Source organism: Cryptomeria japonica, chromosome 5, assembly GCF_030272615.1.
Source record: "Cryptomeria japonica chromosome 5, Sugi_1.0, whole genome shotgun sequence".
Taxonomy (NCBI): Eukaryota; Viridiplantae; Streptophyta; class Pinopsida; order Cupressales; family Cupressaceae; genus Cryptomeria; species Cryptomeria japonica.
The window spans coordinates 224979650-225123828 of NC_081409.1; the positions used below are offsets into that span (position 1 = coordinate 224979650).

The 144179-nt window shown below is 34.9% G+C and overlaps 2 protein-coding genes across 5 annotated transcripts; one reads left to right on the forward strand and one right to left on the reverse strand.

The window, feature by feature from the left end:
- The first annotated feature begins 12658 nt into the window (after positions 1–12658).
- LOC131031069 (uncharacterized) lies at positions 12659–71761 on the forward strand. 2 transcript variants are annotated; one of them, XM_057962091.2, is made up of 17 exons: positions 12659–13062; positions 13195–17963; positions 21429–21610; positions 21712–21791; positions 34761–34892; positions 34980–35096; positions 35298–35390; positions 43706–43783; positions 45680–45736; positions 49964–50399; positions 50510–50565; positions 53711–53790; positions 53929–54011; positions 54099–54178; positions 60571–60650; positions 63439–63484; positions 69908–71761. In XM_057962091.2, exons 2-17 carry the CDS (start codon positions 13276–13278, stop codon positions 71522–71524), a joined length of 7905 nt encoding a protein of 2634 aa, XP_057818074.2. In that variant the 5' UTR covers positions 12659–13062; positions 13195–13275; the 3' UTR covers positions 71525–71761. The 2 variants fall into 2 exon arrangements, with proteins under 2 accessions (XP_057818074.2, XP_057818075.2); XM_057962092.2 differs by having other exon boundaries at positions 12659–17963; positions 21429–21598.
- A 37632-nt stretch (positions 71762–109393) lies between these two features.
- Positions 109394–112894, reverse strand: LOC131031049 (F-box protein At5g39450). Of its 3 annotated transcripts, none has more exons than XM_057962061.2 (2): positions 112476–112894; positions 109394–112145 (listed from the first exon to the last, which is right to left on the reverse strand). In XM_057962061.2, the coding sequence occupies exon 2, from the start codon at positions 111946–111948 to the stop codon at positions 109894–109896; it is 2055 nt and encodes a 684-aa protein (XP_057818044.2). In that variant the 5' UTR covers positions 111949–112145; positions 112476–112894; the 3' UTR covers positions 109394–109893. The 3 variants fall into 3 exon arrangements, with proteins under 3 accessions (XP_057818044.2, XP_057818046.2, XP_057818045.2); XM_057962063.2 differs by having other exon boundaries at positions 109394–112224; XM_057962062.2 differs by having other exon boundaries at positions 109394–112244.
- Between the last annotated feature and the right edge of the window lie 31285 nt (positions 112895–144179).

The window sequence follows — 144179 nt, forward strand, 5'->3', positions numbered from 1 at the left end:
CCTTATGTTCTTCTTCATTCTTAAAATAGATCAAAATGTCATCAATGAAGATTAGATCAAAATCATCAAGGTATTCTCTAAAAATATTGTTCATGAGGTTCATGAATGTTGTTGGGGCATTGGTTAAACCAAAATGTACAACTGTGAATTCATAGTGTCCATACCGTGTTCGGAATGCAGTCTTAGGAATATCCTCATCCTTAATCCTTAACTGATGGTATCCTGATCGAAGATCGATCTTGTAAAATACCATTGCACCTTTTATTTGGTCAAATAATTCATCTATTCTTGATAGTCACCTTGTTCAACATCCCGTAATCTATACATAACCTTAAAGTGTCATCCTTCTTCTTTACGAAGATCACTGGTGCACCCCATGGGGATACACTAGGTCTAATAAAACCTTGTCTAAGAAATTCTTGTAATTGAGCCTTAAGCTCATACAATTCTGTTATTGTCATTCTATATGGAGCCTTGGATTGTGGCTCCGTTCCCGGTAAGAGTTCTATAGAAAAATAAAACTCTCTCTTTGGTGGAAACTTAGTAAGGTCTTCTGGAAAAACATCCAGGAACTCTCTAAGAACAGGATAATCATTAGGGATTTTCTCAACATTATCCAAATCACTTACCATGACAACAATTATGGAACATCCTTTCCTATGGGATTTCTTGAGTTGCATTGTTGAAATGTGTCTCAATTCAAGAGGCTTTTGAGACCCAAGAATTTCAACCGAATTCCCAAAATCATCTATACAACTAATGACCTTATCCTCATAGTTTACTATAGCTTTGTGCTCAATTAGCCAGTTGATACCTAAGATCACATCATATGATCCTAATGGTGCCACATAAAGGTTAACTTGAGTTTGGAAACTAGAAAGCTCTAGTTCACTGCAAAATAGACAAGAATCTACCCTCTATTATGCTTGATTCCCATATTGGACCATCCATGCATTTGAAATATAACAAGGTCTAACAGATAATATAGAAACTACTTTAGGACCAATAAATCATTCAGTAGCTCCTGTATCTATCAAAATAGAAACTGATTGCCCAAAAAGCTTACCCGTCATCTGAATAGGTGAAGCTTGAAAATAAGCTTGACGGTTATCAACCACTGCGTGAATCTAGTGTTGTGAAGCTCCTTGCTTATTTGTTCCTTTTTGTGTGGGGGTACGATGTGGATAATTTGAGGCATAATGATTCCCTCCACAGTTGTAACACCCATCCTTAGGTCATGAATGAGCACCTGACCTACTTCTGTCCAAGTTCTGTTGGGCATTGTGGTTGGTATAATTGGTGTTACTATTTAATTTCTTATTACCATCCCGATTCACTCGTCCTTTTTCTTGAGTGTTGGGTCCTCTCCTTAGATTCCTTATTTATCGGTTGTTGTTGTTTCTCTTCTGGAAATTCCTATTTCAAAAACTTGGTCTGGTATTCACATTTTTTACGAAGATTCGCCAATTGATGCAACTTCTGCTCTTGCTTGGTTGCTTTCTCAAATACTTCCTCCATAGTCAGTGGATTATGCATATCTACTTTTGCTCCAATGTAAGTTCTTAAACCCAAGATGAACTTTTGAATGCGAAATCGTTCATCCATCTGATATTGTGGAACATACTTAAGAATGTTGGTAAACTTATCCCAGTATTGGGTCACCATCATGCCACCTTATGTTAGGTTCTGAAATTCAGTCATCTTCTTATCGAAGAATAAATGAGGAAGCCACCTCTTCCTAAAGGATTGCAAAAATAACTCCCAAGTAACATTTCCAGGTTGCAACTTCCTTTCAGACTTTTCATTATCCCACCAAGTAGCAGCTTCTCCAGTAAGCTGGTAAGCAACCCATATTGCTTTGGTTTCGTTGGACATGTTGCGGAGACCAAAGTACTTCTCCATCTCTATCGCCCACACCTCCACACCATCACGAAAAGTCTTTCCATCGAACTTTGGTGGGGCTATTCTTTTCAGGTCCTTAGATAATTCTCCTTCAATCCTTGCTCGGTTATCTGGTTGTTCCTCGACCCTAGGAGCTTTGTTTAAGACTTCACCGACCCTTCGAACCTCTTGTTCGATTCCATTCATTCTTGCAGTCTGTTGGTTCAATGGATCAAGGATTTGATCGAGTCTTTCATTCCCATTACTTGACCCAACCCTTGTGGTCCTCGAACCCATTGTAATTCAAAAATTCCTGCATCAGGGAATGTTAATATTTCTTAGCGAGAAGGAACGAAATATTTGCAAGGGTTATGATATCCATAGCTTCTACTTAATCAAAACTTCCTATAAATCTACCGTTACAATATAGCCATAGAGAATAATATCCATATTTATTACAAGGAAAAATCCAATATAATACTAATATAGGACATGGTTAGATAATTTGCACATCTATAGCATCCAAGTTTTATGATATCTGACATGGTTAAATGAACTAAGGTCCATAGTACATATTTTACTATCATAGGAATCATACAAAAAGGCATTCAACTCAAATTTATTCTAAAATAGTATCTTTATTTATTGATAGATATTAGTGACATTACATAAATGTATCGCTCTTCAGGTGGAGTCAAGGGAGTATATCCTTCAGACTCACTGAAACTTAGTGGGGTATAACCTTCTGACTCATCAACACTGAGTGGGGTATATCACTCTGACTCGTTAGAGCTAATCACAACTGGCCTAATGGGAGAATATTCTAACTTAGGTTCCTCATCCTCTATAGGGATAGTTTTATCCTCAAAGGACTTAGTAGGGACTATTTCTATCTCAACATTTTCTTTTTCTTTTGATTCAACATAAACTTGTTTCTCTACAGAAGGAACATCTTCTTCCTCACTTATCCATCCTCCACTTGGATGATTATCAACAATAGGCCTGATAGGAGATATAGGATACTTCTTGATCCTTAGGTATTGAGCATACCCAACTACTGATTTGCGAGCTGTTTGTTTCGTTCGCACCATCTCTGCAAGTTTCAACAAAAAAGTTATTATTCTCAATGTTCAACTTGCGAAGTGACTCATAGGTCCTAGTGTTACACAACCTGGGCTCTAATACCAACATGTAAAAATGTAAATTATTCTATATCTAAATAAGACATAATATACTCTTTATTCATAAATAAACTCATAAATCAGATAATAAGTCTATTTCATTCAAAAATTTAACCCAAGCTTGTTAAATCAAAATAACAATAATAAATTTCAACAGAAGATAAGGAAATTTTCATAAACAATGAAATGTATAAATATCTTATTACATATCTTTATACCATGTTTAGGCTTTTTATTGCCATAAGTATAATCAAAACATAAAAGAAAGAGAGAGAGAGTCTGTTGATCGCCAATCTGAGTTGCTTCAATTCAGTCCTTCGAATGAAGACGAGAGCAAGAATCAGGCGCTTTTTCCGCCCAACCTTGAAGCTTATGCTTCCCTGGAATTCTTGGTCAATCAAAAATACCCGACCCTGCACGAATTTCTTAGTAAAAGAATTTGAAAGACAAGATGGAATCTAGTGCGTACCTAGATGATACATGCATTTTCATTTTTCTAATTCTAATAAGAAACAAGCAAGATCAATCAAGGATATGGTAGAGAGCATAAATAAAAGAACTCCATCTATTTCAATGGTTTATTCAATTGGATTACTCGACCAAGTATAATTCCATGCATAGCAAAAATAGATAGTTTGGAAAAGCAAACTAATCTCTCTAGGATTCCATATTCGGCACCCGTCCCGGAAGGTAACTTTCCCCATACACAAGTCTATCCAGCTGGGTTCATATAAATCAAGAATACAATTTCATAAAGAAAACAATCTATTTGTCTAATAGAATTAACAACATTCCTATCACTTTCGTTCATAAATAAAACATTCTTTCATGGAAGTATATTCACACATATTCGAAAACAATCTTTCATTGATTAACTATCACACAAATTTGATAAGCAGACATAATTTCATTTCTAAATCAAAAGTAAATCAACTAAATTTAAAATGAAAGAAGGTGTGGCACAAGTATGAATCTTTTCATATAAATGAGTTATATTGAGTACAAATTCTTTAAAAGATTAAATATTGTAACCCATAAGCACTAAATACCATTCTTTAACAGTTAACATGCATGTTCATAGTCTTTTTCATCCCATGTACCTCATAATGTATTCCTCTATATGACTATTCAAAAGAATATTAAAGCAAATTTAATCTAATCATGGAATGTCTTAATCAAATCCCTTTCTACTAACCATTGCACTATTTTGCGACTTTTTCACTATCCTTTCTAAATGCATATTGACCAAAATAGAAGTAGATCCTACCTCCTTATGCTTTGTTCTAGCTTGAGGTGAAGGTCTCGATTTTCTCCTCAAATCTGCCTACTCCTCTCTTAGATGATGGTTCACAATACTCAGTCGATTCTTCTACTATTCCTCTCTTTCTATCTCTTTTCTAAAATTTCCTCTCCAATCTCTTTTGTCGATCTTTTGTCATTCTTCCTTTCTGATCTTCTTCCTATCTTCCTCTGTGTATTCTCTCAAACCTTTGCTGCTACTTATACTATTTTCCCTCTACATTAGCTGCTACATCCTTGGCTTAGACCTAGCCATGACTTTGACACCTTAGTTAAACACTAAAGGTTCCCTTAGGTTAGAACTCTACTTGTTGCATATTTGTTAATTAAATCGACTTCTACGGTTGACAGGTCTCTAACACCTATCCTCCACATCTACTCCTTTCCTAGACTTAGCAAGAGTTCGGTTTAACCAACTAAGCATGATAATCGGTCATCGATCTTCCTACCTCTCATCTATCTACCTTGTCGACACGTCTATGGGTTTCTGGACTTTGACTATTGTTCTCTGCAGTCATGGAGAGCTGAGTCGACCACCTCTCACCATGGATCATGGAGAAGTTTGAGTTAATTGCCGATTTCACAACTAACATCGTGGGAAGAGGGAGTTAACTGCCAAGTCTCCTACCGTGGGTTGTGGAAGTTAACTGTAGACTTTGATATGCCATGGACACTACGTGCCAGGCCGACCTTGACTATCGACTTCTAATAGTCCATAACCAAACCAACCCACCACCTTTGCTATATGATGCATAAAACATGTTTATTAAAAACAATAAAAATACAACTTTGATATATATAAGACATATATGATATATTAAAAAGATAATATCACATTTTATATATATCACATTTTACTTTATTGTATTTAATGTAAAAAGGATTAAAAGAAATATGATAATATATATACATGCGTATTTATAAACCTATCATTTCAAATTGACAAAATTATATTAATCACTTTAAAATACGATATAAATTATAAAACAATTATCAAAATTTCATGCATACGAATTCCATATAGTTGCAAGCACGTCAATCATTAATAAAAAATATATTTGCATTACCTTATGATAGAAACACTAAATCATCTTTAATAAGAAAGACAAGTTGATAGATTTCATAATTCTAAATATCCAACTAATTTTCACTTTTATAGACGAAATCAATGTAACGATTACCAATTACTCATATCTTTTTATTCAAAATCATGCATCGACGAAGTCACAAATGCACAAACAAACTTTTCTATTGTGGTGTGTGAGATTGCTCTAGTCTACCGAAGTCATAAGCTAAAACAACTCTACCTGAGTCCTGTTCTCTCCTTCATTTTTTTGTTCACATGTTCCTGCATTACTTGCACTCAATAATTCATTAGTAATGACGATCCCCAATAAAGATAATACTAGCCATCTAATTGCATATTGCATGAGTAAAGTACAAAAATCATTTCTTATCATTTGCATACAAACTGCATTATCATCGAAATAAACGTTCATATTCATTCCAATTTCTATTCATAATAACAAGCCTACATTATTTTCCTAATAACATATTATTGAAAATATGGTTCATGACACGAGGTCTCTTTGACTAGTTGACTTGAGGTTTTGTTTTTGGTTTTTAGCTTTTGTGTGTGTGTCTTTTGCATTTTATCTTTGTTTGTCTTTGTTTGCCCTTTTTTTTTTTTTATGTTCCCTTGCATATGATCGAGTGAGTTAAGATCCTAAGATTGGGGGCTTGGTTCCTTGAAATTAGTGATGTCTTATACTCCCTATGATTGTGCTCCTAATTGCTCATCTCTTTCATCTCTTTCATCCACTTTACCATGAGTATTTGCATAGGCTCACACTCCTATTAAAGTGGGGGCTAAATTTAGTGTCGTAAATTGTCACCAAGATAATTTACACCTCATTTTTGTGCCCCTACTTTAGCATGTCCTATCTGAATCACCTTATCTAGGTTTGTTTTGTACCCAATCTCTAGTTCTGCTGCCATGTACACTCATTGATGGATTCCCTGGTGGGGTACCCTTCTCCCTAGGGCTTTAGTGTGGTCCCTTTTTGAGAAGGACCATGGCGCCCAACCCCATGGTCCCTCTTACTTGGGTTCAATTTTGAAATAGGGGAGGGGTCATATCTCTCTAATGAGAATTCATCTCCGTGGCTCCGCATGACTATTGGAGGTCCACCTAATCAATAAATGACCTAGATACCCATATATAAACACATTTGATCAACCTAATTTCATATCTCCAATCATCATAAGTTGACATATCCTAGCATTCTTGCGACTGTGAAGTGTTCATTGTCAAACATTTTTTCAGAGATCTTTGAGGTTGCATATTCTTCTTTCAACTATTGAAGAGAAAAATTACATCATTCATATGTAAGAATGTGTGTGATTGGGGTTTTGTCATGTTCATGTCATTGCACACAACATGTGGAATACATTCAAAGAAGCAAAGCATCATTGTCAACAATTACAGATCTGAGATATACCTTTCCGTTATTTATTTCCGTATTTGCATTTATTCATTCAAGGTTATTTCCTATACCAGGGTTTGACTTAGGCAAACCCCTATTCCCAACAATATATGCTTTCTTTCTATGTGCAAGAAACAGGTATGGAGCTATAATTTTTAGGATTGACATAATTCACAGAGACGAACAAGTTTCCTTTTGGACGACAGAAAATTTGGAGGACCATGGCAACCACCATCATGGTCCCAACAATCTAGGCCAAATTTTGGGGAGCAGATCCAAATCATATTCCATTAGTCCAATCCAGGTTTGTGGATTTGTGCAACGATTTTAGCTCATTGTTTATGCCCAATCTCTTCAATATCAACACATTTACCCTAATTTTAACATCTTCAACAAATTCAAATCAATTCAACTCAAGGGCATTGAAGAGCCCCATCAAAAGGGTCCAGAATTAGATTAGAATCTAGGTCTATTAGGCTTAGATCTATCAAATTCCTATTTTTCCCTAATGTAATGGTTCCTAAGCAAAATTAGTGGTTTTACTACATTTAATGGTGAAAACCCTAGTTTTCACTTTTACAAAAATTAATTCTTTCTAAATGTTGCAAATGAGTACGATATGTTTTCAAAAATTCCTTTGTTAGAAGGAAGCTTATTATATATGATAAACCTCTCTATGCTGAGTGAACAATTGAAGGCCCTTGGTAGCCCGAGGGATTAAATAGAGACATACCTGGAAACCAAACATATGTTACCTAAACCTATTCATATAGAAGAAATATAAATAACTTAACAAGATTTATGAAGTGAATTCTAAAATACAAAGAGAGATTAAATACAAAGTATCATGTATGATGTAAACAAGTATTCAACTCTCTCACGTATTGTAAGTCATGGTACAATAGCATAGAGGCAAGGTAATGGCTGTGAAGTCAATGTTTTGAGACTCGTACTCGTAATCATGAGGAGGCATGTATGCAACTCATGATCACGAGTATGGAGCCAATAATACATAGACAACACATATTCAAGTTAATTAATATGAACTTAATATGCAAGGTAGAAGACTGTGAATTTTGTCACTACAAGTCTACACCTAGAAAGGTATAGAGTGGTATTCAAACTTAGAGTTAGTGAGTCTCTAGATCATGTCAGTATGCAATTAGCATACGAGACAACCTTATTGGTTAGTAAGACTAAACCCATATGTTGGTTCTAACCAATTAGGGTGGTGAACATAGACTACATGATTAATCGTGTAGTCTGTTAGTTCACATGGTCCAGATACACCACCTAGTTAGAGATCACGCTAGTTAGGAGGTTCCTATGGTGTGTGACCAACTTGTGTTGTGTAGGGTCAAAACACCAATCTCATATGACATTAGACCAATTTACTTACTTATACCCTTGCGAAGGGCATGATCTCTTTTAGTAGAAAGTTGTGCAGAAGATTAGTAGGTCTATGGTTGGGTGGAAAATCGCCTCGATGATACTTTCCCTCTTGTCAGACAGTTCATAGGATTAAGGAAAATCGAATGGATCATCAAATGTTGTAAATTCTAAACTCCTTTTGTACTTTTATGTTATGTACTCAAGAATATATTAGTTCTTTATTTGGATATATGCTCTCTACTCATCCTTGATTAATATTGTTGTTAATGCTATCTTGTAGAAATGTTAAATATCTTTATTGTATCTTTTAAAAAAAAATGTTACATATTTAGGTTATTCTTTGCTCTATCATTCCCTTATGCTATTATTGTTTAATTGTTTAGCTCAGTAGTAGTAACATATTGTACATATAACACCACCTAAAATAAGAATGCTCCTGTGTGGTCCCTAATTAAGCTTAAGTGGCGTGTGATTAGAACCTAGGATAAGGTACAACACCTTAATTGCACCAACAAGAACCAATCTAAGGGTGAAGGTACATTTAAGGTTAGGAAATAATACATTTAAAATATTTCAACCAATCTAGAGTGGGGGTATCTTGAGTAAGGAAATATTGGTTAGATTCTTCATATCATTGATCACAGATTTTGAATATCATCAATTTATAGCATAGCTTAGTCCAATTTCTTGAATGTATTTGTAATATGTGACTATCATTTTCCTTTTCTCACAAATAATTATATTTGCCTCACGAGATTGTTGATATGTTTGTATTTTTAGTATAATTGTGCTCGAATTAGTATCCTAATATTTGAAAAGTTATTAGATAGATACACAAGATTGTTGTTTCTATTTTCATACATACGCATTTGAAAGCTTTATATGCCTAAACTTTAGTTGATATCAAATTGGGTGTTGTATATGGAGCAATAGTGAAGGGTAGGTTTCTACTTTAAATCTACCCGTTGATAGTTAGACCAAAAAGATACTTTGGCCAAAGCTTATTGATCATTAGTAAGTGCTTGCTATTTGATTGTTTATTCTCTTTCTATCTGTCATATCATGATATTGTTAAATTAACATTTAGAATGTAGATATATCATGTTGTGCTAGATTTCATTAATGTTGACAATTTTGGATTTCTAGGCATCCTCATGTAGGGTTGGGTATTCTTCATTGGAAAGATTCCAAGGAAGTGTAGTGCTTCAAGGTTGGGCAGTAAAGTGCTTTAACAATGTTCTCACTCATTATATTCTCATGCAAAGATCCTAAGTCAAGAGTACCTGTTAGAATTGATTCAATTGTGTACTTTATGCACTTGACCTTACAATTTTCATGAAAAGGGATTACTTTCCTTATTTGTGCCTAGTCTTTGGGCTTATGTAGTTAAATATTTTGTTCAAAATTAATGACATGTTTCTATTCTTATATTTTGTTTAAGTCAGTTCAATTTTTAATTATTTGTGTATTTTGTGTAAATTTGTTATTTATTTTTTATTGTAGAGGTCTTTACAATCCATCTACTAATGCCTTGCTTTTAAATGAAAGGTGGTGTCTATGTCATGAATTAATTGTGGTTCCATGTGTGGGGTGATGGGCTCAATTGTAGGGTGATTGCATTATTGTTAGTGAACAGATTTGTCCTTCAAAGATAACTATACAAATAAACTCAAAATGCCCATAATGAAGAACAAAAAGTACTAACAGTTGGATAGATTATCATTGAAGTGATAATCTTCCTCTGAATTGAGAGTTACAACTCCCTCTTAGAAGATTTACAAGGAATTAAATTGTTGATATGCTTTTAACCAGAAAACAATAAAGGAAAATAACATTCATCCATAGCCATGAAAATGAATGCCAGAGACTTACAAAACATATATAAATGAAGACCATTAAATCAAAGTTTAATTTTCTGCACTTATGGATAACATTTGGACTAAAAACTAACAGAGAAAGTCATTGCTCCAATATGACTTACTTTCAAGCACACAAACTTGTAATAAATCCACATACACAATTGATTATAATAGAAAAGACATTAATAAACAACTGCAAAGGCTCAAAATGCAGCTACAACCATGAGAAGAATATCAGCAACACAAAGATTGAAGATATCATCTGCATTCTATTCATGTCTAGAAATCACCTCAAAGATTGATATTTTCAGTACAAAGCATTGCTTAGAAAAGATTTAACTCCTCCCTTACAAATAAAAATCTACTCTCCCTCACCCACAAGCTGCTGGAAGAAAAAAAAAAGAAGAAGAACCCTGCCTCTTTCAATCCTTTCACAATAAATAGTTATATGAAATCTTTATTCGGTTTTTATAACCGAATCTTGAAAAACTTTTTAACTTCTACTTTTCACTCTCCCCATTACTCTTATTTATAACATAAAATATTTATAAACATTAGAAATATGATTCTCTAAAGTTTACAAAATATTTGGACAGGTGGCACTTGAATATTTTAAACCAAAATGAAAATATTCATTATGCTGGGCAGACTAAAAATATTTGTGACAATCAAAGTCTGTCTCGGTATGGGGGCCATAACTTTTGTTTCCACTGTTGGATATTTCTTAATTTTTGATATGTTGGCCGAAACCTAGTTTTCTGCATTCTAACCGAAGCGATTTCAAAAATAATGTCTGAGTAAAAAGATATGAGCTACTATGTGCGGGTCTATATGACTGTCATAAAATCAGACCTGCAGAGCTTGAACCTTGAACTTCATCGAGCAGTTTGAACACCACTGAACTATTTGAACTAGGTTCAAACGGTTCACAGTTTGGAGAAAGAATATATGAAATATCACTTGCGATCATAAAATAGAGTTGCTGCAAAACACTTAAGTGAACGTTAGCCCGAAAATGTCTTAGATAGTACTTAGAACCTGCGGTACCTAAATGAACACTATGAACTTTGTTCAAGATGGTTCAAAGGGTTCAAGGGGTTCACAAGGTTCAAACAACTATTGAAACGTAATGCTAAGGATTTAGAAATCATTTACAGGAGGATTAGGGATTGAACCAACGAATTTTTAACAAGACAAAGACTCAACTAAAAATGTTGCAAGGCGACTCACTCTTGTTATGAGGGACGAATGACAAGATAACAATTATGTGGCATAAATGTCACTCGTGTCTTCACTTAATTTGGCTTCCTCCATTGATCAGATCAGAATGAATGACCTTTAGAATCATTATTGTTCTCACATTTTGAAGTCACAAATATCGTATCCCAAGTCTGACAAATCTAATAGGAAATCATTGGAATTCATGTCTATCACCCAATCTGCCATTTGGTCCACCAACGCATCCTCTTCCCTATAAACATGTGTTATATTAAATCCTTTGAATAGAATTAGGGTCTCCCACATTGGAGGTATAAATTTATTTAATTTTCATTTGATTATGCATCTGCTTCATATCACATTAATTGTGATGATTGAGTCTCCCTCCAAATGTATTTTTCGGAGATTGAGTTTTTTACACAACTTGAGACTGAATAAAGCCACTTGAAACTCAACTTCATTATTTGTTTTGTCTGAGAGCTTCTAAGCATCCACCATTCTAATATCACCATCATAGTTTTTATGATGCATTAGACACCTAATCGACCAAGGTTTCCTCTCGATGCCTCATCGAAGTTGATCTTCAGTTGTTCTTCTTTGGGAGGAATCCATCTTGTATCAACTCTTATAGCTACCTTCAAATCAGCGAGAGGGGCCCCATGAATGAGAGGTAAATCACATTTTATTTAAATACTAAAATAAAATGTTAAGTAATTTTCATAATATTATGAAATTAATATATAAATATTTTAATAAAGATCACACATAATTAAAAATAATATAAAATTTGAAAAAATATAAAAACCAAATTTTTTTCTTAAAAATATAAATTAAAATGTGTATGATATGAATTTTTTTAATTGTAAAAAACATTCCAAAATAAATAATTTAAAAGAACGTTTATTTATTTAAAAATGAATTAAAAACATCTATTTATTAATATATATAACATTGAAATAATAAATATATTTGAAAGAATTAATTTGGACTCTCAAGTCTACTTATAAGTAAAATAATTAATGTTGTGTAATTTTAAAATTTGACCCATTTTTATATTAAAAATTAAAATAATTTTAAAATATTATTAATGATTTAAATAAAATTAATATTCATAAAAAAAATAATTTTTTTAAATAACCTCTAAATCAAAAAGTCTACATCATTAAAAGCCTAAATAAAAGTGCTTTCCACTAAACACATATATTAAACAAATTAATCTTATCCGAAACTCTTATTATTGATGTTGTATATTCCACTGTAAATCTTAATCAAGAACTTGCTGTTTTATTTCCTTTTCTAATCTATAATCTAGGTATATAATAGGGTTCCATCCTCATAGTTATCATGCAATGCCCCGTACCATTCAAACAAATAGTAATTACAATTGTATGGACTCATCGTCACGTCAACAAATATGGCTATAAAAATTGAAACGATGGTAAATTTCTTGTAGAAGGCGGGGCCATCCTTCCTTGAGGTGGATGGCATTGGCAGTATTCATGGTTCTGGTTTTCATTGAATCCAAAGCGAGAAAATTTACGAGCTTTGAATCTTCCCCAATGTCCACCTTGGCAGACGAAAAGTACTTCATACGTGTCAGCTAAATTTTAGGTATAAAAAGAAAGGAGTAGACAAAGTACCGGGCAAGGTAATGGAGGAGATGCGTTAACCCTAGGCCGTGCCGATTGACTGGTGAAATGATAAGCACAGCAGAGGATCAACACAGGAGCGCAAATTCCATATCATGTATGTAAATTTGTTGCCTGATATTATTGAATTGATTTTTTTGGTTTTTGGGTGGTGGTTTTGCTTTTCCCCAATTTGGGAGGGGAAATCCATGTATAATAACTTTTAGGGTTTCTGATGCAAATGGGAAAGGATTCGTTTTTAAAGATGGTTGCTCGAGGATTTTGAGATCAGTTTTGTGTTTCGGTTGTGGGGGGAGGGCTTGGTGGGAAAATGGGGGATTTGAGAAATTTAGGGCTGCATGAGAGTGCTGGTTCGGATACGGAAGATTTGTTGGTGACGAGTATGAATGCTCGTCAGTTGGAGAATTGTTTGGGTGCGGCTATTGTTTGGAGAGAGGTGGACGTGAGGGGTCAAGAAGCCAGGCAGGCGACCAATGTTGGGTTTCCTTATCAATGCTATTCGTCTCCTGATAATGATGATGAGTATCCCTTGCTAATTCATACAAGACACACTTTGGATGGTTATGGGAGCTATCAGGAGCCCTTTGTGAACGGTTCTTCATTCTACCACCAGCCGGCTGTTGAGGTCAGTGGTGGAGAGGTTTTGAAATTTCAACCGGGTGTTAAAGAGTTTGGTCTGAATGTGGATTCTGATATTTTTGAGTCGTCCCTGAGCAATGATGGTAGAGAGGATGAAGTTTGTGATGGAAGAAGTCCAGAAAAGAATGGGATTCCTGTAGAATGCCCGGGTGAGGAAATTAGTGAGGACAGCAAATGTGGGAAGATAAGTGGCGAGAAATATGGGAGTCTTAAAGAATGCCCAAATGATCAGATGGCAAATGCAGCAAGTTTAGAAGATATTGAAATTCGGGGTGAATGCAAAAATGATATTGCTAGTGAAATTCACAAGGACTACCTAAATGAGAAAGCTGTTGAGGATAATGTATGTTTTGAGACAAGTTCCGGGAAATATGACAGTCCCAAAGAATGCCCAAATTATCTGGTAGTTAATGCAGGGACTGTAGAAGTTAAATTTACAGAGGAATGTGCTAAAAAAACTGATAGAGAATGTGTTCCATGCAATGGAGAAATCTTTTTGCCTGCTCAAACAGAAGTTGGACAGGATTCTGATATGATCTGTACCGATACAGGAGAAATGGATGCCATTGCTTTGGAAACAAACGTTTACAATTCAGAGCAACAGGTTCCATTGGAAATATATGTTAAACCAAAGGGCCGAAAATCATCAAGGCGGAAGAAAGCTACTGGCTCTAGAAAACGTATATCCAGGAAAATTTCTTCTCAGAAGGTAGAAAGTATTGATCCCTCTGCGGATGGAACAGTTGATCTTTTAGATTCGAACAATTCAGAAGGGCAAGATGCATTAACAACTCCACAAATCGCCGCCATTGATACACCATTACAATCCAGCAGTGTAGTGTCTTCTACGGAAGAAACATATGATGGGACAAATGAAGTAGCTAAGAATCTTTTAGCAAATTCAAAAAATATTGACAGAGATACTGGACTTTATGCAAATAACAACTTTGCAGATGGAATCATTGGTAGAATCACTAGAAGCAGAGCTCATGGGAAGGTTTGCACGAGAACACTTATTCATGATTCTTTGTTAGACAAACGCAATCCGATATTTGCTAGTAAAATGACAGGCAAGCGTAGCGTGTTAGGTAAGACTATAAGATCCACTGCATGGGGGGGACTTGAAAACTTAAGGGAAGGAGTAGGACTAAAGAAAACAGAAATAGCATCGAAATCTGAACTATCATGTTTAGATACTGAATTTGGTGTAAGAAAAATTATTGGCGATGTAATCCACATTCAACAGGTGACAAAAAGAGGGTGTGGTGTAAGATGGCAAGGACCTGAGACAAATCTGGAACATCACCAATCAGACCATGTGAAATCTCCTACAGTTGGTAGGTGCAGAAATTTTACAAAAGAGAAGAATGATGAGCCAGAAAGAGAAGGTCTGCAGGGTTCGGGTTTTGTACTAGAATTCAGAGGATCAGATGAGGACATATTAAATGCTCGGCGAGGTGAATTGTCAAACTTCAACGAAGACATTCATTCTGGAGGAGAAACTTCGACAGAGAAGGACATAGGAGAGGAGCAAAAATGTTCAGGAATAGAGATAGATAGATGTTCTACTGATCAACCAAAATGCTATTTGCGACGTGAAGTTCCAAGGTCACTTGGATATGTGGAAAAAAAAAGTACATGTCATGGAGATTTGAGTGAGTTAGGTAGAACGAATATTGAGGTTGATGCTCCCCATGGAGATGGATGGCCTGCTGATGTTATTGACAGAGATCGAAGTTCTACTGATCAATTAAAATGTTATTTGCCACATGAAGCTACAGAATCTCTGAGAAAGGTAGAAGAGCACAATGCATCTCACGAACATTTGAATGAGTCATTTGAAACAAATATTGAGGCTGTTGTTCATCAGAATTATAGAGGGAAACCAAGAGGGGGTGGTGTAAAAAGACAGAAACCAAGAAGGATTATTGGTAGTGGGCAATCGCGGCAGACTAAATGTCTTGTAGATGATGGCAGTAAAAATTGTCAAAAAAAGAGTAATGAGAAGCAGCAAAAAGGTTTTCTTCAGGATCAGTGTTTTGTGATAGAATCCAGTGCATCAGAAGATCACATATTAAATGTTCAGGAAGGTGATTTTTTATGTTCTAGTAGAGATCTTCCTTATGGTGCAGGAATTGGAAGAGAAGAAAACACCAAACAGGAGCAAGAGTCTGTAGCATTTGAGAAAGATCGACTGTCTGATGTTTTAAAACCATCAGGGAGAGTTGAAGAAAAAAACAAAGGTGATGGACATTCGAATGAGTTATGTATAACAAACATTGAAGATGAGAAAGCCCAAAATAAACAATGGGGAAAGAGAGGGATTGGCATAGAAAGGCATCAACCTGGGAAAGTTTGGGACAACACGCAATTAGAGCATGTAAAATATCCTGTATTTGGTAGCGGTCGGCATGGCTCAAAAAGAAGGAATAATAGAGAGGGGAAAGTTGTCATTTACAATAGTGACTCTATAGTAGAGAACAGAGGATCAGATGAGAATGGATCAAGTGTGCAGGAAAGTGACTTTTTATGTTTTAATGGAGATCTTCATTCTGGAGGAGGAATTGGGGGTCAGAAGATTATTGATGAGGAACATGACTGTCTGAAATCTGAAAGAGATCAATGTCCAATAGATAAGTCAAAATGGCATTTGCCTTGTGATTCTCCAAAATCATCAATAAAAGTAGAAGAAAAAAATTTGACCCAAAGACATTCTAGTGAAGAGACAATCTGCACATTTATAAATGAAGCTAAATCCCATGATAGCAGCTCAATTAAAATGGATGCATCTCAGGAAGTTTGCGAAGAGAGTACCCATCATATTTGTGATGTGCGCCAAAAAAAAAAAATTGTTAGTTGTGAACAACTAGCTGCGATCTCTGTGCAGGTTGGCAGTAGTTTAAAACAACCCGAAGAGTGTAGAACAAATACACAGGCCATTGTTGGAACTGTTCTCGAGATGGAGAAGAGTGATGCTAATATGGGATTGGAACCTGCATTTGCTCAGGGTGTTCCTGTTTCTTTGCGGAATTTACAGTACCGCAAATATATTGAGCAAGAAAATGCGTTACTTGATATTAAAGAAGGGTCACTTGAGCCAAGCACTGTGATGTTGCAGGATGAAACAAGAAGCTATCATAATGAAATAGTGACAACAAATATAGATTTGAAGGGGTGTGGATTATCAGGGATGAGAATGGAAGTTGCAGATCCTCTTACAACAGAACACAGGGATAATGATTTGCATGATACAGTTTCAGCAACATCACATGGCAACATAACAAAAACATTTGCAAAGCAGGAACCAGGTAAAAGGAAAGGAAATGTAAAAGAGAAATTTAAAAGTAAGCCAAGATTGTCCACAACAGGTTTGGGAGTTGCAGAAGTAACGCTTGGAGGTTTAAATCTAAGTCAGGATGAACAAACTGTGAGGAAAGTGACAAAAAGCAGATGTAAGAAGACAGTGATAAGGGCTAGGACCCAAGGCAGGAAATCCAATTTGAAAAATCGAAGGAGTCTTTTGTATCGTGATGGTAATGATCAGGTGGTAGTTGATGAGGGTGTGCTCCCCAGAGAAGCAGAGAGAAATTCTAATTGTGAGATACAGGAAACTTTCAACGGTGAGGGGATGCAAACATGCGTTAGAGAAGAGTCCATTGTGAGTGCAAAAATAGAAACATTAGCACCTCGTGGTAAAGGCCAAGAGAGGAAAAATCTAAAAAATTGCAGAAGAGGCAACATAAAAACAGAATCCATGTGTAGTAGTGTAATGTGTGAGAGCAAGAGAAAAGCTACCAGACAAACAAATAACAATAGTGAGAAAAAACTGTTACGTGGTAAGAGCAGACAAGTTTGTAATGGATTGCAGAGTTCGACAAAAAGTAATGGTAAACCTGGTAAAGGTTTGGATAGCTTGTTGAGTAAGAATGGTTTCAGCAATCAGGAAACATCACAGGGCAAGGCAGTCAGTGCGGACTTAAGTGGAATGAAGGGTCAATCAGATTCTTGCACTGATGCTGCCTCATCTCTGAAGCTAGCAGACACCTCAACAAATGAAGAAGACAAACATGGATTTTCAAGTTGCAATCATGATTCTGAAGATAAAAATGCCATAGAAACTTATTTCCCTGAGAGACAAGGGATAGCAGGATGCAACAATGAAGCAGCTGGAGAGGATGTTTCGAGTAATGTTAATAAGGGAGAAGCAAACAGAACTTTAAATATGATAAAATATGATGGGAGTGTAGAGAGAGGCTGTGGATCACCAAGAGTGGGATGGGTGGCATGTGATGATTGTCAGAAGTGGCGCTGCATAGCTGTGGAGCTTATTGATGCTATTCGCGAAACCAATTGTAAATGGTAACTTTCAATTTCTCTCTTGAAGTTGATAATATAATAATCCTTCTGAGATAAATGTTATGTTGGTATGTTGATAAGTGAGAAAAAATGCATGGGCCCACAAGTGTGTGTCTACATGTCTATTTGTATATCTACAGATTCCTGTGGAACTTGTTGCCTGTAGTGGCCATCCACTGCTAACAAACAAATCCAGACTATACTCAAATGAAACAGCAATATTCTTTTTGCTGTTAAGCAATGCATATTTGATTAATTAGGCTATTAGTGAGTTCATAAACAGAAACAGTTTCCTTTGAATATATTCCATCGATTCATTTCCTTGCATTACACCTCATTTACACTCAATTCTTTCCTTCATCCATCTTTAGATTACAAATGAGAGTGTGTGTCTTCGGGATATGTTGGACTTATTGCAAATTCATCAAAAGGGATTGGTGGCGATGTCTTGTGCTGATTGCCAACAATCCTTGGTGCTAACATGTTCTGAACAAAAACATTGTTAAGATCTTCCCTAGTTTCCAACATCACAATTCATTGGCATATCATGCATGGACTATACAAAGGAGAGCATTCTTGAATCCCTTTGCCAATCCCATTTCAAGATACACTGGCACAAGGGCAAGCCAACACAAGAACACCTTGATATCAAGACTGTTTTATCTTTTTTCCAACTTTAATATTGGAAAAGAGTGCCATTAGGACGGCTTTTGTCAGAACTGTATCCAGTCCTCAAGCACAAGTCCATGTCGGAATGGTGTCATCATTGCAACAAGCCAGCCCACTGGTGCAAAAGCCGTTGCAAATAAATTTGTTCACTTGCCAATCAGGCATTGATATAACAAGCATTGTGCCAAGGCTGATCCTTTGATAATTGATATTAATCCTATGATGCATTGCAATGCATAGGCCTGCACTAGTAGTGCGTGCAAGCAGACAATAAAACAACAGCCATTTTAGTTCATCTCCGCTTCATAATGATTTCCTTTCCAATGGACACCAACTCTCACCAAGGCTTAGGAAACAAGTTTGCAAGCCAAATAATGACTTCTGCATCAATACTGAGCATAACACCCAACTTCTCAAACCTAAGATACCGATTCTTAGCAAAAATCTCTGGGTCTGGGTTCTGATTCTGCCCTGGTCCTGGTTGGAGCCTGATTCCGCTTGGGTTCCTCCCGGGTCCTTCCCAGGTGGCTGGGTCCTCTGTGGGTCCTGCCACGAAGGACCCAGCCAGCTGGGAAGGACACAGGAGGAATCCACGGGGGACCCAGACGGACCTGGGACAACCAAGGCTTGTAATTTGAATTTTTATTGTGTCATGACATTTTCACATTTTGAAACTTGAATCAGTTGAAACTTGAGTATTATCTTTTTTGCAAATCATGAATATGATATTAGTTATTACTTATTACATTTATGATATATGTATTATGAATATTTATTGGCATTGGCAATTATGGATTTATGATTTATGATTCATCATTTATGTATGGAAACTCACATTGTATATTTGTATGGATTGTATCATTGTAATAATCAATAATGGTAGTGATAGTTTATATATATATATATATCTGTGTGTGTGTGTGTGTGGACGTACCCGTACCCAAGGATTTATTATTATTTTTTTGCCGAATTTGTATCCGATTCCGTATCCGTATCCGTACCCACATTGGTAACTTAGTCTCAAACAAAAGGGCAGCAGGAAATCTTGTGTGAAAATTGACATCAGATTGATGCTTTCCATGTTGAGGTCATTTAAAGTCATGTATCCAAAGTTCTAACATGACATATCTGCCTCGATGCCAATGCACGAAACCATTGATTACGATTATGAATGATTGAAATCATTCGCTTCCTAAGTGTTATTTTTGTGCAATCACCATTTACATAAAGTTGTGATTTTTCACCATAGCATTGGAAATGAAAAGTACATAAAGAAATTGAACAAAAAACACAAAAAGAAGGTGAACAACTGTAAATTGACCTCCATGATCTCAAGTTTACCTTACCTTTTAAAAACTCATTTGAGTAAACAACAGCAAATTTTTGACTTGTTTCCAAATCACCAATTCACAAGAGGACACGCTCTGGCTCAATTGTAGAGCATTGCTGTACTACTGCAAGATGACAATGTGCTTTTGCAATGACCTTCTCACTTCGTCTGTACTATATACACTTTTAAGGCCACTATCCACTCTACCTAGACTTTGCCAGATCATATGACCATTTTTAGACGAAGAATTAGATGTTTCACTATGCTTATTTATGGTTCAATCTTGTTAGATACAGTTATAAACACCTATTGGAGGAGGTGAAATTTTATAGACAATATGTGAGCTGTTGCCTTTTCCTTTTGGGCAGTGTGTTTCTTGTTTCTTGTTTCCAATTTTGAATATTAATTGGTTTGGCAAATGTCAAACATATTTGTTTGCATTTTTTTATTTTGGTCCATGCCAAGTCTATTACGTTTTCCAAATCTAGGGTGAACAATTTCACAACTGTTACACTGTTCAAGATGACCCTTTGATCCTTTTCAGCATCTAAACTTGCCAAGGTTCCTTGGAGATCTGGACATCGCAGGCCTTTATTTGGTATATTTGCTTCTTTGCATGTCACTCTCTCATCCTAAGTTAGGTGGGTCTTTTTATGGGTGGGTTCATTGATTTTCTTGGGATCCCATCTTTTGTATGCTGGTGTCAATGATTTTCGTGGTCATAGAAATATATGAATAGATTAGATGTCTATGAAGGATATCTTAGATGGATTAGTCCCGATTAAATGCTTTGTTTTCCTGCCAAATATATCGAATCATTTTTTGCTTAGGGTGACTTAGGACATCGTAGGCCTAGACTGGTTTATAGGGATGAATGGGCTGTAGTCCTAGACAGTTATCACATGCATATGTCTGCCTAGTTGTGGGTGGCCTTATGATACAGAGATTTGAATCGAGTCTCTATTCAGGAATGCTACACTTTACCATTACACCACAACCTTTGGTACTAAATTTATCAAGTAGGGCATGCTGGAAACCTTATTAACTAATTAATTATTAATAGTTGTGTCCTTGTATGAATATTCACACCCCTTATCCAACCAATATATATATATATTATGTTCAATTAGCAATTTAATCATAATATGCTTTCTATATATTGACAAATATGTAAAACACATGTATTTTCTTTGACATGCCCACTATTATATTCTAACTGTGAACTCGCTGTATTTTGAAAGTCATTTTATTATTACCTATATGGGAGCTCCATTCTAGTTCATACATATTTGCTAGTAAATCCTTTTGCATTCTTTGGTACACTTGGTGTTAAAACTTAAAAATGTATAATATTATTAATAATTCGACATTACCTTGATCTCTTTTCTATCACAGGCAGTGGATGAAATATCTTGTCTTATACATGTGCTAGTGAAACAGCTCATCTGTTGGGGGTTCTGCTTTTACAGGACTTGTCAGGATAATCCAAATAAAGAATTTGCTGATTGTTCTATACCTCAAGAAAAGTCAAATGCGGAAATCAATGCAGATTTGAATATATCAGATGTCTCTTGTGAAGAGGGAGATTGCACTGGAGCACCAGGGATATCAAAGTATTCGGCATCCATGCAAGCCCGAGGTAGAATGCAAGGTCATTGCCAACTTGTTTGTTGAATTTTTCTTTTTTTGTACGTAGTTTTTTGGACATGACTTACTGATGGTCAAGTCTTGTATCTTGCTATTTTGTAACAGATCCTCATCAAGCGTTTTGGACGCTTATCAAGCACAATAGGATTTTACATCGTAGCCGTAAAACTCAGGCAATTGATGAGGTCAGCTTGCTTGCATTTGAAGAATTTAGAATTTCCAGGCCTTTAAAAGATTAATTTCCTTTATTTCTTCTCATGTTTGGTGCATTGACAAAGGAATTCAAGGGTTCACTGTGCTCACTGATCATCTCCAAGGTACTCTCCCATTGGTTGAGCTATCTATGCATTGATGCATCTATCCATCCGTTATATATAGATAATAGGACTGATGACCAACATCATGTAAATAATGGATGGCTGGACCAGCCCCTTGATATCAAGAGACAATTAAAAGTAGAGTTGCCTTGGTTCACAACTATACTGTAGCTTAGACTTAATTTATTCTATTTTATGGTGGGGTAAACTTTGAACCCCACTTTGAGATAGGCAATAAGCAACCTGGTAACCATATTAGGGTTGGGTGCTGCTGTGATCGGACCACATTGTAGTAATTGGTTGGTCACCATATCGGGGTTGGGTATTGCTGCGTCCCAACAACACTGCAATAATTAGTTGGACCATCAAATACAACAACACACACCAACCGCCATTGGCAACATGGATGCACAACTTACAGACCGTGCCATGTCAGATACGTTCTGACAGCCATGAATGTGGCTTGGGATCGACAACAGTTGGTTATGGACTCCCTAATGCCCATGGAGGGCTCTCCCAACTGTCTTTCTTCTCAGTTCCCAAATCCTAAGCACCCAGATCTTAAGCTCCAATTTTTGATATCCACACTCAGTTAAGGCATTCACCATTGCTTCTCCTAATGCTGTTGGCTGTCTCTGTCTTCCCTTCCCTTTGCTCATTGTCTCCTTCCACTTCCCCCTTTTTAACATTCCTGGATCCTCCACTTACCTCTCTTCTCTTTCCCCATAGAATCCATTATTTTCTGTTTATTTCTCTCAACTATTATACATCTTCGTGCCACTTTCCAGAAACCACTTGTTTGTATTTAATTCTTTGTACAGTGTCCGTTGCCATCTGCAGCCATTATAACTAAAATCATCATTCTACAAACCTGTCACCCACATCCTTTTAATCATGACGTAGCTCTTTTCTCATTTGGTCAAATCACACCACCCTTTATCAGGTAATAGTTCTAGTATTATGATATTATTATTTTTATTAGAATTCTTTATTTGTTAATTCTTAACATTTCTCATTTCCCATTCCATTTCTTTACCATTTTCCTCCCCTTATATTTAAGAAGCTAAGTTGGAAAACCTTTATACTTTTCCTCATCCTGATGATAGATCACTGAGTTTGATTTGAAATTTTGATTCAAAAACATTTACATAGTTATTACCAGAAGCTCTTTCAGTTTTCGCTAATATGAACTGTGGAAATCGAATGTTTTTAATTTCTACGTTATAATAATTTAAAAAAATGGTTGGTGTGACAATTGATCACGTAGGTCCAATAACACATGACCTTACTGTTATTTTAGTACTTTCAAATTGAATAAAACTCAGAAAATCAGAATTAGTTTAAACTAGGTTAATTAATTTATTGTTTTCCAGATTTAAGCATAGTAAAGGAAATGAAATACAAAAGGACAAAGCACAGTTACCCTGGGAAAACCTCCTAGGAGGAAAAACCCAGCCAAAGAGATCCTCGGATCTGATTATAGATTATGGTAATGCAATTGTTACAACACTTATCTCAAGAACTTGTAGAAGTAGATGTTGCTGTCACAGAAAGAATGGCAGATTGCTTCAATGTCATGTGTGTGTTTGTTGCTGATAGCTTGCTCCTTCTTTTAACCCAGATTTACAGATCCTCAAGAACTTTGCACAATCTTAACTAAGCTCGCCTCCTTCTAATGATGTAATTCACGCCTCAACTTGAAGACTTTCTTCCTGAAGTTCGCATTCTCCAGACTTGTGTAGTTCGCATTCTCCAGACTTGTGTATTTCGCATGAAGTTAGTGCTGCTATATGATTGTTTGAGGTGAGAGTTGAATGCTTTATTTATATAAGGAGCGAACCCCTTTTAGCATGTCGGCTTTTGCAAAATAGAACCCTTTTAATTATTTAATTTACTAATTGCTTAATGCGAAGTTAGGATAGGTCCTATCATGAGGCGTGAATGTTTTAGTGTAGCGTGGAGGTGAGATGTGGAGGTTTAGGGCCCAGCCCTTATGCGTTGGAGGTTTAGGGCCCAACCCTAATTACAAACAACACTTACAAAACTATGATTAATTCAAAAGTTAAATTGAGGCAATAGGAAAAGTACATGCATAACATTCCTTTATTAAGGAACTGCTATATTAACAGTTATATACAATGACAGCAGGCCATGTGATGATTGACCCTGCCGTCAGTCTTGATCAAATGTTTTTGTTATCTGCTACTCCTACTAATTGTGAAATGCAGTGAAATATATTATTTAGGGTTTTCATCATACGTTCCATGATAAAAAAGTTAACAAAATGCACTGAAATTTTCATCCGCCAGTGGAATTGTAGCAAAAATGCTTTGTATTGTTGGAATAAAAAAGGTACGCTCATTGATTGCTCTAAACAAATCCACCTCAAAAAGTGTGGACTTTACCCAATTCCACAGGCGTTTCTGTACTCAAATCTGATTTGGAAATGCATCATACGTGGGTATGCAAGGATTTACTGATTATTCAGTAATGTAGGTTAGGGGCATAACATGGGCTCCTTGTTGAGATTGACATCAACTTTATGTACTTAGGTGACAGCTGCGGATGTGGCTGATGTGACCTAGTGATATTATGCACAACATAGAAACAATACCTGGGAAAATCCTATTATTAACTGTGCCTTTGCTGATTTGAACCAAGAGCATGGTTTATTCTTGAAAAATTGCAGGTAATTAAGAAATCCAAGAAGCGCCTGTGGCTTATTCAATAACCCATAAATAAATCACATGTTATTGAATAGCCTATGTTTTTCTCTGGTTTGTAAAAAATTGCCAGCCTTAATATCAAACAATTTTAAAGCACAGATAAACAAGAGAATCTGCTGATGAAGGTTTTTGAACTATTTTCAACATCAGAAAATTAGGGCACATACCAGTCATTGCTGCATTTAACTTTCAATGTTCCTTCTTGTTGGAAGACGTAATTTCTCCCGCCCAATTGTAAACATTAAATGAGAAAGACAAGACTATTTTGGGCATGTTGGCCTAATGAGGCATCATGTAAAGTCTGTGTATCAGCTGTTCAGCTGATCATGTAAGGTAAATGCATTCTGGGCAGATGTAATGATTGTAATCAATGGACTAATGAGGAGTTAAAGTGCTGTAGCACTCAAATCAATTTGGTAAGAGATTCATGTTTGATGTGTTTATATTTTGTATCTTGAATTTGTGTTGATAATATCAGAGAAACGAGAATCGCCTGGACTCGCCCAAACTCGGTGAGTCCAGGTCTGAGTCATGCCTCCTGAGTCTGCAGAGCTCGGACTCGGACTCTGACTCGGCCGAGTCCAGGAGGCAAAATCGCCAGACTCGCCAAGTCGGTGAGTCCCGTGCCTGAAACTCGGCCACAATTTGCGTTTATGCTACAATTTGCATTTATGCTTATGTGATTGATGTATACTTGTGTATGTAATCAAATGAGCCGAGTTTGATGATGTTATTGTGTCTTTAAGGTGTATTCAATAAAGGGTGCATGAAACAAGTTTTAAATCTTTAAAAATCTCTAAATTTCTTGATTTCTTCACTTTCCCGAGTCCAGCCGAGTCTGATACCGAGTCACGAGTCCGAGTCCGAGTCCGAGTTGGCCTTGCCAAGTCCGAGTCCCGTTTCTTTGGTTGATATATGATATCCATCCACCACCATCAAAGTGATATCAGAGCACGGCTTAGAGACGTTGCAGAAGTTTGAGCCGGAGCAGGTTCATGAAGAGATCACAGGTGAGTGAAGTTGTAGAAGGAAACAAGATAGCAGATTTGATGTTCAAATGCATATGCCAGAGCTATTAGAGAGGAGAAAGGAATCGTTGTTAACCATGATACTGGGTTCGCCTGTTGCAAGGCCAGATCTGGGTTCGGATCACACTGGATCCAGGTAGTGGTCCAGTTTGCTTGCAAGTCCCGGTAGGGTTCTGCAGTTCGGCCAAAAAACGATTTTTACATACCGGCAGGGGCCTAATTTAAAATCAGAGTTGAATGTTATTAATAATTGAGGGTTTTTGTTGTACTTTGCTACAATAGCAGTTATAAACTTAGGTCATTTGGATATGTAATGGTTTCATAATTTATTAATTTATTGTTGTTATATATCTGCTAGTTGCATCTGCACTCACATATAATCAAACCCCCCAATTTTTTTTTTCTATTGGTGAACCCACAAATGAATCCAATCCTGAAAACTTTTTTTAGCTGAACCCACAAACCAGATCCACGAACCCGAACCAGGATTAGTAGCAGAACTGGCAACTTAGGTTGTTAAAATAGGAAATCACCCAAGACATCAAAGGAAACTGGTAGGATTGAAGGAGAAGAACAAGGCCATTGTTTTGAAGCTCACAGAAGTTGCTGTAAGGATGATTCGTGCAGTTAAAGGAGTTGCTGCAATTTGTTAATCGACAGATCCAGTAGAAGTCACAGCTAAAAGAAGCTGGATTGCAGGTTTTAAGATGCTGCTGAAGGTGTGTTCAGCAGCTGCCATTGTTTTATGAGATTGCCAGGAGTAAGAAGGTAAATCATAATTCTCTATTTTATCATATATCTAGAAGTTTATATAGGCAGGGATAGTTTCCCAGACATCGATTGGGGAAGGAACTATTAAGAGGACAGCACTGTGAAAAGTAAGAAGTTGATCACAGTTTAATGAATGTAATCAAGGAGGAAGCTTCTGTCAAAAGAAATTACCAAAAAGAAGAAGTGAGATTGCAAAAGACAAAGGCCGCTCTAGCAAAGGCGAATCAACCAGTCATTGTTAAGGAAGTTTGAGACGCCAAGTCAAAAGGTCTAATAGAGGCTGTAAAGGGCGAATTAAAGAAGACAAAAGAGATCTATGAAAAATTTGAAGGAGAGTGAAGGTTTAAAAGAAATCCACAGACGAGAAGTTGCATGCAGATTGCTGGAAATGAACAGTAAATTACTGTTAAAAGAACAAAGTCATTGCCTTTTTTGAAGATGCTGCCACGATGAGAAGAGATAGGCTGCTAGGAAATATGGAGAAACACCACTACTTGAAAGGTAAGCTATAGAATTCCCAAAATAAATTGGGTATTTAGGCCAGTCATGTATGATTTCGGGGATTTAGAGTTTTCATGTAAGAAATTGTGATTGTGAGCTGCTCATGAAATGCATTTTGGGATTGTAAGGTGATTGTGTCATGCATTTCAGACTTATGATGAGCATACAATGCATTGAGGATTGCTTTCAAGGATTTCAGGTGCTTATACACAGAAAATTTCGTGAATTTATATGGCTCATGTATAAGAATTTTTTGTGTATTCCATGAGTGGATGCACAAACAATCTCAGATTTTGATTATACCTTGCATTACCTTGCAGAAAATTGATGAGCTCATTTGATGGATGGCAGGATTTTGGCTTAGCCATGTATTGATTCTAAAGGTCGGACTTAGGCAATGCTTGTGTATAAAACACAAGCGTGGGAATCCTCTATAGTCACACATTGAATTACCCAAGATAAGGTTGGGTTTTGAGGATGCTGGCACATTGAAACTCCCAAAGGTCGGATTTCCTGTATGCTTATGCATTCATCATAGAGCCGGACTTTACACACCTCTTGCACTAGGTCAAAGGGCGGAAACATACCCAATACTTGCGAAGATTGAAAGCTACATTGGGCAAAATAGCAAGAGAACCTTGCAATTCCACCCCAAAATGATCAAAGCACCCCTATTCTTCTTACTCTTAATTTTGCATTTTGACAACTTTGCAAGATTGACAACATTGAGAACTTTTGAGAAGATTTTGCAACTTTCGCAATTTACCCTTCACTCCTAAGTCTTGACACTTAATCATGATTTCGGACTTGAAAGAAGACCTCTTGATTTGATCTCACCTATTTGACTCAAAACTTATCCTATCCCTAACTTACATGACTAACCTTCTCACAAGCAAAAGATTAAAGCTATGAAACTATTGCCAAGCCAAGACAACTACGTAACACACTAAGCTAGGAAAGTGAAAAGAGGGGGTCCTGTTGTGACGTCTTCACACATCACCCCATTGCAAATGGGGACCCCCCCACTTTTCGCTTTTTAGAGTAGAAGTTTTGCCTAGTTTCCTAGTGTTTGCCTTTGTCGATGAGAGGGTTTTTTGAATTTTGAATAGGGATCAAGTTGCAAACGTTGATATTTTAATGATCCTAAATTTTGTCAAGTATTGACCTTTTGAGCGTTAACGTGTTTTTAAACATGCGCATCGGTGATTTTAAAGTGCCAAGGTATTCCTAGACCTTTCGGAGTTGTTTTCTCGCTCCTAGGTATTATTTAAGTCAATTTCGCACTTTATTCCAATATTTTCTTAGCGTTTTGCTCTTTTTTTTGGAAAATTAGCCTAAGTCTAGTTTAAATTTAATGTTTCTAAGTGATTTTGAGTGATTAAATGATAAAATCCTGAGGGAAATTCATATTCCAAGGGTTAAAGGGTCAAATTCCATGCTAGAGGTGCTTTTCCCTTCACATTCTAGACTACCCAACCCATTCCCCCACTCAAAATCCACACTACACATGGGTTTCCCTTGGAATCCATACTGGCTACTATTTTCCCCCACTGTTTATCTAGACTGCCATCGAATTTCCCCTGGGAGTGCTAAAATTTGGCTAAGTGTCAGGATTTATCCAGACTGCCATCGATTTTCCACCAGGAGTGCGGATTGGAATGCAGACAACGTTGAGGATGATTCCATGCCTAGGTTGATTTTCCACCAGGATATTTGTGACAACTAAGTGTGGACTTTTGTCCGGATTTTCATCTAGACAGAGGTTGATTTTCCACTAGGAATATTTTGAAGTGTTTTGAGTCTGGATTTTCATCCAGACTGAGGTCGAAATTCCACCAGGGAGGTTTTTTCCAAGTTAAGTGAGTTTGGAGTGTGGATTTTTGAATCCAGATTGCCATCGAATTTCCCCTGGGGGTGATTTTTTGCAAGTAGAGTGTATTTTTGTCTAGATTTTTGTCCAAGCTCATATCGATTTTCACCTGGAGGCTTTTGTGTGCAATTTTGATGAATTTATGCATGGATTTTTGTCCAAGCTAAGGTTGAATTTCCCTTATGGGGTAAATTTTGACACTTAAATGATTTTTAAAGGGATTTTTCAATCCCAACCCAAGTCGATTTTCCCTTGGAGGCTTAATTTGGATTTAAATTGCAATATTTAATTAATGAGCCCCATTTTTAATTGCTTTTAAATAATGATTAACGATTATTTAAAATTTTAAAAGCAAAAAATTAAATAACTTGCAATAATCATTTAATATTTTGAACCTTCCAGAAGCAAGATAGTTTTTACCAAGCAAGTATATATGCAAGTGTTTTATCCCACATTGCTTGTGTGGTGAAAGTGAAAGGTAAAAGCAAGTATATGAGAGGAGTCTCCAACATTATTTTATTATTAAATCTGCCAGGTGTCTCCATGAAAGGTGATTTTTCTCCCTTATTGGCGAATTTTGGCAAAGTGCTGAAGTGAAGTGTTGGGTTGAGGATTCTTTCCTCCATTTTTTCCAGCTTGGCTGTTCCAACCTCCATTGTTGCAGATCCGAGCTGCCATTGAAGACATTTTCAGAATTTTGGAATGGCGCCATAGCTGGGAAAATTTTTATTTTTATTTGGGAATGCTTTGTGCCGTTGTTTGGGGTGATTTTCTTCATGCTTGGTAGTTGCCATTATTTTCAGACCTTGTTGGGCACCATTGCTAGGAGTGATTTGACCTCCATTGTTGCCTGGGAACACATATTCAGAATTATTCTTCATTGCCTAGCTCATCCACACTAAGGCGATTTTGGTTAAGGGCTGTTTGGAGGAGTTTTCACTGCATTTTCAAGGGCTGCCATTGTTGTTACAGTCTGAAACTCCATAGTTGCAGGTTGTCTTAAGACTGATTTTCATTTCCAGCCACTTGCCAACTTGGAAAATTTTACTTGGGCGTCATTTCTTATGAGTTTTTTGGGCATTTGGTGGAGCTTCCATTGCTGATCTAAATCTGAAACTCCATTTTCAGATTTGTCTTCAGATTTAGATATTTTCTTACCAGCCCTTTGTTTGTGCCCAGATTTGACAAACTTCACTTTTAGAAGGTGAAATCCATCAAATACAGGTGTTTCCTATGACTGCGACAAGTTTAAATGATTGAATTATTGAAGTTGTAGGTTGTCTTCAGACATTGGGCAGCCATTCTTGGACCTTGGAAGGGTGTCTTCAGACTTTAAGAACTAAAAATCAGACTTTTCCACACCCTTTTCCAAGCATTTTCAGAATTGTGGTATACTTCCGGGCACCATTTTTTGACATTTTTCTGAGTATACCAGGTTGTCTTTAGACTGAAACTTCATTTCCAACCACATAGTTGTGCCCAGATGTGACCATTTCTGAGTTTTGAAGGTCAAAATAATTCAAATGCAAGCATGTGACATGGCTGTGACCACTTCCAGCCATTGATATTCACCATTTTCAGAGTGTCTTCAGACTTTTTGGAGCCATTTTCAGACTTTTAGAGGGTGTATTCAGACTTAAGAATCAGAAAATCTGACTTCAATACACCATTTTCTGAGTATTTTCAGACATTGGAGGGCGTATTCAGACTTTGTCCTCAGAAAATCAGACTTTTATTACAACTTTGATATCAAAAAATCAGTCACTTTCTGAGTGTTTTCAGACCTCCAAGTGATATTTCCAGACCTGGACATTCATTTTTGGGCTCCAAATACTTGATTTTCTGAGTTTACATGGGTGTCTTCAGACTTAGCAATTATGATCAGACTTATCCTAAGTCTGAAAATCGGTTTTTCTTAAGGAAAATCTTCCAGACTTTAATCCGGACCTTCATATTTTCCAGAATTGGTGTTACAATTTTCTAAGATACCTATCACATGTTGGGACAAATGTCGGGAACAAAGTCCTGATGGTGTCCGGATTTCCACTCCATGGAATGGTGATCCAGTCAACACAAGATTTTCAAGGAGAATGAGTCCGGGTAAGGGTCGGATTTCCACTGCAGGGCGGAATTACAAAGGAAGGAAGTTGTCCAGATAGGCATCAAATTTCCACCAAGTGAAGAATGGACAAGAATAATGCGGATGGTTTTGAGGAATGATTAGTCCATATGCGGATGAATTTATCACCAAGGTTGAAGTTAAGTTTATCATACTAGTGTTTGATTCAATGCTTATTTGTTTTGCAGGACTGTTACGAGGAAAGGAAGTACGATGATCAAGGCTTGAGGTGAAGGAGGATGCACGCAATGAGGATAAGGAAGATCAATACTTCAAAGATTGGATGGGGATTTTCGGATAGAGATTCCAGAAGGCGAAGGTGAGGACTAGATCAATCATGAAGAAGACTTCACTTTGATGGTGAACAAATGAAGGAAAGCAAGTTCAAGAAATGAACACAAAGGATTTTACATCAAGAAATCCAGAACTACATCAAGGAATTTGAATATCAAAGTGCGTCAAGGAAGGAAATATTTCAAGATTCCAAGATTGGGAAATTTTCCAAACATAAGGAGGGAACAGTTCATGGAATTCCTTAACATAAGGATGGAATGCAAAGTATCATAAAGGATTCCAAACATTGTGAAGATGAAGAATGTACAAGGCAAATTGGTTAAGTGTATAAGGCGAGCTGAGGTGGCATCCTAGTCACCACTTGTTCAATCAAAGGGTACCAAGTCAACATTCATTCAAGGAGGGAATAGGTGACACATGGCGCTACATCAAATATTATTTATCTTACCTACCCTCGTTTCTTATTGGCCAATGTAATGGTGGTTGTACAAACCCTAATTAGGGTTTTATCTTGTAATCTTGGCCGTTGATCTTGAATCAATCTGATCCATTCATTTCTTTTGAGGCTCTATATATGCCTCCTTGTCTCTCATTTGCAAGAGAGTTTTTGTAGAATTGTTGGTATATGCTACAGCTATTTGAATCCTAATCATTGTTCAATTGTTGGTGATTTTGCTCTTCAAGTGTTGTATTTGTATTCATGGTTCTCAATTCCTCCAAGTTAGATTAGAATTTAGATTAGAATTTATTTTCATGTATGTTAGATCGAGTGGAAGATTTGTTGAATTTATTTGCGTGGAATCCTTAGTCCATACCACTAGCCTCTTGCTGCTGGTAAGTGCGCCTTGTGTGGTCAACTGGAATTTGAGTAAGCATAACTTCAACTATTATGCGTCCGTTGATAAGCATCAACTTGGATGGTGTCTACGTTTGATGGTGATAGCCTGAAAATCTTTAAGTATACCTTAGACGATTGCACTAAGCTTGTGTCAATACCTGATTGTGAGACCTTGCCTGGTTTGATTCCACTAGATCCATTCATCATTTCCTACATTCCTAGGTTTAGAATAGATTTCCTAAATCCTATTCCTTTTGCTCATTTTTTAGTAAGAATCAAGTTTGGAGCTTCATTGCCAAATCCTAAGTTATCGGCATACTTATCCTAATCCATGATAAGATTGAGCGTTCATGTACAACGTAAGTCCCCTTGTGATTCCAGCATTATCACATCAAACCACTGAACTTATCCACAAGTCAAGACCTGACATTTCGTAACCTTGGAGTTGTCTCATTTGATCGCGAAGCATAGCATATGAGAGACTTTGTTCAAGAGAGGATAAGATACCTTGGTATTTTATTCTGTGTTAGCATGTGCATAAAAAACACATCAACAGGTCCCCATTTGCAATGGGGCGATGTGTGAAAATGTCACATCATGTCGGTGAAGGATTGCGCAAGGGAAAATAACATGAATTTTTTCAAATTGCCACTAAAGTAGATCATAGCATTTGGTATGAAAGAAGCCACTAGAGCTAATTGCAAAGTTACTCGTGACATTAAAGGGATTTGCAAGATCGCAAGTTTCATATGTGAAGTTGCAGCCAATGAGGAATTTTGGAGATCGCTGGATTTGGTAGAAGATAGAGGGGCATGGAAATAGGGAGAATTGCTGCTATCTTTGTGGAGATTGCCACTAGTAAAACCGTAGGTGAAGAAGCTAAGTTCACAGTCATTGTTTGTAGGAATCCACCACAAAAACATCAAAAATGTGAAAGGGAGAATATTGATCACAGGTGAGGTCGAAGATGACATTGCAACTCTTAAAAGAGTTGATTTTGAGAAATTAGAGCACCAAGAAGTGAAGAGATCAGGTAGATTTGGAAGAGGAGCAGAAAAGATGCAACCACAGCTATTGGAGAATTGGTCACACCAATGACATGAAATCTTGGAAGAATGGAGGCATATGAAGCTGCCGAGAGAAGGTAAATCACTTTAGCAAAATCAAGAAAAAGAAAATGAGTGTTTGAAGTCAAAGCCATTGGTATGTGAGGTGCCGTGTGAGGATATTGTGAAAATAATATTGGTTTCAATTTCATGAAAGGAATGGGATATGAAGGTAAAGGATTAGGAAAATATGGTCAAGGAATCACAGAGCATATTGAGCCAATAATGTGGGCAAAATATGAAGGTCATGGATATGTAACAGGTAAAGAAAATGATGTTACAAGTGTTATAGGTTCAAACAAATCAGCTTAAGGAACAAAGTGTGTGTAGTGTTCTACTTCTCATTGTAACAAGAAAGGACATACAAATGATGTGTTGGGATATTCATCCCTGTACTGTGTGGATTGAGAAATCTGCTGTATAGAGTGGAAAAATGACTTATGACAAGATGCATGAAAATGTATTGTGGATGGAGTTATGGACCAAATTGGTAGAAGATTATATGTATGGTCAAAAAGTTGTTCAAGTATAAAAATTCATGTTAGGAAAGATAGAAAAAAAGAGAGGTTTGGATGTTGTGTTGTAACGCATCATGCAAAATGGAAAGTTAAAATAGTGAGTGTACTTCTAGATTGAATGTTTTGAAGATTTGAAAACCAATTGTTTGAAACACTGCTGTAGGAGGCAGTTGGGGGAAGGCAAAAGAAAGGCATCATTGTTGAGAAAAAGATATGAAGATCTTAGAGATGGTTTGAAGCTATCATATAAGAAAAAGTTTGATCAAGTTTCAACATGTGGTTGAAACCAACAGAAAGAGAAGAAAAGGAGATTGTAGTCAGAAGCAAAGGAAATTTGTGGTAGAAATTAAGGGGGAGTGCTGGAAGATGTAATTTTTCCCACCCAATTGTTATAACTTATTACATCAGAAAACAAAATTAAAATAGAGTATTCTAGAAGCAATCTAGATAAAAGGAGTTTACCAAGGGCTCATGTATATGCTAGACAAGTTTTAACACCTAGGTGTGTAATGAGCTCTGCAGTATCTGCTCGCTAGATTCCCTTTAGGTGATACATGGTTCCAAAACATCATCCTAGATTTTATCTTTTAAATAGTTTTTTAATCTGATTTGCATTGTTTTTCAATTTTCCAACTTTTCATTCTAATGAGAATCACCTGATCCTCTAGAAGAGTTGTGGCAGGCCCGAACATCAACTTCATAACTTTATTTGGTGATTATATTAATCAGAAACTAATTGCTGTCTGCTACTTATCATCAAAGATTAGGACAAAAATTAGGTGGCCATCAAGATTATAACAGCTTTAGTGCTCTCGTTTTATTGTGTAGGAGCTAAATACATGCTGTTATTGAATTATCTATTTTACCATCAAGTTTGTACATTTTTATATAATGTACATTTTATGGTTTGCCATTGCAAACCACTTGAAGAACTCATCAAGATTATAGCCAGCTTTAGTGCCTTTATTTTCTTGTGTAGGACTCAAATGAAGGCTGTTATTGAATTATCTATTACACCATCAAGTTTGTACATTTGTATATCATGTAATTTGGCTTGTTTTAACAGATTATGGTTTGCCATTGCAAACCTCCTGAAGATGGGAGCTATGGTTGTGGAGATGAATGCCTGAATCGAATGCTTAATATTGAATGTGTCAAAGAGGCATGCCCATGTGGGGATCTGTGTTCAAATCAGCAGGTAAGTTTTAGTGTTACATTATTTTTGATAGCTGGTGCGATGGTAGATTGAAAATAATCATCTGCTCTTGCATATGTTTTAATGCAGTTCCAGAAAAGACTATATGCTGAAGTTAAGTTGTTGCGCTGTGGGAGGAAAGGTTTTGGGTTACAAGTACTTCAAGAAGTAACAAAGGGATTATTTATCATTGAATATGTTGGAGAGGTTAGTATCTCCATGGAAAGATACATTTGCATTGCACTACTGTTGACATTGACAGGACAAAAATTCTTAAATCTTTATAGTTAATGTTTTGGACATGTCAAGAAATGGTTATACTTAGTTACCTAAAGAACATAATTCTTTTCAGAAATTTGGCTTTATAGTTAACTGAATGAACACTAATTTTACTATTGCCTAAAGCAGGTGCTAGACATGCAGGCATATAATGCTCGCCAAAAGGAATATGCTTTGAGAGGTCAAAGGCATTTCTATTTCATGACATTAGATAGCAACGAGGTTTGTTTCCTTTTATTGTTGAATGCAATTTCAGTGTCACTGATTCATGGGCTTGTTATCTAGTTTGAAATTGTTTTACTAGGGGAACATATTATCTTGTATAAGAATGTGATTAAATTTGATAGGCATGGTCTTTTTCTGAGCTGATTACTCCCTTGGTTTTTATGTGTATGTCTGGGAGCAATCAGTGTACTACTGGACATCTCCCTGGGTCTGGCTGGACATGTCGGATGTTGGGAATTATATGTCCTAAGTCTGTCTATAAGATTTAGCTATGAGATTATCACCATTTGCATGATTGATGTATATTTGTTAACATTGTTATTACTTGTCAAACCTGTAATCTATATATATTATTTTTGAGACAATTGAAATGTCAATGTGTGTCACCATTTGAAGACCATTTATTTCGTTTAATATTTATTTTGCAGCAAAAAGTGGTACTTGAGGAGTTTGTTAGGACTGTTAAATTGATGTTTCCCTTAATCCAGTTGTAATTGGGATAGTGAAGAATGGGGTTCTTATATGAAAGGAAGAAGTTTCTTTATGCAAAGAGGGAAGCATTTAGGACAACACACAAATAGAACATGAAAGTCATGAGCCCATTTGATAATTATTCAATATTGAAAAGATTGCAGATGCTTAAAGTGCATCTATATGAAAATGTGTCAAAGATAGGGGTTTGAACTGCCTGAGTTGGACCGGAAATGCCCACTTTGTTATTGCTATGTAATGAGAGTTTGTAAGGAAGACTTGTGAGGAGAAATAAGGAAATGTATGAATGCATTTTTTAATTTTTTTTTTTATAAGTCATCAAATGCAACTCCTACCTGAGAATCAGTGCTTTGTTTAAAATTGCTTCCGCTGCCTGCTTGACCATTCAATGTGTTGGCTTGCAAAACTTCAGCTCCTCTCCTTTAGCACTATTAATAAATTGAGAGAGAAGGGAACAAGATGTATGAGGCAAAGAGATGGACAAATCAACAAGGTGATGACAGTTTTGGGTCAATGTGTGGGATTAGGGCAAATTCTATTCTTCATGCTCTATAGAACCTAGGGGTATTCCCTTGAGGCCTCAACAAGATAAGTTAGATGTAAAGCCTTGGTCTTGACCAGCCATACCTTGATGGCAGCCGTGAGTAGACCAAAAGACCTCACATACAACAGATGTAAACAAGCATGCATATGCATCCAAGTATGTAACTGGTCGCATTTCATAATATGAATCCCCTTATCTTTTCTTACACATCGTTTATCTCATCAATATAGCCTTTTAAAGATTTATTTGACACCAACTTGCTATCAGTGTTTATTATTAAAGCAGTGGAATAGGACAAACTAAAAAGATGGCAACCATTATAAACCAGAAGTTAAGCAAGCATGGCAGCCATGAGTAGACCAAAAGACCTCACATACAACAGATGTAAACATGCATGCATATGCATCCAACTATGTAACTGGTTGCATTTCATAAGATGAATCCCCTTATCTTTTCTTACACATCTTGCATCTCATCAATATAGCCTTTCAAAGATTTATTTGACACCAACTTGCTATCAGTGTTTATTATTAAAGCAGTGGAATGCAACAAACTAAAAAGATGGCAAACGTTATAAACCAGAAGTTAAGCACATAGGCATGACGACAAACTAAACTACAACAAAATAGAAAGATGTTATAATGAAAATGATTAGAATCTAAAGCAATTTGACCAGTGCCAAATCCATTGGGAAACAATCACAACATGCAAGAAAGAAAGAGAGTCATATGGGATTGTAATAGAATCATAAAACTAGGAAATGTTTATTGTTAAAGCAATGCACTACAACAAACTAAAATGATGGGAAACATTATAAAACTTTTGTCAGCACATAGGCACGACAACAAACTAAACTACAACAAAATATAAAGGTATTTTAATGAAAATGATTAGAATCTAAATCAATTTGACAGGTGAAAAATCCATTAAGAAACAATCACAACATGCAAGAAAGAAAGACAAACATATGAGACTTCAATAGAATCATAAAAAGTAGGAAATGTTGGACACTCACACATTCTTAGTAATCAATCTTGAATCAGCAGTATCCCACATGCAAATGCTGTGACAATAATCACCTCCTGAATATATCAGACCAACAAATTTGTCAAGAGAGAATCAACAACTAGGTTTAAGATTCCCTGAAATATTACAGCTTGCCATGGAGATATGATCATGCAACTACCCAGCCTTAATACACTTTCCTACAACCCATGCTAACAAAATCTTTCCGTACAACATTGCACATAGAATAGTTGAGTTTGTAGAAAATTGAGTTAGCAACCAACACTTACAACATATTACAATGAAGTATTTATGTCCTTTCTACAACTTGTTGCTGTCTGGGAAAGTAGTAGTGTGTGCAAGTGAAAGTAATGAATATGTCAGAACAAATTCACATGACAATTTTCCTTGGATCAGTTGCAAGATAACCTACGGCAGTTGGGACATTCTTTTGCACCAGAGAAGTAACAAAAGGTACTAATTTTGGATGCCTGCAAGTTTGATCTTCATTTATGGTATATAGGCTATAAGATACCGGGCTTGTGTACTGGAGGCTGAAATTGGGGCTGGGTACGAGCCTGGTCCGGGTCGGAGCCAAGTGTGGCACTGGGTTTGCTGCTGGTTCGCCCCTGGTGGCCCTATAAAAATGGATCTTTTTTAATCGACTTTCTCCCGCACGTCGTAATTTGGTTGCAATAATTTTCTAGTTGCCCTATTTCAGCGCCATTTTCGTTGCTGTGTATGCCATTTTTGTGAACTTGTAATAGGGTGGGTTGAAAGTTTAATTGCTGCGCGTCAATAGACTCAATACTTAATGCCAGATATTGTGAGCAGTTTTTATCTAGTTTTTTAATTTATTTCTTTATTACTTCTAATTTTTTTTTTCATAAATATGATCCCTCGTGTATTCTAAATATTGTAATAATTACTAACCTATGGCTATAGCACGAAATATGTAATAACTTATGGCCATATGTATTAAAATGAAATAATTATAAATATTGTACCCATGTCTTTAATAATGTGAAGTAAAATATGTCATTTATTTTTTATTAATTTTTTTTTTGCACATATATATGTGTGTGTGTGTGTGTATGTATGTGTGTGTGTGGTGCAGGAGCACCTAGGCTACCATCAAGCCTCAGGTAAATTTTGAATCTTTTGTGTTTTGAAGTATGAAGGTTATAATAAGGTCTTGCAAGACCATATATGTTGTAATAAGGTCATTGAGACCAATGGTTTGTATGTTGAGTCCTAATGGGGGCCATGTTGGCACATATTGACAAAATTGGCCTAAAGTGGGAAATATGTCTCAATAGGTCAAATATGATGTTTGATGATGTCTAAGGGTCTCTGTGGATCTATTTGGACCTATTTGTGTCATTGTTGAGTCATAGAAATCATAGGTTGGGTCTAGGATTAAAGTTAGCCAAAGTTGTCAATATTGTCAAAAATTGTTCAATGCAACTTTTTGTGTTTAAAGGTGTGATTAGGTGTTGGTTAGTAATGAAAGATCAAATGTTGGTTCTAACTGTTGGGGAAGGCATGAATACCTTTACATAAGCCTTTCCACGGCCTCAGAAAAGGTTGATGTGTATTGGGAAGAAGACAATCGATAAAAAATTCATTGCTTACTGCACTTTTCCTGAGAACTCCCACGTAACAGTCTGTTCAAAGTTTCAAACTCATTATTCACCATTAAAATGCATTGATCCACCCCTGGAGTTGATTGTACATTGAAGGAGGGTGAATCTAGTTTAATTTGTCTTCTGTGGCATTTGATTTCATTAAGAATTTGAAGGGATATCTTATCTTTTGTAAAAACTGTCCAAAACCCTACCTAGGGTTGACAGTGAACAATAAAAATGGAAAACTCTCATGTTTTTTATTATCAGACCCCCAAAATGGGTGGAATCATGTATTTTAGTGCACTCTTTCATTTTATATTGGTTGCAGGTTTCCATGATGCATTTTGCTCATGCCCATTGATGTCAAAGTGCTGATTTGACAGTGCACAGTCTGAAAACACAGAGTTTTCATGAAGATTTGAATGATATAAAAGCAACAAAGGTGTTGAATGGTGTTGTAAGTGAAGAGAGGGATGAGGAGGGGTCCCTTGGCATGATCCAAGTGTGAAATTAACAAGGAAGGCAATTAATCCATGGGAGTTATGACTGTCTTAAACCTTTGAGTTGGCTGTCACAGTTTGACAGTGTGTTGCAAAATTACTGCATTTACATATTTAGAAGTGGATTTGGTGTTGGTTTGAGTGTCAAGGGTGTAGTAGGGTGGATCCCCATCCTCATAGTTTGTATTTTAAAGGTGGTAAGAAAAGAACAGTCCATTCAAACATGACTGTCCCTGTCTACTACATGACTGTCCCAAAGCACATTTGACTGTCCTAATAAGCAATGTGTTGATTGTGAATGAAGGGTAACCATGTTGGGTAGGTTGGGTGGGTATAGAGTCAAGAGTAAGAGTGTTGTGAAGTCCTTGAGGGAATTTCCAAGAGTATATGTGGCTAGAGTAGTCTTTGTATGTTGGAATGGAGTTTGGAGTCCTAATTGGGTATGGTGTTGAGTGAGTGACTAGTAGGGAGACTTGTGGTGTTTGAATGTTGAACGGTTTAGATTTGGTTTCATACAAGTTGATGAGGGCTATTTGTGCATGTTCCAATGAGTGGTTGAGGACTAAGAAGCATGAGGGTGTTTTAATGTATTATAACCTTGTGAGTACTCACAACCTTGTGAGGGGTCTTGTGAGGTTTTAGAGGGTTATCACATTATTGTATAGGTGAGTTGGGAGAAAGATCTCCCCTATTGGTTGAGTTCCTTGGATGCTCTGCATCAGTATGTATGTATGTATGGACATATGCATGCCTGTACCCAAGGAATTTTTTTTGATGTACCCACGAATCCATACCCAAATCAAGTGCCACACCCAACACATCGTATCTACAATTTTCTCATCATCTTCACAGAGCCTTGCATTTGGATCTCTGTCTTTAAGATATTCAATGGCATTCAAGAGAGGTTTGGTAGGTTGTAGATCTCCATCACATTCAACTTAGGCTAATAGTGGCATGCTAATAGTGAAACTTTGGTAGAACAAATGCTCTTTGATAGGAAAAGGGATTTGAGTGAGAGATCAAAAAATTATTGGATTAACTTGGAGCTATAGTTGGACTCCTAATAGCAAGTAATTGAAATTTTATTGTAGGGGCAAAAACAAGATAAGGGTAATATCTTAAGTTGGAATGTTTTTACATTTTTTTGATTCCTCTTGAAAAGTTCTGCAATTTAATAGAAACATCACCTTATTTTGAGTCCATATGCAGAATTATGACCTCTACAAGTAGCAAGATACTGCATTAGTGGTAGATATGAGTGGGATTGAAATAGTCTTACTAGTTTGATGGAGGTTGAGTACGCCATTAATGGAATATGACACAATTGATGTTTTCAGCTGTGTTCTTCATAGAGGACAAAATGATAGAACTGAAGATTCATCCAATGAGCTTTATCGATTTCCTTCTGGTCTCTTCACATGGGTGATGTACTAGTTGGAAGGTTGTAGTTCATTATGTATAACTATGGGTGATGTACTAGATGGAATTGGGTGATTTCCTTTTGGTCTCTTCACATGGGTGATGTATTAGTTGGTCTCTTCACATCCTAATAGTATAACTATCCTAGATAATATGGTAATGGAAGGTTGTAGTTCATTATCATGAATTCGTAGGAGAACAAGACTATGCTTAGAATTGGAGTTAGACAACGTTCAAATGTCATAGTTACGAGACTCGAACTCGACAAGCGTGACTGGACTCGGACTCGGGACTCGTAAATATTTTTTAAATAAACCTTAAAGAGACAATAATATCATTAAATGGAAGCTAATTTGATCACTGACACAAGTATACATTGATCACATAAGTGTAAACACAAATTGTAGCTGAAGGAAATAGCACACTTGATATATAAATATTGTCAAACGTATGCAAAACTCATGGAATATGAAATCCATGACATCAAATTTGCCAAACAAATATCAAAACAATATCTACAGGTCTATAGCTCTAAGGAGCTTTCTTCCTTCCTATGAAGGTGTCTAAGGTAGGTCCTAGATGATGCAACAACCATAATAATTTTTGATCTATGAATATACAAAGATTTACAACAAGGGGTATGTATCATGTAGATTTTTATGATCACGATTCATCATTGGCCTATTACTTGCTTAGATTTATATTTTAATGAGTGTTTGGGGGCATCACCAAAACGAGGTTGAGGGTAACACTGCTCGTGGGGGTTCGAGGGTGAGAGAGTGAGAGAGAGGTAGAGAGAGGGAATAGAGTAAGAGTGATAGGGAGAGAGATAGGTCTAGACTTTAGGGGAGATAAAGAGAGTGAGATAGAGAGAACAAGAGAATGTTGATAGGAGTTTGCTGATTGTTGAATTTGACCAAGTCTGAAAATTTATAAGATCTAAAACCTAGATTTTGCATTATAACTACTAGAGATCTGAAACCACTCTCAAACATCTTGCCAATATATACATGAAATATAAAATGAATTTCAATATGTGTTTTTCCTTTCTTATACTTAAATGTTATCTTTCATTTATGTTTTGATGAAGAGATTGAGATTGACTTGAAGGCAAAGATGGGGAGTTAAATGTTATATTTCTTCTATATTCTGAGGGCGTGTCATTAACCAAAATTGCATTGAAATTTTGTGAGTTTTGTTTTGTTCTTATTTATTTTAAATTAAAATGGTCAAGTTTTAAAACACTTGGTTTTTGCCAGCCAAGTCTAGGTGATAGGACTCGCCTAGACTCAGCGAGTCTATCCCAAACTTGGTTGAGCTGCAAGCCCTTGGGACTCGTAGGGCTTGCCTTGGTTTGCGACTCGCCGAGTTTGGGCGAGTCTCGTATCGTTGGTCAGGATACTTGAATTGTTTCTTGGAGCTATCCAGAGGGGAGCGAGATTGTACAAATTGATGATTGTGGACTCGTTATTGGAGTTCTAGTTTGAAGCCTTAAAAGTTCAAATAAGTTTAGAACTTGTGAGCAGCAAAATATTGGAAATAAATCCATGTTGATGAACTTTTAATAGAATATCTGTGAAGTTATGGATCAGAGAAAGGAGTTTGTTTGAGATATCCTTTGTGCTTTCAGAGATGCATGATGTTTTTAAATTTAACTTCTTTGACCTTTCATTTTGTTTATAATGCTAGTTTTTTGTAATTTAACTTCTAAACATTATCATGCATTTAGAAGCCATTCCACAGCCACTCTTGTGCACCCAAAATCTAGCTTGATTTTTGCCATCCCTTGGAATGAACTGGAGAAAAGTCAGAGAAATATTGGATTAATGCTGCCTGTGGATATTATTTGTAGAACTAAACATGTTTCAGAATTACGATATTTGTTGTAGCCCTTTTCTGGTTGTCAATGGCCTTGGAAATGAATTGAAGTCAGAATTTGGCGCTTAAAATGTCATGTCTCCAATCCTCATCTTTTTAGTGGCAACACTTTCAGATGTGGCAATGCATACAGACATCTACAAGGCAGGTTCCTTTACTTGGTTTGAGTTAGGATCATAAATCAATCTTCAAAGCAATTTCAGTGAGTTGTTATGGATACGGACTTTCTTTTTGTCGTTTTTATCTTCAAGACTGGATTGCCTGAGAAAAGAGAGTATTGGATTAGTTAATACAATTGTAAATATCTTTAATCTGCTGGACATGTGTGTTTAACATATTGTATTGATATAATTCTTATTTGACTTGCTACAGTCAAGAAATTTCAGTCCTTTATGCATCTCGGTGGTAGAAAAGGCATATCAAATCGTACTTGATTTTCATATGAGAAAAAAAACCATATCTATGGCCATCCTTGTATCATGTAGTAGGTTAAATAATCAGTCTTCTTTCACAGAGTATCCATATTGTTTATACATTTTATGAGAGTACAGAGTTAAAAAACTATCAAGTTTGTTACATTATTCAATTGTAGGCTGTGGGTCTTCTTACATGAACAGTATTTTGCACATTGAACTTTATTTGGTTTGGTTGGATTTTCTTTTGGGTTCAATCTGGTCTATAAATAAAAAATTGCATGGTCTTATCTCTTTTGTAGGGAGTAGGTATATGTTTTGTTACATATTACTCTTTTTTGTCGATGGCCAATTTTCAATTACTTTCTGTCAGTTTGTTCAGAATAAGCTTTTATTTTGCATTTGTACTTATTTAACAATTGAAAAATTTCAGGTAATTGATGCTTGTGTGAAAGGAAACTTGGGGCGATTTATTAATCATAGTTGTGATCCTAACTGTCGGACGGAAAAGGTAAAGATGGATATTTGTTTTGTCCTAGGATGATATTGAAAGAAAGAAATATCAAGTATAGTGGGAACCATTATCTATGATTGTAAAGGTGCTTTGGGTTGTCTTTATGATCAATTCTTTAAGAGAATATTGGCTAAATAGCTGATTGGTTATATGTATTTTTTTAATTGTTCTTGAATCTTATCCAATGCTATGTGTTGACTCATAATTGCATATAATGCATTTAGTATTCACTGTAAATGGATTGAGGCTATCTATTAGAGAGATTAGTGCTATTGATTATTTTTCTTTATTTTTTTGAATACAAGGCATCAGTTTCTTTGTATAGTTTATATTGAAAAACACTATAATTTTCAAAAGTATTAGCATTATTACTGGATTTTTTTCCTTTAAAATGGAACCTAGAGTATAATTAAAAAATTGTAAATTATGAAATACATAATTTACTCAAGTGCTTGTATTCATGGTTCACAAACTTGGACTAAGAGAGTTCATGGCAAGCGCAAAATCTTCAACTCGGCAAAAACTCCACAATTTAAAAAATGCTCAAATTTGTTAAAAAACACAATTACAAAATGTTTCAAATGAGTCTATAAAATCATTTGGAAATGTTTTCTATTAGATTTGATTCTTGAATACATATGAATTTTAAAATCACATCATCATGCAAAGCCAAATAGTGGATACAATAACTAGCTGCTAATTTTGTGATTATATATTAACTTGCAATATCGATAATAATAATAAAAAATACTTATCTTAAAAAATATAGCAATTTGAACATGAATTTAAAAAAAAAACATGTAAAATTGAAATTCATTTAAATAATTTATTTAAAATATGGTTAATGGTATTGAATTAATGGATTTGGTAAAAATATGATAATCTCATTTTTAACCTTAAAATGTAAACTCTAAATTAAAAAAAAAAAACAAATTTTGTTTTTTGGAAAAATTTGATTCAAATCAGTGTAAATCATTATATTTTATTCAATCCACAAATTTAGACAAATTGAATTAATTCAATTCAACGACTGTACATTTGACATTCTAAAATAATAATAAATTTGAAATCAATTATGAAGTTAAATGCCTAAAAAAATAGGAACTAATTCGATGCAAATCCAAAATTCTAGAAATTTCTTCTTCAAATCTCCTAAAAACTCTTCCCAATTAGCTCTAGAATTCTTGCTTGTTGCTGTGTGTGCTGAGGAGGGGTGAATGAAGGGACTTAAAGGCACAAAACCACATTTTTTTCTACATTTTTTTTCCTATTTTTTTGTCTACGAAACACACATTTTTCCCCTGTGCAAACTGTGGCGAGTTTTCAGTTCTGATTCACTGAGTTTTGGTGAGAAATTTCCGATAACTCAAGTTTCCCTCCATGACTCACCATATAGACTCATTGAGTAAACCTTGAAAAAGCTTGTTCCAAAAAAAGAAACAAATGGTGAGAACTCGAAGACTTGCCGAGTATGTAAACTATGATGATAGATATGGGAAGATGCCTTTAATTTTACCAATATGAGTTTATTAGCACATGTTGTTTAAGAATTGCAGATCTGATAGTTAAAACGTGACAACAAAACAGGATATCTGTTTTATGTAAATTTTTAATTGGTGAAGCACTGTAAAATATTACATAGAATATGTGCGAAATTTCGCATTTTTCTAAATGTTATGAGCAACATCCTTTTGCAGGTTTTATTGTTTTTGTAGGAAAGTAGAAATAGATTTAGGGATTAAAGCTGTACAGGTTTGGTAGGACATGTGCTTGGTAACTTAATCTTCCTATTAAGTTCTAATATAATTCTTAAAGAATATGGTAAGATCTTTGTTGATAATCTTAAAATCTAGGATTTTTTTTTTCACATTTTTTGATTTTTGTTTATTGTAGTGGATGGTGAATGGAGAAGTTTGTATTGGGCTTTTTGCAATACGGGACATTAAGAAGGTACAATCCCCACCACCCTATTTTTCTTTCATGTCTTTTCTCATTGTTATTTTCTACGATTGTTTCACACACATATATCTACAGTTACACACACATGTTTGCATATATATAATAAATACATCTATACATAAACACACACATATGTATGTAGATGATATCTATACATGTACCCACATACCATATCTATATCACAAATTTTAGCTTTTCATGTACACTTTCATTGTAGAGGAAACTAAACATTTAAATTTAGACAAAAATGGATAAAATCGGGTATTGGAAATTTTGGAATGATGAAGATACTTGTTTAAATACATGAACAATTGGTAAGTCAGGCATTAATTGTTATAGAATCATTTCCCTAGTCCTGTGAGTGTATAGCAACAATTGAACATATAGAAGGGTAGTATGAAATAAACCTACTCAACGACTACAAAATGATTTGTAAGCATGTATACTAAATCCTAATGGTTGCTGTCACCAATCCTAGTGTAGTAACCCTTGACAAGTTCCCTTTTAATGTTCATCATAGACCCGCCATTGGGATTCCAGATCACAAATTTATGGCTCTAATCAACTCCACCATTTCCATCCTACACAACTCAGTATTATGCGTAAGGCACAAATATCCCATGTAAATATTAATGGATTACATAGCATCAAAATAATATCTTAATCCACAGGTATGCTATGAAATTTCCCTCCGTGGAGTAGATGGTAGTATGCTTAGAGCTGAAGAATGTAAGATCTCCCTATGGGAAAAAAGTAGATGCATAAATTTGATTTTTTGAATCTATGTCACTTTTTATATTTTCTTAGTTTGGTTTTTTAATACCAACTAGGAGATGTCATCACACCAACAATTTTTTGGGGTCTAGGGTCCCCTTAACCCTAGATACGTTCGCAACCAAAAAATAAAAATATAATGATGCTTTCATTTCATTGGGAAATCTCATAATAGGAAGTCTTTTTCATAGGGAAGCATTCAAATGACATTATGGTTAACATTAATTCTCCAATTATTCGTATTTAAGAGCTTGTAAACAGTAAAAGAATGGGGACTGTCGAGAGGCAGATAGTAGTTCAATACCAATTGAAATGAAACACATTGTAGACGGTTGTATTCAACTCCCAACTATATTGGATCATCAGCGGTATATTTCTTCTGAACTCTTGTGCCAAGTGTGTTTTTTAATCACTATGAGTATGCAATTAGTGGCTACTTGCAACTTCTTTGTGAACTGATTTTCCTTGAAGAGAGTGATGAGAACATTCGTATGCACTGTGCACTCACGAAGCAATATTTACTGATATCCTGAGCCGATGAATCTCCTATTCAAGTTTGTGCATACAAAAAAAAAGAACGCATTTTGATGGCAAGCGAGAAGATGATGCCTTTCTTACTCCAATATTGGTGTTTCAGGTATGGTGGCACAGTAGGGGACATCCCTTGGCTGTCATAAAAAAATGTCAAATCTTTGAAATGTTTCCAAAATGTTTTGCAGTAATAGAAAACACCACAGGGATGTTTGGTTGTCCCTGAGAGCTGGGGATGTCTGAGATGTCCTGGAGGCAGACAGACATCCTGAAAGCAAGGCAAGTTTATATAATATTTTAAAAACATTGACATTAAGAATGTTAAATACATCATGAGAGCATTATAACACCAGCAATAAATATATCATGACAGTAGTATAACAGCAATAAATGTAATCATGACAGCAGTGAAACAGCCACTGTAGTATACCAGCATTAAATATATCATGACTCAGATCCACAGCTAATAATATAACAGTTAACACTAACTAGAATAATTTGAATTTCTGATTTAATTAATGAAACTTTAACTCGAGTCTCAAACTTCAAGATTTTTGATATGGTATCATAGTTGGTTATTATTGTCAGTTGCAAAAGAGATTAAAGGTGCATTAGCCATAGTCTAGTACAGTGGTATTGTATGAGAAGTGCAGACAGGCAATTTTTGTTTTGGAATGTGGTTGGTTTGCGGGCTTCTGTAGACATCACCCAACATTGTTGTAACAGTGTCATGTTATATGGCTGCTGTTATATTGCTCTCTATTAACTCGTAGAATTGACTGTGTGTGTGTGTGTGTATTGCTGTCTCCAAAAAATGGTTCTTGGACTGCCGTGCCCAAAACATATACCCTGCTGTCCCCTTTGTCTTCTCCAAAACACCATGGAACATATTTCTGTTATTGTACCTTAAATGAGAAATAAAACAACTATGATTAAGTGTGAAAGCAATTCCACAGAAAAGGCTACTAGTACCTATAACATTTTGTTTTCTATCTTCTAAGGTTACCTCAGACCTCAGTCAAAGTGTTGAATATAATATTATGTGTTACTTATCTGAACTGGCCTTAACCATTTCATCTTGTGGGTCTTACTTTTTAAGCTTTCTGTTTTGGCGTTAAAGTTGCATTTTACTTTTATTATATAGTTCAATAATCTGCATTGAAGATAAATTAAGATTTTCGTACAGCACTTTTATAATACATATGCTTTCTTGTTTGCTTTTGTTGGGTTTGTCTTCATAAGTTATAATTTCTTCTCTTTGGGATACCATTTACTTCACCTGGTCCCAGTTTTCTTGTGAATGCTACAAATTGCTAAATCACTGCTTCAATATATTCGATAGTCAATTTGGTGAGATATTCTTCCATATCCCTGTTTTGGTTATCCTTATTATATTCTTAGTGTCATTTATTTCCTTTTTGCGTCTTTGACTTTCACATAGCTGGAAAGTATACTTTTCAATATGGGCGTTGAAGATTGATGAAATTTGAGAAGTGATGGTTCTATTTTATGGGATATTTCATTTACTTTTCAATTTGGTGAGATATTCTTTGTAATGTCCCCTAATGGGACCCTCTTATATTCTGACCTTGAATCACAATTTTAATGCATAGTGATTACAATAGAGGGACACTTTTGTCAACTAAGCTTGGTCTAGACCCTGCACAACAGAGTAGTCAACATTTCCATTATGCCTTGATAGACTATATTTTCAGCATTCTTATATATTGCAGAGTTATATGAAGGATTCAACAACCCTCTGTAATGCCCCCACTTTGGAATAGAATTTAATAATAAATAATATTAAAATACAAAAGAATCAAGGGTTACCTTGTTTCATACAGTGGACAACTTGTTTAGACTACAAGGACTGCCATAGACAAAGTTGGCATGCTATATTCAATGTTCATTACACTGTTGAATACAAGTTAAGTCATAGTTGGCAAGAAATGCCATTTTCATAATGCAAAAATAGGTATGATTCCTATTCAAGTACCCATGCTCACAAAGGTTCTATAATGGCCATGATGAATGCTTTATCAATGTTATGATATGAATATTCGAATTATATCTGTATTTTAAAAGATTTCCCTTTTCTTAACATCTGTCCCTTGCTGTCCCATCCCCGAAACTCAGTGGAGCTTAGTATATTTCTGAATTCTATTTTTATAAGGAATTTTTTGTTTTGTTTATTTTTTAGTCATTATAAGATTCTACCATAGGCGACATGCTGGGAGAAAATAAAAATGCTTTGGAAAATGTCTCCTAATGCATGGAGAGGATGCTGTCCAAAATTTGTGTACTAAGAATGCAAACCTGTCTCAAAGTTGTTGACCAGGGTCAGGAGATGATGCATCCCCCAGTTTCTATGAAGAGAGAGAGTAGATTTTTAATTAATAAGTAAGACTGGTTTTGAATTTATTTTAAAGAAGCTGGGTGAATTATTTTGAGTTCGAGGGTAGATATTTTATTTCTTTAGCTAATTGATTAGTGAACTCCATAATGATGATGACAAGGGGTTCTGAGTGAATTCATTTATATGTCTTATTACAAATACAATCATACATAAATGTGTTTTTTAATTTTTTAATTTTTGTTTTAGGTCAATTAATAAGATTTTATTTTGTTTTGGTCTTTGTTCATTAACATGCATTTGCTTTTAGTCACCTGGTTCCATTTTGTTGTTTGGATTGAATTGAGCAAATCCAGATGGTCCAGAAATCTGGTCAGATTCTGTATCTATGGTTGTAATGTTCAAAATTAATTATTATTGTATAATGCCATTTTTCTGTTAGTTTAATATTAATTTTATTCAATTGTTATTTTTTTGTGCTTTTAAAATCAGGTATGTTATTTCCTTACATGATGTCACTGATTCTTGTTTTCTGTTGGTCTACTTAATCTGATTTTCAGGGAGAGGAGCTCACATTTGATTACAACTATGTCCGAGTCTTTGGTGCTGCAGCAAAGAAGTGCGAGTGCAGTTCATCTGAGTGTAAAGGTTTTATTGGTGGTGACCAATCTACCCCAGCAATTGTTGTACCAAGTGAACCAGATGATGACTACCCAGTACCAGTGATGCTTAATGAGGAAAGTGAAAATGACAATGCTCAAAAGAATCTTGTGCGATCTCCTAAAGTACACAGTCTATCTGATAGTTTTGTACCAGAAGGACGCTCATTACAGCGTACTGAAAGAAAGGGCCAATGGACATCGGATCAACATGAAAAGCAGGTTGAAGTCTCTAGTAATCGTGATATGGATCGTTTGGTTGGTGTAACTGCTATAGGAAACATTACCAATATGAAGAAGTCTATGACTCAAACAAATTTAGGACGTTTTGAAGGAGGTATATAGAGCATTCAGGACATCAACATATATTTTAGATTTTACACTAATTATGGGTGGCTTCAACAGTTTCATTATATTTCATCTTCTGCTTGGTTTGTTTGTGTTTAGTGGAAGAAAAGCTCAATGAAATGCTGGATAGTGAGGGTGGAATTTCTAAACGCAAGGTGAGTTATGAGTTCACGTTTACTATAAATATGCCCATTAAAAATCCAGTCATCTTAGCTTATTTTCTTTAGTGTCTAATTGTTTATGTGAGGGAAATGTAGATAGGTAGTGAATATGGGTAAAACCACAGTTTGCAAACTTTGTGAGTACACTCCGAGTTTCCGAGTACGCACTATTTTTTTTGCTCCACGAGTTTTTACAAATTTAACTTGTGAGTTTTTATAGACACAAGAAAAACATGGTTAAAAATGCCTTCATGGGTAAAATGCTGGTTAAAATGCGTTTTTCACACATTTTTTTTCTATTAAATTATGCGTTTTCTTTTTTGAGATGTCAATTTTTAATTTAATACATTTTGTAGATGAATTTTGCAAAAAAATGATGTTTTTTTTTGAAATTTTTTAATTTTTTAGTACTTTCTTAGTTGTTGAATTTTTGTCAAGTATTTACCAAGTCAAAAATCTTGGGCTTCCCAAGTTTTCTCTGAGTTCGAGTCTGCATACTATGGGTAATACATAGATGGAATTAGGTATTTTATTGCCAGTGACAAGGCAAGAGTTTGATGAATCCTAACAAAACCACAAGTTTCTCCTGGAAGTCGTCGCAACATTTAACAACTGAGCTGGAATAAGAAATATTTTTATGGCCAATTTTCATAACCTGAATTGACAACATGGATAATGTTTGTATTTGTAATGTCCCCAACTCGTGATTGCCTGAATTTTTCCCTAAATTAGTAATAATACAATATAGTTTATCATTTTTTTCAATATATAACAGTAATTTATCTAGTTATTGAGTAAACTTAGGAATAGACAAATAAACACATGGATTAATAGCAAATATATTACATAGAATGATAAACATGTCTTTCTACCCATATTCAATGTGTACCTTGGTAGGAAAGCCTTGCGAGGGCGCCTGTAAACTGCTCAACCCAACTAAGCCCAAAAGCGTGCAGCGTCCTACTATGACAACTCACCTCTTGGCCCACAAGAGGCGGGAATGTCCCAGTATGACAATTCCATCCCTTGGGGTGGCCTACTTAGCTTGGGAGAACCAGTAAACTGCAATTCCCTAATGTACTTCCTCCATTCATTCCTTTGATTGATTACAAGATAAGACACACATATATAAATAATCTAAGAAAATATAATCAAAGTAACTTATTCCATATATATGTTTATAATTTGTTTTTTTTATAAATATATAAATATAATCTTATTAATATTATTTCAAGTATATATGTATGTATAACAAGCAAATATAAATCTTGTTTACATCATTATTATATATAGGTCTATTATCCTTATCTTGATTTGAATATATACATAATTAAATAAATGAAATAAATTATATTACCAATTATTTATGTATTTACTAATTACCTATTATATAAGTTATTAATGGTCCACAAAACCATTAACTCTCTTCATATAATAATTTCTATTGATAATTCAAGAATTTTTTTTTTTTTGATAGGTTCAAGAATATTAAATACTTTAAATTTATAAGAAATTTATTATCCTTCCTATTATATTTATACTTTAATATTCTTATTGTATTAGCTATAAATTTATTTATTGAAATGGTGATCGATCAGTAGTAAGACTCCTCCTTACCAATAAAATTGGTGACTGCGGTTCTCAATTTGACCGAACTGCCTTTCTCCTTCAGCATTCGATGCCTCTTTTGAGTGGTTGATATGCTGTATAAATATCGGTTCATTTGGATGGAAGATTATGTCGTTTCCCACGGATACCATCCTTGCAAAAGTGGCGACTATTGATAAATTGTCTTTTGCCTTTTAATTAATAACTGCTGCTGTTATCACACCTCATCAATGCCTAATAAAACATAATTCAACATGTCCCATGGCCCTTAATCTATTCGTTGCATTGTTAACTTGTATATAGATCGCTGTATATGTTTATGAATGGTCTTTTTAATTAATGCAAAGGCAGACAGATCGGACATGCATCAGATCTGGTCTGCCATTATTAAGTATGCTGAATATAGATGTTTCCTTAATATTTATTTACCGTGATTGATAATTACTTCTTTTCTGGGGATTTAGTGGTTAATTAATGATCTTGAAATATTAATAAGAATTTTAATATAAAGATGCTATTTAATGAAATATGTAATATAATAATCTATTTATTATTAAGAGGTTCATTCAAATCTTTAATTTTAATGAATAATAAACTTATAATTAAATAATTGATGCATGAGCATATTCAGATATAGATTACTATTATTCGATAACATGGGGACATCACAATGCTTCATAAAACTGTCATAGACACCAATTGTATATGCAGATTTCAATTTATTTTTGTCAGAACCTTATCTAATTACAGAAATTATATTGAAATATATTGCTTTTACAATATCTATGATAATTACAATAATAAAATAGGAATATATGATGGGTTCTGTATTTAGAGAATTAAAAGGTTTGTTTCTGATGATTGTTTCTTTTGCATATCAGTAACAAGTACTATTTTGTTTGACTTTCTGTGTGTTTGGTTCGCTTATCTTCATTTCGTAAAGGCTGGACTGCGAAATCAAATTAGTAGTGAACTAATCAAACCCAGAAGTGACAGATTTGTCTTAAGGGATCCACTTTTCATTTGTTTTGTTTCTGCAATGAAATCCGTTGTCTGACCTTTTTTGTGCATTTGTTACTAATATTTGAGATTGCTTGTATCCTATTTTCATTTTTCCATAAAATAATGATATTCCATAGCCTTTGCATGGATTTGTATTTAGATTTATATCAGTAACAAGTACTATTTTGTTCGACTTTCTGTGTGTTTGGTGACCTTATCTTCATTTCTTAAAGGCTGGACTGTGAAATCAAATTGAACTAATCAAATCCAAAAGTGACAGTTTTGTCCCAAGGGATCTGCTTTTCATTTGTTTTGGTTCTGCAATGAAATCCGTTGTCTGAACTTTTTTGTGCATTTGTTATTAATATTTGAGATTGCTTGTATCGTATTTTCATTTTTCCATAAAATAATGATATTCCATAGCCTTTGCATGGATTTGTATTTAGATTTTAACACAAAACTATAACTTAAATCACATATATTTTCTCATTATAGCGAGTTATGTTAATGTAATGGTTATGTTAACCAGGATGCTGCAAAACATTATTTGAAGCTTTTGCTTGTGACAGCAGCATCAGGAAATACTTCAAATGGAGAGGCTTGTCACAGGTTTTCATGTCATTTGTTGCTGTTATTTTAGATAGGCATAAACAACTGCAAATTACATCAATCACTTTGAACTTTGAAGTATGCTTTTGTCGCACTCATTCATGATCAAAGCTTCATCAACCTGGTTATTTTCTACAGCACAAGAGATCTTTCTATGGTTCTGGATGCTCTTCTCAAAACAAGGTCACGTAGTGTTTTAATTGACATAATGAATAAAAATGGTAAGGAACTATAAATACTTCTTTATTAGAGCCATCTTTATCTTTTTATTTTATCTGTTCTGGGACGTAAACTTGTTGGTGATGCAGGTTTGCAAATGCTACATAACATGCTTAAGCAAAATCGTAATGACTTTAGCAAGACTCCAATAATCCGGAAGCTGCTTAAGGTCAGTTTGTGTAGGTTGCTTATATTCAATCAGGGTACTTACACTATCTATTGCAGTTTGTTTATTGTGAAAGCATAGTGCATATGACTGGTTATTTATGGGCCCAACGATTTTATAAATTCAGTGTTATAGAACATTTTTATTTGAATTCTAAACAGTCAACGGCATCTTAAAGAAGCAATCAATCTGTCAAAAAAATCTTGTATTTGAAATGAATTTCATCAATTAAACAAATGGAAATCTTATGCCCCGAATCTTTTCGTGAAACACAGCTAAAGACCTACAAGATACAGAATGAGTGAAAGGGTAAATGTACAAGCCCTTGTCTGATTGTAAACTATGCTGATTCTGGTGGCTAGTTTGAAAAGACTTCCATCAGGTTCTTAATTGGAACCCATAAGGTGAGCTTCACCTATATTAGAAATATTTATTGATGGGGATCCAAAAGTTGTAGTGGAAGTAGGTTCTCTCTTCACCAGAATGTCATCACACAATATTATCAAGGATTACAAGAACAGTAGAAGGTGATTTATAGGGTGTGTACTGACAGGGCTTTTATGTAATTTTCCCTTTTAGAAATGGTATTCAATAATAATAATAAAAAATGATATAATTAAAATTTAATTAAGTTTAGTGAATGGTCAAAAGGCATGAAATGAAGAGTTGTGACTCCCTCAAACATGAGATATAAAAGGGAGATCATTTCATTTGAGAAGGACATACAATGATCATCATCATTGAATCAATTGTCAGTTGGGAATGAAGGAAGCAATCAATCTATTTGGAAATTAATGTTTATTCTCAAAAGGCAGCGATGAAGGGTGGTGACACATTACTTGTGAATGATGGTGGAAATGGATATAAAAGGCAAATCATTATATTGAGAGAATCATTGAATATATCATAAATTCATAAAGGAAACAAGCATTCACTCAATCGAGTGGGAATAGATCGAGTGGGAATAGAACATTATCTGACTTTGCAAGTTAATTAAATTGTGTTTTCAAGTAAACATCATCACTCATTAATGTGTCAATGTATCAAGCATTCTATCAATCAGCCAAGATAAAATCAAGCAATTTATCAATCGACAAAGATCAAATCAACGAAGTATACAAACAAGCTGTCAAATCATCATCAATCATCAATGTATCTTGGAAGCAGTAAATCAATTCAAGCATTAATCATTAATAAAAGCATTCAAGTATTATTCATATATTGACTTTAAAGTCACGTAGTTTCTACAGTTCATGAAGATATGTAATAGATTTCTGGAAGACACACTGTGCAAATTGTTTTCTTCAACGTTTTGGATCATACTACGTGATCCTTCATCAGGATGAAAGCAGAGAGCAAACATATTAGCATTAGACAAAGAAGACTAAAAAGATAGATGAAGAGGGTTCTAGAAGCTAGGAGGGAAGGAAAGAGAGAAAGGAATAAAAACTAACAAAGAAGGTGAATAAAATAACCAAGAAGGTGAATAAAATAACAAAAACTATTAAGAAGAAATAAAATTAATTAAGATTTAAATAAAACTGGGAACTTGATTAAATAAACGAGGACAATCAAAGTACTAATACAATAAGAAAGGAAACTAATATCCAAATTATCGAGTGAGAAATAAATTAAGAGACAGGATATATAAAGGAAATTATTATAGAAATACAATGTATTTATAATATACTTAACTATTATAATTGAATATTAAGACAAACAATACTATATTAATTGATTACCAAAATTAATTACTAAGTAATTAATATAATTTAATTGTAAAGAAAAATTAAGAGAAAAAATAATATATTAACAAAGCAAACAAATATGCATATAAATCTATATACAGTTACTTAGAAATGTAATAAAAGTAGCAACGATTAATATAGTAAATTAATAAAGAAAAGCACTTCATTGTTAAAAATAGATGATAAAAGAATTTTTTTTACAATAGTGTAGTTCTTTAATTGTTATTATTTTATAGCAAGAATAAGTTAAGTTACTTTGATTTATATAGTACAAATAGAATTAATTATAATATTGACTTGTCAATCCATAAAAAACCATTTATCAGCAAAGGCAATCATAAATAATCTAGCAAGTACACCAAGCAATCAATTTTGAATTTGAGGAAGTAACTTGCAAATAGGAAGGACTGAATCCCTTCCAAGCTCACAAGAATTGGAAGGACAAAAACCCTTTCATGCTCTTATCAAGTTTGAACGAAAACCCTCCAATGTGAGCTAAGAGTTGGAAGCATGGCAACCCTTTCATGCTCTTTGGCAAGCTAAGGACAAAAACCCATGGTATACTCACTGTTGAGTTAGGGACAAAAACCTCTAATTTAGTATATTTGTAAGTATTTCTGAAGAATTCATGATAAGATTGACTTTCAGTATTGTATCATGATCTTTTGTCAACTTGTGCTTTAGCTATAAGCATACTAAACCAACTTTGCAATAAGACAAAACTGTAAATATTTTAATAATAATTAATAATCATAGAATGCATTTTATTGTGATGTCTAGTATGTATTCATTGGGGTACAACTTTAAGATTCATTTGGTATCTGATTGCATCATTTCATCTCCAATGCTAGATTATTTCTACTATGTTGTACAGAGCTCTGAGTGTTTGTTTTCCCTGGGTCCTTTTTCCTTATCTCAGTTCATGTATCTTGGACGTTCTTGCAGTTTGATATAGTACACTCCACTGAGGAACAAATGCATATTTTGTCATTCCATGATACCAATTATTTAATTATATCTATTCAATGAGGACCTCTATCTTTCTATTGTAGAGGTGGTACTCTTCCTTGAATTTCTCAAAAGCCTTTGTAGGAAGGCGAATCATTGAATCATTGAGCCAAAGTGTATGCATACACAAGACAATTGGAACGTGGCATAAATAATGGCTATGAAACCGCTAGGGGAACAAAAACGATAGAAAAAAAGACAGAACAATAATAAGCTATGTGGGCAAACCAAAAATTTCCATATAAAATAAAATAACTGTAAAATTCAATATATTTAAAAATTTCCATAAGGCAAGGCAGTTTACAATCATCTTTAGTATATAGTCTAGAAGGTCCCTCGTGATGATATTGAAATTAGAAACACCATATATACATGTATATACCCTTTTGCCTAATATAATAGTAGGGTTGGTAAACTCTATCCAAATAATTGACCATTTTGACCCATAACTAACCTAAGCTTATGTGAATTAGTTGACTACATAACCTTATACATCACAATATCATGGTATAGGTATATAACATGTCATCTTGATCCCCAATCAAGTTGATGACTTACTAATTGTCATACAAAAAAGCCACTATATCTTGCTTCAACTTGATAACTAAACACAAACACCAAAGCCAACTCCTCCAAAACACAAGGTTGGCAATGCTTATCAAATCATTTTCTTTTGAGTATTCTAAACTTATGTCCAATACCAAGTGCAAGCTCATTAGTCGTTCAACTAAAATTGTGTCGAGTCTACATTCAAGCAAATGATCTCCAAAATCCAAGAGATCTTCAGCCTCACCCAAAAACTCAAATCACCACCAAAAGTCGCATTGCATGGTCACATCAAAATCCATTAATTTGTTATGATCTATGTTATCCCGCATTTTGGGGACAAGAGAGAGCCATTTTTTAGGGGATTGCTAGGGATAACTAATTAAAAAATAGAGAAAATTAAAAAAAATATAGAATTAACACATAATATTGGAGTTCATTTGATATTTTTATTTCATAGAAAGTGACAAATAAATGAAGTTTTAACAAACCTTAATAGCATTTGTTGACAAAACACATGACATACTATAGGAAAATTACATAAAAATGCCCAAAGGCTGCAAGTTTCAACTACAAAATGACGTTTGTGAAATATATATAAATCAACATATACTTAAATTTAGGAATTGTTATTATGAAATTACATATTTTTTCAAGAGGAATCCAAATCGACAGTCCAAAATTCTCCAAGAGGTCTTGCTATAATGATTCTCCTCTCCTTTGTTTGTATAGCTAAGAGTCCATGCCCTCCAAGGTGTCACAGTAGCGACAACTTGAAGCAAAACTTTGGCATCAATGTTGACTCCCCACCCTCTAAGGGATCAATGGCTCGAGAGAATCTTTGAGTAAAATTTTTTTCTACCCAAAATATTGCTGGGGTGATAGGTTCTTTTCCGTGACATAACTACTTTTCATCCTCTATACTTTTTAACCACAAATTCTAATCTTTATGCCCATGTGATTGCGATAGTGATAGCTTGAGGCATCCATTGATCAACATGCAAATTCTTCCCAAAAAAATCTCATGACAACTCCCATTGCATAAAATTACATTTCTTCGATTTCATCTACAAATCGTCCTTCAGTTGGGCAAAAACTTGTTGTAGGCATGTAAGATGCTATCTCTCATGTCATTGATAACCAAGATGTCATTAAATTAAAGGACCGCAAACTTGCCAAAAAATAGGTTTAGGACCTCATTCACTATCCTCATGAATGTGCTTTAATAAGAAATGAGAAAAAAGATAAGTATGAACATGAGTTTCGTAGGGGTAATAAGCTTGTGTAGTAACATGCAGCACTTAGGTGACACCCTCTGCTCTATGTATTTCTTTGAGGGTTCACTGTGTCCTTAGAAATACGAATCAATTTTTCAGACCCCTGTGCTCAATGCAGCATCAATGTCATGACTAGTGGTCTTTGCAATGAAGTTGTCAATTGCTGAGGCTCCCAAACACGCACAACCAAAAATGCAGACGAAAAATCACAATGCCCTTCAAACCAAAACACAACAAAATGAAAGAAAAGTCTCTTCAGGTGATGCAAAGATTGGACGACCTGTAGTTTGGTTCTGCATCACATCCATCTCTAGAATTTGATACCCTCAAAACATGTGATATAGGCAAATTGAATGTTCTTCTGAGAATTGCATGCAACTAGATCATGCTTGACTTTCCATCACATCCATATATGATTATCACAAATTATAGTCCTTGTTGGTGCCATACTAAATAGTTTTTTCTGTCTAGTTTCATCTATTCCTATTTTTATTTATCCTTTCGTGCCATGTATATTGATAGTCGTTCTTTGCGACACTATTATGTTTGCTGTCTTTCTTGGTGGCAGACAGCTTATATACCTTTGAAGACTCAACCTCTTATTTTATTTCCTTTCAGTCTTCAACCTTGAATTCACATGCTGTGTTGGCTCAAGTAGGTAAGGGTTGAGTTTCTAAAGGCACACCCCTAAAAAATACCACTACCAAAAAGGTTACAAGGATATGAAACAATACACAATAAACTGTGAAGTAATAACTATATGAATATAAACTTAACAATGAATGAATTTTCAGTCAATTATAAAAAGAACTAGAGGGAGGGTATGGAGGAAACCAATGAAGACCATCTCTGTGGGTGCAAAGACATTGAAAGTGGTGCGTACGGTGTGTTTTAAAGGCAAGATTGCCTCTAAGATAGTATATGGTAAGGAAGATTGGAAAGCACTTATCTCATTTTTCTCTATCATTTTCTGGATTGTTGTTTCAGGGAATAGAGGTTTAGTTGATTGCTACAGGTAACCAATAAATGTTTCAACAATTTTTTGTTTTACTGCTATAAGCATGTGGTGTGATGGTAGAAATGCCATTGTTGAAGTACCTGTGTTGTGTAATAAATGGCAGAAGGTGGTGTTCATATCCCTGGAACAGCATGGAAAATGTTACAAAGAACACTATGATAAAGCAATTTTAACAGAAAGAGCATCAAAGATCACACACATAATTTGAGATAATTCTAACTGTAGTGATATATGTAGTATACATCAACAAACTATTGTACAGATCGAATATGACAATATAATAGCTCCCTTCCCTGACCTTCATCATTCTACTCTACACATGGGTTGGGCGGTCAAGTGGTGTGTTGGCTAGACCACAACCTTAAATCTACCAAACATTCTAACCAAAATTAGTTAAAGAACACTACATGTGCCAAAACATGTAATTATACAAAACCATGTTCAAGTATATCTGCATAACACAAACAATTAATTACAGTTTAATTATCTACAGCTATGAGTGATTCCGAATTGACATTGTTCTACTTTAATATACTTGCTCATTGTATTTTAAGTTTCTGTCAAATCATTACTCAGAGCATATTGATGAAAGAAGATAATAATGAAATGCTCATTAATGTAAGGAGTTAAAGCAAATGAGAAGTAAGCTGAGCACTTTTAATTTGTGTCAGAAAAGAATTCACTTTTTGGTATTATAGTTAAAATCACTATGGCTAGTGTTTATACATTTTTCTTCTTCTTTAATGCCTTTTGTTTTATTCAACTCCTTTAATATCTAATATCTGGGTATTTCTGCAGGTCTTAGAATTTCTTGGGACAAAAGATGTTCTCACTATAGAAAACATCAACTCCGATCCTCTTTGTAGAGGCAGGGAAAGGTTAGATAGACTATAAGGCTCTTCTAATTTCATTTTAGTTTTCTTTCCCTTTCTTCTATTATTTTGACTGTTCTGTCTCTACTTAGTGAAGTGGTGAAACCTGGCCAAATATTATGCTATGTAAATATAGTTTATAAGTGCACGTAGCTGACATAGCAACACTGTTTCCTTTGTTCCTTGTTAACTATGCTAGAGTGTTTCAAATGAAGTACTAGCAGTCTTGGCTTAGCAGTTTAGCGGTTCTCTTATTAGTAAAATTTTTACTTTCTGGCTTCTTATGAATCCACATGACACATACAAATGTGTTTGATTACTGATGGTTGAGAGAGGTTTATTTATTCCCTTTGTTATTGATGAGAGATAAAGCTATAACAAAAGTCAAATAAGGGAAAGCTAATATGAAAACACTAAGTATGCTATAAATAGCCAATACTCATCCTTGTGCTGGGGTTCATCATATGTTATAGCTATATGAAGGAGAGAATAGACGAAACATCTAATGATCCTGTTCACAGATTAAATTCATTTCTCTTTTAGTAATGTCTTCATTGCAGGGATATTGTCATGTTTGTAGTAACTTGTGTTCTGCTTGGTTCATTGCATTTTTTAGTATCAATTGACTTTTTTTACTCAAGCATTTACTGTTTAAAGACTTAGTTTGATTGAATGAATATCAGTTCAAAGTTTCAATCTGCCTTCTGGTGCAAGAGATGGTTGTACTGACAGCCATAAACATGATTAGATTATCGATCTTGGATCTGTGTCTGGAAAAACATTTTGTTTGGCCAGAAGTGAGCCTTTGGATGAAGCATGTTACAGGCATGCTTCTCTTTTGGAAATTGCCACTACAGGCTTGGATATGCGAGGGAAAACTATCAGATGTTTAGTGTATCATCTACACACAACTAATGGATTCAAGACTGGAATATTTGTTTATTGTAGACTGAAACACTGAAAAAGTTAATTAATACAGTAGTTATAATTATAAAAAGTTATTTGAACTTTGGGGTTTTCTCAATAATTATTGAAGTCCCTACATTCCTGCAAGTTGGGCTACCTTTTTTTGGGATTAAATAATTAAGGTATGCCTCTTGCCAATCCTATCTAACATTCTTTCACAATTCACATCACCTACAATCCTTAAAATCATTTTTTTTTCATCTATGGATAACAATCAAACGCAATTTTTTTATAATATATTAATAATGAATAATAATAAGTTCAAACTTTATTTTAGTTCTTGCGCAAACTCATTTTATCTAGAACAACATTCAAGTAATATCTATCTAGTTCTCATTACAATAACAATATCCTTCATTATTACCTAAGTATACAATCCTTTGTCCCAACTTTTTACACTAGTGACACTCAAGAGTGAAATTATTACCCTGTAGGGACTCACTATAGCTTCTTTGCTTTAGAACACTGTATTATATCAAATTGTTTATACATAGACAACTTATTCACTTATCATTGTTTTAACTTTTAAGAAGTTTGGTTCACCTTTATCTCATGTCGCGTAATAACATTAAGTACTAGAGCTTCCTAGGTTCCTAAGAAGTATATCTTTTAGTTTCGGACATGATGGTCTTTTGTTTTATGTGGTTAAACTAGGTTAATATTAATGCTTTATGACCTCATCAACAAGATATGCCATATATAGTGTCACAAGCATCTTCCTGAGCGCAATTGACATATTACTTTAAGATCACTTTAACTTTATTCAAATGATTACTAAGACATCACTATCCAAATACCAAAGAAACAATTATGATCTAATTAATACCCTTGCCAGAATTACTAAATAGGCTATAAACCAATACCACTTATGAATCTAACTTTTCCCTCGAGGGATAGTTTTCAACAATCCTTTCATAATAACAATTTTTTTTGTTTTGTTATCATTAGAGTGCTTTACTATCATATCAATATTGATTTGGGAAGATGTATTTTTATCATGTTATTTTTAAATAACTTGTCTATACATTGTGCAGGTTAACTGCATCTTTTGGCATAATGTACATTTTTTTATTTATTTCTCTCTGCTTTAGTGATCTCTAAAATGCAAATTACAAACACCAAAATACCACGAAAACATGACTGATTTATGATACTAGGAGTTGTAATTACAGAGATAGGGAAGAAAACTAGAACTGAGTGATCTATCTTGAGGTTGGGGGAAGCATCCAATATTAGGAATGGTTGATTATGATGTATGCATTTTTAAATCATTAATCATTATGTGTATTATAATTCTGGTAATTTTCCTATATATAAGGACTTACAGAAGTTGATGTACCCTTTCATAGATACATTTTTTGTATGTAATTGATAGAAGTTGAAATAAGCTGAAGCATCTGCTTCTTGATTGCTCACTAGGTTATTTGATACTGCACTGGATGCTAGGTAGTAGGAACATTTATTTAGATCATTTTGGATTTTTTTCCTTGCGTCTTGTTTGCATTTGTTGAAACTGTTGAATCATGTCGCACGGCCACAACTTACTGTTAATCCCAATCTTTCACGTAAGAGGCATCTCACCATGAATTCTCATTCCTATGAGAGGTTGCATCATGAAATCTCTTTCACACAATGAAATTTTCTTTCTGCTGGTGTGGAATTTGTCTTGGGATTATCTTTAATGAAGTTATGTTTTTTGTTTACGTGTTTTTACTTATAATAATGTGGGAAATACATGCAATAATTATACATAAAAAATAAATTAATTTGTTCGATTTTGCTTCCAGAAATTGGCTTTATAACATATTCATTATCATTGTTTTTGCAGTTTAAGAGCATCCATATGTGCTTTGACAGGCCACTCTGATTGGCAGGTACATATTCGTTGTTTGAGTAAATGTAAATAAATATTTATATTCTATTTTATTCTTCATTTTTTAGCCCCCTGTATTGGTGGAAATAGTTGCACATCTTTTCTTGAAACCTTATACTTTTATAGCTACTATTCCAGCTTTAAGAAGTCTTTGGACAAGGAAAATACATGATATATGGATTTATTCAATATATTGCCAGTTGTTATATGAAAGGTATTATAATCAAAATATTATATGACTGATTGTACATTAGCAAATTCCTTTTTGAACTTGGCCCTCCTATGTGCTACCTGGAGATTATGTGCCAGAACATCTCAACCCTTCCATAAAGGGTTGTGGAAGCATGCCTGACTATTTAAAATATACCACAGTGATCTGCACCATTTAATAGATGGTCATGGCTCTCTTTGTGCCTCCACAACTTTTCAATTTTAAATTTGGTGGAAACTATCTTTATTGCGTACCATGGCATCTTGAATGAAGGTATAGGTATGCTTGATAGCCAAGATTCTAATCTCAACTGTTTATTTTTCTGTTGTACATGCTTCTTATGGTTCCCTAACAGATATTGTCCTATGTGCAAGCAAAATGGTAGCTTTTCAAGACAATGTATGGAAGGGCTATTTATGTGTATGCCGCTGAAAACCCACAAGAGAGCAATTTTGAAAGGAGATAACAATGGATCTCATTTATTATAAGTGTGGGGGGTGCTATCTTTATTGTGTACCAAAGCATCTTGAGTGAAGGTGTAGGCAAGATATACACTCAAGGTTCTAATCTCAATAGTCAATAGATTATTTCATTGTTGTATATTTTTCTATGGTTCCCTAACATATATTGCCCTATGTGCAAGCAAAAAGATAGCTTTCCAAGACAACAAATCCAAGGGGCTATTTACATTTATGTCACCAGAACCTGACTAGATGAACTTGGAATGAAGCAACAATTTATCTCAATTTTTCGTAAGTATGGTGGACATTATCTTCATGGTGTTTCAGACATTTTTAGTGAGCCTATAGGTGTGTTTCATACCCAAGGATCTAATCTCAACTGATTATTTCTCTGCTACACATGCTTCTTGTGGTTCCCTAACACATGTTTCCCTGTGTGCTAGCCAAAGGGTAGCTTTTCAAGAAAACATATACGAGGGTTCTTAAAACGTATGCCACTGAAAACCACAAGATAGCAAACTCAAAAGGAGACAGTAATGTATCTCATTTCTAAATGGTAGTTCAACAATACTTGCTAGACTCGTTAATCTTCCTAAAGAGATTATTAAATAAATTGGAAATTCAATTTAACAGGATTGCGAAATCTAAATGATTGCAAGGGTTAACCAAAGACCTTGATACAAGGACAACACTGAACTACCTGTCTCTCACCAACGCAACCACAAAATCCATTCGTATTGCACCCTTGTACTTGCAACCAATGATAAACCTCTTCCAAGTCCACCCACACATTATTAGTTCGAGTTAGTCTAAACAAAATAAATGCATTAAATTACAAATAACATAATAAAGACAATAATCATATTCGATAATATTAGCTTAAGTTTACAACTAGCACATTCACGCACGCACAAACACACACACACACACACACACATTGTCCATATAACAAAGTCCAGAACTCCACCCCTAGTCCAAATTACATCTGTGCTAGGGTCATACAAAAGTATTAAGATGGTTTTTCTAGGGGCTATGACAGTTTGATGCAATCAAGAAATATTACATACTCTTCTATGGCTTTCAGTCATATCCCTATGGTATCCTAATATTTTTGTCAAAACATTTTGTTAGATTTTTCACATGTTTCCAACTGATGTTTTTCCCATCATATAATAAAATGTTACAGATTTTAAGATATTTTGTCAAACTTGTTTTCCTCTCCTTAACACTAGCCTTAGTGACAACTTGCTTCAATAACTGCACCTTCTAAGCTTTTGCCTGGGTCTTGCCACAACTTGAAAAAATGCTTATGCAAAAAAGCAAGTGAAATATATCAGCTTGCAATTCTTAACAGTTAACAGCAACTGAATTTAAACTAATAATCTCCAAATTAGGAAAGAAAATCATGTAAACTCAGTTTCAAACTTTCAGATCAACATTAACCAAACAACTCAGAATCAATGAGCAGTTTCAACATATCATGTCAGTTGGTATTCAGTTTCATACAATTCACCAGTTTGACCTCATTTGCCTCTATGCACATTTAGGTAATGTTCAGGCATTCTTTTACAACAGAGACAAACTGAATACATATAATAATCAGTTCATTTGTTCATACTGGTGTAAATGCTGTATTAGATGTATAAGTGCTTGACATAAGATTCACAGGAGCAGAGTTGATTGACCCTAAATCCTTCCGCACAATGTCCCCGACCTGTGGTAATGTTGTCAATGACTGAATTTGGGTGCTTGCATTTAGAGGTGCAAGCACAGCTCAATGTTATGCTATGCGCTCTCAAACACCAAATGAGCACTGGCCTATATTCGATCTGCTTCTTCACTTGCGTCCAACTACAACTAATATGAACTCCATGACCCATAATGACAAGCTATGCAATTCTCCTGAAGCTGTTGCAGGATCCACTACTCCTAATGTCTCTCTGTAGACTCCCATGTTACTCTGATCCTGTATAGAAATGTGGTTCAGGCAAGGATCAGATTGATGATACAAGAATGAATAACCGAGCAAGGATTGAACAATGAAATGGTTAATAGTAATACGAGCAGGTGTTGAATTTCGTGATCAGATTAACAATAATGAGCAGGAAATAATAATGCAGTCACAAGAATCAAAGCACACAAATAGAAAGGGCACACAACACAAGTTTACCCTGGGAAAACCTCCCTCTTGGAGGTGAAAAACCCAGCAACAAGATCCAAGTTTATATTAGACAATATCAGCATACAACTTTGCTTACTGCACTTGAAGCAACATATAAATAAGAACAGTAGACTGAAGATTCCAAACTAGGGCACAAGGAATAGCTTGATAGACTTATCTGCACTATCGAGATTTGCTGTTTGCTGTCATGCAGATCATTCACAGAGCATAGGAGTGAATTTGCTGACTGTGGATATGATTCGCTGCCACTGAGACAATTCGCTGTTCCTAGGAATGAATTGCTGACACAAGAAGATAGTTCGCTGCTCTTTGAAGGCTTGTTCACATAAGGCTAGCAATGAATAATATATGTCTATTGTGTAGAATGAATCTTGTTTATATACAAGATTCATGTTTAAGTCTTCTAAGTCGGCTTTAACCAATTCTTTATTTTACATATTTTACTTTGCACTTTGGTGCCCAATTTGAGGCCTACATAACTTGCAATTTGTGCCACGTTATCTTTTGGACCCAGCCCTATTGCTTGTCCACACGTTACATTTGGGAATAGGACCCAGCCCTATAGACATCAATTGCTTAAACTACACGTTACATGTGAATAGGACCCAGCTGAGTCTCCACGTTACATCTAGAAGAAGGGGCCAGCTGAGTCTCCACGTTACATCAAGAAGAAGGGCCCAGCCCTATAAGGATTTGAATCCTTATTTATTTTCTTCACTAAGTTGCAATAAACTAACAGCAGGGGTTATGTCCCACCAGGTGTACGAATCTCAGGTTTGCATCTGAGCACCATAGGCATTTGTTTAATGCAAGAACAATGGAATTACTTCCATGCCTCTTCCTTTCGGAGTACCTGTATAAATACATGAATTGGGCAAGGTCGGCCCAGCCAGGGAAACTGGCACAAACAAACTAGAAAAGGTCGGCATAAAATTGCTGATGACAATTAATTAATAATTACCATTTATACTTAATTTTATTTAATATTTAATTAATAGTTATTGCTTATTTAATAAAATAGTTTACCATAAAGATGGGTGCTACATAGCACCGTAGTCAAGTTAGGCTGGCTGACCAGCCTTAACTTGGGCTCATTAAGTAGAGAGAGAGAAACAAGCATATTCACAAAAAAGTAAGCATATGACATGACAGGAGATCACTAGGCCAAGATGATGCCTAAATCAGATGAATCTTCTAGATTATCTGTTTGTAACACCTTATTTTGTTCATTCAGATTATGAAGATACAAAATAGACAAAGGGTTTTATAGGCAAAAAATTCTTTATTCAATAGGCAGGATACAATAGTTGAGATAGACTGCTCATAAAAATCCCATTAGATGATAGCTTAACAGTTATGTTTAGCCTCATGAGTCATTAAATGATAGTTTTTGTTCATAATTTCTTAAATACTAAAAAGTTTACTTTTGTTGACCCACCGACAGATGATCATTTATGGTGATTCATAAGTCCAGTGTTTTGGCTGGGGTGTTAAATGACTAATTTAGATGATTTATGCACATTAGCATAGGACCAAATAGATATAAGTACAAATTGTAGCTTACAATAAGATCCCAAGTACATTAAAATAGACTATAATTTATCGCTGAACCAGGCATGATGTATGATAGGTTTCCATGTATTTGTTAATTCCTTTGCTCAGAAAGTTACAGCTAAGTGAAATTTCATATGGAATTTCTGAAACAGCTTCGTGCTGTTCATGACTTTTTTTGTCAAAATAAGGATGACTTTAGCATCATTATTGTGTGTAAATAATTGTTATTTAATATTTAATATTATCCATTTTCTTCCTCATCAATCAGTATATGGAACTACTCAAGATGTGTCCCAATTGTTTTTTCCGGCTAGTACATACGTCCTGTGGATATTTTTGTTTTGCCACTTCTTTTATAGAAAATTTTATCACAGTTTTTTCCCTTTCAACTTAGCTCTATGGTTGGCTTGAACCAAATAATTGCATTGGCATATAATGACTTCACCTGAACATGCATTTAGAATCATAATTGAAGCATGGAAGAAGGGATTACTCGTTATTCACTAGCATCTGGAACATCATAATTGATGTTTGAATTCTATCCGGGACTCTAGGGTTCAGCTGTTTCACATATAAAATTGTTTCCCTGGTACTGGTGTAGTAATTGATGTTTGAATTCTATGAGAATGCATCCACTATGGATTTCTGGTCTAATAATTTTCACAATTGATTAGAAGAGATATTAAAATAATGATAGTTCTTTTGTGGTATTTAGAAGAGACATCTTACAGTTTTTCTGTTCACCAATATAAGGCATGGGATTCTGCCATATAGAATCAATATCAAGATGTAAAATTGATTGGAATGAATTTATTAGATCAACTTGTAGGATTATTTTCTATGAAATATAATTGTTAACTGGGAGAGTTTCCCCTCTAAGCTCCTGTCTCTGTGATCAAGTGCATGTTCTTGTTCCTCTTAAATAACAGCAGTCTCTTTGTCTGTCTTTTGCCTCATGAACATTAACAATCTTATATTCTATTCTATTCTTGTTTTTATATCAATTATGACAGCTAGTATGACTTTCCTTGTGTAAATTTTGTTTGTTATGGTACATTCATTTTCACATGATTCAACTTAAGAATAATGAGGTCTTTACCATTTATGTGATTTCATTACACTACCTTTATAAAAGATCTATTTCCCAATATCTAATCCAGTTTTTGAGTTGGCCCAAACTATTGCGAGTTTGAAGCTGCATGCATAATCATGGTGATGAACCAACATCCTTGCAGTTGGAGTGAAAGCAAGATGATTGATTATTTTTCATTGCATCTCTATTCTATTTACTAATTTTTGTACATGTGACTGTATGACAGAGACTCACTGGATGTTATTGCTACAAATTTTGTTAATTTTTGCAAGGATCTGCCAATAAAAACTTGAGAATGTTTGTGTGTTAACATGTTTAACATATAAGCGCTTTTTCTCAAGAAATGTGAGAAAATTATGTAAACCTGATGTTGTGTATAGGTTTGATTCTTTGTTTTGATTGGTTGCATTTAACAATGTGTTTTTATTCTTGTAATTTCTGCACTTGGTATGGTAAAAGGATATTTCTTCAGCTTCGTTCTCCTCTTCAAGAAAGGATCTATGCACTCCTTTTCTGTTAACTTCTGGCATGATTGTAATTTACTGAACATAGTAAAAGATTTTTTAATTTTCTCTATTGGGTGAGCTTAGCTGATTTCATTTGCAGTAACTCAAGTTGTCATGGACAATGGTTTCCTGAGTATTATAAATGAGAATCTTTTGTTCATAAACAGTTGTTTTCCTGTGAGATTCATTTCCTGCAGTGCCTTTTAAAAACTTCTGATTTTATTTTTTAAGACTATTTATTTTTTGTTGTATGTTTGATTGTTTACTTGTGTTTAGAATCTTTTTTTTTGTCTATGCTTTGGGGAATGGCCAAATGAAGGAAACAAATAATTGCACATTGCATATTAAATTCTAAATACTGTTTATTCATACAAAATTTTTCTTCTTACATTGGAAAATGGATTTCAAACTTTGCAGGTTCAACAAATTGCTCGGTCTTTTCGAGATAATTGGATGCCTCATCCCATAAAGATCTTAAGAAGCAATGAGAGATCGATACCTAGTGAATCTGGGATAACAGTCAGTGATCACCCCAACAACAGGAGTAAGTTCACTGCCAAGCGTCAAAAAAATTTCTTTCCAAGAGACACAGATGCAATAGATTGTACCAGTCAAATATCCCCAGAGCCAGAAAATTCTGCATGGCGTCCTGTTACTCGGTCAGACGAACATGAGGTCAGCCATGATAGTCATGACAATTTTCCAGTACAAGATAGCACCAAGAAACTGAGTGAAGAGCATATTTCGGGCCAGATGAAAGGGATGAGGCCTAGAAAGAGAAAAAGCCGTTGGGATCAACCAGTAGAGTCAAACGTACACCAAGTTTTCTCGCAAACGACCTTGGCGAGTGAGGAAGGAAAAGTAAAGCAGGGGAAGGAATCTGACTCTCTCATCTCTCCCTCTGAGAGAGCGAATACTCCTGGAGCAAGGCAGGATGCTTTGACAAAAGGATTCAGATTACCTTCTGAGGAAAAGTCTGTGACCATAGCTGATAAAAATGTTCCTTTTACAGACCCTATGTGTCAGTCTGCCCCACCTTCTCATCAAGACATGCCTATGTTAAATGGGTCTAACACACTTGTAAAAGAACAATCTTCTTTTCAATCTGCCATGCAACAAGCCACACAGTTGCCTGGACATTCACATTTTTGCTTGGGCTCCAAATCCACACCCTTGTGCCCGACAGTTATGCCTTCTGCACAACCTTTCACGATGGGTCATCCCCAAGGAAAAGTTGTGCTAGGATTTGCAGTAGGGAAGTCCCATGGGTGTATCCTGCCACATATGCCACTTTCATATGGTATACCTTTATCACTTCTGGAGCAACTGGGAAGAACACCTAATGCAAAAGTTGGTAGTGTGGTCCAGCCATTGTCACCTCCTACGTTACATTGTGAATGGAATAGCAACTCAGTAGCAGCACCTATGCTGCCAAATATTTCTTATCGACCCTTTATAGGGCAGTCTGTAGTTGGAGGGTTCCCTCATACTCTGCATCATCAAATGCGGCCATCTAACATGCCATTAGCAATGCAAGCGGCTCATTTATTACAAAGTGGGAGACGGCAACCTTTGGAAATGCATCCAAGAGAGCTTTTGGGGCAGCATATATCTGTTAATCCAGGCTATGTGCAGTCAGAGCCACCTGTACCAGGATTGTCACCAAGAGTGTCTTCCGTGAATCCTCAAAACAACAATCGGCCAGGAAGAGGAAGAAACAAGACAACACATGGCCAAATGTTGAAGCCATTAAAGAGGCAATGGAAAAATCCAAAGTCTAATTTTCGGACATTCTCAAAATTCAATGGGAACTCTGATAGAAAATATAAGGATTGTTTTCATCCAAGAAAACCATTATCATTCAAGTCTACGTGGAAAGGTAGATTTTCTTCTCATCTTCATGCCGATCAGAACCTACAACATTTGCCAAATGGAAACATTCTTGATTTAAAAAACGAGCAGCAAAAGTTAGAGAATATGAACAGTGCAAATTTCTCGAAGGGTGTAAGCAATAATTTTCCTACATTTAATTGAAACAAATACTTTTCCATTTGTTACCCGAGCAACTTGATGTTGCTATATATCTTATTCTCATTTTTATAAACATGACAGCCTTTGAATTCAAAGCTGTTTAAATGACAACCAATATTATTGGGTCTGTATAGCATCATTTGGAAAGTAGTCATTTAAAGAATGTTTGTGAATTTTCTGAGTTTGGAGTCAAATCAAAAGCTGGCGTTAGCATGATTGCTACTGCAGTATATTTCTCAAGTTTTGTAAATATTGCAGTTGATAACAAATTTATTACATTCCTCAAGAATTTATTTAATTCAAATGTTGCTGGTTTCTGAAAACAATTTCAGCAATGGTCCAGGTAAGTTATCTAGCTGTCCACCTCTATTCTCCATTCATCAAAGGTCTTTTTGTTACAGGTCTGATCGACACAATTCCTTCCGTAAATGGATTAGCTCTTAACTTTTTAAGGGTTGTCAATTTCTATGTCCACTATATTACTTATATGTATCTGCACTTATTCACTGCAGTGCAGAATCTCACGAGTCAATAGAAGAATCATCTATATTGTATGTTTTCATGCCATATTTACAGAGATAATGAAGTAAGGTTCTATTACCTATATGCCTTTCAATTTTTTTTTGAATAGGTTTTAAAGAATTGTAAATAACCTACTTATTATATTTTTAATAAGTACTAAGATTGAAATCTTTTGTGCATTTTCAGTGTCTGGTTGTCCATGCAAATCTTGAGATTGATGAAGATTCTGTGAGAGTGTTGGATAGAGCGAATTTGCAAATATATTATATTGGTTAATGGGTAGGCTTTTCTGCACTGTAAGATGCTTTTGCAATCCCCTTATCTCATTCAATTTTTGCGATCCCCTTAGTCTCTTTAAAGTTAAGTCAGTCATTATAATATTTAGATGAACTGCAAAAATTGTTTAGCTATCAAAATTTAAGGGGACATAAAATGTCAACTTTTATATATATGATGATTACAATTTTCAAGAATTACCTTGCAAGCATTCTCCTGCTTTAAGTGATGAAGATTCAGGGTATGTGTTAACGAGGAGCACTGCAAACATATAATGAAATAATCTACATATTCTATTAGATGTTTTGATGTGCTCTTGTGACCTTGATGCATAGGAAGCGTTTACTGAAAAGTCTTAACTGCAAAAGCTTTTCCCTTCCTGTCAAAACTCAGGAAGAGCAATTTGCATTGTGCTTGAAATTAAATAATTCCATATGCCATTATCTCTGTTTAGGTGTATCGAATGTACTCCTTCCAATATCAAAAAATGGTAGAAATTTTTTCTTTTTATTGTGTATATATAATTAATTGTGAAGAATATGCTCTTATTGGAAGTACTTAAAATGTTAAAGAACGTCATAAATATATTGTCATGCGATCAGTTACCCTCCAGTTATCTTAAATTTCAACTTTATACTTTATAGTGCTGCTATTGTCATATTGTTTATTTTTTCTCCACTTCCTTTATACCTATGGCTATAGATATAAACTGTTAGTTATTATTTAATAATTTATATTTTGTTGACTTACAACATGTTTATTGCTGGCAATTATCAGTTCTAGTTATCGATGTCTTATTTGAGAGTGTTGATTACAAACAGAACACTAATGTTTGCGCAGGACATTATATCATCTGTTGTTATTTACCAGGTTGAGGGACTACACATGTTAACATTCAAATCATGCATCTTAACATCCTAAATTGCATTTTAAGAGATGGCAATTCAGAGGGTGAACTAGAATTTCTTGATTTTGTGAATCACATTTTCAAAATTTGAATTCTGAAGCTTACAGTAGATCAATCTAAGTCTCTACTTTGGCTTGTCAAATATCCATAATGTTTTGGTGTTTTTCTGTGTTGAATGGTTTTTACTTTAGTCATCTGGATAGATCTTATGAAAAACCTTGTTTAGAGATCATGCAGAGTCTACCTTGGTCCTTGAAAATTACTAACTGCTGTTGTTTTCAATTGATCAATACAAATCTTCTTAGCTTTCCTTCCCAAAGATGATGTTGTGTAAATGTCTTTGAAACTTTGAAGTTGATATTTGCTTTTTGATGTACAATGCAGTCTGGCTTACTGCATTTGCTGACAGGAGTCACAAGTAGTACAAGTTTGATCTTATAAACAGACGCGTCTATTCTGGCTCTAAAACGGCAGTATGGATTGACTAACACGCGCGCGTTTTACACCATCGATTTTGCAATAAACGGCTGCGATTGACCAACACATCTCTATCACGCTGTACGAAAGGTCCGTTTTGGAGCCAGAATAGCCACGGCCCTTATAAACAAGAATTGCAATGAGCGTTCAAGTTTGTAGTAACCTCTGCATGGCTGGGAAGGGGTGGTTATCGATGAACTGGATGTTGTAGCGATTTGTGCTTTTGGAAATAATTTAAATTACAATATATTGAAAATCAATGCACATTCTTATAGAGAAGTAAGGAAATGTTTGCTTGTCAAATATAATTAGCAAAACTGAAGAATGTTATTCAGTTACAAGGGCTAAAAGAGGCTTGGCCTTTGTGACCCTCAAAAGGGAAATGAGGACCAGAAAGGAATGAGTGGGGTTTGCAACCAGGCTGAGAAAAAATAGAGCAACTTGTTAAATTTGACATCAGACAACTCTACTTTCTCCTGGCCAAATTTAGGGAAGAATTATCACTAACAAAAATCTGTTTGCTATTACAATAAAAGGAACAGAAAAAATTTCCTTTTCCTTTTGGAAAGTGATATATGAACTTCCAGTGCTTCCATTCTTTTCCAACAATGTTAACCAAGATGAGCATATGCGCCACAAAAAAACTACGAGTCTTGGAATCGTTGTTCTTTATAGGTTGCCTTGATGGTGGAGGATAAAAGAAAATGTGTTCGTATCTGTGTGGAGCTTGCTTTGGCAAATCAGCGATCTTTTGTTTTCTCTTGCTTGTAATGCCAAATAGAGTTTTGCTACTGATAATTCTCTCCCAGATTTGGTTCAGAGGATACCGTTGATAGCAAATTTAGCAAATAGAGTTAGATAGTTCTCTTCTTTTGTTCCTTGTGAAAAAAGGCCTTACAAAAATTTCGCCATAAGCTTCTTTGGTGTAATAAAAATTTAAAGAAAAAAAAAGAAAAAAAATCCTCACGTTTGGGAATAACAGTAATCAGAAAATCATAAATTGCAACCTACTAGAGACGAAATTAATAAATGTGAAACTGATTGATTAATTTATTTTGTGTATGCAAAAGCAAGAAGTCTACACTTTTAAGAGAAGTTAAGGGCATTGAAGTTTAAAATAAAATCAAGAAATCAAGTAAATAATAAAGCAATGTTGAATGTCTATTAGTTTAAAAGTCACTTAGAATGAAGATAAGCTCTTCCATATGTTTTTTCTCTACACTATTTCTTAAATGTTTCAGTTAATTAAATTCATAAAACTAAGTAATTAACATGTTAATAAATATAATTCTTTCTTCCATTTCTTAAATGTTTTAGTTACATGCAAAATTAAATATTAAAAAGTTATGTAATAAACATGTTAGATCTTCCCTACGTGCTACATTAATTAGGTCTCTAAAACATTTTATCTATTGGAGTGCAAGTCTTCCTCTCTCTCACTACTTAAAGCTCACATACGATCAATATGATTGTTCAATCTATTTTAATTTATTTTCTTTAAATTTTTTGAATATATGTGCAAAACTAAAAGCACGAGTATCAGATTATTCAAAGTATAAAATGTTAATCCATGGTGGCCACTACTTAATCATCATTTCAAAGCATGATAGCTAACTTATTACACCATTAAATCATATTTCTTATCAGTAACATCGATAGTGGGAAGCCTAGGACATAAATTGCCCTATTAATAGTAACCAAATATGTGTTTGAAATGATTTGGATGTAATCTCATGAGAAGCCATGTAGGATAAGAGAGGCATAACAATTTGTAAAGATTGTTAAATTCAACCAAAAATATTCGTGTAAGAATTGCTTCATTTGTGAGACCAATGATAACAATGTATGCTATGGCTATCCACAAAAGACATAAGTTCAATGTTCCAAAATGTTGTAATTTAATGGATGACAATCAATCTCAAGTATTGAAGCAAGTCATTAACAATCTTGATGCATTCTGTAGTTGATCCATAATAAATATGAGAGATACTAGTAAAATTTGAATATGCAAACAACTTAGGAGATGAACAAGCTTCTATATAAAACTATATAAAACATTAGAGCCTTCATTGAGGGTCACTTTTTCTTCATCATGATCTTTTTTTTAACATGGTAATAACCAATGTATAAACACGATTAAGAATAAACTCAATTTGAAATTTGGAAACTTTATGTATTTAAATTTTTAATTTATTTTTGTACTTGGAGATTAGATTTTAGTGTTTAAACTTTAGAGTGTTAAAATTTTTTCATTTCAAACAATTGAAACATGTTTAGAATGTACTATTTTTATTAGCATTTGTAAGGTTTTACTAATGTGTTGATTTGAACAAAAATGAGGTTTTGGAAGGTGGGATAAATAATAATTGATATGAACTTGTTATGGATGCTATTTGTATTGACCATCAAGTTGGTTGTTTTTTTATGCTAATTGTAGTAAACAAAACACTTAAAATTGATGTATTTCAAAAAATAAGGGTATGGGACTAGGGGTATGAGATTAGATTTTAGTATTTAAACTTTAGTGTGTTATAAAATCTCATTTCAAACAATTGAAACATATTTAGAATGTACTATTTTCATTAGCATTTGTAAGATTCTACTATTGTGTTGATTTGAACAAAGATGAGGTTTTGGAAGGTGTGAGAAAAATAATAATTGATATGAATTTGTTATGGATGGATGTATGCTATTTGTATTGATCATCATGTTGTTGGGTTTGTTATCACTTGTCTAGGGTTCATTTACAAATTTAGGATTTATAAACTTTCAACATTAACGCTAATATAGACAAAATAGAGAAATATACGTACTATGTATACTTTAACAAATATTTTAAAAAGAAGAAATAATCAAAATTAAGAGGTTTAAAATGATCATAATTAATCCTAGAGATATCCTCAAATATTTCAATAAAAACCTCTACAAAAGTCTCATTTTTTTTGGGTAAGAAAATGCAATTGTGGGTGTTGCTCTCATTGCGATTAATCACAAAGAAAAGTTTACATTTGATTGCGCCAAGCCATTGCTCATATGACCTTATAGATCTAGGAAATTAACAAAAGCTTGGATGAATGTTATCTAGATTCCCTATCCACCTAAACTGCTTTTCTATTGCTTTCATCCAAGAGGTCTACAAAAAGCTTGAGTCGAATAGTTAGTGTATACTATAGATTTACAATATAAGTATTTACAAAGAAAACCATGTATCTTTAGACAATGATTAGACTGTGATTACATAACATTACCCAAGGATGAAATACAATCAACCCAATTGCTCCTCATTGATCACTAATTCTAAAAGAACTCTTTTTTGAAAAAAGGAGGGAATGAATGAATTTAATTAAATATAACCATTATGAAAGGGTTTGCTATTTTAAAAATCACACCTAAAGGCTTATATAAAGTATTTATTATTAGTACTAAGTTCCCCATGAACACCCTTTCTATTAATTTTTATGGACCTCGTAGATTAATTTGTGGGAGGTTAAGTTTGTAACTTTCACAATAGTTCAAGTTTCGAGTCTAATTAAAATCTCTAGAACTTTGCTATTCCTGTTAATGCATGATAGCTTCAGTAAGATAAATGATTGTATGAGAGATAAATGAAGTCTCTCATTCAATCATTTATCATATCGATAACTATGATAAAAACCATCAATCAATTAATTCATCCTTGATAGCCATTGTACATTTGCATATAAACAACTTATTGATAATCATACTATGTATTTTGCTCATGTTCATCGATCTAATAAATCTTGTATTTAGATGTATATCGATTAACATAAATAATGATGACACCGATTAATATATATCGGATTGCATATAACATATTGGGTTGCATATAATATGTTGAGATGCATATCGGGTGGCAATATAAAGGTCATCGATAGTTATCGGTGTGTTAGTCTACACCGATAGTTATCGGTTGTCAAGGCTAACACACCGATAACTATCGACTGTTAGCGTTGGGCAATCACCGATAAACTTCGGTTATAATCCTACTCCACACCGATTGGCATTTACGATAAACCATGCATTTGTTAGTATAAAGAAAAAGGCACGATCAACTAATGTCTTGATCGGTCATGACCGATCAAGGCATTGCTTGACCGTGCCCCATTTGTTATATACTTATAGTGAGTGGCATTCGTGAGATAGGACATAGAAAATATTAAATGCTCCTCTCATCTGCCACAAACAAGAAGATAGTTAGATATATACAATAAGGCAATAATAAATACAACAAAATTAGATAATAGAATATAACTTGCATATTGAATGTAAATTGAACATCATTTACAATTCCCACCTACCTCTATAATTCGATGGCCCTATAATTCTAAAGGGGCTTCTCAATTAATTGTTGTTTTGGAAAGATATTATTACCTTACCTCAAGCAAGAGGAAAGACATTGTAAGCTTCAATAACAGAGTAGAGGTGGTTACAACACCTAATGGAATGCTCCCAAATTGAAGCGAGCTATATTTAGTCATCAATGAGCTATCTATATCAATCAAGGGTATTCATTCCGTGAAATTTGGTAAGGGGGCATGGAGATCACTCAAGGAAGAAAAAGATGGTGTGGTGGGCTATGAGCGTCAAAGAAGTGGGCACACATAGTGTGTCCATTTTGGGGTACACATTACATTCAAGATTGTTCTAGCTAGGGATTTGGTGTTAGTATACATGGTGCGAGTAGGCACACACTTCAATGTAAATGGGTACATGTATTTTTACATAAGTTCTTAGGAGCGTGTCATAGCTATAAGGGCTAAAACCACTGAAATATTTCAAGAGTGGTCTTTCTAAGTGCATTGATTCAAATAAGTATGGAAACAAATTGAAAATTTTATCTTTTTATGTTAAATTAAGTAATTTATTTGGTTGTGTTATTTAATTTACTATGTTAAATATTTACTTTAAAATTCATGCCAAATTGTCACATGTTGTAATTTACACAAGATTACTTATATTTGTTTTGATAATATTTTTTATTTTAAATTATCTTAACTTTAATATTTACTATATTAAATCTATTGCTAATAATTAAATAACTATTGGAGAGAAGTGACAATACATTTTGGTCATGGGGAGTTGGGGGGGGGGGGAGCATATGAAAATAAGTCAAACACAAATTGATGTTGGACTGGCCATGAAGGAGATAGTATCTTAGTTGGTAGAGCATTATAGTAGCAAATGAAAGGTCCAACTTTTCTGTCCTAACTTGTCCATATGAGTTATAGCTCAACATTTGGTATTAGAATAGGTTAGGAACTTTTAATAAAATTTTTTAGACAATATTGGAGAATTTTCAAATTAACCTTTTTTCCTATCAAACTCATGAAATTTCCTAAAATGGTTTCTTGTCTTGTTAAAAGGCTTTTGGTAAAAAAATTAAACTACTAGTAATCAGTATTAACATTCTAGATAGATGTAAGACCATATTAAAGAGTAGCAACTAGGTTCACTTTATGTGTGTAAATTGAGGTTGTCATTCATTTTTTTTTTAATCTCTGATGTTATTTAATATAGTATCATTTTGATTGGTCCTATACACTAGTATATCTATATTCTAAAAAAAATATACGTAAAATAATGCTGAGAGATATCACATAATTGTCTTGCATGTTTATTAGTTGTCAAGAAGGACATGGAGCTGAATAATCCTGTACTCTTTCACTCTCATTAAAAATGTAATAGTTTCATATACTTAGAGACAAATAGAAATGATCCTATTTTATTCAGAGTAATAAAACAATACTTATAGAGAAACTGAAACATGCATACATTTACTTGTCATCTACACGTCAAATTTATTCAAAACCAATTTTTTGTTTACGGATATTTGTATGTCATTGTAGATGCCTCTCGACATAATTATGATTCACTTTTCAACAATTAAATCTTTGTATCATCAAACCTAATTTGAACATACATATTATTTTAAAAATATAAATATAATTTTTAATTCAATATACTTTAAATAATTTATTTTTATCAATCATAAATATTATTAATTATATGCATAATGTCTTTTTATTAGGAGACATATGATATAACCCTCGAACACCTTTAAGTTATCTATTTAATAGATAAAGTTTTCTTATATTATTGAATGGTCATGTCTCCTTAGAAAATCCCATGGACATGTCTATTTAAAGGGGTAAATCATTATCACATGTTAGGGAATTGGAAAAATATTTAAGAAATAAAGTTATTATAGTATGAGTGGGATAAAGAAAGAGATTTTAAAAAATAAAATGTTTATATTAATTTAAAATGAATATATCTTATAGAAAAATATTTTTAGTTTTAAGAGGAAATAAGAATTATAAGAAATAGATAGTTCATTAATATTCAAGATTTAATAAATAAATAAATAAATGTTTTTAAGAATAGAAAATGATTTATAAAGAAAATTAAAAATAAAAATTTGAGTTTTAGTTGTAATTGAAATTTGAAGAAGAATTTTTATTTTTATTTATTATTTTTAAAGTAACAAAATAAGGGTGTTGATCTTATACAAACTCATGTTGAACACACCACTAACAACAAGTCATGAGCAAACTATTGTCAGCAAAACAAAGGTCAAAATAGGCCTTTAACAACACAGTAGTAGTACAACTAGGAACCCACCTCAAGCATGGGGAAACAATTCACCCACATCCTGGGGAAGAGTTTGGGAGGAGGAAGAACTACTTTTCTGCCTACGACTAGCAACAATCTAGGCATACTATTGTTAAGAACATTATTACAAGTGGGATCAAGAGGGAAAGTCCCCTTAGAGAGTTTGTTGGCAATAGATCAAACTCTTGACCATCAACCACTAAAAGATGGAATAGAACATGAGCAAAATGAGTGAAATTCATAGGGCCCGAGGAGGCCACACCAACAAGAGGTGGAGTAGGATCCACGGGGTTTAAGGAGGCCACACCAATAGTAGAGGTTCAACAACATTTTAGGAGTCATCATATTAGCTCATGAAGAGTTAGCATAAGAAGAAACCAAAGCCTCGATAGTTAAGTGATCACCATTAGCATCCTTCCACCAACTAGTAGCACTTTTACAATGCGAAATAGAACAATCCATAGCTAAGTGACTTGTTTATAAGCATTTAGGACATCGAAAGGGGAGGTCCTCATAGTCCAACGTCTGAGTCCATGCCTTATCAACAAAAGTAGAAGCAAAGAAAATTGGTTCTGAAGCACCACCAACCACCACCAAACCAACCATAGAAGCTGAGGCAGACCCCACGACACCACCAGGCGTAGGCAAAGTCTTAGCAATGGCAGGGGCAATAAGATCCGTAGTAACAAGAAATTGATTCAAAAATGATTTTACCATTGGAGAAGGAGTTGGAGCTATTGGAGCATGAGCGAGAGTTGTTAATAATAGTATTTGGCACAATTTTCTAAGCTCTTCTTGTTTTGTTGTCTTTGTTCTCTAAAAGCTAAAAATCAAATTTAGGTGTTTCCACCAAATTTTGACATGAAAATTAAGTCAAGAGATAAGTAATTATTAAAGTAGGGTCATTCTTTTTTAGTTGATCATAGCGTATAATGAAATGAGTATGATCATTATTTTTATACTAAGCGTGCGTAATCAAGAAAAGTAGTATGCAACTTTGCTTTTATTTCTGGCATGTTCCAAACAACAACAAATAGGGTTTAAAATAGATTATTGTTACATAACTCATTTTCTAATGGTGTCAATGTATCTACGATGGATCTAGGATCTTGTGTATAGTGTGTTGTTTCTATTGTAACCTAATTGTTAGTATTTGTATACTACCAAATTAACATAGAGTTCTTTAAAACCTATGTTTGATTGGAAGATTTTGTGGTTATTTTGATTGTTTTTTAAATGGAGGTCTTAATATCTTTTATTATACCTTGCAAATTTATTATTATTGGTGCACACCTCTACTCTATGTCTTCTACTTCTCCAACTTGTAACCTAACTTTTAAAGACCATACTACTAACCACAAACCACTTATCATGAGCTACACATTGGTAACCGATATATTGCTTATTGACTTCAAACATTATTTAAAATTTATTTCCTTTTCATATTTGATACGTAGCTTAGTGGGCTTATTGAGCTTTGCTGAAAAATGATTAGACTTTGAAATTGCAAAGTCCTATCTTTTCTCCATGTTTTTAACTTATTTGTGTCAAATATCTGAATATATTGACAAAAGAATTTATATGCTATTGGCCATAGAAGAAAGAAGAAATATATATATGATGTTGGAAGCAAAATAGACTAATAAAGTAACCAATATTTTTTTTTCTTTCTTAGATACACACTTTCTTATCGCACCTTTAGGAAGTTGGTGAATGAATGGTTCTTAATTCATATATCATGGATGCCTAAGGCTTAGTATAGAGTGGAGGAAATGATAGGGGTAGATGTTACAAGTTTCCTTGACTATTTAGGAGTTCGTGATTACTACTATATCTTGTAGTTTTACAATACTCATGTTTAATTTAAAATAACACCTTGATTTTTTACATAAGCCTATTTTAAGTTACATTGATGGCCCATAACCACAAGTCTTGAGATTTTTTTCAAATCCTAAACTTTGGAAAACATTAAATTTAAATGAGTTAGTTGGAATGAAACAATATTTTCATAGGATATGTGTTAGTCTTTTTTTGATGCCACAAAATTTAAACTTCTGTGTCAAAGCCATAAACGTGGTTTGGTGTTAAATATTGTGTTGAAACAATTGTAACTGTGAAATAATATTGCGTCATGTGTCCTATGCTCGTCATTACTTTATTTCATCTTTGGACTATTATAGGCGATTTGTTTTATGTTGAAAAGCATTTCTAGTTGAAGAAGAGTAATCCTTTGTTTTAATTGAAATCTGGATACAACCATGATGATGTGACAAATTACAAAAACAATTTAAAAATATGTCAAAAATGGCATAGAATCCATTTATGAAAATGTTGTTGGTGGTATTTTGACCAATGTGGCAAGTTTTCAAGCCAATATACATTATGAGGTTCAAGAGATATTAAATTTCCAATTTTTTGTGACCAATTTATGAAAACAATTAAATTTAAAATATTGCAACAACTAGAGTGAAATAGTTTGGCTAAGAGTTTTTGGTAAATTTTTTGATGATGTGGCTAGTTTCCAGGTCAATCCATATCTTGAATTTTGAGATACTAAAGCCTCAATTTTTTCGTTGGAAAATGATTAAATCGAAGGTTTTGTTTAGTTATAACATAATTACATTTATGAGTTTTGATCATAATGGTATTATTAACAAGTTAGAAAATTTTCATGATCAAATGTCGACCCAGTTAAAAATTATCTTAGTCATTTTTGAAAGTCCATCGGATAATTTTTTTATTAATTTCTTAACAAAATTAATATAAATTATTTAAAAAGTAATTTTTTGACAAAATTAAAAATTGAATTTCAAAGATTAGAAAATAAACTTCAACCACGCCTCTTTATAACATTAAACTTTTTTTCTAACTTCAATTATGCATTTTCATCCTAATTTCTAACCTCCTTTGCTGACATGCTCAAATCCTAACTTTCTAAACTTCACAAATACTCAAGTGCTCTCAAATTCTAATTTCCTAGCCTTCGATTTTTGAGCATTTAGAAAACAAAAGGTTGTGAAGCTTAACTATCACCTACCATCTTTCCTGCTCATGCCCAAATGGAAGACTTTGGAGCAATGTATGGTCATACACAGAGTTCATTTGTTGAAAAAACTTTTGAAACCTTCTGGAAAATGTAGCACGCAGAAACATGGAACATTGAAACGGCGTATTGATAGCCATAAAAGCATAAAAGATGATCTTTGTAAGAAATTGTAGTTGGGAGTGCTGTATGGAAGCATACGCAAGACACATGGGCTGTTATGCAGATTGCTTTAAAGGGAGGTTCTCTCATGGAATTCAATAGTTGCAACTACAGTACAGATTAGATTTGATATGATGGCATTAGAAGCTGTCAAAAGAATGCAATTGGCTGGCATAAAGCCAGACTTCACAACCTTTATCAAGTATCCTTACTGCTCACACCTAAATGCTAGTGTGTAGTTCGGACAGGTGTCTCCAGCATGTCCAAGAAAATAATAGAAAGTTATCAATTTTTCTCTAGTGACTTCCAGAAAGTACTTGATGAAGTCAAGATAATCTTAGCCATTGAGATTAGATCATGGCCGTTGATTTCTTAATGAGGGATTATAAGAGGAGATTGTGGGCAATTGGAGTACACATGTTTTAGAATGATTTGCAGTTTTAGCAAACAGTTTTGTAGTGATAGCAAGAGGGCAGTGATAGTGTTGAATTTAGCAGCAGTGGAAGTTCAACATGAGAAATTGAGGGAAGAATTTCCAAAGAAGAAAACTATTGTCAGAGTTCTGTTTGTAAGAGGCAAGCAGTTTATGTAACTCTTGATTTGCTGAAGTTTAATAAAAAATTCCTCATCTGCTAAATTGGTTTTCCCTTCGAGGTTTTTTCAGAGACATTTTGTCCAAAAACATTGCGTTTATTGTTTTGTGTATTTCTTTCTTTGTTCCTATGATTTTATTTAATAGAAGTTTAATAATCAATGACTGCAATAGATTTTTCACATGGTATCAGAGCTGATCTGAGGGTAGAAAAGGCTCAACGCAGGCATAGGAAAACCCTGTTCAACCTCTTTTGAATTATTTGGGTTTTACTCTTTTTTTTTTGAAATGGCCTCAACAGGTTTAAGAGATTAGGACAAATTGGATGGAGCCTCAAATTTTGGTGTTTGGAAAGCCGAATTTCCTTATTGCTGGAAGAGAATGGTATCGAGGAATATGTGACTAGTGTTATACCTGTTCCTACAGATGCAACACAACTCTCAACATACAAGACAAAAGATGCCAAGGTGAGGAGGCTAATCCTTGGCAGTGTTAAGGACCATATAGTTTCACATATCAGAGAGTTAGATACAATGAAGAAGATGTGGGACACCATTTTGAATCTGTACCAGAATGCTACCGCTAACCAGAAACTGATTCTTAGGGAAAAGTTGAGGAATACCCAAATGATTAAAGGAGAAGACATTACAAGTTACATCACTAGACTTAGAATTATCAAGGATGAGTTAGCAGCTGTTGGAGATAAACTAGATGATGACGAGCTAGTACGAGTAGCCCTAGATGGGTTTACTAAGCAGTGGGATATCTTTGTTCAAGTTATTAATGGAGGAGACACCTTACTAGGTTGGGATCGACTATGGAGTGATTTCACTCAGGAGGAGCTTAGACTAAGTTTTGTCAGTGGAACCAACTAGTAAAAGTTAGAAAAGTGAGGTGGAATAGGAAAACGTGACCCTAACAAGAAAAGGGAAAGCGAAGAAGGGGTCTAGTAAAGGATCGAATAAAAAAGATGAGAAGAAGAAGGACTTTTCTAAGATCAAATGCTATGGCTGTCACAAGTTTGACCACTATGTTAGTGATTGCCCACAAAGAAATAAAAATGAAAAGAAAGGCAAGAAGCAGACAACAACTTCAACAAGTGTAGATAAGCTTTCTAGTAGAATGGAGGATGAGTTTTCTCTCATAGCTTGTTTGATTAGCTCAACCTCACAGGGTGTTTGGTATATAGATAGTGGGGCATCATTTCACATGACAAGAGTTAGAAAATACTTCTCTAGTTAGAAGAAGGAGAACATCAAAATTTAGATTTCTATGGGGAACAACTCCAAACTTAATCCAGTTGGGAAAGGATCTGTTTTATTTCAGAGGGAGAATGGAAAGTCGATTCCCATTCATGATGTGTTGCATGTGCCAGGCTTGGGTATGAATCTGATTTCCATACCTGTTCTTCAGGGTAAAGAGTACAATGTATTCTTTAGAGGGGTGCATGTGTTAATCAAGCATAAGGATTGGAAATCACCCATAGTTATTGGTCGAGAGCGACCGACTTTACAAGTTGCAATTTGATACTCCTAAGGCACTTATGAGCAACAATAATCCTAGAGATCAAGGAGAGCTATGCTTTAGGAGGATGGGCCATATACATCATGGAACACTTAAATTGCTTCGTGAAACAATGATAGGTGTTCCAGAGGTGAATGTAGAAGTCTAAAATTAATTAAATTAAATATTTAATTAATTTAAGTCTTTCTACATAATTAATTAATTAAATTATGTTTATCCTTATTCCTCTTAAAATTAATTAAATCAAATTTAATTAATTTTATCGGTATAGCCCTTATAATTAATTTATCAAAATTAATTATTCCCCATTCTTCTAAAGTCACTTCAATCCCCATTATTTCTTCTAAATCTCTATCTATTATTTAACTTCAATTAACTAAGCTAACTATGTGATTCCTACAAATCACTTTTCTAATCCTATCATCTAGCCTAATTAATCACTCTCTAATCATACTGATCATTTTCCTCAATTTTATATTCCTCCACTCATTATCTCTCCTCATGTCACATCCTCCTAACTTTCCCACTCGCACTCTAATCACTCATTAAGCCACCTAATCAATCTCCTTAGTCATTTGCAAATCAACTCTTTGCCATAAATGACTTTCTCATCTCATTATGCTACCCACTTTGATCCTTTCAAGGTAATTCAAATTCTTTGAATCTCCCCATGCTTCTTCTTCCCAAGGAATTTTTAATTCCTTTTCTCATCTAGTCTTCCCACACATCTCTTATTTTGGAATTTTTAATTCCTCCTCCCTTCTCCCAAGGAATTTTATATTCCTTTCTCTCTTCCCAATGTACTTGGGAGCTCTTCCCCATATACCTTGAAGAGTGTGGAGATACGAAATTCCTTTATGGCAAATCTCTTGAATCCCACACCTTGTCCTCTCAATCCTCTCCCACTCTTTCTTTCAATCCTAGCCCTTCATTCCACTTTTTATCTAATCTTATGTTGTCCATTTGAGATCCAAAATCAACCTCCATGCCATCATAATGCCAAAAATTTGGTCTCATGTAAGCCAATCCATCTATCCCTATCATCTAATCAAAATCACTCTTGGTTTGTAGTGGGGAGCAATCCACAATCCTATTAAAGAGCCAATCCAATCAAGTGGAGAAGGGGCGCATTCTTCACTTCACCTAAGGCTCAATCCGAGGGAGTAGAAAAATGTATAAAGTGTCATTTGCATATTTATGATTTTATTTGTGTTTTTATGATTAATACATGCATGTGAGGACTCTAACCATTTTCTCATCTTCATTATGGCACGCCTGGTGGGACCCACGTCCCTAGAATCTAATTATTTTTAGCTTGTTTTAGCATTTTTACTCGCAGGTTCTTGGAACGACGTCTGAGACTGCACTTTGGCGTCTCTGGAGTGCTACTTCGGTGTCTCCGTTAAAATGAAAATTTTCTTGCTAACATTTGTGCAAGACATGAGAATTGGCATCTTCGTCAGCAAATGGGTGTCTTTGCCCTTTGTTTCAGTGTCTCTGCAACCCCAAATCAACGTCTCTATTCAAAAAAAAAATTCCCACCTAATTTTTTTTTCGAATTTTTTCATAAAAAATTGCAGATTAACGTCTGCACAGATGTCAATCTGTAGATCAACGTCTGCGTAGATATCAATCCACGGATCAATGTTTGTGTAAATGTCAATCCATGGATCAATGTGTGTGCATCAACATCTGTGCAGACGTCAATCCATGAATCAATGTCTGTGCATACTTCAACGTCTCCGTCTGGATACTTTTCTCACTTATTTTTAATATTTTAAATTTTTGCAGTCTAATCCTTTTTTTTGTGCAGGACCTCAATCAACGTTTGCGTAGACGAATCAACGTCTGCGCCTGGACTTCAGTGTCTTTGTTATAAATGTTTAATTTTGAATATTCATTAACTTTTCTGTCCTTGCAACTTTTTCGTCTGTCCAAGACCAAGAACTAAAAGTACTAATCACTTTTGTTGGACGTTTGTCAAAGAAAATCATTTTTTTTCACTAGCTTAGATTTCTTTTTCGCATTTTATCTTAGAAAACATCTTTTTGGGGATAAAAAGAACAAGTATCTACCGTGTTTTGTGCACTTGGACATTCGTAGGGTGGACTCACCGTTACGCTTAGTATCCTCTCCCCTCGCCTTCGTAGATCTTGGGTGTAAGATAAAAGCGATTAACAACACCCACTTTTTCTTTTAGTAGTTGAGGGCTATTTTTTATTAGGGATTTCATCACCCCACAAGGGTATCTTAAATTGGAACACGTCAGGATATCGACTCTCCCAACGCGATCTTGAGCGGGTTTTTTGAGCCGCTATATAAATATACCAGTCAGACGACTAAAGTGCCAAGTGAATTTAACATATGTGGATACCCCCTCTGCACCGATGAGCTCAGTTAAAGCCTTACGTGGTTTGCCTCAAGAATCCATCGTTGGATTGGTGATCCCTAAGAATTACACTAAGAACCTTGTTGTAGTAGACCAAAATCCCACATTTGATGGTGTAGGGGATGTAGACCGTACCCCGAAGTTACCTCTCATGTACCCATTGAGGATGAGATAGGAATTCCCCGTATAATAGATCTTTAGATCTTTGGGGTAAGAGAATCTGGTATGCCCGAGAAATGAGTGTACTGTAAAGGGGAGCCAATGCTACCATAATCTCTATTTGTCCGCTTGTTTGATGCATCACTTTGTGCGAGAGGCCTATAAAATGGTTTCCACTTTCCAACCTAAGTTGTATGTCTGATGCGTGTTTTCATTTTGTGCAAAACCAGTAAAATTTTGTTTGGGCTAATCTAGGCCACCAATCACTTTCATGCTTGTCATAAAGCGTTACCTTGGCCAATGTGCTTATCATTGTTTGATTTCTCGTGCCAAGAATAGATAACATCCAAAACATTCCCAAATTTGATCCAACATTTGACCAAACCCTTCAATCTTCACTTTGTCACTGCCAAACCTCTATTTCACCGCTTTCATTCGAGTCAAATCCCCAATCAGTTTTCATCCATCCAAACTATCATCAATCCCCAATTGATATCTCTATTCAATCATTAATCCAGTCTTAGGTAACCTTCCCCTTCTTCTGCCTATCATCAATTCAATCTTCCATAATCATACTCCTCCCATCCTCAAGGACTTAGCACATCAACTTAATCAAACTTCCAATCCAATCATCAATCGATCATCTATAAATCAATCAACCTCATCCTAAGGTCAATACTTTGTGAAAAGTTTGATTTAGACCTTTTTCTTTAATTAATCAATCAATTAGCTTTTGTGCTTGAAAAAGGATCTCCCCCAAGTACCTTTGCTTAATCATTTTGGGTTGATCAAAACCCTAATCGTTTTACCCTCTTTTGCTTAGGAACGTAAGGCTATCCCAAGTAGAAGAAGGCTTGATAAATTGCATCTTAATTCAAAGGTCTAAATTTTACCTAGCTTGGTTGTCACCTTTCTTTGTGGTTAACATCATCAATTCCCATCTAAGTCCTAATCTAGGGGCTAAGGTGTTATCCTAATCCAAATAAATCTTGTCCTAATCCAATCCAATCCAATCCAATCCAATCCAATCAAACCCAATCCAATCCAAACAAATCAAATCCAATCCAAGCAAATCAAATTGAATCCAATCAATCCTCAATCAAATCCAAAGTTGCTAAGTCCTAGTCCTCATTCATCAAATTCCAACTTCTTACCCCAATCTTGCCATCTTGAGGTTACACACACTCACAAAAGAAAAATATGGCTGCCCAAATCCAAAATCCAAACATCAGAGCTTGGTATGAGCATATTCTTATGGAAGTTCACAGATCATCTTATCCATCATGCTCACCGAAACCTGCTTACCAAGTTAATCCCATAACCTCTCATCCATCTACCATAGCTTCATCCATTCCATCGCAACACATTATATCCAATCCCAGTCCATCTCATATCCCTTATCCCTCCCCTACCTTTGACAAGGGAAATTCATCTTATTCCCCATGCATGTCTTTGTTTTATCCCTCATCCACATACCCCTCCCATCCAATATGTATACCTCCATCTCTCCCCCCCATCCACATCCGAATCCCCATCCTTTTACAACACCTCCATCATATCAACTCACCATCCAAATCCTTTACACCAAAGTTCTCCCTGCATTAATCCAAATCCCTCAATCCATAATTTCAATCATCCATCTAATACAAAACCTCCACATAATTCTCATCCTCCCAAATCCACATCATCCGCATCCTCCAAATCCTTTCTCCACGATTTTATCTAAGAAATAATAGCAAAGGAGACAAAATCGCCACCTCAAAACAAAGTCACCCAATCTTCCCAAGTCCTCCATCCACCTCCATCACCTCCAAATCAAGACAACCCTCAATTCCCTAATCCTCATGATGCCACCATCCCTCCATCTATCCAAGTCGAAGAATCCACCTCCTCCTCCATCACACCATCCCCACAATCCCCAACATGTCAAGAGCTTGTTCTAAAGAATGTTAGCATAGATTCCTCTCCACCTCAAGATCAAAGCATCCCTCGATCTCATGATACCTCTACATCTCAAAATCCATGTCTATCCTCTACTCCATCTCATGATCCCATCCCCTCCACTCCATATCAAGAAAAAATGATCCCTCCATCCAATGCTCTCCTTCCACCTCAAGATCCAATAATCCATTTCACTCCATCACATGATCCTATCCCAAGTCAAGATCAAAGTATTCCTTCATCTCCATGTCATGATATTGATCCATCTCACGATCCTAATATTTATCCTAATCCCACACATGATCCTAATCCTCCACATGATCCTAGTCCTCCACAAGATCCCATCACCCCTAGCCAAGCTATCCATGAAACCCATACCTATCAACTTGGCTCTTTGACCTTCATCCACTCCGGTTTCCTCCAAGAGCTTATAATCCCTTCTACCCCATCCCCCTCAGAATGGACTCACATCTTGTTTCCAAAATAATAAGTATCCCATTGGACAAAGAATTTGCCTAAAAATGAATTATCAAGGCAAAGGGTTAGGCCTCCATGAACAAGGCATATTGGAACCCCTTCAAGTCGAAGAAAATACAAGTTCATATGGCCTTGGATACAAAGATCATGCTCTAGATGCTGGTATACCTTCCATCTCTTCTGAAACTAAAATCACTCCATCTAAATCCAAACATTTCCATTGCCCATCTTCCAAACCCCTTTTGGGTCCTTATGCCCTAAAGTCCATTCCATCCTCATCCACGTCCAGTTTGGGTCCTTATGCTCCAACGTTAATCCCTTCATCCCTTCCATCCATCTTGGGTCCTTACATCCCTCCATCCACCACTCCATCACCTCAAATGATCCCTAAGCAAGATCAACAAAGACACAAATCCTTGAATTCCTTCCAACATTCTCCCTCCATCATCCCATCCATAAAATCTCTAAGTCATCCATCCTCATGCACCCACACCATTGCTATTGGAAGCAATTTGGATGCCAAATCTAAAATGCATAAAGCCAAAACTCAACAAAAATCCAAGCATCAACATGTCCCCTAAAAAAGACACGCTCAAGAAAAGAAAGATACGATCCAAAAGAAAGAAAAATCCAAAAGGCCACAAAGGCCCAAAAAGAAAAAAGAAAAAACAGTGGATTCCCAAGATACTCTTAGAAGAAATGCATCTCAAAGTAAAATCCAATTTGGCATCCAAACTTGTTAATCCAACATCTTACTCCACTCATAAGTCCTCCAATCCTCCATCTTCAAAATCTATTTTGGGTCCTTCTGTCCCAAAATCCACTATCTTAAGTCCCTCATCCCCTTCATCTATTTTGGGTCCTCACATCCCAAAATTCACATTTGATCCTCCATCTAATTTAAAATCCTCCCCTCCACAACTCCACCACCCCTCAGGGTGTGTACCGATGTTGATCTTCCCAACATCCCCATTCATTTATCCACAAGTCTTTCACAACCCTATCCATTATCCAACATCCATTTTCCATAATTCTTTTGCATAAATCATTATCCCCCTCCATCTTCCACCCATTCCATCTCCCCATCTCTTTCTATCAACATCTATGAGCATACCTCCAGTTCTCTTGGTTTAATATAACACATATCTAAGGGATACCATCAATGGAACTAGATGCTTGAGTTATCCCTCTATCTTATCACATGCCCACTATCTTCCAAATCCACTTATTCCCATCCATATCCATCCAAACTATTTCCAAAAGCCCCCCCCCCCAAGAAAAAGAAAAATAGTAAAGAGAAAAAAAAATCCATCCAATGGTGAAAACCACTTCTTGTGGCACCTTGGGTAAGCACCATGATGAAAACTTGTAAACAAGCATCATGTTTAATCCCCTTATCCTCTTGCACTCTACACTTTGGGGAAAGCTTTATCTATGACATCCTTCCATCCACATCTTCCATATTCCTCATCCACTATCTGTATCCTATCTATGTCCATCCTTTGTACTGCTTAAGTTTAAAGAAATTACACTCGTACTGCTCAACTATCATGTTTCACTGCCTCAAATCATGAAACTCATCTGCCTTTCTCTACCTCCAATGATCTGACAAGAATTGAGCATGAAACCGCTCAAGGATCAACTCCCAAGAAACTGTCGCAATATCCAAATGCAACTTTTGTTCCTCCATACGCCACCATGTAGACACAAATTCACGAAGATGCATGATCACACACCTAGTCTTGGTTTACTACTATATAGATGCATAGAAAAACACCTGCCCATATCCAGAAGCCAAGTCTATGCCTCTATGCCACTGCTAGAACCATCGAAAGTAGGGGGACGAGATCTCAAAAGATCTCTCATATGACTAGTTGCACTCGCATCCTGATCCGACACATCATCAACTCTCCTCTGAGGTGGACGTGGTTGCTCTCTTTCCTAACAACCAAAATGGTGAGACTCCTCCTGCTGATTCTAATCCCGTCTCAGTCCTAAGTGACCAAGAAGCTCCTGAAGCACATTAACCAACTGCACAATCACATCTCCACCCTGTTGATCCTATTGCTGATCCTCATGGTGTGACTCTTCTGAAACCTTGGGACAATAATTCTATTGAGTGTCCATACGACCACCACGACCACAACCTCTACCTCTAGTAGGCATCTTGTTTGACCAAGATGCAAAAGAAACTATAAGCTAAGAACTAAAGCATCTATAGCAAGAAATACAACTAACAGGGATAACCGTTTGGCTAACCCTAAGTAAATCGCTAATACACACAATGGGCTCATATGAAACCAGAGTACCCAGTGTATGAACATGGTCTTTGATACCAGATGCAATGCCTGCCAAAATACCCTAGATAAAATAAGTAATCTAACCAACAAAATAGAGTTTTTTTTTTTAAACATCTACTAATGCGATAAATTACGCTACAAGTACTCATATGCATTAATCATAACCTTACATGAATGCATAAGCAATTTAAACATAATCGTATACTTAACAACATAATACGCAAGCGGAATAACAATACAACAACTATCCATTCCTAGGGTATCTCAACATCATTACTTAACTAACAATAACAAATAAGCACATCTATAATCATGATACCATTAAAAATCATTACATTTAGTTTCTAATCAATTACCTCCTTCCTGACATGTGAATTATGAACTATCAAATGCAAATCCTACATATTCCCATTAACTCTTGGATTCATTTTAAGGTACTAGTCAAATGTTCCTAATTTCCCTTTTAAACCATCTAACATGATAATATAATCTTTCCACATAAAGTATCACCTAATGCAAATCTAGTTCATATTCTTTAATGATAATCATACATACCTACAAACTCCTCATACATATTCATTTTTGAGATAACCATTGATTAAGAATTACATTCCTTCCACTAGGAACATTCACTCTAATGCATACATGAAAATTTAGCATTCCCGTAATATTCCATAAGACAATTCCAATAGTAATGATCCTTCCATTAAGAATTCCCATTTCTAATTATGTGCAAGAATATCCAATCACCACAAAGGTTGCTACAATGATTACAACAACATAAACATTACAATACAACATGATCTCAACCCACTACAAGACCTATTACATATGATCTCAAGATACAAGATACAAAGCTTCTTTTACAATTTACATCTTTCTCGTGATACTAAAATACTTGATTAAAATCGCAAATACATAAAATAAGCTCCAAGAATCCATCCATATGAATAGAGATACGAATCCATATCCATCCACACTAGCAACCAACAAAGAATATCCCAATGGAAGAGGGCATCAAACCACCCGACCATGTGGAACCTTTAAGGAACCACTCCTCATGCTAGGAGATGACACAAGGTTCCAACTAACACTCTAGACCTAGACTGACACCTAACAACCGAAGGACAAGAACTCACAATCATAGAAAGGCAACCACATAAAGAGTACACCAAATCTTATATCACTAGACTAAATTGAAAAGAAATAAACTCCCAGAGGCATAATCAACAACCATGGCATAAGGATCATAGACACATGTAGGGAAGAGTGTCATCACATGCTACCCTCACAAAGAAGGGATACAAATACTTTCCCCTAATATACATGTGGAACTATATCAACCTTTGAGAAAATCAAGGGAGTATGGTTTACCGTCTCCACAGTCTTCCCAAGATCATCCTGAGTCTCCACTCAAGGGCTATGAGGTGGGGCACCAAAACCAAATTCATTATCTTGATTAAGTAAATCCTAATTACCCAACCCACTAATCAAATTATCATGGTTATCAATTGCAAATTAAAGGTAAACTCCCCATGTGGTTCCTTGACATGTCTAGACCCTAAGCATTCTTACAAGGAACCTTTAAGAAGCCTATTGCTCCTGACCCCGGTCCACACATGCAAGAGCGCACTCTCTCTAACCATGGGCCAATACCTTAGGGTGAGGTTACACAATAACAACACCATACTGATACAAATCTAAAGTGCAACAAGAATCATAATGCCAACATATAAATCAAGAGCCACAACCAAAATCAACGCAACAATAAACCAAAGTAAGGCATAAATCCACTATACTCAACCACATCCCTAATTCAATCCTCAACAGTGAGGCACAACCATCTCACTGGAGCTTACATAAAATCAACCTCAACTGCAAGGTATTCTTCCTCTTGCAAGAGCTTAACAACATCTATGCACAACCCTTAACAACAAGGGATAATCCTTCTTCCTGGAGCCAAAAACAACAATAAAATGACCAATATAGAACAATAAGCATCACAGAGAAACTCAAGAAATTCACAAAAAGCCTCTGGTACCAAGCCAAAATCTAGAAATTGATCACAGAAGGATGAAAACTATCAAAATGACAAAACTGAGCAGACTGGCGCATCCATGGAGCAGTTTAGTGCATTCATGGTGCAGATTAGTGCATCCAATGCATTATGTGGTGCATCTAAGCCATTCTGTGGCGCATCCATAGCAGAGTGCAAAAACTTAAGAAATGAAGTTGTGATTTCACCTAAAAATGAACATAGACTCATATAAGGACACAAAAACACCCCCACTAGGTGCGTAAACCAAAATAGAGCCAATGCAAAACACAAATGACATGAACAAAATCATACTCAAGCAATTCAACATCATTACTTGGCAACATCACACACAGTCGGTCCTTGACAAACCCAGACTTCATTCCACACAACCAAATAACAAAACAAGGGAACTATTGCATCAAAGCGAGTAAACAATCAAAATGCCAACAAAACTATCATAAAAACAAATAATTTTCATGGCACACACAAGAAATATAGAAAATAAATTCACGACACAACTCCATCTCCCAAATTCTACAAATAATACATATATAAATATCTATCTTTGTTTTCAATCCCAAAATTTATATTAAAACTAATAAATACTATTTCTCCCAAATCTTCCGCAAATAATCTTTATGCAAACACAGAGCAAACAATCTTTTCGCGAATGAAAATGCATAGAGGTTGTCACAAAACCAACCTGGAGCTAGAGGTTATGGAAAAGCGAAATTCGAAGAAGAGCAATTCCAACCAAAATCCAACAAGCTTCAACAATCCAACCAAGCTCCAAATCAAAACCAAAATCTTCAGCAACATTCAAAATTCTCCAAGAAACCAACCCCGGGAACGTACAGGGAAAGCCAATAAATAAAATTTGCATTCAAAACTATAGAAAATTTCAGACAATCAAAATATTCAAAGAAACTATATTCTATACCTACCATGCATAAATACGAGGTAAATAATATAAAATAATATTATTTACTTACCCCCACAAATTAACCAATAGAGTAATAAGGTAGGTAAGAAATATATTTATATCAATTATCCCAAATAGTAAAAAGAGAACAATAAATCAAAAAGCATTAAAATAAAATAAACCTTATGGGCAAATAAAATATAAAAGCCCAATAAAATAAATCTAAGGTAAATAAATAAATACTCCAAATAAAATATGAAATCACAACCATATAAATAAACAAATAAATAATAAATCAAAGGCCCAATAAATAAAATAACCAAGGGCAATATAAATATAAATAAATAATAAACCATTAAATCAAATCTCATAAAGCTATAATCAAATAATATAATTAAAATGTTAAATCTCAACAATAAATTAGACAAATAATAATTAAATAGCCCAACTATATAATAAATTAATATTAACATTATTAAACTATATTAATCAATTATTAATTGATTAAATAATTGATCAAATACTCACCACGCCACAAGACAACCACAACTCAAGGTACTAACACAACAACTCTCACTAAGACACATAATCTAACAAGGATGACAACTTAAGCTTAGAGTGTATAGAGGGAACTCATGCCATCTCCAACAACTTGCCATTGGAATAAAGACACGCTCAGACCTGTGAGACTAGGTGGAGTCGATGTCTAGTACCTGCAAACCTGCAACCACCAATAACCATAGAACAACATATACAATGACATATATCATAAATAATCAAACAAGTGAAAGAGAATTACAACGTCATATCATGCTCATGATGAGTGGTATGACATCATCTCTTATCACGAATATAGTCATAAGACAATCGTACACATCATAGCACCATCTCATACCAATATAATCATGAAGTGGGGTTAGCACAATCAAGATTCCATCATAATCTCATAATCAATATAACCCATCTAGGATAGCAAGTGCATAAAAACCATCAACGTAAATCCATCATCATAATAAGCAAGGATAAATGTCATCATGTATCAAATGTCCATATAAATATCTAGCATCATCCATAAGCATCTGAAATATATATAGAGATGTAAATATCAATCAAAACATCACATAAGAGTCTAATCAAGCCTATTGAGGCATAAATCAAAAGATAAGTCAAGGAGGGACACTACATAGGGTTTCTGAAATCAACCTTAAATTTTTGAAATTCAATTGGAAATTAAACTTATAAGTGTAAATTTAAATTTTAAGTTGCATAAACACTCAAATCTGAGAACATAAATCAGAAATAAGGGTGTAAGAGGTCAGGTTCACCAAAATTTGTTGGTGAAAAATTAGGGTTTCTACCATATGAAGGATGAAAACTGCTAATTTTTACTTAGGGACCATAACATTAGGGAAAGATATGAATTTGATAGATCTAAATCTAAGAGGTCTAAATGTTGATCAAATTTCAGGGCTCTTGGATGAGCTTCTTCTTTCCCTTGAGTTTCAAATTGATTTGTTGAAGATGTTGAAATTAGGGCAAACGAGTTGAAATTGAAGTAATTATGCATGAACAATGAGCTACAGTCGTTGGATTGAGCCATGAACCTGAATCTGAGGATTATAAGAATATTCAAACTTATTCCCAGAAGGAGCTCCTGATTTTTTAGGACCATAGCGATGGTCTCCCTGGTCCTCTGCACTTTTCACACTCCAATGGGGGATCAATTCGTCACTGTAAATAAAGTCAATTTTGAATATCGCAGCTTCGTACCTGTTCCTGCGCACACAAGAGAAGGAAAATAGGCTCGGAATAGGGGTTTGCTTAATTCAAACCCTAGTTTAGGAATTAACCTTGAATGAAATATTGCAAGCACTGAAATAAAAAAAGAAAGATATACCTCAGATCTGCAATGACAGATGATGATGCTTTGCTTCTTGAATGTAATCACATATGTTGTATGAAATGGCATGAACATGACAAAACCCTAATCACACACACATGCTTGCATATGAATGATGTAATTTTCTCCACAATGATTAGGTCGACCTCATATAGAGCCACCAATTTCATCTCTCGTCGGAGTGATAGGTCCTATCCTCCACTTAAAAATTGGGTCCCATTGAGGGGGACCAACGCCCTAGTCCTCCTCAACCTGGGACCAGGACGCTGGGCGCTCTGGTCCTAGGAACAAGGCACTAGTGCCTTGGTCCTCAATCAAGGACCTCAAATTAGTCCCAAGGAGAAGGACATAGCTCTAGAGGATCAATTGGTAGGTGTATATGGTATAAAAGCTGGATTTAAGGAACTGAATGGACTTGGATAGGAGATGAGGGGGAGATGCGCTAAAGTAAGGGCACAAACATGAGGTGTAAATTGGCCCAGTGACAATGTATGATGCTACTATCCTATAGTCTACATTAAAGTACTAAAATCGCATTTAAAATACTTTCCAAGCTTAATTACACAAATGCATCACAAATAAAAAGACCTATAATATGTGCTTTTATACCAACGTATAATATGTTGACAATTTCACACTCCTTGTCCAACCACACTTTTCCCTATTTAATGTGTGCATATTTTTTTTATTACTTTTTTACCTTAAATTTGTTTTTGTCATGTTTTGAACATAAAAAAATATCGTCACAAACTACACAATATAATAGCTATGAATTTACAATTAAGGCTTAGATAATATTGTAAGGTCAAAAAATTGCATACCCTCCAATCTTGACATTAGAAATTGTGCCAATTTTAATGCTTGTTTTTTGCATCTATTTTAGGATGTGTTTTAGACAATTTTTGTAGTCCAAAAGTAAAAAATTGTTATATCATCATATCTTTTATTCATTTAAGTGTTCTATTTCCTATGGGCATTAGCACTAGAGCACAAGCATCTTGTGGGTGTCCTAGCATTCCCTACCCATACATTTGGAACTCAAGATAAAAGTATTTCTAATACTTACTATTTATAATTCTATACATCTCCAAGGGTCATCCTTAGGATTCCCTATCTAATCTTAGCAATATTTCCATGCAAATTTGAATGGATCTTGGCTCGTGCGTCTTTCATGACTAGTTTTCACGCAAAGCTTCCCCTTCTTCCAATTTCAACATCTTGCAATTTGTAGCTTATATTGAAAAATCTAGAACATCTTCCCATGTTCTTGATCTTTCTACATCACTTTCTTTTTATATCTCTAACTCATAAGCATTGATATTGAATTTTATTTATTATGTCTTCTTACCATTGTGAAATTGCAAGGGTTTTGCAAGTTTCTAGAAGCCTTTTTTTTCATTCATTGCATTACTCTTGGAGGAGATCATCATTAGTTAGAGACACCTACTCACCATTTTCTAGAGCTCTATCTCCCAAAACAAGGTGATTTGGTTTTTTTCTTTCAATCTACAATTTTTTCCCTCAATTCTCCATTTGTTCATTGTCATGTCATCCTCTATGTCGTATTCTTGACATCTCAGGGATATTGTCAATCCATGTGATTTCCTTTATATTTATTTATATTCTCACCACATTCTTGATTCTACAAATATATTTAGGATCTACGATAGTTTATTTATCTATATTATCTTCTATTTTCTAGATGCAAACTCATTGTTGATATTTTGCTACTCTGTCTTCTCTTTTTATATAAATCAGTTAATATTGGTTTGGGATCTATTGCATGATTTGTGGCTATTTTTTTAAAACATCACCGTATCAATGATGTTTTTTGTAGACCCTCTAGTAGGAAAATTCATTCATTTTAACTTTGGACACTAGCACAACTACCAAACTACAATGCAAGTGTATTAATGCCCACCATCTACAATTTTGTCTAGGCACACAAACAATACCAATGACAGTTTCCAAAATTTCATGAACAACATTTGTGTTTTATAATAACTTTTATTATATTTTATTATTTGATCAAATCATTCTTTGTACCTCATAACATGATCTATTTTTACTGAAATTTCAATAATACCAACAAAACCAAAAAGTATTACCTAGTACTTTATTTTAACTAAATTAACTCTAAATATGGATTTTTTTAATATATTAATGTAAGTTTAATTAACACAATTTTGAAGTACTAAAATCCAATCTACCGTTAAATTTTATCTTACATTTTAGTAAATATGTCCACTTTCTTTCTATGTATATGTCTGAGCTAGTTTCCTTTTGTATATATCATGAAAAGGTTGGATTATATGTGATTTGTTGACATCTTTGTGCTATAAGTTTTGTGTTTTTTGACACTTCTATCTTGCAAGTTTTTCATGTTTATTGATATGTTATTTTTCAAGTCTTATCCTAGAGGCATGGACCCCTCATTTGGAAACCTTGTTGTGTGTCTAGTGATATCCCCTATCCATTTTATTTCTTGTATTTTCATTCCTATACTTTTGTGTAGCCTCCTAATTTTTGTTAAACTACTAGAGGGGGGGGATGTAAGGTAAAAAAAATCATATTTTGCAATTTCAACATTACAAACTATACCCATTTTGGCACTCATTTTTGTCATCTATTTTACTACATGTTCTAGACCATTTTTTAAGTATTCTCTATAGTCAAAAAAAATTCTATCCATTTTAGTATTTTTCAGTCATTTTTTCTATGGATGTTAGTGCTAGAGCACATATGTCTATATGGGCATGCTAGCATCCCTCAATTATGTAGTTATATATGCTCCATTTAGCAATCAAGATAGAGGTGTTTCTAATATTTCATGTTTGTAACTAGTGTTGAACCTGATTCTATATGCCTCCAACAATCATGCTTAGGATTCCCTCTTAAATCTTAGTAATCTTTGCATGTAAATTTGAATGGTCTTGAATCTCAAATCTTTCATGATTGGTTTTGATACAAATCTTCCTGTTCTAGCAACTTTTAGCATCTTTTTGCAATTTGCAGCTTCTCTTGTAAACAATATGTCTTCTCACATTCTTATGCTTTTTACATCACTTTATTATTATATCTTTACATCATAAGCATTGTTATTTAATTGTATTTATTCTATCTTCTTACCATGGTAAAATCTCAAGGGTTTTATAGGTTTCTACAAGCTTTATCTTTTCATTCATTGTATTATTCTCAAAGGAGCTTATCATTGGGTAGAGATGCCTTCTATTTACCATTTAGTAGAGCATCTCTTCCTCCAACTCTCAAAACAAAGTGATTTGGTCTTTTGATTTCAATCTAGAAGCATTTCCCTTCATTGTTGATTTATTTTGTCACTACACCTAAATTGTGTTCTTGACATCTCAAGGTTCTTGTCAATCCCTTTGATTTTCGATTGTATTCATTTTCATTCTCCTCAAATTCTTGATTCTACAAAAATATTTAGGATTAAGGATATTTTATATATCTATATCAACATCTATTTTATAGATCCAACCTCAACATTGACTATTTGCTACTCTTTGTATTAGAAGAATATCTTTTGGGATAAAGGTAAAAATAGGATATGCTTCGACGTTTTGATTTTTTGTTTGTAGATTTGAATATATATTTAAACATATATTGATTTGGCACATATCACGATTATATTGATGATATTGTTTGCAATCTCTTTTCCCCTTGTGCAAGTCCGAGCAAGAAAATTCATTCTTTGACAAATCTAAGTGTAAACAAAATCGTCAAACTAAAGCACAAATGCGTTAATGTCCACTATCTATGATTTTATTTGAGCACTTAAATAGTACTAATGATAATTGTTGAAATTTCTTAAACAAATTTGTACTCTATAGCAACTTCTTTGTACCTCGTAAACCCTCATGCCATAAAATAGTATGATCTCTTGTTTACCAATTTGTCAATAATACCAGCAAAACCAAGAAACATTACCTAACTCTTTGTGTTAACTAGATTGACTCTAAAAAATGGGATATTATTTGGATAGATTATTATTAATTTAATTAACATATTTTTCAAAGTAATTAAATATAATCTATCCTTAAAATAGATTAAAATTTCTGACAAATAGAAAAGATTTTCAAAAAGGATACTTGCTCTTTCACCATATTTCATATTATAAGGTATCCTCAAGTCTCTTAGTATCAAGAATGAAATTTTCATTGAAGTGATGATCATTTCTTAATATTATTAAGGCTTTCCTGCACTACAAGTAACACTACCCTAAAAGAGTCATTGTTTACTCTATATTTTCACAAATAAGAGTAATGCCTTCAACCACCCAACTTTGAGGTAGTCAAAGGTCTTCTATAACATTGAGACTCATAGTTTTCAAACTTAGACTAGCATTTAACTTCATCAATTGATATTTATATATTGTCAAGTAGTATCAAATGTATCTACAATAATCACTATATACATTATCACTAAAATGTTCTATTATTTAATTATATTTAAACTTTGTATAAGTGAGAAAATTATGTCCCCTCCCTTAAAAAACAATAGAACAGAAATTTTCATATATGTGTTAAGCAACCTGCATGACTATTGGAGAACCTTCCACATTAACTATTTCAACTATAACCCTAGAAAGAAAAAAGAGGAATGAAATAGAACAAAGAAGAGACGATCACTCATCCAAAATTACCACAGAGAGCCCACTGAAATATTCTCTTCCGAACAGTTGATGCCAAATCATTCCCCAAAAGCAAGGGACCCCACAACTCTCCAACAGTGTCACAACCTAGACCTGACAATCCATTCACTATCCATTATGGAGGGAAGGCAGGTTGGAATGCAACAAAATTAAAGGCAAGATCCTCCTCCACTTCCCCATCAATCAGTAGCGTTTGAATTGAATACACCCACTTTGACAGTGACAAAAGTTGCTTCTCCAACTTGTGGAGAGATCCCATTGGAGTATTGAACTCTGTACACGAAATAGGTAGATCCTCCTGTTGCAAGTTCCAATCCATTGTCAAGAACTCATCTAACCCCTCCCTCAAATCTACCTTAACCAAGGATTCCGCTGCTTGCTTGACTGTAGATTTATCCTTAGTTAGAACGAGAGAACTTGAACTTGAGAGGAAATTACAAGACTTCTGAATTTTTACTCAGCTAAGAATGTCCACTTTTGAGTAGATCATGTCAGTCTTTGACATTGATGGTTGGGAGTTACATAATTGAATTTTTTATTTTTTATTGATGAGGATCGTCTACAACATGTTCACTGTACTATTATTTCAAACAAATTTAACATCAGTCCTTATCAATGAGTAGTCAAAACTTCAATGGAACATCTAGTCATCAATGCCATGATACATCCCTATAGCTGGATAGCCTAGTACACACCTAAAATATGCTATTATTGAACATGAGAAGATAATTGTAGTATAGTATTAAGTGTGGAAATAAACTTTTTTATTTAGTTTCTATAATTTATGTTCGATTATATTTATACTTCGAATCGATCAGAGACTTTTCAGACTTTTTTAAAAATATTGTTGACCTTCCAATTTGAAAAATGTCTTTTGGAGATGGAATTGATTATGATCATGAAGCCCTCTTCCAAACAAATTATATTCACCTTACAAATAGATATTAATTAAAGGTCAAGGAAAATAGTGTATGTCTCAATTTCTTTGTTGGTATCATCTAGCAATTTCTTAGATACAATTTTAATAAGAGTACAATTGAAATATCTAACAAAACATCCCATTAAGCAATATCAAAGTTGATCAAACCACTCAGAAGGGAGATCTTGTCACCAAGTTTCTTAGAATTTTAGGAGATTTATCCTCTCAGAGTCTTGTTAACAAGGATACTTATTCAATTTCTTTTTAAGTTAATAAATTATTGTCAAGGTATGCAAAGATATTTTATTTGTTGATAAAGATGTGCAGATATTATAATTTGTTAGTTAAGTTGTGATTGGAGCAAAGGTGAAAAATTGAAATGCAATATTCTCCACCATGCAATTTACAACATAAGTAAAGAAGAGTTACAATGTATATTGTTTAAGGATTAAGTTATGAGAGAATCATATTTGCTTATTTTTTAATTGTTAGATGTTCTCTACTAGTGTTGGTAGGGTTTCAAAGGTTGTATCTAGATAACAAAGACTCTTATATTTCATTATTCAACTTTGTATATGATGTTTTGATTAGATAAAACAAGAGAGGGCCCAAACCCTTACATAACAACCTACCAGGCAAAAAAGAGGGCACTCACAAGCTGTGAGACAACCAAAAAACAAAAGAGAAAACAGAGACAAAGCTTTTGACCGAGGCTTTGAAATGAAGGTAACAGAGGTCTCGAGCTCAAAGAAAGTTTACACTAACTCGACCCAAGGAAGAGGGAGAGAATAGGACATATGTGATAAACTTATAAGGCACTGAGGTCAATGCAAGCAAAAACCACAACACAAATCTGATCACGACTTTAAATAACTTAGAGCTTAATAAACACAAGAAATGTCACCACATAAGCTAACACCCAATATAGCAAGCTACACATAACACAAGGAATTATACGTGGAAACCCAAAAGGTAAAAACCATGGTGGGAGTTAGTACCCACAAGATTCACTATCTGCGGAATAGAAATCTTTGTCCGGTTAAGGTCATACAAACATGCCCGGTTAGGAGCAGACCCTATTAGGAGTCACCCGGTTAAGGGATTTACCTCGGCTCTATTAAAAGCTTTGCTTTGTTAAGAGCAACCTCACAAGAGGATTTAGACCTACCCTGTTAGGTGATTAGGGAATTTACAATTTCAGGCATGTTGGGACCTACCTGGTTAAGGGATTTGACTGTTGCAACTGTTAGGAAAACAACAGTAAAGTGGTCTGCATGTAGCACCTCTGTTCTTAATAAGATCTGCTTCAGTTTCCTTCAACAAAACATCAATACAGAGCTTTTCAAATTACAGCAAAATCAAACTCTCAATATTCCCCTTCGATCTCATACTTCATATCATCTCATCACACTTTTTATACACATCAACTTAGTCGGCTAACAACCTTGGAACAATTTCCTAGGTTCAATGAATTTGGTCAATCTAGCAATACACGCTTTACTTATGTCGGCTATCGACATAACAACTTAAAAATAAAACATAATCATTACGGGTTTACTGATTTAAGTGACTCTACTTCTACCGGTTAACTGTTCTTCATGATTGACTGCTTTGTAGATCATAACTCGCTCATCCTGTTGAATCTCCCGTTGTGGTGTGAAACATAGCTACCTGATACACTCTCCAATACTCCTGCAAAACCGCATCACCTAACTCTTCATTGATCGCTCATACCGGTTGCTTGAATACAACTTTGTTCTTGTTTACTGGTAAACTGTCTCCTCTACCGGTTATGCTTTATCGGTTGGCCTAAAAGACTTAGATGACTATCAAAGCATAGTTGGCATCATTGACAACATAAAATGAGTCATCAATCAACCTATTACATCAAAACATCATCATCAAGCCAACAATATGACCTTTTCTTCATATTTGAATCATAGTCCAAGCAATGGACTCATCAAGAACACCTCCTGGAGGGGAAGAAAGAGAAAGCCTCCTCTCAAGAGGGCAAACAAAGGTCAATGAACGCAATTTCTAGAGTAAAGAGATCTTGAGTTGCTTCCAAATTGATGTGGCAATTTCCTTTTTTATTATAATCTTATTTTCTAGCTTGCTAAATGCAATTGAATTATATCCAATAATATCATATTAAGTTACATGTCATGTTTTCTCTCTTTCATAATTTGTGGTGCTAAGAGTTCAAAAGATGAAAAGAAGTTTTGTATTACTAACATGTTCCCAATCAAGAACTTTATCTTTATCTAAGATATAGCCAATCTATTGTACAAATTATTCACTATTTTCCATTATTGTTAGGGAGCTAAAGATTCTAATTTTTTTTTCTTTGAATTATCTGTGTTTCCTTACATATTCAATATTGATTGCACTTTCCCTTATTTTTTTCTTTACTTGTTTTGTATTTTTATTGAAAGTACACAAATTACAATCAGTTGACTCTTTATCTTTTATTATTCAACTTTGTTTGTAATGTTTCATTAATGCCAATGAATACAATTTGTAGAATGATGGGATCCATAGTTGCTTCGAAATGGATGTGGCAGTTTTGTTTTTAATGGAATCTTTTTTTTAAGCTTGTTGAATGCAATTGAATTATATTCAATATATCATATTTAGTTACATGTAATGTTTTCCTTATTTCATAATCTGTTGTGCTAGGGATTAAAAGATAAAAGAGTTTTGTAACATCGACATGTTCTCAAATCTAGTGATAACTTTATCTTTGTCAAAGAAGTTAATTAATCTATGATGCAAATTATTCATTTTTTCGATTATTGTTAGGAAGCTAGAGATTCTAGTTTGGTTTTTTTTTTCTTCTCTAAATTGTCTTAGTGTTTCCCTACATATTCAATTCTCCAATGCTTTCAATACTTCTCTATTATTTGCACTTTCTTGTTCTATGTTTTTAGTGAAAGTACACAAAAATACAACACCCCCTTTATACAAGGGAGTTGTCCCTCGCAAATGTAAAAGATAGTTGATCTACTTGAGGTGATAATCCAACATTTATTACAAAATTCCCTCTTATCAATTATGCTGACTCACATTTATCTTAAGAAAGATTGAGGGAACAAATTCAAACATTAGCACATCAAACAAATATATCTAAACTAAATTAAAAAAAGTCATTTGTGCATGTTGCAATAAATTCTGCTGATGTGTATAGTACTGATCTTATCACGTTTAACATATACAACTTCGGCATTAGTGTTCTTTTAGTAATGTGCATTTTACTACACTTATCACATGCAATTGCAAAGATATTCCCATAAGTCAACCAAGGAAGTATGACTATCAAATTACTATTGTTTCTTCCCCTTTTCCCCAAACTATATCTTTTAATCCAATTGAATCCCCTGCCTACCATACATTTCACATGCTAAAGCTTTCAATTAGATCAATGGAGGCTTGGGGAACTTGGTCTCCCACGGCATAAGATGACATTCCACAACATAATGTCATACCATTTCTTCTAAATCTTTGTTTCCGTAAAACAATGCTTGAATGATAATAGAAAGGAAGATCTACAACATTTATTTTATGTCCCTAACTGGTTGGAACGCTGCCCCTTGAGAGTAGTTAGCGTGGCAAGGCCCTTTACAGTCTTGTCTTGGCTGATGCAACAATGGAGAAAACAACAATGGAGAAAGACTTTTGTGTGAAAAGAGACCACCTCAATTCAATTACTTCCATGTATGACAATTTGGATATGTAGCTTTTTTCCACTTTGAGGCCTATCTTTTTCATTTTATCTATATGGCAAGCACGTGGAAATTGCATGAGTAGATCAAAGCACGAAGACGCTTCTAAAGGTTCCTCATCCGTGAACTAGGATGATAATGCCACAAACAAAATAATAATAATGTAAAAAATGAAAGTATAACAGAATGTCATAATATCTAACTATAATGACCTGGGGCATAACATTCATACTGCTAATGGGCTTCCTACGCTTGCTTTACCAAAATAAAAATGACCAATTTCCAAGCATCCCTCACTAAATGGTCCAGCATTCTTCTAGATCATCTTGGAAGGTTATATAGTGCTCTAATACCCCTACACCATAGTGTGGTTTGCAAAAGTTGTATGTCGTCCTACTTACACATTTTCTAGCATAGAAACACCTAATGCTAAAGACAAGATCAATCTTCTCTTTGTTTTCTAACCCGTAGAAGCCATTCAACTCCCTTACTCCAGTTCCTAAATTGAGAAAATCTGGACTGACCTCATATGCTAAATTGGAAATCCATCTCGAACACTGATATGCTTGCACCATGCCAATGTGTGCATTGCATGTGTGGTCACTTATTGATCCTTTTCTTAGTCATGTGTGAGGTAATGTACAACTTAAAGTCACAGAGATATCTTGGTCTCCTTTGATTTGCATCTTTATGCCATTTTAACCTTTCACCATTTGATGTCTTTAAAAGTCTCAACTTCTTGGTTTCCTCTCCTCCTCTCAGTTCTTCTTTATAAGGATCTCAGTTCACAACCTTTCTCATATTTTCCTCCATTCTAATGATGGATGATGGAGTATAAACCACAATGTTTATTTGAAAAGACTCACACACAGTTCTATCCAAAAGCTCTCATAATTCACATGAATCTCTATAGAGCTATGTAAAGACCTCTTATGCTCTTTCTGTTTCCACAAAAGAGGGAGGTGGGTCATGGTTTTACCATATACTTTACACTTCCTTGAAGCCATGATCTAATTACTATCGGTTCAAGCTTGCGTCTTTCCCCAACTCCCCTAAATTATATCCTACGTGAATTGAATTTCCCCACTATTGAATTATGTCTAAATATGTTTTCTCCTGTAATTCCTTGTCTTTTCCATACATCACAACCTTGCACTCTCGCCACACTAAGTTTGCTACTCACAATGTACCTGTGGAGCATATTTCGGTGCTACAAATGGAATTCTTTTCACTCATGAAGTATCGCGGGCACAAATGAAATACAATCTACCATGGAACTAGAGGCATCACCTATCCTACAAGTACAATCAATTCACATGGTGTAAAATTGTAAAGATCTCTATCCAATGCTAGTATTTTAATGAACTCAAGAAGCCAACATTTAAGTTACCCAATCCTTTTTTCAAACTGTATTTTCCTAGGCTGTGATTACCTGTGTTCGATTCATAAAAGGAACAACATATGTTCTCAGAAAAAACTTCAGAAGAGCCCAAAATTACAACTGCACCCAACATGCCCTTATAAATGTGCTACAAATCTTGGTAACACAAATGATAGCTGTCAAGAATGCTCTCAAACTAAACAAAATCTTATAATGCTCAATTTCTTCATATCAAAAGAGATTACCTTATGTACCTGTTATCTAGTTTTAATTTCCTAAATTGAACAAGCTTTCTGCAAAGTACTTTCTTGCAAAAGAGTAACCTTGTGTGTACCTCATATCTGCTTTAAATTTCTTAAATGGAACAAGCTTTCTGCAAAGGACCGCATAATGTACACCCTCTAAATGAACTCCTTTCTTGTATGAAGATAGCATATCTTAAAAGAAAATAAGTGAACAAAAAATAATCTGGTTTTATTTTGTTAACCAATATAAAAGATATTGTCATCAACAGAGATAAACACGAATGCTAAGTAACCTGTTAAAATCTGAAACCATTGGATCATAGTTCAAAAAACAATAACAGGAAAAAGCCATTGTTTCATGCTTTCTCTTTTCCATTAAGGCCTGGGATTTAAGCTATTCACACCAGTAACTGTTTTTTTCTTTGTAATAAATCAGTGCCCGTTATACCCCTTGCTAGCTTTAACATGGACAATACTACACGTGCCAGTACAAATAACCAGTATACTATTTAAGCAGTTTCTGCATAAAAGATCATATGCAAACAAGCTTCAAGAAAGAATATGAACACATGAATTTCCAAGATGATGCATCAGGTTGTAATAAGTATACCAAAAGAAAAATTGCTTATGAACTAACTACAACTTCCCTTTGGCAAAATGGTACAATGAAGTTAGACAATAAAAAGGACATGACATTATAGCTTGTGCTTGATTATTATGTAACACAAAGAAAGTTCTGTTTCCAGAACACCCTAACCATTCCTCTTAATGTACTTTATTGGAGAACGATAATACCACCTTGTGAAAAAAGACAAAAGAACAGTAACAAAGAGCAAAACCACTTGAAAAAGCGAGCAAAGGATAAACATTTGAATGTCATCCCATTCTACAGGATACCTGTAATCTCCTACCCTCTTTGGGGAATATAAAAGGATATCTCCACCATATTGGTAAAGATACGAGCTATTATGATCCCAATTTTTATTTTGATAATCGGCTAAATGCAACATAGATAACTAGATGTAAAATTGATAGAGTAACTCCAGTTTTTTTTTCTTTTTTCTTGACTAGGTTGGTTATTTCAGAATATAATTTATAGAATGGTGAACTGCATCAGGTAAAAGAAAAGCACCAACGATGCACTACTCATCACAAATATCGCAGCTATATTCTAAGGGGTTGTCTTTGACCTTGTTGCAGATCCAGTAGTTGTTAACCCAGAATAACCCGCAAAAACATTTGAATAAGACTTAGTGAGATAAGCAAAGTTTGCAACTGGAGGTAAAGTAGCCACTCTCTCCCCATCCCTTAACAATGCCTGCAGGTCCAGCCTCTGAAGAGTCAATACAGATTTTGATTCCCTCCAAACAAATGCTAAAAGGCCCTTCTGACACACAAACAGATCGCCTGGTTTTGAACCAGGATACCGAAATCCATATCCATTGGCTATACCCTCTCCCTTGTATACACAAACAATTTCTACTGGAGAATCATCCCTATCACCTTCCCATGGAAATCTTTCTGAAGATAGCTCATCCACTCTGGCTGTGAACATGGCAGAACCATTTGGATGAAGAACATAGTGGGTACCCTCCAGTATCTTGGTTGCAATCAGAATCCACCCTTCATCTGTTTTTTCATATGAGAGTAGTAGGAAAAACAAAGCCTTACCAGGTTTATCTTCAGGTGGTCGCCCTGGAGGCCATCCAAAAGTTCCACCCCAAAGTCCTGCATATTCTCTTCCTTTCTCAGGTTTCTGCTCAGGCATCTTGTACAAGGCAAAGCGATTGTCATGCATAATCGGCCATGCGCGATACATAGACAGCTTTAAACACGATGCATGGAGACAGAGCCCCACAGTGTCACCTAACTTTAAAAACTCTTGCAATTGCACACGCTTATTATCTCCACTACAAGAGGAATTTCCTCTTTCACCATCCTGTATACCTGCACCCACACCAATTATCTGCTTCATCCTCTCCTTAATAAACTTTGCAAAACTCTGTTTCTTTGTTGGTTCCCAACCAGACACAGTCCATTTAGTGCTTGAAGTGCTCGGACCCTGTAAAATGCTTTTTCCTTTGACTGAATCAAATCCTTGACTATCTTTAGCTGCCTGCAAATCCTGGGATTCTGACACATGACAGAGAATCTTCAAAGCAATCTCTGACTGTATACCTTCATATTGTGATCCAGAAAATGGTTTCTTACCATTGGGATCGCCATGTTTATGCATAAGAATCATAAGAGACCTGCGTTCTGACAAAAGCAACAAATCCTTTGAAGCATCTGCCTTGTCTAGACTACTGCCAATCCCTGCTCCAGGGAACAAAGGACCACTGACAGGAGGAGGCACTTTCAATCGCACACGATGAGCAACGAGTTCCAATAATCTTCTCCTGTCTCCAAAACCTAACCGACTAAATTGAATGGAGTCACTATCCTTACTTCTTAGTTGCATCGAATTGGTTTCCATAATTCTCTGCCCCATAAATTTTTTTGATCCTAATCTAGATGTTGTTCCATTCAGATATGGTTCACCTGATGAAGATGCTATATTTTCAGGGGGCGACCATTTTCTGTCTTGAATGAGAGGCAGATTTTCCTTCAAGACAGATTGCCGAAACGGCTTAACTTCCAGCAACAACACATTGCAATCGTCCTTTGCAGGCTTCAGAGAACCAGGATAGCAATAATCCTTATCCTTTTCTCGTCCATGCAAAAAGAAGACCAAAGAACCATCCCAGTTGCAAATAACTTCAAACACCGGTGCCCATAGCAGACCACTCTCAAACCCTTGAGAACCCAGCTCCTGAGGTATAATTCTACACCCAACTACTGAAAGAAAACCCCACATAACATACACCATGTTGCCAAGCTCCGGATTCTGGTGCACCCAAATGCCTATCAGATGTTTCACTCCTAGAAGAAACCTGCAAATGACTTTGTAAGAGGAAACAAAATTCCTCCAAGCCTGCAGGTTGTCTGGACCATTCTCAGCTACCTGCAGGCATTGTTGCCACCAGACCTTGTCCGAATTAACCATCACGTTCAACCTCTTACAACTCAGGCTCATATTGCACAAGTCTCTGGGCTGCAGTGCTTTGGATACAAGAGACAACACATCATCGGGCAACTCATGAAGCAAGCTTGCACCACACACCCCATTAATCGTATTACCATTGTCACCATTGATCTCAAACGTCTGTGTGCTCTCTTGCCCCATATCGACACAGACACTAGGGAGCACTACAAACTTACATTTGCCTCTTACAAAGCATAACCATCAAAATCCTCCCCATCCTATATCAAAATTCTGCCTTAAAATTCCCCAAAAGGGCCATTAATTATGGCCTCGTTGAACAAATTAGCCATGACCAATTTAAAGAGTGGATCGCCTAAATCTTGCATCTTGAGCAATCCCTGCAGATCCATACACATTCTACAATTAAAAGTATATTCCTCATCATTTATTGCCCTCAGCCTCCATCCATTGCATTATCTACAGTACACGCTGGCCAGCTATATCAGATTAAACAACACAAGCGCACAGAGAGATTTAAAGGAAATTAAACTTCTATCACATCTAACGAGATTCATCAATAAATTTCACATTGATATAAGCGAAAAATGAATCAAGAAGCATCATCTTACCCTAGTTTCTGCCAATTGAAACCCTAAACAGCCAACAAACAAAACCCTGATATCCGCCACTATTGAATTATTAAACAGGAAAAATCAAAGAAAGCCTACCGTGGCATGAATCGCGGAAAACCCGTTTCACTGCTACCGATCTCACATCGGAATTCCCTCGCAGACCATTTCTAAATATAAATATCAATTCAAGGTTTTTCCAAATACCCAACATTATTTCTATGTGTACGATTTGTTTTCTTGAGTTAGGGATTGGATTAATTTAGGAAACCTCCACACAAATGCCTGTGGTGCGACCCACAGACTTTGATTTTTTCGTTCTGTTTTTCTTTCTTCGCGAGGTCATTGGTAGAGGAGACAAATGCAAGTCAAGCTCGTGAATATAGAAATTGATTTGTCTCGCGTGCAATGAATGAGAATTACAAAGTGGAAATGTGGATGGTATGCACAGTACCATTCAGATTTCTTCTATTGTCTGAAGGTTAAACGGTAGGTACATTGTCACGTATATCATACAAGACTCCAACACAACTGTCTTTTCCTCTAAAATAATTATAGAAACAGAGATGGGATATGAAAGAGACAAGCTTGCGTTAATGGAAATGAAACAGAGTTTAAACCGCTGGCTTTTGAAATTTGGAATTCTAGTCTACCCCTGGGCTGACTTTTTTGCCCATGTGAAGCCTAATCATGTTATAATTATATTATATTTTGTTGCATTGAAGTCCAAGTGGTAACAAGGGGTGGAGTGTAATGGCATAAATTTGTTAATGGAAATGGATAATTTTATAGTCTTCGGTGATGTGTTTTTGGATCTACAAATGACTTATAGTACTATGGAGGTCTACAGATGACTTAGCTTATAGCAATATGAGACTACTTGGTGATGTGTTTTTGGGTCTATAGATGGCTTATAGTAATATGGGACTACCTAGTGATGTGTTTTTGGGTCTACAAATGGCTTATAGTAATATGGACTACCTCGTACTCTTTGCAAGAGGCATCTAATTGTGCTACAAACTAGGCGTACATACCTTACCCTCCGCAATATTCTAGTGACCTCTTTTTCAAGAGTACAAGCTCTCCACCACTAGGACAACTATTAAGAGTCAACATATGACCTCTACTATGCATGATTATTTTTATTTACAATAACTTTTTTTGTTTTGTTTTTTTGGAGGGATTTATATCAAACCCAAATTCGTTTAGCTACCCAATATGGGAGCACGAGGCATAGGTTGTACCTCTTCGACTAAGAGCCAAGGACAAAAGGGTATCCATTATTCCAAAGTCGCTTGATGCACAACCCTAGCCTCAATCCTTATGATGTTGAGACCTTGCATGCAACAAGACTTAATTATTGTTAAGCTCATTCAGAACCATTCAACTTCAATACCAAACCAATGGTCTATTGCAATCACAAATCTATTTAGAAATAAGCACCTCAAAAATTATATCTTTTGACATCTTTTCACATAGATTTTTCTAAAGAAATAGTTCAAAGAAATAATTAATATTTTATTATTAAAAATTAAAAAAAAATAAAAATAAAAACATTTGTTTTTATATTTTCAAAATATCTGTATCATTCTCAACGTTATTTTAGAAAACAAATAGTTAATAAAATGATTAACATGTTCTTCATATTATTTATAAAGTTATATGCCTTATGCCTTTACATCTTTGTTGTATGTTATTTTCCAATAATATTGTAATATAATGACATAGTCTTTAATTCAACCTTTTGGTTCTTTAATTGACACTTAGACTTGAATTACTCAATCCCCATGATACTTGTCCTTGATTTATCCCAATCACTATTTATGACACTTCCCTATTTAGAAATATGTCTCAAGGTGTAGACTACTCTTTAAACTAGCGTAAATTGCCTATTAAATTTCATTTTTTCCTCTTCCAAATTAATTGCTTTAGAAATCAACTATTACCCCATTAATTTACATGCAAAAAAAGTCTGAAGTTCAATGATTATGGACTTGCATTTATGAGAATCTCTGAAGTGTTATCTAGAGTTATTTAATTTTCCATATAAAAATAAATTAGACCATTTGACTAGAAGCATTTCAAAAATAACTCTACATTATTGCATCATCATCATGCGTATAGTGCATCTACAACTTTTACTTTGCTAGGATCTTAAATTACTATGATTTGGATTTTATTGTTTCTTTACCCTCCTTTTCACCATGAATCAATATCTAATATAATTTGAATTTAATTGTTTATTCACCCTCCTTTACACCATACAAACAATATGACCCAAGATTTATAATCTTACAAAAATGTGCCTATAAGAAGAAAGGGTTAAAGATTCCATGAACAAGATATGCTTGAGCCTGTCTAACTTTTAAAACATAATGGAATAAAAGTCTTGAGTTACCTTCCTTTAAACATTATTAAATCATTGAATTTTTTTATAAGAAAAAATATTACTTTTATCTTTAAGAAAAATCTTGATCAATAATTTTGATTTCCTCTTATACATTTACACTTGATAGATATATATTGATCACAAACTATTCCTCAAGTATTTTCTAACAATAAATCATTAGCAAAGCATCTTGGTGTTTATGTCAATTTACCATTATTCCATCATGATAAATATTCTCTATATGCATTGTATGAATACTTTTACTTTGGGGAATTCATTTCATTCTTTAGAAGAACCTAAAGTCGCATAGAGATCCTTAATTGCTTACCCAAAATACCATTCATTGAAGATAGATGTAATCTTGTTATTAGACAAACAATAGATATTCAAATGGACAAAAATGAAAAAAAATAAAGTCTTAAAAATGATCAAGTGTTGAAGTCCTACTAAATATCAAAGCTAGACAAACCTCTCATGAAACCCATAAGTTGAACACTTCTTGGTCTTACGAGGACATGTTAAGGATTGCCCATAATATACTAATGTAGAATATTATCTTAGGTCTCAAGGCTAGTCTCGTCAAAAAAATATATATTAAAATACAGATCCTAAAGTTAATATCCTAGATAAGCAAGAGATCAAAATCTTACAAATATTGGTTTCATTCCACCCATAGACTATTTTCCATGGATAGATGTAATAGTTTGTGTAACTAGACCTAATGGTCAAACATGAATCTCTATTACTTTTGAGACCTAAACAAAATCTTGTCTAATTCCAATTTATGCTATGAAATGTTATCTTTATAGATAGATTTTCTAGTTACGATGAAATTATTTTAATTCACAGAGATCAACATAAAAATACCCATACTACTTCATGGGTATGTATTGTTATATCAATATGTCTTTCATTCTTCAAACTATTGGAGCTACATATCAAAGGGAAATGACATTGATATTCTTGGATATCACACATGATATATTAGAGGATTATGTGGATGATATCCTTGTGAAATCTAAAAAGAAGGATGATAACATATGAACAACTTATGAAATACTATGTTATATAATGTATGGAAATTGAGAATTAGGGTTTAAGATAATAAAACCACTAAATAGCCCAATTAACACACATACATTGAAAGAGGGTTGAACCCAATAGATCTAGGCTCAATCCTAATAGGAAAGAGACTGAGATTTTGATTGGATTCAACTGGGTTAGGGTTGATTAACCTCTTTCTTAAGTTCAATTGGATTGATTGTAATATTAGGGAAAAATAATGAAATATTGAAGCAATCTAACATTTAAACAGTAAGCTACATATATCCCACTAAGCCACAATCTTGGATCTTGGCAAAAGATGTGTCGAGCATGATCCCAAAAGTTTGGCCTGATTTTTTGGGACTAGGTAGCATAGATTTTCCCTGGTTCTCTAAATTCTCCATCATCGAAAGTTGAACCTCTTCATCACTATCAACTTTGTCATATTTCCCAAGTACAACTTTGCACCTGTTTCCAGCACATGGAAAGAAAGGGAAATATATTGGGAATAGGGGTTTTGCCTTAGGTCAAACCCTGGTTTCAGAATTAACCATGAAATTGAATTGATAAATGTAATGAAAGACTGAAGTAAAGTAATTTACTTTTGAGGGAAAGACTGGATTTAAAATGTAATACTAAAAACCACAATGTTTACTTTGATGAAGTTTTGTTTGTCTCCACACAAAGCAATTAGGGTTTTATGTAGGATGTCTTCATAAAACATGGATCATGGATGCCATCTTCAATGCTTGAACTTGACTTCACTTCTACTCCAATGCTTGATGAATGACTAATTTCTTGCTCGCTTGAATTTTCTAGAGTGTAGGATGATCAATTGATCAGTTAGGTTTAAAATGAGAGGGCTAGACCTCCTTTTATACTTGACCAATGAAAATCAAATTAAATTTCCACTACATGCCGACATGAGATCCAAATTCCCTCTCATCCATGATAACCGTTGAGGGGGGGCAATTTGGGGCCCAATTAAGAGGCCCAGGGCATGGTATGCCCTGGTCCTAATTTGGGACTAGGGTGTGATACATCCTAATCCTGGAAATCAAGACTCCAAATTGGAGGTTGAGCTAGAAAATTGATGAAAATGTGGAGTAGGTAAGTGGTGTGAGCATAATGAACATTGAAATTAGACCTTGGAAGACAAAACACCAAAGTAAATCCTAGGTGAGGACAAAATTGTATGCGGGTACAATTTAGGATGCTACATGTTAATATCAAGTTGACTAAATCGCAAAATGTATGTATTTGGAGTAGATAGTGGCAAATTGCTAGGCTTTATCATGGTGAGGCATCAAGGTCAAGGTTAAAAAAATATTGATGGTATTGTCAATATTCCACTACCATTTAATAACCACCAACTTCATGGTTTTCAAGGCAATATTACATTGATTTGTTGCACGACTTATTGACCAAACCTCACATATTACCAAAATTTTAAAGAAAGATTTCATATTTAATTAGAACAAGAAATGCTAAAGGGATTTTGATTCAATGGGATTTTATCTCACCAACTCTCCAAGATTATTGATTATAATCCATGGAAATACAAATGTTACTATTATATGATCTAGTACTATAACTTTTGGTGGCCTCCTAGCCAAAAATGATGAGAACAATAAGGAACTGTATATTGCTATATTATTTATGTTATCCTTAATTAATAAACATGACATAAGGTCATGGGAGAAAATTTCTATTGGTTATATATGCCACATAAACTTCATGTCATTGCATGCTTCATAGTGAGACATGTGATCATAAAAGTTTACACTTTAAATATACACTTACTAAATCACATCTATTACGTTGAGCAACTAGGTCTGAGTCATGTTACTCATAGAATTTGACCTTAATCCTTTGTCACAAAATACATTAAAGGTTGCACCATTATTCATTAATTAGTAGAATCTTAATGTGGTGCTCATGAGCCTATTATTATACATCACTACCTAATGAGCAAATTTAAATTGTTTGAGTCCTCTTACATGGAAAATATTATTTTGTGGCATAAAATGTATGACTAGATTAGATTCCAATATTATTCTTATTAATCCCATAAATTATACCTTCTCATGTTATATTTTAGAATGGACTTTGTGTGCACTAATAATAATAGAATTTGAGCCATCAATTCTTGAGCTACATGCAAGTCGATATTTAGGAATCAAACTACATAATACCCCATAGTGATTTGCAATTAATTTGTGTCAAATCATGGTTTCCTACCAAAAAACAATGCAAACTATCATATTACAACAATTTTTCCTACAATTATTAAATCATTTTATTTTCTACTATATGAATAGAATTCCATGGAAGGATAATCAATGAGAAAATTCCATGAAAAACTTCAATATCTAATAGGAATAACCTCTAAAATATAATATTTTACCCTTATTAAACTGAACTCAATTCTCTTATCATAAATTATAATATAATCTTGATTTATGTATAACCTTCCTCAACAATGAATAATTTCTTGGCGTCTTTAATTATTTAGATGAAGATGTCTACTCTCTATTTTTTCAAGAAGACTCGTGCATATATGCATTTATTAAAAGGTTTGAAAATCATCTCTTAATTGCTAATGTGAAATGTAGATGTAGATATAATAGATTTTCATTACAATGTCTAAATAAAGATGAATCAACCATTGTATTCCATGAGGCCTATGGGAGCATTTGTGGTTATCATTTTATCATTAAGATTCTTATACAAAATTTATTACATATGTGATGAAATTGGAGTAAGATATATTAACATTCACATGATAATGTCAAGAAGTTTCTTTCTCAAAAATATAGTAACCTCAAACATATACCTACCTAGCAACCCCAACTTTTTATTTCAACTTCATGCTTTGTTATGTAGATTTAATTAGGTATATCAAATATCCCTTCATATATGGAAGGACATAAAATTCATCGTTATCGTGGCATATTACTTTACTAAATGGATTAAGACCACCATATTTATAAAAACACAACCTCATCTACATATATAATATCATAATGAAAAACATAGTTTCATGATTTGGGTTACCTATTGAGCCAAGGGAAATCTATGGTGAAGATATGATGGTTAGTTTGAATACAAATAAGCATAAAACATTCAAATAAGCTCAACACACACCATTATACCTGTAATGTCATAAAATTGCGACCCTAGCAATTTTCGACTACATTAGGGTCCTCATGCATGCGAACTCGAATCCTCTAGCCTGATCGGAGACTACAGACTGCTCGGCTTGTGGAAATAGCTTCTTCCTTGGCCTCTACATCACTTTGTCCACACTCTACCCTAGAGAAAGGGGTAGGAAATGGGTGTGGCGCCCTTGTCCTCCCAGGACAGGGGCATGGTACCCCTATCCCTGCCCTATTTTTGGGGCAAGACCTTCCTAGAGCATGCATCATGGGTTGTGCAGTGAGCGGGAAAACTCTCTCGATGTTGGCCCATGATGAAATTCAAATCCTTCAAACATGTATTTAAGGGGGCACTCGCTCTCTCATTTACATAGGTTGGATAGGTCGAAGTTGGAGAGATTCAAGTTGCATAAGCGATCAAGCATTCAAGCATTCTTTTCCAGCATTGAGCATTCTCAAGTCTCCCTTCAAGGCTAGGTGTTGCATTCAAGTTAAGGATTCAACCATTGAAGAGTAGATCCCTTTCAACATTCAATTCCACACAAGCATTTGTATCAACATTGCTACTACAACCTCCCTTGAAGTGATTTACAATTCAGTCTTTCATTTACATCTACTTGCAAGTACTTTCTTTCATAACTTGGTTAATTCCCAAATTGGGGTTTGACCTAAAGGCAAACCCCCAATCCCAACACATTTCCCTCTCTTCTTATGTGTAGGTTGCAGGTGCGCAACTGTACTTTCAGTTTGGGATTCATTTGCAGAGGCGGAAAAACCCTTTTCGTTTTGCAGATTTTTCGAAGGATCGTGTACTTTCCCACCACGATCTAGACAACTTTTCATCGAATTTGCAGGGCGACTTCATCTCGATATTTTACTACCAAATCCAAGTGCACAACTTCATCCCATATTCCGATCTCAAGTTATAATCGATTCTTTGTCACTTTTGCACTACATAATTTAATCAATTCCTTTCCATTTCAAACAAAGGAAGAGGGGATCATCCTAAAATTCTCAATACATTCAAAATTTAATTTATCATCTTTGTGTGGAGATTGAATCTAGTGAGTTATCTTATCCCTTATATTCCTAATGTAATGGTGAAAAGTGCTTGAAGGATAATTAATAATGAAACTCTCATCTCTCTTTGAGGGAAAGGGTTGTTTTCCTCTTGATCCATCGCTCATCATTTTCCCACCATTACATTTTGGTGAACCCGACATCTTGCATGCTTTCCTTTCAACAACATTGCATATTTTTCATTTACAAGTTTTAACTTTTTGCAAACTTAATGGTTAATTCATTAAAAACCCTAGTTTTTAAAATTAAAATCGAACTTGTGATTTGTAAAAATTGCTTGTGGTTATCTTAGATCTGAAAATTGCTTTGTTTGTAAAATTCAATTTCCTCATTGTCTTGTTCAATTTGCAATTTAAATTTACAAAATTAAGAGGTTACTTGTTAAAACCCTAATTTTCAAAAATCATCTTGAACTTGTGCAAAAAAAAAATTGGATTTCAACTTAATTTCATATTTATGATTGTTCTCAAATTTGTCTTCATTCCTACAATTCAAATTTTCAATTTCCCCCACTTTCCCAAAATTCAAATTTTAAAATTAAGTGGTTAGGTCATCAAAACCTAATTTTTAAAATTAATTGGATTTTGTGTGAATTTTAAATCAATTTCAGTTACATTTAGGTTTATAAACATTTTTCAAGGTGTCCCTATCAATTAGGTTTGACCCCTTTCAAAATTGCAATTCAATTCCTCTTTTTCTTCAAAACCCTAATAGGGTCCTATTTTCACCTTTGTGCCTTCATTTCGCCCATTTAGAGATCATAAAATTAGCCATTTTTGGGGGGTTAGCTTTAAAATCGTCATTATTTCCATCTCTAAAAAAATTGAAAAAAGTTGGTCGGACCATGTGCATTCCCGCCACGGTCCTCGACTTTTTTCCCAAAATTTCGAGAGACTGTTATGATTGTATTTAATACCCTAAATTTGGAAGATTGGCTAATTTTATCAATTTTTGATCACTTTAGAATCGAAAATACCTTCAAAATTCAACATTTCAACTTTCGAGAATTTTTTTTAAAATTAAGAGGTTAATTATAGTTTGCCCTGATTTTAAATATTCTAATTTTAAAATTAAGTGGTCTTCCCTTGGCCCTAATTTTAAAATTCCAATTTCCTTTCCTTTTTGGAAATTGTGTCATCCTCTTCCCCCAACAGAGTTCAAATTATGTAATCATTATTTTCTTGAATTTTGCATTACTCAATTTTGCAAGCTTTGTTCTACGATTCAAAATTCAAATTTTCCCTCTAGTGCATGAGTTTTACCACTATTAGTCCTACCTATCATATCCCCGTTAGACGAAGCATTATAATTAAGGCTTCCCAAGGTTTAATTACCGAGGAGATGGAGCCTAATTTGGGTGACTTCTTTAATGAGGATCATGTTAATTTTTTCCATCCTTATCATGTGCCTATTCACCCCATTGATGGATCTCATGGTGAAGAAGAAGCTTTAACTAGGGTTTCTTTAGATCAACTTTCTACATTGGACAATCAATTTGACATTTTTCAACAATGGATGTCCCAAGAATACCCAATAGTAAGGCTCTTCCATTAATTGAAGGTCTTAAGTGCATGCTTCAAAGTGATAAGAGTAGAATTGATATATTGCGGGGCATTGCACATATTGTTGATTCTAATGTCATGCATATCAAGAGTTGTGTTGAAACCCTAGGTTATTCACAACCTTCAACACAAGTCAATTCCTCTATTCCTTTGACCAATCCTATGACTAGTATTCCTACTTTCACATCTAACATCATGACTACTCCAACTCAAAATGTCATTCCTACAATCATAGGTCATGGGGGCAATCCCTCTTCTTCATTTAATCCTCCATTGATACCTATGTCTTCCATGAGTTTTCCTATTATTCCTCAACCAATCAGTGTGACACGAGGGGGCAATTCCTTCAACAACTTTATTCCTCCTTTAAGTGTCCCTTTTCCTACCTAATCATCACCAATGCCTACTTATCATAATGTCTCACCACCTTATTCTCAGTCCATGCCTTGTTTCAACAACATCACACCACTTTCTCAATCACCTATGTCTAACATCAATTCTTCCACCAAAATGACAATCAACAATCTTGCTCAAACCGTGTCTTCCTTACAACAACAAATTACTTTCATGAGTCAATCCAAGTTTAGTGTGCCCACCTTTGATGTTGCGAGCCCACTTTCTCTTAATATTGTTAAGATTGTGTCACCTAAACATGTTGAGATCCCTTAATTGGAATTCTATAATGGAAAAGGTGATCCTCTTACGCATGTCAAAACATTTCAAACCTTGTGTACTAATTTTGCTTATGATCAACGATTGCTTGCAAAATTGTTTACAAGAACGCTAAAAGATAAGGCCTTACAATGGTATTGCTCTCTGCCTTCTTATTCTATCACTTCCTTTCAACAACTAGCAAATGCTTTCATCCAACAGTTTCAAAACAACATTGGTCCTAAAATCACTTTGACTAATTTAATGTATTGTAAAAAACGTGTTAAAGAAAAAGTGACTAATTTCATTGGTAGATATAAGCATTTGTGTGCTCAAATTTCTTTTCATGTGCCTAATAATGATATTCAAAGAATTTTTATTTCTAATTTACAAAAAGATATCAAGGAAAATCTTCTTTTGTCTGAGTTTACTTCCTTTCCGCAGTTGTGCACAACACTCCATAATTGTCAACTGGTTGTGAGTCAAATGGAGCAATCCACTCCTATGGCTCCGAGTGCTAAGGGGGAGAGTGTTCAACAAGTGTTTGCAAAGTTCAAACCAACAAAAAGCTTCATCAAGTTCAATGATCCAATCAACAACAACCATGTGAATGCTACAACAGGTGTGCCTCCTGTAGACACCTAAAAATGTCTCATTGATCTTGTACTAATTATTCGTCTAAATTAGTTAAATAATTCTTTAATTCTTTAATTAAATTAATTAATCTTATTCTTCTAATTTCATATTTCCTCATCATCTTACTAGTTATTTCTATTTCAATTCTATCATCATTTAATCATTTAAACCATTGTCTAATGTTAATTAAATATTTATTATTTAATTAATCTTGATTTTAATCCTTCAATTTAAATAATCAGTATTATTTAAATAAATTCATTTTCAATTTCTATCTCTATTCAATTAATCATTAACCCTCTTCTAAATATTAATTAAATATTTATTATTTAATTCATTTAATTTAAATCATCTTTATTATTTAATTAAATTCAATTTCTAAACAATTAAATTATTTCTTTAAATTTTTTAATTAATTCTTCTAAATCCCCAAATTCTCATTTCGTTTAATTTCATTAATTCTTATAATTTCATTAATTCTTATAATTTCATTAATTCTTATAATTTCATTTAATTACACATTTCTTCCAAATTCAAATACATGTGCATGATTTCAAAAATCAAATTGAATTTCAAAGTCAAGTTCTAAATATATTTAAATATCAAATTGAATTTAAAATAAATTCAATAATTGAATTTAAAATAAATTCAATATTTGAATTAAATCTCATGTAAAGATTAAATTGAAAATCCAAGTTAAAGTTCGAGCACATGCCAAATTAATTAATTCAATCAATTAATTAATTATTCAATTATCTCTTCAATCTCTATTTATATCTTTTAGTTAGCTTTTTCTAAATAAAGCTCTCAATCAGCTTTCAATCAGTTAACTTTCTCCTCCTCTTTATTTCCTCCAATCATTCTTTTTCATCTTTCAATTAGCTTTTTTCTCAATCAGTTAACTCAATTATCTATTGAATCTATTATGTTTCACCTCCAAATCAGTAGTTCAACTATCAATCAACATGTGAGCTCACCTGAGTTCCATCTCTTGATCAATCTGTTCCACCTTTCAATCAATTCTCACTCAATTATCTATAAATTGAGCATTCAATTCCTCACAATTCTTATGAATCATGAACTTTGAATCTTTGTGTCATTTGTAGGTTGCCTGTGCGATATCTAATAGCCACCATACCACAAAGAAGAGAAGAACAATGGAAGCTACATGCGATCATGGAATAGGGAGAATCGATTGATAAATTTTACATTCATGTTTCTTGTTTTGCATAATTTCATTGAGTTTGTTTGAATTCTATTAGGATAGGGATTCGTGATTTCCCTTGTTTTTGATTAATTTGATTATGAATTTTAGCATGCGACATTGTTGGTGAACTCGACGTGAACTAACAACAATTTAACCTTCTCTATTTTCTGTGTGATTTTGCAGATCGTATGAATTATTTTCATTTTTTTGCAGGTTGTACGGATTGCACAGCAGATTCAATGATCACGCAATCGCATAGACAGGATCACAAAATCAAACATACAGGGTCACGCATTCATGCGGAACTCATCACGCAATCGTCTAGATACTGTCATGCAATCGAGGAGATCTTGTTACGCATTTGTTAGTTGGTTTATGTGTTGTTTTTTTCTAATTTTTCTCATTATTTGCACTTTGTTCAGTTTGGATTCAGTAAGAAATTTGTTAAATCTGAATATGATTTATATTTATTGCATGCTTTAATTATGACATCTTATGGAACGTAAGGTACAATTCAAGATTTCAGGTGCAAGGAGGATGAAGGAACAAAGAAGACAAGCCAGACGCTATCAGCAAATCCTAAAGGCAAAAAAGAAGATACGAGATCTAGAGGACCAACTAGCCATTGACAGATACAACAACTTAGTTCTCTCGTATAGAGTAAAATATGATTTTCTTAACATAGAGTGGATGATGAGAGATCTTGCGAGGGCATCACAATCTGTTTTGCAGGTTCCAGATCAGATTAGCCTTTTTTTAAATTTTATTTTTTTGTTTGGTTTGTCTATGTATCACGCATTCACCTAGATAGAATTACACGATCGCTTTGTCAGAATTACGCAATCATTCTGTCAGAATTACGCAATCAGTCATATAGGATCACGCAATCACCTAGGTATCATTACGCATTCGCTTTTTTATTGTTAATATTCTATTTTCTATGGAAATTCTTGGGTTACTGATTATCTACATGTAGCATGTGGCGAATTTACAGAGAGGATCAGATTATTACTGAATCATAAAAACTCATGCTATCACACTTCAGTTTTGGGCTTAAAATAAACCTGGTGAAAATGGATATGCATGTTATCACACTTCAATTTTGGGCTTAAAATAAACATGGTTAAAATTGACATGCATGTTATCACATTTCAGTTTGGTGTTTTAAAATTGACATGCACATGCGTATCTCACACCTAAATTTAGGTTTTAAAATGAACGTGAATCAACCTTATCAATAGAATAACTCACATTTCATTTTTCTTAAGGGAAAGAACTTTTATTGTGTTTGGGGTGGACCTACTGTTGCATTAACTACCTTTCCACCCGCCTTAAGGGACTTGGGAGAAAGGGAGAAGGTGATAACAACACCCAACTTTTTCATTTTAGTAGTGAGGGGTATCTTTGACCAGGGATTTCATCACCCCACAGAGGTACTTCGAATTAGGATGCGTTGGGGATATCATCTCTCCTAGTGTACTCTCGAGCGGGTTTTTTGAGCCGCTATATAAATATACTGGTCAAGCGGCTAGAGTGTTGAGTGAATTTGATGTATGTGGGGGCCTTCCCTGCATTGATAAGCTCAAATAAAGTCTTAAGTGGCTTGCTCTGAGAATTTGTTGTTTGATTGAGACCCCTCAAAATTTTACAATAAGAACCAACTTAGTAGCCCAAATCCTACATTCAGCGATTCCGAGAGTGCGGATCGTACCCCATAGATACCCCTCATGTACCTTGCATTATGAGACATAAATCCCTCGATGATAAGATCTTCATATCTTTGGGGTAAGAGAGACTGGCATGCCCGAGAAGTGTGTGTCGTGGAGTGGAGTCAGTGCTGCCAGACTCTCTATCTGTTCATCTTGTTTCGGTATTTTATTGTGGGGGCCTCATTGAATGGTGTCCACTTTCCAGCCTAAGATTGTATTCCGTGCTTTTATGTGTATCGTTGTACCAAACCAATATTGAGTCAGTATTTGGGCTATTTCAAGCCCTATCTTATGTTTTTTCTGAATTCTCAGAGTTGGTCAGAACATAGTTCGGTCAGCTATACCTGTCTTCAAACAACTATTCTTAAATTTGGAAAACAACAAACTTGTCCTACACACAGAATTATTAGAAACAAATTTCATCTCAAAACATCAGACAGTCTTGCAAACTCAAAATTTTACTTACTTGTGACCATAGGCAATCCTTGCATAGTCCTCATTTATGTCCTTAATATCGTCCTTATAAGTTGCATAAGTCTTCATTTACATCCTTATTTACGTCCTTATTATCATCCTTAGAAGTTGCATAAGTCCTCATTTATGTCCTTATTATCATCCTCATATACATCCTTAGAAGTTGCATAAGTCCTTGCATAGTCCTTATTATCGTCCTCATATACATCCTTATTATCGTCCTCATATAAGTTGCATAGTCCTCATTTACTTCCTTATTATCGTCCTCATATACATCCTTAGATTTAGTCCTTGTCTAGATTTCATATTGTTGGTAAACAGATTTGTCCTTGTGAATTATCCTTCAAACTTGACATTGTTCGCCCGAAAAGCAGTGACAACTATCCCAACAGTTGGAGAGATTGTGGTGAGGCCACAATCTTCCTCTGCATTTGAGAGGGGCAGCTCCCTCGTATGATGGGGGTATTTGCTATTTTTGAGTACTTGTAACTTGAAAGTACATAAAGGAGAAAACATACAACTAAAGAAATATGAAGAACAGAAACCCCAACAATATACATACGAATACCAATTGAGATTTCACAATAGATAACGGTTACAAAGGGGAAAAAGTTTTCGACATGCTCTAATGATGAAAGAAGGACAACAAACCTCAACACATGAAGAAATAAGTTGTACTAACACATACAATTCAAGATACCGAGAAATGATATGCTTAATCAATTGCATTGGTTACTAATGATTTGCATGATTACATAAAGGGATCACCGATTCAACATACGAGAAATCAGAAAATAACAACATAAGATTGCATTTAGAATATACAAACTAAAACACATTCTTGATTATTCTTTTGAAAATGTTCAAGTCCAAAAGCCCTTAAATGTGAAGTGCCAAACCAAAAACCATTCCAATTTTCACCCTCCATTTCCCTAGAGTTTCTCTATTTTGAAAGTTCACCCCCCTTTTACAATGCCAAAACCTTGTATTTATAAGCTTGAGAGAATAACTAACTTAATAACCAACTCATAACCACTTTAGGTAACTACTTTGGATAACTACCTAGGAGAATCACTTAAAATAACTACCTAACTTAATCACTTGGGATAACTACCTAACTAAATCACTTGGGATAACTACCTAATCCAATGCTTAGAATAACTACCCTTTACAAATAAGTTAGGATTTATCTAACTTTTACAAAAATGAAGCCCAATATCTAACTTTAAATAAGTGATGTACATAAGTTACTTTTACAAAGAGGGTAGTAAAACTTGTAACTTTTGAAAGGAGAAATCACCATCTTCGTTGAGGTGGTTTTGCCATCTTTATGTGCTCTTCTTATCAACTCTATGCGAAAATAATCTTGAAACCCTTCATAACAATGAAAAAGTTATTTGCTTGCACCACAAAGTGTCTTCACATATTGAAACATTTAGGCCGATAACCTCCAATTCTTTGTCTTTCTTCTTTGAAAACACCATAAACTGCAGGCTTGAAAGGTATCAAGAAAATACGTCCACACAACCATCGTAGGTTTAACTTGCATCATAATAATAAGATTAAAGTGTCTTCAAGATGGTCACCAAGAACATGAAGGTCGACCATGATCAAACACATTATGAGATGCATCTCCTTTGAGGTACTTTCCCAAAAGCGTGAGTGACATCTTGTGCATATCGAGCAAATCATTGTATTCTGTGGGGTGACATCTCTTTGATGCAGTATTATATTGGACATGTCACGTGCCATGGGGATTGTCCATTTTCTTTGAATACTATGATCGAGATGCATCATGAGACGACATTTCTTTGAACATTATGTCAAACACCTTCTCTTAGAATTTACATTTGCATTTATGTCTTTATGCTTTGTATGAATTTTGATAGCCTATTTTGAATTGTGGAGAGCACTGGTTAAAACAGTTGAATGTGTCTCTACACCAACAAATTACATTTGCCTGAATGTCTTCCACGACCCTTCCAATAAGTCTATCTCATGCATGTCTATGAGACCATTGCATTCCTTGAAACACCGTCTCTTTGAGCCATTCTATCAAACAATGTTCTTCCTTGGTTGTGCTTCCACATTTTGTATACGGGTGTATGGGAGCCTTTTCTTATTGACATTGAATCATGAGTTGCCAGAGTCAACTGTTGTAGTATACCGATACAATACACATTGATATAATCTAAGTGTCTGTATCGAATTGTTTAATTTCATATCACCAATTGTCAAAGAACATTGTTCGCATTTTGAAGTGTTAAAAATAACTCCCATCTTCTACATTGGCAGACTGCACATGAGGGATTATAGTGCGGGTTGTGGATTTCGTGTCTACACCTGCATTGGCTTCAAAATTTTCCATAGCGTCTTCAACACACCCATCTCGCACACAGTCTGCAATCATAAAACTCCATGCGATGACATCCCTTTGAGGCTTTTTGATAAACCATCTATGAGACTTGTCGATGCTTCCATTCTTTGTTCACACGTTGCATTTGCTTCCAGGTTCCTAAGGCCATTTCAACTTCTTGGTTTTGAGCATGTCGTGCAATTATTGCTGGTTGTGAGATGGTTTCATCTGGAGGCATCTTTCAAATAGTTCGCATGATATCCGCCACTTGCATCTTCTTGAAAGTTTATATAACCTTTTCAACACATGCATTTTGTGCAAGTCTCATTGTTACCATGTTGCAGCTCTGATCCATTCCTTGGTTTCAAGGTTTCTCACGACATTCAATTTGTAGAATGGGTAGTTATAATAACTACTTTCTCTCAACCATCAGGTAGTTATAGAAAATGCCTTGAAAACCCTCCAACGTAGACAACACTATATCCAATAGCAAATCAAAACTGTCTTAAAATTCTATCGGTGACTTTCGAAAATGCCACAAGTCATCGTTATTAACATTATGACCCAATATCTAAACAAAGAGACCGATTAATATTTCATCGACATTACAAACACTTGTTATATGATGGAAGGTGATTGATGTGATACATTTATATTTGTAAAGAGTTTTGCTTCGGTCACTTTGATAATTACTTTAAAAATCTGAACTAAGAATTATCGTTCTTTTGTTGTCACCTTAGCCATCTCTCCAAGCCATGATCTGACTTTTAATTATTCAATATGGAATTAAAACATTGGATTTGAAACCTTTCATTCTTTGTTTTGATAACATATCAGTCTCAAAACCAGAATTTGACCACCCTAAGGATTTTAACTGGAGTGAAGGATGGCCCTCCCTTGAACCATTATAACCTCAAAAATTAATTGAATCAACTACAACTGTATGATGATTCATGAAGACAATGAAAACTGTGGGAAAGATGTGCAAGTATCTTCTAACAAATTTTGAAATTTTTTTCAATGGTTAACAATATTTATCATTTTGTCACCAAAAGTTTAAATTGTCGCAAATGCAAAAATGGGCCAAACACATATACATTTGTCTTAGTTCGTCATCATTTGCATAATCATCCTAGAAAGTCATAGCATGTGTCTTAATGGGTCTCCCAGGTGATGGTTTTCTCCCCTTCAAGCAACCTAATCTAGTGCCAAATGACAGTCAACAAGAAACCATTGATAGTTTAGGTAACTTGGCCTGGCAATTAAAGAGAAACATACCTCATTATATAGGAGTCGAGTACAAGCTAAATAGAGAGTATAAAATTTCTCGTAGAATTGATAGATAAATTGTTGCATAACTTCTAAGAGAAGAGCTTGAAAAACTTGCGTTGCAAAAATCTCAAAATACTCAACAAGTCTCATGTCAAAATCCTCAATAGAGAGTCTAGTCTAGTGTTGCATATTCCATATTTAGGTCTAGAGTCTTACATTATTTTCATCTTGAATTAGATTCTAAACCATCCTCATACATAAGTCTTAAATGCCCATCACAAGGTCACAAAAGGCAAAAAGTAAGATGGACCCAAACAACGACCTGTCAGTAAATCCAACTTGGAACATGGACATATCAAGTAGTCAATAGTCAAATCCTTAGGCAATGCCCACAATACACAGGTTACAACAAAATTTAACACGCAAAGAGATTGAATCAGCTCAACAGGACCCACATGTCCTTACGATCTTACACATTTTTATACATAATGATAGGGACAAATATCTCTCATTGTTATTACAAAATGGGGCTAAATTACCTGAAGATTTTGATATCACAACAATCTTACCACTAGGAAATAATTTAGGTCCAAATAGTAATCAAATACCACATATGACACAAATGCAAGCGATGACCTCAAGTTTTCCTGAGAATGCACCAACATCATCTATACAAACAAATGTCATTTCAAACGTGAATTCTCAATCAAGTGCGTCATCCTCAACAATAAATGTTAGCGCACCAACACATGCTATACCAATAATGTCAAGTGTCTCAGCACCTATTCAAACACAAGTTCCTCATACAACAAGTGTGACTCAACCTCCGGTTTCCTATTCTATAGGATCTACATACAGTAATCAAAATACAAATCCAGGTTCCACTAATAGAATGAGTACAACCCAATCAAACATGGGTTCACATGTCACTTATTTCATAGTACCTAGAGGAACCCATAACACATAGAATTATAATTATAGTACCTTTCAACAACCTCCTAGTTATACTACCACAAATCCTTTTGTGGGAAATATACATGCGCAAAGTGTACCCTTGACTCAAACAGATATTTTGTCCCAACAAGTACATAATCTACAACAATAGATGGCAACTATGCAAACCGATAACGATAAACAGAGCTACACAATGCAAGACTTACATCCTTATCCTTTTTATCACACATTATACATGTCGCCTTTCCCACCATATTTTGAAACACCAAAATTTGATAGATACCGAGGGAAAGGTGATCCTAGAGATCACATCAGAAAGTTTTTTACGACATGTATAGAGGTTGCAACTGAAGACACTTATCTAATGAGATTATTTCCTAAAAGTCTGGGACGCTCAGCCTTGGAGTGGTTTTCACATCTACTACCAACTATCACATCATGGGGTGAATAAGCTGAACATTTAATTGCTAACTTCTCACATAACATTGAAACCCCTGTCACTTTGATGGACTTATGTGCCGCAAAATAATATGAGAATGAAACATTCGAGTCCTTCATACAAAGATGGAGAGCTCTATATAGGAGATGCAAGACTATTATTCCAGAAACAGAGCAAGATGACATGTTCACAGAAAACTTAATCCCTAAAATCAAGTACCCAATACAAATGCAATGTTTGACCACATTTAAACAAATCACTGAAAAAGCCCTAAAGTGTGAGAAAGGATCATCTCTCCTACCCCCTCTATCTGGTGGTGGTGGAGGACCCATGACCCCACCGCTAGACGCCTGTCTCTTGTCTCTCCCTCTAGTGGTCGTCGTAGTCCGCAATGGTCTCCAGAAGCTCCTAACCCGCTGATCTGGTGGCACCGCTCCATAGTACAGGTCTCACCAGTAGCCTATTCTCCTCCCCTGCCCGCAAAACATAGGTGTATCCAGCCCCTATGTCCTCTACTACTTGCCTCCCTGCCCTCAGTGTTGTCCTAGCTTCTGTATAGCACTAAATAGCTTGATCCCTCTCCCGCTTAATATCCCTCAGCTGTCTCCTAAGCCTAGTTGTCTCCCTCTCTAGTTCCTGGATCTCATCTGCCTGTCCCTAGCACATCTCCCTCAAGGATAGTAGCTCATCCTCCTCCTCTCTCCCCTCACCCTGTCTCTGTGGCTGCTCCTATGGCTTCTCCAATCCTTGTCCCCGTCCCTGTCCCTGTCTAGGATCTCGTACCTATCTAGGAACCTGTAATGACAATCTACCTCTACCCCTCACTACATGAGCTTGTCTCTCCTCTCCTCCCTCTCTCCTCTATGCCACTCTCCTCTCTACTACTACGCCCTGCCTCCTCCGTCGGCTTCTACCTCCACCATCCCCACTGTCATCTCCATCGCCTCCATCGTCTCCCTCTATCGACTCCCCTAGATCCGTTAGGCATGGAAACAAATGATCTCCCCAATATGTAGTGTACTATGCATCCATGCCTGCATCCTCTATATCTTCCCACATATCCCAAGGCAAGGGAATCATCTCTACTAGTTGTGTCATTGCCTGATCATAAGACAAGCAATGGGCCCAAATGCACCTGATCCCTCACTGTCTGTGCATACATCCCTGACCCCTGTGGCATCCATTGTATCCTGTCTAACTGCCTGCCCACCCTATCTACCAACTACCTCTCAATAACATACAATGTCCGACCAATCAGATACCTGCTCTGGAATGCATATGGTAGCTCCACTGCATCATCCTCCCACTCCTCACAGTCTTGTTATGGCCTCCATACCACACTATCTATCTCGTCAATCACTCGGCACCAATACTATAGTCTCCCAATCTGTGGCTGAGACATAATCATATCATATAAGTGAACATAGTTGCGCCCATGTCCTCTGCCTCTAAAATGTATCAGTCGTGTAACTAGCAGATGCTCATATGCCCATACCTACAACAGTGTCACCCCGCATCCCAATCCTGCTGACCCATGATACAAAAATTGATGCAACTCATAATACAAGTGTGCCAACAGACATGGTCCCCATGCAAACCTGGTGTGCTTGGTCACCAATGTCTCCAGTGTCCCCCCCCATCCCACAGCCAACCTTCGTGTCGCCCTATCCAAACAGAGGAATCCACTGATAACTCCTGCCAGCACCACTAGTAGCGCCAATCCTGTTTGTGTCATGGTGTCCCAAGCCACATGTCCAGCCCTCATCTCCAGTCCTGGATCCTGAAACACTCATCTCAGTGCATCCTTGTCTCCCTCTCGATCGTAAGGAACCAAATCCCCATCGATTGGTATCCTCAGTATCATGTACACATCCTCCAAGGTGACTGTCATCTCAACCATCGGCAAATGAAATGTGCAAGTCTCTGAGTGCCATCTCTCAACTAGTGCAGTCAGCAATCCCATGTTCGCCCAAAACTCAGGCACATACAAAATATATCGCAAGCCCATAGCCCGAACTACTTCTCTATCCTCGAATGTCAGCTCTGGTCATAAACTCTGAGTTGAAGGGAATCTCTCTTGTGACTCCAGCATCGGTAGGTCCTCCTATAGTCAAGAAAATCAACTGTGTCAATCCTAGTGGCACTCCCTACTCATCATAAAGTGTTGCTTTTTATCCTAGTGGTACTCCCTGTTCATCACAAAGTGTTGCTTTTTATCCTAGTAGCATTCCATGTTCATCACAAAGTGCTGCTTTGATCCTATCCTAGGGCCTCTACTTGAGTGTATCCTCTTAAGTAGTTTCCTAATTGGCAATGTATGTTCTATCACAGAATTGTCAATCCTAGCCCTATCTGCTATTTGAGTCTTCCCTAGAGGACCTGCTTGAGTGTATCCTCTCAACAGCTTATCCAATCGACAGCATATGTTCATCACAGAACTGTCAATTTGTCCTTGAAGACGCAAACGTGCTTACATACTGGACATACGCGCCTACTTTGCACAGACGTACTTCTGATCTACCTAGACGTACCTATCTTACATAAACGCGCCTGTAAGACACAGACGCGCTTGCATTTGACATAGACGTTGTTGAATCCATAGACGTGCCTGGCACCAACACAGATGCGCCTATCCTACCTAGATGCGCCTGGCACCAACCTAGATGCACCTTAACGTTTTCCCCCCCGCTTGTCATTTTTCTAGACCTACCTAAAGTGCATTTATTACTCTACTTGACATGCATTTATGACAACAATTAATGCAACAAAGTACAAGGAGGTTTTGTGGTACTCACCGGCTCTCCTGCATCTGCTGGCCTCTAATATCGACAAACGCAATCGAATTTGTGCACCAATGCCATCGCTTTTGACTGGTCTCTGCTCTCTCTGCACTTTGATCTCTTGGATGTGTGGATGATAATGAGGATGTTTTCCCTCGTAGTCTATCTTATAGATTACCCTATCTCTAGTCTCCCGTGTCAGTCTTCTTTATCTCGTGAATCTGTTACTCTATCTTGTCAGTCCATTATAGCCTTTCTTTCTTATCGAGAGATTGTCTCTGATCTTTTCAGACATTTTCATCCAATCTCTCGAGGGGGCATAGCATTCCCATCTTGGGGCAACTTTGTATCAGTTTATCTAATCTTCTTTGAAACAACGCGCTAAGCTGCATTGTCCCAAAGAGGGGCAAAATGTAGACACCTAAAATTGTCCTATCTAATTAAATAAATATTTTTATTTATTTAATTATTTTAAGCCTAATTCTTCTATTAATTAAATAAATCTTTATTTATTTAATTAATTCATTTATCCTCTTCTAGCCTTATTTCTCATTTAAATAAATACATTTATTTATTTAAATAATCTTTTTCCTAAATTAAATAAATATCTTATTTATTTAATTGATCCCACTTCCTCTATTAATTAAATAAATCTTTATTTATTTAATTAATTCATTAACCTTTTCCACCTATGACACATGTCATTCATCTCTTAATTCCTACACTACCTACCCTTTCATTATTTTCTTATTTCTTCTACCTACCCTCTAATCCTAGTGATCCATTTATCTTTTACACCTCTTAATCTTATCCCTCCATTTCTTATAGTGTCTTCTATATAAGGAGATGTTTCCTTCATTATCAACCCTAATCAATCTATTCAATCAACTAATCGATCTTTGAAGCCTTCTAGCATTCGAACTTTCATATGCGATCTAGCTATCAACCATATTTCTATTCTTTGTTGAGCTCTTGTGCACACATAAAATCTGAGAGCAAATATATCAAGCAAGATCAATGGAGATATGAAGAATGGAGATCCAAACCCTATTGGACATGTGATGGTATAATCTTTGTGATTTCATTTGATTTGCATTGTCTTAGGTAATCTTCATATGTTATGGTGGATCTTTGTTGTTGTTAGGCTAGGGTTTTGTGGTTGAATTCATTTAGTCTTTCAATATTGTTATTCCACTTTCACCATAAACAAGGATATTAAGCATCTATATCACATTAAAATATACATTGTATAAGATCTTGTTATTTTTTCAATTTACTTTGAGGAAGATTAAATCCTTAAATATATGGATAGGCGTGGATAGTCATTTCAATTTGTGTAGATAAGAATGTAAAATAATCATGTACATCTTGTATACACATAAAATTAGCTATGAGCGATTAAATAAATATTTTATATTTATTTAATAATTATTCTTCTATTAAATAGTTAATTTGAAAAGGTAAATCTATATAATTCATTTCATGTCTTCCTATTAATTAATTTAATTGAAATATTTTATTAATTAATTCATTTATCTTTTTCTTCTAATCAATTAATTAAATATCTAATATTTAATGGTTATTCTTCTATCCTATAGTCTCAAATATTAAATGATTTCTTAAATTATTTAATTATTTTCCAACTCACCTTCCATCTCCACTTCATATTTCCTTTGCCAACTCATCCATCATGTGGCTAAATTAATTCAACAAAATTAAAATAAATAAAACATTTATTAGCCACTTATCTCCAACTTCCAAAATAAATGAAATATTGTGTACGTACACATATTTCTTAACCTCCTTCTATATTCTCTCCAACATCCCTACATCTTAGGAAGGACTTGAGTCCACTTGTCCTCTCATGCCTAAATCTTCTCCAACCATCCCTAGATTCCCTCAGTCAGCAACCCAGTCAAGGTGAGATGAGTGACACTTATCTTTTCCTTCCCCCTTTCTCTCAACCTTCACCTTTGCTCACAACCATCCAAATTTGAAAATCTGATCATGACAGTTGATCTTAGACACATCATCTTATCCTCTCAAAAGTTTATAAAAGTAGGAGTTTGAGTTGAGAAAGAGTTAGTCTTCAAGTTAAAAATTTGAGTAAAACTTATGCATTTGTGAGTTTTTATCTTGAAGCGATTTAGCAATTTAGCATTTCTCATTTAGCATAATCATCTAGTTTTAAATCATTTGCATTGCATATCATAGTATCAGTTAGCTATCAGTTATTAGTTCATTCTTCATATGCCATCTTGGAAGCTACCAGTGCTTGTCTGAGAGCAAATCATCTGCAACCAAGAACAATGGAGTTAGGACACAATGAGACTTAAATCATGAAGGTAATAATAGTGTTTTTATTTTAATATCAATTTCATGTAATTTCATTGGTTGACTTTGGATTTCCTGTAGCATTTCCTTTGTATTTTGTGAAACTAACATGTTGCAGGTAGTATTCTAATGATGAAATTCAAGTCGACACATTTTGGCACCCACCGTGGGGCTGGAGCCTCGCATATCTTTATAATATCCTATCTAGTTCTCGCAAACATAAGTTTAACACATTTGTAATCCAGATTCACGCCTGTGTGAGTTCTGACAGTGCTTTTATTTAATAGATTAGTGCTTTTGTCTCACAGGTTAGCACTTTTGTTGGAATGCATTTGATTCTTAAATTAGCATTTGTGTCTCTGAGATTAACGCATTTGTCATTTTGGTTAGCCCTTTTGTCAGTGAATTCTCGCATTTTAGTCTGTAGAGCAGCGCTTTTGTATCGCAGGATCATGCTTTTGTCCTCTAGGTTAGCGCTTTTGAGGTGGAAGACAATGCATTTGCTAGGATAGCGCTTTTATTTGCAACTAACAAACTTTTTCTGCAGATTCGAATGTCCAAGAACTAAAAATTTCAAACTACTAACATATATATGTGCAGGATTGTTTTTAAGCAAATTTCATGCATTTCCTCACGTAGTTAATTAGGAGTTTTATTTCGAAAAGTAACAAATCATATCTTGCTCATTTAGCCTAACTAAGGGATAAATTGACAGTATGTAACTTGCATTTTGAGTGACTTCTTGAAAGTAGTTGCACATAGATTGTAGAGGGCTAAAATAAACTTGTGTTTTCCGTGCTTGATGAAGTAGTAGGTAAGTATGCTCTCACCCTCATACGGTGATCAGAAAACCAAACCTACTCTCTTTTATGTGTAACCTTTAGAGGGCTTGCCTTCTCAAGCTACCTTTAGGGTGCCAATGAGAGCGGAACAACCCAAAGTGGAAACAGGCTAATACCAAGTCTTTCTGATCCACTCTAAATAAATCATGTTTGTGATGAAAGTCACAAACAACATGTGTTGATAAGTTCATACTGACACTATGTTTCCCCATAAACCCTATGGAGCGTAAACTCTATAGGTTGGGAACCTTCTGTATTTACAGAGCTGAAAGTACCACATGTATGGCCACATGACCAGAAGCCTTTACTAAAAACCACTTGTACTAGTTGCCAAAATCCTTCTAATTATTGGAGCAGGAGGTCGGACCTCTGAAGCGGCTCACACACATATGGTTCTTATGGTTCTTAGTAGAGATATAAAGTTTACCATGGGGATTTTTCATGGAAACTGGTGCTTGGTTGCTCCAGAGAAGTGAGTGTCGAGGGTGGAGCTAGTGGGGTCAAGCATCTAAATATACGCTTTGAATAGCATAGCCTCAGGGGAAACCCCATGTGAGATTCAACAATTATTGTCTTAGCCTGCCATAGGATTCGTACGTGCTTGTGCATTTTGTTTTTCAAACATTGTGTCTTCTATGTCTATAACGTGCTCAGAATGGTCAAAAATTGAAAAAAATCATCATCTTAAAATGAGCAAAAATCTAACAACTTGCTGGAAAATTTGAAAAATCCTTGAAACATAGTCAGAACAGTGCTTTCAAGCAACAAAGTAGCGCATTTGTCCCATAAGTTAGCACAAATATTTTCTCACAACTGAGACTTGAAGCATATCAAACCAAAATTTCAAAGTCAGTATCAAAACACTTTTTGAGTAGAATTGTCTTTAAACTATCGCACACTTCAAACTAGTTTGATAACTGGGTTACCAATCCAACAGGTTATTTCCAAAAGGTTTCCATAAGCATAAAACATTCAACAAGCTAGTGATTCAAACATCTTAAGTGCAAAAATCAACATCATTATTAGTTTCTCATCATGATATATCAAATCCTCTATCACGAAACTTGATCAATCCACCTTGTGTTCATTATCTTGGATATATCTTTCCTATTTTGAACCTAGGTTATATCAAAATCAGAATTGCACTCACATTGGAATCAAGCAAACTTGTAAACTGTCATATGCTTATATGACTTTTAAATATCGCCTTAAGAAACAAAAGCCCAGTTTTTAAGCTACTCAAAAAAGGATAAGATTATTGTATATCAATCGCAAGATCTTATTAAAACATGGGACATTCCTACACCATTTTCATCACTATTTGTGTGGCTGCGGGACAGAATTTGATGGAGAAATTTTACAAGGATGTTCTTTTCAACAAAGAGATGCTTTATCACAAAGAACCAACAATAGTGGTAAAATCAACAAAGCGTACCTTCCTAAACCAATAATCACCTATTGAGTTGTTCTTTTTTTTAGAAGGTAAAAACTTCATAAATGTTTTGAAGCAATCACATGCCAGTTTGGACTAGAGCTCAATACGAACAATTTAGAAAACAAGAAAAACAAATGGAAGAAGAAGATAATCAATGTTCCAAACTTTTGGTTATATGGCTATTGATGAAGAAGTGGTCAATAACACCATTAGAGACCTTGAGCAAGATTTCAAATTTGATAGACTAATGGAAAAATTATTAGCAAAGCAAAAAGAAAAATATCTTTTGATGTTGGCAAAATCAGGAGCTAAATTGCCACAAGACTTTAACATAGAAGGCTTGAAACAAGATGCAGAGACGAGTAACACTCAAAACACAGATGATCCTAATAACGAAGATATAAACAAAGAAATCCATGAAGAAACAAGAAAAGAACATGATGACACAAGAAGAGAGCGTAGTGATAGAAGAACTTATGAAGAGACAAGGAGAAACCGTATGGATCATCCTTTGTTAAATCTCACTCAGCAAATGTAAACTCTACAACAGCAAATACAAGATATGCAGAATGGAATGAGTTCCAAGAAGTATTCATTGGAAGAAATCTGTCTGTATCCTTTTGATAAAATTTTAAATATGATACCATTTCCACAGCATTGCGAGATCCCTAAATATGATAAATATGATGAGAAATCTGATCCTCAAGATCAGATTAGGGAATTTAGCACTATGAGTATGGAATTTGCACACGATGAAACTTACTTGATGTGTCTATTCCCTAGGAGTTTAAATGGACAATCGATGGAATGGTTCTCAAGATTACCATATGGAATCAAATCTTTTGAAGAACTCGTGAATAGGTTTATTTCACAATACTCCTACAATGTAAGAAATGAGATAACAATGTTGGATTTATGCAATGTTAAGCAAAAGAATGTTGAATCTTTCATGATCTTCTTACAACAATGGAAATGAGTGTTTAATAGGTATCCAAGAGATGTACCTGATCAAGAAAAAATGGACATATTCATTGATAATCTTATCAGTGAAATGAGTTATCATCTAAAAATGCAATGTCCTCCTTCTTTCACCAAGATGATTGAGAATGGTCTAAAAATAGAAGACGCAATGGTAAAGAAAGGAGAGATAAAGCTTTACAATAATTCCTACAATAACAATCACAACAACCACAACAACAACAATAACAATGACAAACCCAAATTCTGGTCAAAGAATAGGAATGTCATCAATGAAGGAAATGACGATAATAATGCTACAAAACAACAACCAATCTTTAATCTATCAAGTCAAATCCCAAACAATAACAATCAAGAAAACAATAAATCCAAGTATTTCTTCTCCAATCCTCGCAAGAAATTCGTAAACATTGGAGAACCCTTGGAATGAGCTTTGAAAACTCTTGTTGCGAATAAACTAATTATTTTACCAGAAGCAAGAAGTTATGAACCACAAGTCAAACCTAATTGGTGGAACGATAATCATTTTGGAAATTACCATCAAAATAAAGGACACCAAACTAATGATTGTCAAAGATTGAAACACCTTATCCAAGATTTAATAAATAATGGAACTATCACAGTGGATAGTCATAAGACAAATGAATCACATCTAGCCTTTAAAACTTCGCTTCCAAACTATGAAAAAGGTGAAAAATCTAAATTAAAAGATGACAAAGGCAAATCCAAAGTGAACTACACTTATAAATATGATGATGTGGTAAATGTCATCAACATTAAAGATAACATACCTTCTGAACCAATCAACGTCATTACGAGAAGCAAAGCGAAGGTCACATTTTCGAGTATAACAAATGAATCAACATCCACTTCACGATAATATAACTTAGTAGAACAATTGCAAAGAATACCTGCTCAAATATCAATTTTATAGGTCCTCAAATTTTCACCTATGCAGAAGGAAATTTTGGAAAAAGCTCTAACAGAAACAACAGTTTCAAAAGACCTGGATATAGTTCAGTTCCAAAACATGGTGGGACACCTTATAGCCCCTCATTTCTTATCATTTTCTAAAAATGATGATGTATCCTTGCAACATCCTCACAATGATCCCTTACATGTTGAAGCCACCATTCACAAAACTCGTGTCAAACGTGTACTCATAGATGGTGGAGGTGGCTTAAACATTTGTGCATTAAGTTTAATAAAGGCTTTGGGATATTCAGAAAATGTAGTAGATCCAAAGAAGAAAATAACCATTAAGGCTTACGATGAAGAAGAGTGTTCTTCTAAAGTAACTGTGGTGTTACCAATCAGAATAGGACCTGTGGAAAGGAATACATTATGCCAGGTTTTAGATTTGAATCTCTCTTATAACATTCTTATAGGAAGACCATGGATTCACAACATGTAAGCAGTTCCTTCTACATATCACCAATGTGTAAAGTTTCCTCATGAGGGACAAGAGGTCACTATAATTGCAGACTCCAACCAATATTGCAATAATCTGAAGCCAACACAAGATACAAGAGTTTCGCATAACAAAGAATCAATATATTGTATCAAAGAAATTCAAGAAAAGTTATGGGAAACCTTCGAGAAAAAGCTCAAATTAAATGATGAAGGAATGGGAAAATATTCTTTGCATAACTTGCCACTTTCACCTAAATCATATGGAAATCCTACAAACGTTCAACCATGGATCTCAAAAAAATAAAAAGAGATGTTTAATGGAGCATTTGTTAGAGCTAGAACACTTGCAAAAGAAACTAAAGACAAGGACATTCTTGGTTGGTTGTACAAAGATGAAAATGAAACTATAGCAATAGCTGCAGAAGTCAATATTCCCATAGAGCAATATGCCAATGGTTATAAGATTATGCAAAAAATGGGATATGAAGGAAGAGGACCAATTGGTTAGCAACAAGAAGGTATTTTGGAACCTATTTGTCCTCACTCGCAATCTAAAGAAGATAAATCGGGACTTGGATATCCAAAATCAAATCAAAAGCAACATAATTATCAAAAGCCAAAGTGGAGAAAGAAAGCAGTCCCTAAAGAAGAACCATGGCAAGAAAAGCTACACCAAGCAGTAGAAATAGTAGACAATAAGCAAAAATAAGAAGAATATGAGAAACAACAAGAAGAAATTGCAATCAAAAGAGAAGAAGAATCTTGTAAACAAGTTCAACAAGTACAAGAAAGTTCTAAATCTTAGCAAAATATTCCAGAAGCAGTGAAAGAAGAGGTGGCCGAAATCAGAGAACTATTTGCACCATACAATATTCCTGTATGATATAGTGGTGTAATCCTAGACAATGGCTCAGAGACATATTCAAATGACTATGAATGGGGTCCAGATCTATCATCTAGTGTATCAAGTGAAGAAAAGAATGAAGAGCAAGCAACTATCACAAATGAAGACTTGTCTTTTACAAAACAAAGGATAGGGTTAGAAAGAAGACAAGAAGAAATCAAAATCTAGAGAAAAGAGGATGAAAAAGAACAAGTAACACCACAATAAACACAAACATTTATTGATCAAGCATCAAGAAATATAAAATTTCTATCAAATGATGAGAAAGACGTACCAAGGTATGGAAGAACTAATAGATAGTCAAGCAGGATTGACTATTAGTCCAGAAGAAGCTGAGTTCGAGAGAAGACAAAAGATAGCAAAAGTATCCTCTATACAAGTATGTCAACTTTAAAATACAAATGAATCTATTGAAAATAATCAAGAAGGAACTTGCAGTGTTAAATATGTGTGTGTTGATATAATCCATTCGTTTGAGGGACAAACGTCAGATGAAGAGTCACTTGAGTGTGAACCACAAAATACCAATACTAATTTTGTTAGAACTGATTGGAGAGCACTTGGGAGAGACTATCCTCAAGAGAGTTCTATCTATGACATTACCTACTCTACGCTAAATTATGACTATTATGTCATGAACCTCGAAGCACCTAACAATGATGATGACTATTACTTACCCCTTCTTCATCCATAACTAATTGATTGGGATAACCTAAAAAACCCTGAATTGGATGTCTTTTCCAATGACCATGACTTAGTTGTGTATCCTAATGTTGTCAAACCCATAACACCTAAGATATCTTCCATCACAAAATCAAGTAATGTTTCTTGCAGTCAGGAGAATGCCAAACTTTCCAGTCATAAAATTGAAATAAAACAAGGAAAAAGACCTAGTGTTGAAAACCATTTCATGGCAACACTAGATCAATCAAGAGGAAAAATAAAGGACATATTTGATGGTGAAAACCTCTTTGAGGTTCCAGAAGATGAAAAATTTGACATCCCCCCTGCATATTTTTAGGAGAGATCTTCTATTCTAATAGAGCCAACAGAAGCAATAAACATTAGCACACCAAAGGATCCCAAGATACATCATCTTGTTGCATCATTATCAAATGAAGAGAGGAAAGAATACATAGAATTCTTCAGACAAAGATAGATAAATTTTGCTTGGTCCTATGCAGACATTCTGAGACTTGATCCAAATCTTATCATGCATCATCTCAATGTGGATCTAAAAGAAAAACCAGTTAAACAAAAGCTAAGGAAGATGCATCCACACATCGCTCTCCTTATAAAAGCTGAGCTAAAGAAACTATTGGATGTGGGTTTCATAAGACCTGTTGCCTATCCAAAATGGATTTCAAGCATTGTGCCAGTGTCAAAGCCAAATAAAAGCATAAGAGTCTACACCAATTTCAGAGATTTGAACAAGGCATGTCCCAAAGATGATTTCCCACTACGCAACATTGATATAATTGTGAACTTATCAGTAAGACATGAGATGTTTTCATTAATGGATGGATTCTCAGGATACAATCAAATAAGAATTGCCCCTAAAGATCAAGAAAAGACAGCATTCACCTGTGCATGGGATACTTATTGCTAGAATGTTATGCCATTTGGCTTTAAGAATGTAGGAGCAACTTATCAAAGAGTCATGACAACAATTTTTCATGATATGATGCATACATTTATGGAAGATTATGTAGATGATATACTTGCAAAATCTCATAAAATAAAATAACATTTGAACATCTTGGGCAAGATCTTTGATAGGCTTGAAAGATATCAGTTAAGATTAAATCCAAAGAAATGTGAATTTGGAGTAACCTCTGGAAAAATTATTGGGTACATTATATCAATTCATGGAATTGAAGTAGATCCAGAAAAGGTCAAAGCTATCATGGAAATGGAGTCACCTAGGAACATAAGTCAATTGCGTTCTCTACAAGGGAGATTGCAATCAATCAAAAGATTTATCTCTCAATTAGCAGATAGATGTCATATATTCACTCATCTTTTATATAAGAATGTTCCATTCAAATGGGATTAGAAGTGTGAAGAGGATTTTATGCAAATCAAAGAATATCTCATGAATCCTCTAGTACTTGTATCACCAATCAAAGGGAAACCATTGTTACTTTATATCTCGGCGACAAATGTATCATTAGGAGCTCGTTTGG

Coding starts and splice junctions, on each gene's coding strand:
- LOC131031049 (XM_057962061.2), bottom strand. CDS start 111,948: ATGGGGCAAGAGAGCACACAGACGTTTGAGATCAATGGTGACAATGGT.
- LOC131031069 (XM_057962091.2), top strand. CDS start 13,276: ATGGGGGATTTGAGAAATTTAGGGCTGCATGAGAGTGCTGGTTCGGAT. Junction 43,784..45,679: donor CTAACTGTCGGACGGAAAAG/GTAAAGATGGAT, acceptor TGTTTATTGTAG/TGGATGGTGAATGGAGAAGT. Junction 50,400..50,509: donor TTTAGGACGTTTTGAAGGAG/GTATATAGAGCA, acceptor GTTTGTGTTTAG/TGGAAGAAAAGCTCAATGAA.